At 32.5% G+C, this 121,896-nt stretch overlaps 5 protein-coding genes and 2 pseudogenes across 7 annotated transcripts; 2 read left to right on the plus strand and 5 right to left on the minus strand.

Annotated features, from left to right (window-relative positions):
* Nucleotides 1-42,719: 42,719 nt before the first annotated feature.
* On the minus strand, nt 42,720-45,211 carry LOC149491096 (doenitin-1-like). Its single transcript, XM_089700105.1, has 4 exons — nt 45,162-45,211; nt 44,338-44,447; nt 43,378-43,471; nt 42,720-42,846 (listed from the first exon to the last, which is right to left on the minus strand). Exons 1-4 carry the CDS (start codon nt 45,209-45,211, stop codon nt 42,720-42,722), a joined length of 381 nt encoding a protein of 126 aa, XP_089556231.1.
* Nucleotides 45,212-45,648: 437 nt separating this feature from the next.
* Nucleotides 45,649-46,451, minus strand: LOC149491097 (ATP synthase subunit b, mitochondrial pseudogene; annotated as a pseudogene).
* Nucleotides 46,452-46,659: 208 nt separating this feature from the next.
* On the minus strand, nt 46,660-57,764 carry LOC149491098 (chitinase-like protein EN03). The gene is made up of 9 exons (XM_089700605.1): nt 57,600-57,764; nt 53,214-53,464; nt 51,967-52,099; nt 50,741-50,911; nt 50,165-50,333; nt 49,526-49,656; nt 48,271-48,396; nt 47,447-47,546; nt 46,660-47,154 (listed from the first exon to the last, which is right to left on the minus strand). The coding sequence occupies exons 1-9, from the start codon at nt 57,709-57,711 to the stop codon at nt 47,043-47,045; spliced, it is 1,305 nt and encodes a 434-aa protein (XP_089556731.1). The 5' UTR covers nt 57,712-57,764; the 3' UTR covers nt 46,660-47,042.
* Nucleotides 57,765-67,170: 9,406 nt separating this feature from the next.
* Nucleotides 67,171-82,485, minus strand: LOC149491099 (nucleobindin-like). 3 transcript variants are annotated; one of them, XM_089703204.1, is made up of 11 exons: nt 82,327-82,485; nt 81,876-81,992; nt 79,125-79,232; nt 76,085-76,192; nt 75,156-75,323; nt 73,619-73,741; nt 71,604-71,703; nt 69,388-69,621; nt 68,825-68,928; nt 68,017-68,245; nt 67,171-67,974 (listed from the first exon to the last, which is right to left on the minus strand). In XM_089703204.1, exons 2-11 carry the CDS (start codon nt 81,984-81,986, stop codon nt 67,496-67,498), a joined length of 1,764 nt encoding a protein of 587 aa, XP_089559330.1. In that variant the 5' UTR covers nt 81,987-81,992; nt 82,327-82,485; the 3' UTR covers nt 67,171-67,495. The 3 variants fall into 3 exon arrangements, with proteins under 3 accessions (XP_089559330.1, XP_089559257.1, XP_089559202.1); XM_089703131.1 differs by lacking the exon at nt 71,604-71,703 and adding an exon at nt 71,471-71,567 and having other exon boundaries at nt 67,171-68,245; XM_089703076.1 differs by having other exon boundaries at nt 67,171-68,245; nt 82,327-82,484.
* Nucleotides 82,486-84,658: 2,173 nt separating this feature from the next.
* LOC149491100 (transcription initiation factor TFIID subunit 7 pseudogene) lies at nt 84,659-86,143 on the plus strand (annotated as a pseudogene).
* Nucleotides 86,144-87,642: 1,499 nt separating this feature from the next.
* LOC149491101 (uncharacterized) lies at nt 87,643-90,541 on the minus strand. Its single transcript, XM_089700821.1, has one exon. It carries the CDS (start codon nt 90,272-90,274, stop codon nt 89,117-89,119), a length of 1,158 nt encoding a protein of 385 aa, XP_089556947.1. The 5' UTR covers nt 90,275-90,541; the 3' UTR covers nt 87,643-89,116.
* Nucleotides 90,542-93,561: 3,020 nt separating this feature from the next.
* On the plus strand, nt 93,562-97,282 carry LOC149491102 (N(G),N(G)-dimethylarginine dimethylaminohydrolase 1). The gene is made up of 6 exons (XM_089705406.1): nt 93,562-94,127; nt 94,866-94,968; nt 95,580-95,677; nt 95,887-96,114; nt 96,874-97,062; nt 97,095-97,282. The coding sequence occupies exons 1-5, from the start codon at nt 93,867-93,869 to the stop codon at nt 96,979-96,981; spliced, it is 798 nt and encodes a 265-aa protein (XP_089561532.1). The 5' UTR covers nt 93,562-93,866; the 3' UTR covers nt 96,982-97,062; nt 97,095-97,282.
* The last annotated feature ends 24,614 nt before the right edge of the window (nt 97,283-121,896 follow it).

Genomic DNA, 121,896 nt, shown 5'->3' on the forward strand with positions numbered 1-121,896 from the left:
TTCTTACAATCAATGTACATTACATAAAATACTAAAATAAAAAGAAATTACTAGATTTTGATGTCTTGTTCAAAAGAATCATACGATTATTAATAAGCATCGAATTATAAAAGACTTTCTTGGAATCACGTAGTCCTATTATAATGTCAGAATAATATGACTGAAAATACGAAAATTCTATACAAACTTTATTTAATTCTTTATGAATAATACAATACAAGCATATGTCGAGAGTTAAGTACCTATACTTACTGATAAGTCACTATTTATTTACATCTCTACATAGTATAAAACAATGTCGCTTTCCCTATATCTGTATGTTTAAATCATTAAAACTACGCAACTGATTTGGACGCGGTTTTTTTTAATAGATAGAGCGATTCAACAGGAAGGTTTTAGCACATGAGTTCCGTCTTTCTACTCATGTGGTTTTAGTATATAATTAAGTATTAGGCTTTAGACTTTAGTAAAGCTAGTATTAAATATAGCATAGAGACAGTAAAGGTGATAGATTCATATCTACAATGTGTAATGCTTCCTTTAATTTATGTACATAATATGACCCTTTCTCATTGTTAACCATTTAAATTAAATTAATCTAAATTGATTTTATTCATAAAAATAAAAGCTTATACATGCAACAGATATTAACTAAAAATATAGGTACGAGTCTGATATAAAAAATTGCTACTTTATATTGATAGTAGTTTAATTTAAAAGATTAATCATAAAATTAAGTGATTAGCAAATAGTTCGTGAAAGTTTAGAATAAAAAAAAAAAAAAAAAATAAAAATAAAAATAGTTTATTTCCTTTCTAAATTTTACACAATTTGGAGTAGTAGGGCCCTCCTAGTAAGTTTAAGATAAAACCTGTGTCAGGAGGACCCGCTCTTCCTTAACTTAAAATAGGTTATCTACATGAAAAAAATAAACTGTTAATAACTAAATACATATTAATAGTTAAGTGTGGAGTGTATGATTGTGTGTGTGTGATGTGTTTGTGTATTGTGTGTTGTGTGTGTGTGTGTGTGTGTGTGTGTGTGTGTGTGTGTTTGGATTTGTCGGTTTATGTATGAGCACGAGTTTGTGAGTGAACGAATTTAAATAGCAATTAATATTTACCAGCTAATGATTACACGTGGTTATAGTTAAATAAATAATATAAAAGTAATAATTACACAGTGCATGACGTAGCAAGAAGGTTTTCTGTGTCATCATAATTTAGTGTTTTTAGCCAATTCATTATTTTATTTTTTAAATCACAACAAGTTAGTCTATTAATGTTAAATAATTTATTTAGATGATTATATATATAAGCTGAGTTAGCCGAGAACTGGCGTCTGGCAAAAACAGTTTTGGTACAACGAGTTTTAATTACCTCCTTCCTTCTTCTTCCCTCCACTGTGGTATAAATAAATGGTGTTTTTTTGTGTGTTTTTATTGTAATAAGTAAGATGTATAGTTGTCTGACTGATAGAATATCACATAGTTTATACAGATCTGTCGTTGGAAACCGGCGAGGTTTTTGATACATGACTTTCAGAAGACACCTATGCACACGCTCCATTTCTATGAATTTAGATTTGTTAGCTCCCCCCCAGATAGGAATACAATATGCTAAGATTGATTGAACTAAGGACTTGTATATTTGATTCCTAAGCTTATGTGAAGTTACATGTCTCAAAGATTTAAAAATCCAGATTAGTTTCCGTGCTCTTTCGTTCATATAATCAATGTGTGAATGCCAAGATAAGCGGTGATCAAGTATGATCCCGAGATATTTTGTAGTAAAAACTTTTTCAATAGTGTCGCAAGTACAATTTAAATTATTAGTTCCATCACATTCGTGGAGCTTAATGTTAAGATTAGGATTAGGTTGTGTTTTATTATTAATGGAGAAGCATATGTAATTAGTTTTTTTAATGTTTAAAGTGAGGAGATTACTTATTAACCAATCAGAAATTTTAGAAATACCTATCTGTGCCGCGTTAAATACAGAAAGCCATGAATTCCCACTAAACACTATCGCCGTATCATCTGCGTAAGAGAAGATTTTTCCATTTAATATACTTAAATTAGTGAGATCATTGATATAGACTAAAAAGAGCGTTGGTCCGAGAACGCTTCCCTGTGGCACACCACAGGTAACGCCTCTATCGCAGCTAATATAATTTTCTATTTTTACACATTGAGTCCGCTCTGTTAAATAACTTTCCATTAGATTAAGGGGTGTACCACGAATGCCTGCATGCTCCAGCTTACGGATAAGAATAGGGATGGAAACGGTGTCAAAGGCCTTTTTCAAGTCTAGAAAAACAGCCAAACATTTTTTGCCTTCATCCAGTCTGTCAGATATAAGAGATGTTAATTTCAACACAGCATCTTCGGTTGAAAGACCGCGCCTGAACCCAAACTGTGAGTCAGAGAAGATGTTATATTTTTCAAAGTAATTAAGGAGTCTACTATTAATGAGCTTTTCGATAACTTTAGAGATTGCTGGCAGAACTGAGATGGGGCGATAATTATTGACATCGGATCCATCCCCACCCTTATACACCGGAACAACTACTGACTTTTTCAGCTGAGCAGGGAATATACCTGTACTAAAACATAAGTTCGCTAAGTGACAAATAGCAGGAGCTACAATAGAAGAGCAAATTTTAAGAAATTTTGTAGGTATTTTGTCCCACCCTGGGGCACTATCAGATTTTAACGTCGTGATTATTGTTTTAACTTCACTGACATCGGTTTTTAGAAGAACGAAAGAAGAGCTGTTTAGGTTAGTCGTGTTTGGAGCAGGGTTCCTTACCAAATTAGAATTTTTAGTCAAAAGTTGATTTGCCAGCTCTTTACCGACATCAGCGAAAAAATCATTAACCAAATTTACCGAATTGCAAGGAGAAGAATCCGACTTGAGAAGATCTTTACTGTGTAATTTAGCTGGTTTAAAGTTGGTAATTTGTCTTATCGATTTCCATAATTCTTTTGAGTTTTTAGCTGCTTTACTTAACATTTCTCTGTCATAATTTCGTTTTAATTTTTTAATCAAGTTATTACAATGGTTTCTGTAACGTCTATATGTAAGTTTTAAAATATCGTTTAGAGGGTCCGCTTTAACTTTAAGTTGCATTTGATTTCTATTTCGGATACACCTGAGAATACCTGCTGTTATCCACGGTTTAATAGTTCGGTGTTTTTTGGTCGTTCTTCTTATTGTTTTACTCTCATCTAATGCCTCAGATAAATATAACTGTAGGTACTCAGTGACTAAATTAGGATCATCGCACAATAACAGAGACTCTAAATTCTTTTGAAGAAGCCTATCATAGGCTTCATCATAATTCACATATTCAATAATTTTTGTATTTACGGTATGAATTTTAAGTTTTGATATACTTAAGAAAATTGTTAGATGATCAGTGATACTGGTATTTAATACAGCAGAATTTGCCGAAAATTTTGAATTGTTTAGCTTCACCATAAAGTGGTCTAAGCAACTAGAGTCTCTCGTTGGCAGCGTGTGTGCAGCAAGAAAACCATGATCAGCCAGCATATTTAAATAAGTAACTCTATTATTACGTTCGTAAGATTGTTCGTTCATACTATTTAGAATGTCAATATTTATATCTCCTGTTATAATTATGTTACGATGTGATTTTATATTTACAAGGTGGTTATTAAGAGATTCTATATATTCGGACGCATTTTGTTTAGAGGGTGATCGGTAGATGCCCAAAATGGTAAGGTCAAGGATTTCCAGCTGCACACAAGATGCATGTACCAATTTAATTTCTTTTAGGTTAGGTCTGAGATAGGATTTAGCATAGATAATAACTCCATCGTTTTGATTTTGATTAAATACCGATTCAAGTGCAGTATAATCAGGTATTTGTGGGATAGGTTTAAATTTATTTAATCTACATTCTGTAAAAATTAGTACGTCCACATCAGATTTTAGTACCGATACAGTTGTAAGGAAGTCATTTAGGTTACGGTAGATACTTCTTATATTTTGGCACATTATAGTAAGATCTGCATTTGAAATATTTATGGATTTAGTAAGGTCCTGTATATCACAACTTATTTGTGGAAATGGCCTTGTTTGGTCTAAGTCTCTTATTGCATAAAGTTGATTAACTGCTGCCATTTTTTAAGTAAGTGTACACATGATGTATCAGTGAGGCTTTTATTAAAAAGCAGAAATATTTTATTAGTTCAGAGAGAAATTGACAATGGATAATAATGTCATAATCAAAACAGGCTATGTATGAGATGCTAAAGTATACGGTAGTTAGTATAGATTCCCCCAATAAAAGGTCATGTTTTATGAACTCGTAAGACTGTTTGAATGATAGCAATATGTGTGCGGATTTTGTGTATGTGTGTGTAGTGTAATTTATGATAATAGTTAAATTAAGTGTGGTGTGAGTTGAAATATGAGTAGTTAGGTGAGTAGAATAGTGTACTGAGATACATCGAGAATTCATACTAGTTGAGGCATCAAACATTTCAAACTCCTGTATATGCTTAGATACAATGCAAAAATTAAAAGTAAAGTAAAAAATAATATATAAAACTAACACTAGAGCAGTTAATGAGAGACAATAAAAAACAGATAGTAGTACCGCGAGTCATGCTTGTGTCGTAGTTTGCTGTTGCTGCATTAACTGATGGACTTGTGACTCGGTTTTTATAGTGATAATTGAAGACTTTTCATCCTTTCTTACGTATACACGACCAAAAGACGTCCAGCAGAACTTAAAGTTACCCGATCTTGTGAGATCTCTTGCGAGAAAGAATAGACGAGCAGCCTTTTGAGTTAATTGTTCTGAGATAAAAATAGGGGTGTCACCATTTGTCATGAGTCCCAAGTGTTTCGCTTGTAGTTTCGTTTTGTTTTTAATATTGAAGGATTTCGCCATACTCAGTATATCGCGTTTTAATAATGCAGAACCCATCTCGATTACAATAGTTGAGTTCTTTACAGTATCCCCATTGCGGGACTTGGGACGCACTCGAAAAATATCCCGAATTTGAGATTTATCCAATTTACAATCAATATTTCTGGACAGGTGTAAAAACATATTTATTAAATCTTCCCTAGATTCTCCACTTTGTATTGGAACATTTTTTATCTCAATGTTTGTTTTACGAATATCCCTTTGTGTATCTTCGACTTTCTCTTCTAGCATGACAATATATTCTCTATCCTTCTTTGCCTGAATTTCCATATCTTGTATTTTTCTTCTGTATTCTTCATTTTGACTTGTTAGCATGGCGATGGAATTGTCTATATTGAGATTGGATTCCTGTATTTCTTTAATTTTTGCTGCAATAGTCTGTAGTTCTGACTGTTGATTATTTGTAAAAGTAGAAAACATGGCTTTAAACTCCTCCTTAAACTTATTGAATTCAAAACTTAGATCATCTTCCCTTCCACGTTTAAGTCGTTGGGTAATATAAGTTGATGATTGGGAAGTGTCAGACAACTCATTTAAACGGGAGTCTGAAGAAGATTTATCTGAACTCATGCCTGGGGATAAACCAGTCTTCTTAGTCGGTGGACTACGTTTAAGTGGCATTTTTCAATTAATAAAATAATAATTCGCAGTTAATTTTATCAATAACAAATTATGTTTATTCCGGTTTGAGTACTTGGGAATTATGAACAAGTAGAGGTAATCAATCAATTATGTATATGCTAAAGAGTTGCGAATATATTTCCGTCTCAGCTGTTCAAAGTAGCAAGTCACAGTACCAGGGTCACAAAAGTTGATAGGAGGCTTCCAAATAATTATTTCTTATGTTCACAAATACGTTCTTCTTGTATCTTCAATTAAAATTAATAGAGCAGGCTCCAAGGAGATGTTCGTTTGCAAAAATAGCGGACCTATATCTGACTTCTGATATATATTGTACAGGTCCCAGACATCCTATAGACAGATGTTGCCAACCAGTTTTGTGGTCCCCCTGCCCGCACCCCGGTAATTAAATATGGCATACAAAGAAAAAAAGAAAAATTTCCAAAACATGCCGTGTGGGGTATCAAATGAAAGAGCTTATTGAGTAGATCACGAATATATAGCATACTATATACATTTCTTACACTTTCTCTAAGATTTTTTAGAAAATTTACGAAAATGGTCCATTTTTGAGTTAACTTTAAACCACTATAGATTGATAACTCATGAATATATTTTTTAAATTATTATTTTAAATAATTAACAATAGTCCATTGTTTATGATTCAATAGTTCGTAATATAATATAAGTGAGCTATGTGGTGGATTTGATGAAAATAACTATATACTATATGAACTTGAAAATATACTCGCCATCTTTGAAGGCTGCCCCCACTCCCCCATGCAACTATTTCACTGTACGAAATATTGAATCGTAAACAATGGACTATTGTTAATTATTTAAAATAATAATTTAAAAAATATATTCATGAGTTTTCAATCTATAGTGGTTTAAAGTTAACTCAAAAATGGACCATTTTCGTAAATTTTCTAAAAAATCTTAGAGAAAGTGTAAGAAATGTATATAGTATGCTATATATTCGTGATCTACTCAATAAGCTTTTTCATTTGATACCCCACACGGCATGTTTTGGAAATTTTTATTTTTTTCTTTGTATGCCATATTTAATTACCGGGGTGCGGGCAGGGGGACCACAAAACTGGTTGGCAACATCTGTCTATAGGATGTCTGGGATCTATACAATATATATCAGAAGTCAGATTTAGGTCCGCGATTTTTGCAAACGAAACTCCACTGAGAGTCCGGTCTATAATTGATTATTTAATCAATGAAATCTTTAAGGAATTTAATCTTTTATATTCGAGTGATATACTACGGTGACACAAACAATTAGGATGTTTTTTATTTAATACATCACAATGTCTCAGAAGAAATTTGAATAATTATTGCATTCATCTAATATTGGCACATCCACCAGGGTCTCATAAGTCTAAGGAGGTTTATGATTCCTCGTATAGTTCTTATTATGAATTAGTTTTCGTATAGTAAATTCTTTCGTACCTTTATAATAGTAGTTTATTCTGAATGAAAGACGGGGCGCAACGAGCAGCGTAAGTTGTCACTTGGTTGTCTCAGTTGGAGTGAGCAGGACAGCAAAAGGTGATGTAGTTATTGTTAAATAACGTAGCTGATTGTACTAGGATCACAATAACAGTAAGGAGGTTTATCGCACGTTCTTGTACAGTCAGAAGCATAAATATATTACTATTTGCAGATTAGCAATAATATCTGTCATAAGAACGGGTTCAATAATATCTGTCTGCCCGTATACAGCAAAAATATCTGACATTAGTAGACAGCATAATAAAGTGGCATCAAAATTATGTGACGAAAATGTTACAGCAAATAATTGTGACAACCTTGAGAAGCATAAATATGTGACGTCACCTAGGCGGCAATAATATCTGACACAATCTTATATTTCTGTATTGTAAAATATAATTGATTCCTCACAAAAAGCATAAATATGTGACACTAGCTTTCCGCCCGCGGCTTCGCCTGCGTTTTCACAGAAATACCGCATAGTTCCCTATCCCGTGGGAATTTTGGAATAAAACCTATCCTAAGTGTTAACCCAAGTTACCCTTTATATGTCTGCTAAATTTTATTGTAATCGGTTCAGTAGTATTTGCGTGAAAGAGTAACAAACACACACATTCACATCCTCACAAACTTTCGCATTAATAATAGATTAGTAGGATAGGAAGTAGGATTATAGTAGGACTAGTAGGATAAGATAGGATAGGATTTTAAAAAGGCAAAACGTTATTTATTGAATTAGTGTTATGTATTTTGCTGGGAAGAATATGAACAAAAGACACATTATATTTTGTAAATATTTTTTTTTTAATAAAATTACGATAATATGATAATTTGCCATAATATTCGATCTTCAATAAAATAATAGCAATATTATAGGCTAATAATAGGTAAATCAAAATGAATAACGGAGCAATCGTGTCAAAAGCCGCTAACGTCAAATATAACAAAACATGTGACAAAACAATCTATACATATAATAAAATCGTAGGAAAGTCAAAACTGTACATTGAATATTTTTTTAAAAGAATACATAATCCATGATCTATAATCGATATAGAAGCCAAAAATATAGTTTTTAGAATTTTTGTCTGTTTGTCTGTTTGTCTGTTTGTCTGTTTGTCTGTATGTTTGTCCGAGCTAATCTCGAAAAGTACTGCATAGATTGACTTCAAATTTTGCATGAATATTACTAACAGGTCGTGTGAGGTTTTTTTAAACATATTATCATGCTATCACCTCCGGGGGAGGAGCTGTGAACCTTTACTTTTCTTACGTATTCCGTGAACTACGACAGCGTACAATCTAAAGACTCATGTTTAAATGTTGTTTTTGAGTAAGCCATGCTATTATCTAGCTTTACACTATAAAAACTACGTCATTTACGTTATTTGGGCAGAGAAACTGTTTAATGAATCTTAGTACTATAAAGACAAATTTGATTCAGCGCCATCTATGAGATTTCGTAAAAATCAAATCAATTTACATGTTAACACTACTGAACACAATGTTAAAAATTAATAATTTAAATATAATTATGTTATTTATTTATTTAACTCTTTAACCCATAATAAATCTTCCCTTCCCTATAAGGTGCGCTTATATAATTCGTGTGAATATACTACATTTTTAAAAGTGAGGGTAGATGTATATTATTTTAAGTCAAACTAGACACCATTACAGTTAATCTGATATTGATTGTGTTCATTGGTTACATTTTTAAAAATCTTCGTGTTTTAATAATTCGATCACGAGGCGGGACTCTAATACAAAAAGGTTAGTTCGTTGATAATTATTATTCCTTCATCATTTACATGTTGTTAGTAAAAATATACTTTGACTGTTAATACTTTTGTTCAGTATTTATCTGTATGATTATTGCTTGGTAATTAATATATTTTCATGTCGTATACCTAATTATAAACATAAGTGTGATGTGAAACTAGCTGGATTTATTTTTACACACTCACAGTCTTATATTTTGTGTTAATGTTAAAATAGTATTACTTAATAGTGTAAATCATAATATTTTTTCAAAGTTAAAAATATTTCCTTTTTTCTGATGGTGTTGCCATCGAATTAAACCGCGCTGTCGTTTCGTTCACAAAAAGTCATGTTATTAGGACCGAATATGTAGCCGCCTCAACTTACGGAAACGAGAGTAACCTGCGTTGTCTGTTAGTTATTATATAGTCGAATTTAACGTTACATGGAAATTGGCATCTAAATATATGTATACCTACTTATATTAAATCTGTAGAGGTCAATTCTGCACATGAAATATTTTTCCTAAATAACTATCATGAGGTGATTAGAGATCGACATCGACGTCAAAAATGTTTGTCCGTCTGTCTGTCTGTATAACCGTTATAGAAACAAAAACTACTCGATGGATTTAAACGAAACTTGGTACAATTATTTTTCATATTCGTGAGCAGAGCAGCAACTCCATTTTTAAGCTTTCGTCGCGTGTGCGTTCTTAATGCGTGTATCTTAATGGTTAAAGCTACACAGAAATCAAGTATGAAAGAAATGTTCTCCATATTATATAAAAAATATCTCCCGACATCATAAATGTCTATCTTTTATGGTTGAGCTTAGGAGTTCAAAGCTTTCTGATTATATTTGTCTACTAGCTGTCCCCGCGACTTCGTTCGCGTGGAATAGTGACTATGGGACCTATGACCATGGGCTCAGGGTGGGGCAACAATAAAAAATCATTTTTATTTTCATGCTCCCACTCCCGCGCCCACTCGCACTCCCACGCCATATGCCACGTTCAGTCCCAATCCCACGCCCACGCCCACTCCCCTTCACAATTAGTACCTACCAGATCAAAGCCAGGGTAAGCGCCCCACCCAGCCCCACCGTGGCTACGCCCATGCTGAATTACTACTTAACATACAATTATTGAGTAAATACGTACAACCATACTGTACTGTTGTACTACCATAAATAATTAAAAGAATTGTTATTAAAATTTCTTACTAAACTGAGCTAAAAAACTTACGTACCAAATTATTAAAGAAAATCAAGAAATGAAATGCCTAACCTATACCAAATAGTTACTACATATTGTAATTAAAAATTATGATTAGTATATAATATCGAAAATCAAAAAAGAAATGCCTAACTAATTCTACGTAAAATTTCTTTTAAATTATGTCATATTATTTTTTAGGAACCAGGGCGGGGGGAGAGGAGCAAATTCTATTTCCTTCCTTTCTTAAACGGATGTTTTTAATAATCTATGGTGTAGCCAGTAGCCACTGATCAGCTTAATCGATACTCAGTTTTTATCAAATCCAGAAACAAATCCAAATTAGATCTTTCCTGTCTCACGCACGTAACTAAAGGCTGAAGAGAGAGAGAGCACGTAACTAAACCGTTTAGACGAAGAAAAGTGTATAGAAAAAGGAATAAATAATTTCATAAACTTCCCGACGATCTTTAAAAATAAATTATAACTTTCATTTTTTTCATTCCCACTTTTACCCCTATGTAGGTATAATAAGTGGATGAACCAATTTTGATACACTTTATCTAAGAACCAGCGTCGGAAAATATTCTGCCTAACAAAAAAAACCGCATCTAATTCGGTTTACCTGTTAGCCAGCTACGGTGCCATAGACAGACACACACACACACACACAGAAATACATAGCGGTCAAACACATAACACCAGTCTTTTTGCGTCGGGGGTTAAAAATATAATACGACATAATTTAAAGGACATTTTATGTGGAAAATTTACCTATACACCAGGGTAGATAATTTTTGAAACAAAAAAAAAATCGCAGTAGGATGAAACCCATTAGAAAAGGATATGATAAAAATGTAAGGAAAAATAAATTACGGTCAATCGGAGTTCGGGAAGTGGGAGGGGGGGAGCTTTTAAGAGAAAAAAATGGTTTCTCTCGATTTCTCGATAATAATAACACCTGCTAATTTTTTTCTACATATTTTAATTGTACAGACATCACTTTTCCACAATTTTATTATATGTATTGATGATGATGATTGTGATTATAACACTCTTAGTCCGTTTTAATTTTTATTCACCCGCATCAGTGCCACCTAAAAAATCTTTATATATCGAAATTCGAGCAAAGTTAAGAAAATGAGAAATAAGAGTTCTCAAGGATCGTTAGAGATAAGAGGCTTACTATTGACCGAAAACAACATGTGTTATGCCGAACCTGAAACCGCTTCACAACGAGAATTGCGGCTCACAGCTGACCGCGAACGGCATGTACTATCCTGTGAGACCGAAACCTTCACTGAGGGTATATATAACGTCTCACAGCTGATCGCAAATGGCATATTGTACTATCCCGTGAGACCGAAACCCTCACTGAGAGGGAATTACGTCTCACAGCTGATCACGATCGTCATATTTTATCTCGAGAATTCTGAAACTTTTACTCAATATGAAGACCGTTTGACAAATAATAGGGTGCACCATAATATTATTCGATCTCTCGAAGATGAACATGAGCATAAGCAATGACTAGAGTAGGGACGCGAATATTACCATTATTTGAGACAAGAACGATTAATAAGTTTGTTTAATGAAAGATTAAGAATTGAAACTATTGGTCTCTTTAAACGGACGAATAGCGAGAGGCCCGTCTTATTGCAAACAGATTTCGACATAGTCTTAATGACTTAGAGGTAAACATAGAAGATCAATCTACAAATTCGGTGGTGTGGTCCGACAAAATAATATAAAAGTGGGTTTGCTTATAACCTCACAATTGATTACAGATCATCTTCTGTATAGGCGATATTAACGTAGTAAGTTCTTTTTGTAATGCTTTAAAGTGGAGTAAGGAGTCGGCTTTCGTTTGAAGATACGCCGGAACCTTTGAAATCACTACTTTTAAGTTTTAGAGGAACATGTGCAATCTAAACAGTTCTTAGACAATATTAGCTCTTATAGTATTGCGTTTTAAATGATCCTTTGGTGCTCAACAATTATTAGATGCTCCTTTCATTCTTACTTTTAAGATACAAGGTCAAGTTTATCATTTGATAGGATCCCTTTTGCCTGAAGGCCAACCTAAGTTTCTTTAAATATATTTTGTATTCGACTACGACGAATAATCGAATACAAGAAATCAATATTTCTCGAATTTAAAACTGAACTCATTTCACAATTTTAGAACATGTTTATTCATCAGGTTAATCCGTATATATGCGTTTTAAATCGACATTAGAAGCTTTTCCTCAAGATGGTGATATTAATATAAAATTGGTATAAATGCCGATAGACGGAAGTCTATCAGCACTCAGGAATTCCCTGAGCGTGTTATAACGCCCAGGCCGCAGTATTACAATTTTTCCTACAGTAGGGCGACGAATGTATTTTCGCATAGCAACGGAGGGGAACTCGTGGGGGGTAAAGTGACGCGGGCCACGTACCACAAACATGTTTAGTTTGTGGTACCGAGCGCGAAAGAAAGTCATCGTGTTTTTAGTAAAGTTACAATGTAAACTAACGTAATTTATTACTTAGGTACATATTCTATAATGGTGCGCTCAAACTGTTAATCTACATTTAATTTAGATTATTATTTTAATTACTAAGAAATGTAGAATTTAAATCACATTCATTCATGTTTTCCTCAGATATTCGATGTCTATGATTTTCGATGATTTTAAGATTTTCTTATCAGAGTATTCAATTTTAATGTAGTTAAATTTTATAAGAGACAATTAAGAACATTCAAAAATAAAGTGTCACGTATTTTTTTTAAACGACGAATGACGAAAAACGACCGAATCGTGGACGAAGTCGCGGGCAACAGCTAGTTTCTAAATAATACACGAAGGTTACACTGAACCTTCAAATAAAATAGATCTACCCAAGTGGGCATTCATATAAGTATATGAATACTTTAATTTTGTCATGATATGATATCCTTCTAATATTATAAATGCGAAAGTTCGTGAGTATCATGTAAGGATGTTTGTTACTCTTTCACACAAATAAAAGAGAAAATGGTATTTAGCACACACATAGAAGGTAACTTGGATTAACGCTTATGATCCTGGAAATCCCACAGGAACGGAAACTATGCGGGTTTATCTTTGAAAACGCGGGCGAAGCCGCGGGTGTTAAGCTAGTAGGATATAATATCTAAACATATAATATGTAGTATACAACGACGGCACATATTAATTAATATGGTAATAATGTTTTAAAACAACGTAGTTAAAATAAAATTTATTTATTTTGTATTAATTCAATATTAAATTGAAAATAAAATTGTGTCAGATATTATTGCTTCCTAGTTGATGTCAATTATTTATGCTTTTAGTGTGGAATCAACGCAAAATACTGAAATATAAAATTGTGTCAGATATTATTGCCCCCTAGTCGGTGTCACATATTTATGCTTTGTGTGAGGTATCGATGCAAAATACAGAAATATGAAATTGTGTCAGATATTATTGCTTCCTAGTTGATGTCACATATTTATGCTTTTTGTGAGGAATCGATGCAAAATATAGAAATATGAAATTGTATCAGATATTATTGCTTCCTAGTTGATGTCACATATTTATGCTTTTTGTGAGGAAACTATGCAAAATATAGAAATATGAAATTGTGTCAGATATTATTGCCACCTAGTTGATGTCACATATTTTTGATTTGTATGAGGAATCTATGCAAAATACAGAAATATGAAATTGTGTCAGATATTATTGCTTCCTAGTTGATGTCACATATTTATGCCGTGAGAGGTTGTCACAATTATTTGCTGTAACATTTTCGTCACATAATTTTGATGCCACTTTATTATGCTGCCTACTAATGTCAGATATTTTTGCTGTATACGGGCAGATAGATATTATTGAATTAGTTCTAGTGACAGATATTTTTGCACATCGCCCCCTAGGCATATATTATTGCTCGTGACTGTACACTCAGCTTCTTGCGAGTATGCGCTCCTATTTTCCGTGATGGATTTTAATGTGAATAATTACTATTATTCAATAAACTAATAAGCACTACGGTTAAAGACACGACTGCACGCGAGCGTGGTCCGAGAGGAAGAGGAATAGTTTATATAAACAATAGTTTATTTTCCAAAACATAAGGTTTATCAAGTTGTTAATAGCCTGAATACTTGTTGAAAACGTTAGCATACAATAATACTACATGAAAAGTAGTTAAAGAGAGCAACAGATTTATTATGAAGTATCAAAACAACCTCACGCTACCAGCAATTGTAATAATATAACATCATTTTTCGTAAGTCGGCTTTTATAATATAATTTCGTTTTGCATTTGCGTTGTGTCAATTTAAATGAAAATGTGGAGAGTTTTTTGTTTTCTGTTTTTTTTTTCAGAAAGATAATCATTGTACATATAATAATTGCTTTGTTTTTTATTTATATAGAGCTTTTGTGAGCGTCATCGCGTGGGTGGCTTTTGTATCTTTTGAGAAAATCTTGAAGTAGTTGAAATATTTAAAGGAAAAAACTATTTTTCTATAGTAATTGATGACAAAAGCTGGTATATTTTACTACAATAGATAATAAACTCATTACACAAACGTTAATAATAAAATATACCCAGAAGGTATTGTAAAGTATCAAAGCTTAATTTACAGTCTAAGTGTTACATAAATCATAATTATTTCCATTGAATTAAACAAACTTATAGTAATCGTTTTATTGCCAATAACATACCTACCGAAAATGTTTCGCGATCTCCGGAATGTGACCTCAAGTTAGGGTTGCTACCGTTCTTAAAAATGTATTTTTCTTAGTTCTTTATATTTATTGTAATAATGTAATTATCAATTTATTATAACAAATGAAAGCATAATAGCAACAGCTTTTCCCGTCAAAGAAGGAAATTAAGTGGAGATTAAATATACAGTAGCACCTCTATAAGTCGAATATCAAGGGAGACGCCAAAAAATTCGAGTTATAGAGTTTTCAACTTATGGAGGATTTCGACTTAGGCGGATTTTGATTCGACATAAAGAGTTTGAGGTTTATTCTTATAAATTTTGAGTTAGAGAGGTAAAGTACATTAAAATTCAACTTGCAGAGGTGACAAACATGTTTTTATTTATTATAAATCAACATTATTTCAAATCATTTTAAAATAAAAAATATGGCATCAAAAAAGTCAGTATTTTTTTTGCTTTAGATAATTTGGTTGTTCTCTAGCATTATCTAATCTATAAAGAACAGAAAATTCTTCTTCTTCAGAGATACTGGTTTGCTCTATAAAATTTCGTAAGGTAGATATTCAATGCGGTTCTTGCCTCTTTGATGGAAACGCATGGAGCGCATGTACTATTCACGTCTTCTATGTCATCTTAATCATTAGTATCGGTTTTCTGAGCTACTGAATCGATAATTTAGTCATCAGATACCTACTTAATGCAAACACATGTTTACGTGAGTCATAAATTTATTATCCTATACTCCTAAAATGTTTTCTAAGAAACAATTATAGTGTACCTACTGCACTGTCGGCAAGTTGTTAAATTCCAAATGATCAAGTTATAAAGATTGTAAAATAAAATGTTGCCATGTTCGAGATACAGAGGTCAAATTTAATTTTTCGAGTTATAGAGTGAAAATATGTACCAAAATGGCTTGGAGGGACTCGGTGATTATTTTGACTAACAGAGGGCCAAGATTTCAAGTTACGGAGGTTTTCGGGTTTGAAGGGAAGGGAACAAGACATTTTTTCGAGATTTGGAGGTTTTTGACTTATCGAGGTTCGACTTAACGAGGTGCTACTGTAATATGTTGCAGTCATCTTGTTGAATCTGATATTTGATTGAATGCCTAGCGCCTTTATTGAAAGACGACATTTAAATGAATGACATATCTTTTGAATAAATGTCTGAAACATGTTCTGATATACCATACATGAAAAACGAAACGCATCTGCTCTATCCCCCATGAGGGGAATTCACTATCACTGTTTATTCTTTAATCTAATATATGCATACTATTTTATGCATAGAAAGTATAAGTAAATTAACTTTATAATATCTATATTTTCCATTCGCGGAAGATAATCGAATATTTTAACAAAGAGCCAGTAAAAAATAAATTATATTACGCAATATGAAAAGGTATTTTTATAAAGATAATTCTAAGTAGAATGAAAGAAAATATTCTATATGTGCTAGTAGCCCTATGTAAGGAAAGGCAAATGGATCAAAAAGTCAATTCAATGAAAAACGTACATTAAATTATACATCCAACATATGACATTAGACGTGTTATATTAGAGATATAGATAATATTAATTACCCTTAAATGAACCTACATAATATAATAATAAAAAAATAAAAAAATACTTTACCTAATATATTTTTAATACCTATTGTGTACCTATTATAGGTATACAATAATACCTTATACAAAATTTATACTTTTAACATGAAACCGAATAAAAAACGTAAAGGTAAAAAAGAAACATGGCAATGTCGCTTCAAAACAAAAGTAACATTCGATTGAGTTTAACAAAACTAATAAAACCTTTACGTGAGTTTCTTTTTCAACGGTTGTTCTTAGTTTCTTTGTAGAAAACCAATTTATTTTGAGCTTTTTGATGTACCAAAGGTATCATACATAATCATTACTAGATGAATCACTAAAATAAATAAAGTTCCGACTGAAATGTACCTATATCTATTTATTTTATTTTATTAATGTAGCTAGTAAATTGTGTTCCTTTTTCCTGTATTTTTTAATCCTGTCATAAAACTTTTTAATGAAAAATGTAATTCTACGATGCAAATTTGCATTCACGAAGCCGGCAGCGTAAATGCACATTGCATAAAAAAATATTTAATCTGTTGCAAACCAGTGTCAAATTTAAAAGCAATTTGACATACTTTTACACGGGACCTAATTTACTTTCCGTGAAGTACCTACTAAAGTATGCGTGGAATTTCCTGGGTCTTGTATTATCTTTAATCAGTTTTTGCATTGGTATTTCTGTTATAATGTAAGTATTAAAAAGATCTCTCTTTTTTCAATTTTATTTAATAAAAGATAGTCACCATTCTATTGTTTTGTTATTTACATAGAGCACTTACATAGAGCTTGTTAAATTCGTACAATCTTTTATAATAGTGATGTTAATGAACCTATAATATGAAATCTATATTAAAAAATCATATTTAAATATCATTTTGTTTAAGTTAATAATTATTTTAGGTATTGTTTGTCAGGAATCTAAATTCTACAGGTATTATTGTAAAGCGCGGTGACCGCATTGCGAATTTAAAGAATGGACTCATGGGTCATTTTAATATTCATCCCCTATTTCATTAACTTGTTTTTATATACGGTTTACAAGTAATACACTGCATTCCCAATTCGAATACAATACGTCATATCTTCCATCAAACGAATATATTTAAAAGTTAAAACCGTGGTGTTCTAACATCGGGCTATCAAATCGATACTAAATTTTTAAGTGTTTCTTGTATATTATTCAAAAATGTCAGCATTTGATTTATGAATTGGGGGTACCGTTGGTTACTTGGGGTCAATGACCACGGGCCGGTCGAGTGCATCAGTGATCAGTGACTAATCGAGCGCAAAGCTGTCTGTCACTAATTTCCTTTTTAGGTTGTGTGAGCTATGACTATCATCAATTAGAAAAGGATGGGGAATACGTAATGTTCTGGAGTGAGTGAGACAGAGATGTTGTTAATTTTACTTTTGTAAAGATAATGTGGTATGAATTGCATTTAAATGTAACGCCGCGACGTGGTAAAAAGAAGCCTTTATGACTTAAAATATTTTAAGAAATAAATTTTACTACTAGTTCAGATAACAAAAATAAATCAAAATTATGTTATATCATTATCTAGTATCAATACAAACTTATAAAATAATCAGTAGCAATTTTTAGTTAGTGTACAAACTTTTAAAATATTCACTAGTAGAATAAGATGTCAAAATGTAAAAAAATATTACTGCAGAACCATGAATCTCATGACCGTATTTTGGCCAAATGTGATTGGATTGCCCGAAAAATCTGATATGATATCACCCAACCAATCATCATTTCTCGGAATCGTTTCTTATTCAACAAAATCTTTGCTAATTTTATCAGCCCACTTCTAAAAAAGAGTTTGTTAATTTCATACGCATGTATGGATATAATATATATGTTTGTTTATCGAGTGTATTTACTATTTATAATGTAACTAGCGGTCCGCCCCGGCTTCGCCCGTGGTACCTACATGTTTAAACTATCCTATCTCTCAAGTTGGATCGAACTGCACATGGTGTGCGAATTTTATTTTAATCAGTTAAGTGGTTTAGGAGTCCATTGAGGACAAACATTGTGACACGAGATTTATATATATTAAGATTTTCTATAAATCAAGAATAAAAAATGATAAAAGAGTGTGTGCAAAAATGCAAAAAATAAAAATATTTCCTCTTTTTGATATAAGTGTAGTGTAATTTGAAAGAATTGAGACAAAAAGGCATTAAAAATGTGATAATATTACGTTTTTGGCACGTCACTTCATTTACTGATAATTGCCTAAATTATCGCGGACATTTTTTCTGTAATCGTCCCAATTAATTTTAAATTAAACAGAATTGATTTTCAATGGCTGAATTGTGAAAAATAGACATTTTAAAGCTTAATCCTATTTCTGACATAGTTTTAGGACGGGCGGAATTTTCATCGTATGAATAGCTGATTGATGTGGGTAGTATAACATCTGACTGATTTTAATAGATCCGTCCCTTACAAGGCCTACACAGACCGGGATGGCATGGCAAGGGACTTTGCGAGTGCAAACTAGCCCCCTATATTATACTAGCTTTAATAAAACTTAACAATTAATTACTTAAACCTTTTTCAAGAATCATAATATCTAATAAAAACCGTATTAAAATCCGTGGCGTAGTTTTAAAGTTCTATGCATACATAAGGATTAAGGACGCACAGACAGCGACTTTGTTTCATACAATGTAGTGATTAGACGGTGCTAGACGGAAGCCCGTGGCGCATCTTTCAATAGCGTGCAATGAAATTTCAGTTTCACAACATACTTTTAATGCACAGCAATATATGTCATATTTCTAAATAGATAGTTTGAAAGTCCATTAATTATAAGAAATTATACCCTTGCCACACCGCGACCATCTGGGTCTGCGTAGACCTTTATTTGCTCTGTAGCAGTAATAAATGTGATTAAACTAATCTTCAAGTCGTTAACGTACAGCTTAGTTAAGAAATTTTCATACGCTTCAAAAACATTCCTCATCCTGTTTCAAACGGGTAAAGATATGAATAATTATATTTTCGCAAAACTTGTTACGTCTTCGATTTTTTTCGGAGCATAATTTTTTCGCTATTTAATCATAAATAAACGAAACTTTTTTGATATGAAGGAAGTCCGGTCCAATTAAACATAATTTAAAATGCAGTTTGTTCCAAATAAGTCTCTGATATTAAATTTTCAAAATTATTAAAAAATTCAAGCAGAGATACTCTCTAGATCTAGAAGATAAGAAAGCCTTTCATATAAATAACTTTATACCTAGATCATAATTTTTGTTGCTTCCTCTTCACAAAATATTAAAATAATGATAATAGTAGATTCTAATCACATTCAAACCTGCCTTCCAACAAATTCCAACTATATACGTATGGAAGTTTGAAGTAACTCTATTCCTGATGTTCAGTAATATCAGGAACACAATTACTTTACAGTATCCTCTGAATAATATGCATAGTTAATTTATCGTACGTGTAATTCGATGCAAATTACATACCTACATGCATACTGCAAGTCACTTTTCAAGTGTCATTTGGGCCGTGATGTAATTTTTTAATTTCACGCTATCGAAGTAGGCTGCACCGTTATTTTGATAAAACGAGACCCCTAAATGCACGGAAGTTGGCATTTTAAAAATAGTCTTATACGGCATAAATTTGCTTAAAATGCAGTTAATAGCCGGAATTTGGCGCGCGTTCTATTCACCCTTAGGACTAGACAGCGCAGTTTAGGATACGACTAAATTTAGATGGAAAAACATTGTAAATTATAATAATTTATTAGCATAAAATTATATCACGGATCAAAATATAAACACGAATATTCCGCACGTATAAGTAACCGTTAATACGAAAGTGATAGATGAATGTAAAAACATAATATTACAGCCTCAATTTGCTCGAATGCAATTTTAACCAGCGACATACATGGAGCTAATCCGCGACCTAGCGACCTGCAAAATCTTAATTATCCACGCTATAGGCTAAGAGCTGCTTACGATAAATATGTTTGTTTGTTTATTTGTTTCCTAGATCTGAGAACCTTCCCCGATCCCTGAGTGCTATTTATGTACAACGGGCGAGACCGATGCGGACCGATATGAACAATAAGGTTAAGGGTAGGTGATTTATTTTCATAGTTCATTGATATTATATAAAAGAAGATTAAAACACATTTTTTTTATTAATTGAGCAATCATAATACAGTTGTTTACATGTGTATATTTTATAGTTAACTTTATTGAAACAGAAGTCAATTTGAACAATGTGTCTACTATTTTTATAAAATGTTATGACAAATACTTTTTATTTGATTCCTAAGACGAGCAGCTGAAGCGATGCTACATTTCAAATTAAACTAACATCACAGAAGATACACAAGATTAGTAAAGAGTAACTACAATTACTGAATGCAAATGTTAAGATCATCGCAATTTACGCTAACTTCTCTTTAATATACATCATACTTTTGCCTTCAAACAACTTACAAGATAGTCTATGAACAACAGTATAATTGAGTGTAATTCATATTATTTATATAAAATAGTGTATTTTAACATAGTGTATTTATAGCGTTATTCATACTAAAGGGAAATAGAAAACTCGGGAACGATTTATAAATGATTTCATTGTAATCATACTACATTTATACTAAGTATTATAGTGTATATTTTTATGATTCCAGGTCAAACCAAGCGAAGCCGGGGCAAGCAGCTAGTTATTTGTAAAAGATTATACAATAATTAATATAAATATTATATTTTTTTAAGACATATAAAATAACGCTTCGTTAAAATATTATTTATCTCTCCCTTGTAGACTGCATGACTACTGCTTGCGCCTTTCATCGGCTAGTCGCATTCATTTCTTTTGTATAAACCTCACTTTATCTAAAACTTTCTTCAATTAACTATCCTTTTCTAGTTGTTATTGAAACAATAGCTTTTTCAGCTTTGTTGAGTATTAAATTTGTTGCAGAAAAGTTTTGTTGAAAGTATTTCTCAAACTTTATTGCTATAAAAACTCACGATTATATTCAATTGGGAACCAGTCATTGTAGTCATAATTTCATGATTACTTTCAATAAGTCTTGTATCCATATTTTTTTAATAAAATGAAAATAATATTTTTTATAGAATTTTTAAGATACTTATACTTATCCCAATTAAACTAAGATATTTCGTATTCTGAATTAAGTCAATATACCAAAAGCCATGTGTTAATACCTAACTCACATTTAAAAACAATGACACAAAGAGGAAGACCAAGGGGAATAAATCTTCTTCAGCAATTGTTTCACCAACACTATATCAAGGCGTTGCGACTAAAAGGCTTTCCTTTTTATACTGTGCGTTATCAAGATTTTATCTCATTTTCAGTGACCCTTCGAAATAAAAAACCTTAATAAGCATTTCCTTTTGTTTCTCATCCATTCCATGAAAAATAGAATATTTATGAAAACACCAAGTTTTTAAGCGGATATATTCATTTTCCATGACCTTTCATTGTTATTTTGAAAATTTTCTTGCTTCTTGCCGGAACTGAGCACTACTTTGAAGAAAATGTTAGTAAGGTATACCCATGGGGATTTCATATAAAAAGCCTGTTGACTCCTATACTACTGAACTCCTGTTTTTCAGAGAACATTTTAATTCTTATCTTCTACTTAAAAAAATTTAAAAAGCTATAAAGCTATTCTAGAGCTGACTATGAATTATCAAAGCAGAGAAATTACTAAGAAAATAATTATAATAAAATTAAATTTATAACAATAATTAGTTGGGCAGTGGTGCATATTACAATGTTAGCATAATATGCGTTGAATATAAAATCTTCATTTTAATAACTTCCATAATAAATTCCGTAATATATTATGAAGGAGCGCAAATTTATTATGAACCCTTCGCAATAATCCTATTACTCAACTATTGCAACTATTTTCGACGTTATTATTTATTGTCTAAGTGCATCAATTAGAACTCTATTATAACGTAGTAAAGGCTACGTTCCCTTTTGTGAATTTTCTTGTTAACTATCAAAGTAGTCTTCATAAATTCCGATTGTTAACTGTTTTATTTAATACAATAAAAACTGACAATTCGCAATAAACTGATGGTTATTTTTGTATTTTCATTATTTCTGACTAACGTATTGTAATTTGTAATTGTAATTATCTCCATCTTAAAACCAAACCAAATATAATCACGACAGGAATTATTTTAAAATATTAAACAGTTATCTATGTATAATTAAAAATAACAAGTTATTTTACATAATAATTTTAACACTATTTGTTTCCGATTCGACACGTCCATTTTCGTCATACAATTTTTTCCGTTAAAACAAGCATTATCCTGGCGACATCTTCATAATTTCTTTTGTAAAATGTATATAAGAATTTTTGCGAGATTCAAAATAAGTTATATAAAATAGGTCATTATAAATTAATGTTTCAGTCCTGAAATAGGATAAGACTGATTACGCCTCCGCCCTTTTAACAAATGGTGTGACGGTCAATGTTAATTTATCAGTATCACAAACACGATTAAAAGGGATCTTCCCTTTATAGTATTTTATCTTTGCTTTAGTTTATTTTGATATTTCATATACTTATCTATTGAATAGGCAGAAGATATTTTTGGTATTAAGGTTTTTCTTTAGACCTTGGTTTAAACTAATTAGTGTCACTTCGATAGAAGAAATCGTATGCCAAATTATTACTATGACTAAATTTAATTTTATAAACTTTTTTGTTTAGATATTGTTTTAACCTTAAAAAGATGGAGTCCGTCAGCCGCTGCGTTTATCTTAACTATTCATATTCAATATGGTACTATCATATCCTATCCTACTTCCTACTATTCCTATTCCTACTTTATTAATATTATAAATGCGAAAGTTTGTGAGGATGTGTGTGTGTTTGTTACCCTTTCACGCAAATAGTACTGAACCGATTACAATGAAATTTAGAACACATATAGAGGGTAACTTGGATTAACACATAGGATAGTTTTTATCCCGAAAATCCCACGGGAACGGGAACTATGTGGGTTTTTCTTTAAAAACGCGGGTGAAGCCGCGGGCGGAAAGCTAAAATTCCAACTCTATTTTTTCTTATATTATTATCTACTAATAATATAAGAAAAAATAGAGTTGGAATTTTAATAAAGGTTTAGAAAAAGGTTACTTACACCCAAGTATCTACGTTAATAGATCATCATTTAAATATAATTTAAATTGATTTGGTTTCCTTTATTTAGTACCTATGATTTACATTAATTGCTAGAGTCCGTTAATAGTAATAGTATACGTAGTATATTATTATTAGTCTGTGGTAATAGTGTAGTCCGTTATATTCTTCATTTTTATTTATATCGATTGTATCTTTTATTGTAATTTATAATTTTCATTGTCGCTCTTATATTTTTTTTTCCGGAATACTGTGTTTTTGGGTTATAAACTTAAACAATTTTTTTCGCAATATTCTTTTAACTTTATAAATCGCGAAATAACATTAATGTTTTATTTTTTACAAGCGGTCCACCCCGGCTTCGCCCGTGGTACATATTTCGCAATAAAAGGTAGCCTATGTTCTTTCTCAGGGTATAAAGATTTTCTGTGCCAAATTTCATCAAAATCGGTCCAGTAGTTTATGCGTGAAAACCATACATACATACATACTTACATACATACAAACCTTTCCTCTTTATAATACATATATTAGTATAGATAAACTTATGTATGTTTTTTTAACGTTTTTTTCAATGTCTAATTTAATGACTTATAAATATAACCTGTGTTTATTTAACTTTTTAAAAGTTTCCTTTTTAAAAATAAAATGGCCAAAATATTTCAAAGTATCGTTCACGAAAGCTTCCCAAGCTTGACTTAAGACTTCTGGCAGAGTTCAAACATGAATAAAATATGAATTCCAGCTTTATAAATAAAGTGCAATTTCTTGCAGTCATTGATTTGTAAAATAATATATTAAGTCAACCGCAATCGAGAATATTATTTAATCAATATTCTTCGTATGCGAAGAAGCGTATGCGCTTAAGTTTTATTTTCTTCATAATATGAAAGCTCATTTAGAATATTTTAAATTGTTAGATACTTTAAAAGGGTCGATATATTTTTTTTTTTATATTATTAAGTGCACGTCTTCCTTTTTACATATGGGTGAAATAAGATAATTACAGTCAAATTTATTTCAAAATGGAATACTTCTGTTATTGTTACTCTTTTTCTAGCAAAATGACTTGGAGTGGAGATATTTTTTTGGATCTTCTTTCTATTTCTACAACTATTGTAAATAGTATAATATTATTATATTAAGTAGTAAGAATAGATATGTATAATTATACTATTATAGAAAAGACTCTCAATTTTTAGGTAATTCTTTCATCTTCTTTCTTATTTATGAAAGATTACCAAATTTTAATAGCATTTTTTTGTATCTTCTTTGTTATTTACGGAACATAATACCACAATTTCAGAGCATTTTTTTTTTCTTATTGGAAGATTCTCAATTTATAGAGCTTTTTTATATCTTTTTTCTTTTCTAATATTTCTTTGTAGATAATATCTTCTCTCTTATTTATGGAAGATTCTCGATTTTTAAGACATTTTTCGTTCTTTTTTATTCTTACTTGTCATAAGTACTGAATTTTGGAGCTTTTTTATGTCTTACTTGATATTTATGGAAGATTTTCAATTTTTTGTATCTTCTTTCTCATTTACCAAAAGTTCTCCATTTATTGAGCTGTTTTTATTTTCTTATTTATGGAAGATTCTCAATTTTTAACCAGGTTATTGTATCTTCGTTCGTACATATATATGAAAGATTGTCAAGTTAAAGAGTTTTTTTTTGTATCTTCTTTCTTATTTATCAAAGTTCTCAATTTATAGAACAGTTTTTTGGCTTCTTTTTTATTCATAAAAGATTGTCTTTCTTATTTTTGGAAGAAATATTTATTCTTAATACAAATATAAGTAAAGAAGATTATTAAGTTGTAGAGCTTTTTGTATATTCGTGCAATTAAAAGTTGGCCTTTTTGATCTTGAGCTGTTTCGTTAAACATATTAATTCATATATTCTTTCGATATTAGCATATATTTTTTTTACTTTCGATCCAATAAATACATAAAGCTTTCGACGATGTTACTGTGTTAATATTTGATTGATACTTGAGTTAAAGTAGCTAATAATCGGGAATGACTCTTAAGAAGAGGAGGTATTACGAAGGATGGCCAGAGGTTAAATTCTTAGTCGCTACAAGTACCTATTGACTCGTCGTTAATAAAATGATGTAACTTATCGTCTTGAATGCCTCCGCTACATTGTATAGTTGTGTCTAATGCACTTAGTCATTAAATATACTTTAGCACTACATTTCAACATAAGAACGTTCAGTAATAACGGAATCCAGTCGTCGATTAGTCATTTAGTCCTGTTGAAAAGCTCGCCTTTGTTAAAACTAAACCCTTACGAAACAAGAGCGAAAGTTGTTGCCAAATCATAAATTAATTAATCTTATATTTACAGGTTAATGCGCTGCGGCTTCCCTAACTCTATCTTCAAAGAATCCTTTATTTACGTTGCACCTTCTTCGAATTGGTGAAACAATCACGTCAAACACAGGCCTGATAAGAACAGACAATACCTATGTATTTTGAGATGTAATGCGCCTTCTCAGAAATTATACATTTATTAACAAAGCCTTTGTCGATTGGCTAATCGGAAGCTTTGTGGGTGCCGACAAGAATGCAACCGGACCACAAAGCGACATTAAACATTACCTTTAAAATCCCACTTTAAAATTATACACACAAAATTCGAATACAATGGATAGGTACATACAAAATTTTCAAAAAGTCCGTTTACTTACCGGTTTATCGGAAACTGCGGCCGACCATAGCGCGCTTCGTCAAAATAAAACTTTTTCAAAGTTCTCAACAAGTTGTCACTAGCACGATAAAGTTACATAGTCCAAGTTCATTAGATGAGTTAGAAGTGAATCCCGTGTCGTAATAGTTGTTTTTTTACTGGCGGAACAGGTTTCCGGCGTCGGAAAGTGAGTTTAAAGTTTTTGAGCGTCGGGCGAGAGCGGGCACACGCGGTCGTGCGGAGACGGTACCTCGCGGTATGAGCGACTCGAAGTGAGGCAGCTGCCGGGAGCGGGGCGGCAACATCGCACTGCTACCCCGCTGACGCCTTCGGGGTTCGAACTTCGAGCTTCCATACTTTCCACTGAGGTCTAGAGCGAGCTTTTTCCGCCCCCGCATAAAAATTATATTTTTTGTTTTTTTTTTTTTTTTGTTTAATTATATGGTATAATTTAGGGTTATTTTTATTGAAAAATATTTACATTGTAAGCAATACTCCTCGTATATTTGATTTGTATTTTGTCTAATTGAAAAGAAGCACCACACGCATCATCAATCGAATTGTATTATTCCGTTATTTTACAAGAAATGTAGAGCTTTATTTTGTGTGCATTTTTATTTGAGACGTGTGCTTTATTTAACTTCAATTAAAGGCATTATATATTCTATTTCATATAGTGTTCGAAAATAATATTATTGCCGACGTTTTGTGTTTGATTACTAGTAAATTCAACTCAACTCAAGACATTTTTATGTGACAACGAAATAACCTTTATTTATTGCCACAAAAAATTCGAAGTGTGAACCTCGAATGTTTCTAGACTGTCTGTTAAAATATCTTACAAATTATATTCTATAAACTCGGAAGTGTAACCAGACTAGTACATTTTAGGTTCAGCCAGCAACATGACCTAAATCTAACTCCAAACCGGCACTTTCAGGCCTAGGCCAAAACTAAGATACGACAAACGAGATATTTAACTATCTGTGCTTTTAAAGACATTGGTTTTGCATAACAAAGCATGGTACAGAGATCTTGAGAGAAAGATATCGACTCATTGTATAATACCTTTACGTTCCTTAAGATATCGAGTGATTTTATAATTTTTCCGTCTGTATCTTTATACAACATAATGTAAATAAATTTTATTTTTACTGAGTTTCTATAAACTACTAAATCGATGCCTGCAATTGGATAATATTTTTGGTAAATATGCAATGATCCTAAACTGTAATGTGTATGGATGTAAGTATTTTAGGAATTTGACGTAGCGCAATAATAAAACGTATCCATAAATTGTTTTAAATAGTTTAATAGACAACCTAGTTAATCAAGGAAATTAGAGGTGGAATTAAAAATACATGAAGAATTAAAGTTATTACTTTTTACGGAGATACGTTCGTTCTAGGTTCTCGTTTCCACGTGAGTTATTGCAAAAGATGTTTTATAAATATACCTTGGAGCTGATTCTCTCCTCCGTTGAGGCGATGGGATGGAATGAACTGCATCTAGAATGAAATGCAGAGGCATGTGTTTCATTCCAATGCTTAATAGGTTAGACTAACAGTATGAGTTTAGCACGTGTGAACGCTTGTTTTATGAAAATTTTATATAAATGTTGCATCTTATCATCTTTTACATCTTATACCTAGAGTAAGCTCTGAAAATGTTATTTTTTGTTGTAACGTTCAAAAATATATATGTATTGTTTGTCTAATTTTTTAGGGACATACAGAAACAGTGACATTAATTTTTTAGAAAAATTTATTAAATATTAAGAAAAATGTATCGTTATAGTTGTAAAATTAGTTTTTAAAGTCATTTTTTTCGTTAATTTTAACCCGTCTTACAGATTTAATAAAAGATTGTTCACTTAAGAACGTAGGTATATAGAATAGACTGTTCAAATTGTAATGATATTAGTACAACCAAACAATAAACTTGTAATATCAATTCGGTCATACCTGCATAACCGTAACAATGCACTCATATTTTAGTGTCAATTAAAACGCATAGAGTAATGCAAATGGCGTCGCTTCCTGTGACTCACGGCACCAGGTGATAAATGTTCCAAATAACTGACCATATCTCTTGTACTATCGGCATTATGTACGTATTATATTGTTATAAATGCAGTAATAGTATTCCTTATGCGTGCGCTAGTGCCTATGATTGTATTGTTCTGAAGATGTTAAATGCATTATTGAATATTACACCTATATGTGCTTTAATCTAAAGAGTTTCAAAAATGCACATCAATGACTATGGACTATGGTCGTATTATTAATCTGTGGTCAAGACCCTTCTAGTGATTTACTTTAACTGGCATATGTATAAAGTGACTCATGAGCCTGATGATGAGCCTGTGCTGTTTTATACCCACTGCAGTAAATTTTTACTTGCACGGTTTTTTTTTTATTGTTTGATAGGAAAGCGCTTGACCACCGATCCGAACCGCTTTGTCCGGGTACATATGGAACGTCCACCATATGGCGGTATGTCTAATAATTTGCTTGGTATGCGGTGTCGCGAAAAAATGTAATGTGAACTTTAAAAAAAAAGTTTTATTAAATTTTTTTATTTGAATAGATTCTAATTTCACTAGTTACTTTCACTATTGACTATTTACTCACTATACTATTTTTGATGGTAGGCTCATAGGTAGGCTAATTCGTTCTCATTATTTGTAAAGTTTTAGTAGTGAAGAGACAATATGTAAATAAGACAATGATTTGATATTGACATGTAAAACATAATATATTTCATATATAATAAATATATTATTTAAACTTGATTGAAACAGTAGTTCTTATTTGAGTTTGTCATTTTTATAACCACGTCATCAAAACCAAACAAAACTGCAAAACAGTATCAGTAGGTACACGAACACACTTCCAAATAATGTAATAAATAAGGTTTATAATAAAAACGTTATCTAATAATGGCAGACAATATAGGCGGGCCGCGATCGCAGGGGCCTTGTAAGGAATGTATTACGAGCCGCGGAATTTCCGTGAAAGACGATAATATACATTTTGGGACATCCTGTGTAATAAAGCGGCTAAGTGGGATTTGTAGTAGCTGAATAAATAATAATAAAGGCGCTAACATTTTTCTTTTTTTTTTGCTTTAAACTTTTATATTAGATTTTTTTTGAGATAGATTGGAAAGTTTTCAAAGTGTTTGCTTGCAAAGATGCAGATGGTATCATCAGTTCTCAATCACGCAAAAAATGCTGTAACATTATAGATAAAATTCAGTAAACGGATAGTTTAGAACCTGGGTCAAAACTAGTTTGGGTGGTTTTCATTCTGGAAAAACAGTAGGTTAGTAAATTAAAGACTGTTATTTAAGATATAAATACATCAGTATCTTCTATTATTAAAGGTACATTGAAAAGTTATACATTATATATTATTATTATACATTAGAAACGTTATAAAGGTTTGTTTGATGAATTTTATATACATTGGCTTTACTCTGACTATCTAACTTCACACCGAGTGTTTGTAGAAGCCAGGGCTTCAAACATAAGCCTAAAACACGACCGATAAATCCATACTTACATCGCAAATCCAAATGGGTGTAGGTATGTTCGTTTGTTTCTAGATATTGTATACTACTGGTCCGCCCCGGCTTCGCCCGTGGTACATATTTCGCAATAAAAGGTAGCCTATGTCCTTTCTCAGGTATCAAAATATCTACATACCAAATTTCATGCAAATTGGTTCAGTAGTTTAGGCGTGATTGAGTAACAGACAGACAGACAGAGTTACTTTCGCATTTATAATATTAGTATGGAAGTATGGATTGTAAAACAGCTTTGAGAAATTCAAGCATAGAGAATACATATTGATTTACATGTTCAGTAAGGAAGGTTACTAAACAAATAAACATTTTTAAGGATATTATGCGAGTTTATTGCACTTCTGTTTCCAAATGGCTAAACAAAATCTAATTAAACACTATTTAATATTATGTTAAACATATTATAAGGAGCTAATTTTCTATAAAATCCGAAGACCTGTACACATTTTACGTTTCACAATAAAAAGCGTGAAAGACAATGTTGAAATGAATACCCAAAAGTAAAATTAAACTGAAAAGAACTACGCAATAAGCCCAAAACCACACAAACGGAAGCCTTTATAAGTTCCATTGAAACAACCGAAGTATTTCTCATAAAACTTCCTTACACCTTATTCATTATTTCAGCAATTTACACTAGGTACGCAATGGGAAGGAACAAAATGGACATTTTTTTAACTCAATGGTGAAAGCAAAAACGTGTATACTCGATTCCACTTCAGCTGAAATTTAAGTTCGGGGTTTTATGAAGCTTCGGTGGATTCGCGTGATCTTGTACTCTAATACTAGCCGAAAGTTATTACTTTATGTCTAGATGTGTGTAAATGCCGCCTAACCGCCTCCTTGGTTCAGTGGTTGACGCGTGAGCGTAGAACCGAGGGCCTGGGTTCGATTCCCGGTGGAGACGAAGAAAAAAAATGTCTCGGTGTGGCAGGACACAGAAGGCTGCAGATCACCTACTTGTCCCTAAAGAAAATCGATCAGTGAAACAGATGTATGCATTATGCGTCTGCCCCTTACCCCACTAGGGACACGGGACTACTTTTTTTTGTGTAAATGCGTATAGTATAGTACAGTTATTTGCTTGTATGTGAGTTCATCTTGAATAAGAGTAAACGTGTCGGTGTATGCATGTTTGCATATTCCTATTTGATGCTATAAAGAGCTTTTTAATCTATACTAATATTATAAAGCTTAAGAGTTTGTTTGTTTGAACGAACTAATCTCAAGAACTACTGGTCCCATTTATCGAGGAAGGCTCCTATAGGCTATATTATATCATTACGCTAAGACAAACAGGAGCGGAGCCACGCGGGTGAAATCGCGAAGCACAGCTAGTTTAATATATTACGAGACAATCGAACAGAATCACAGATAAACCTTATGAATATCTATCATTTTATCTACTTATAAGTCCGGGAATAAAATTATCTAAACTATTGTTGGCTTTCGATAATGTTAAAACGATATTTTACGAATGTTGAAAGCCCAAAATGCAATTTGAGAAACTAACATGTGGGAACGGATACCTTGATTCTCTGTGTCTATAGATTATTCGTTTTATGTACCTATTTTCCTTCAATCCAAGATAAATTCTGGCTTTCTTCAATCATAAAATATATTAAACTACCTTACCGCCCACGCCCGCTTTGTTTAAAACTAATAAATTATATACTAAAACCTTCCTCTTGAATCACTCGATATCTATTTCAAAAACCGCATCAAAATCCGTTGCGTAGTTAAAAAGAATTAAGCATGCAAAGGGACATGGGGACAAAGAAAGCGACTTTGTTTTATACTATGTAACTGTAAGTATGTAGTGATAATAATTTTACTATTTAAATAAGGTAATTATTTATTTAAAAATCGAAATACATCAACACGTTTTTAGTCACAAATTAAGTAGGTTTAATTTATTTCATTTGTAAAATTTATTATGCATTGTTAAATTAAACAAGCAATAATAAAAACAAAATTATAATTAACAATGTACATGTATGTGTAATCTTATAGCAAATGATGATCTCCGCCAGACAATCTAGATGACGGAATACCGTTATAATTAGAGTATAAAAAAATATATCAATGTGATATCTTTTTACTCTGGAAAATAGACTTATAGAAAAAAAGGTATGATCAAAATATTTTTTTTAATCGTAATAATGTGGCGTTCAAACTATTTATAACAACGCGATATACTAAATGTCCAATCTCTTTAAACTTTAAAAATGTTAAAAATGCAATTAGACTGGGGTAGAAGCCTTTAAAAATAATGAAAAGATAAAAAAAATCGCAGTCGGATGAAACCCATTAGAAAAGGAGGGGAATATGATGAAAATAAAAGGAAAAATAAATTACGGTCAATCCGAGTTCGGGAAGTGGGAGGGGGGAGCTTTTAAGAAAAACAAATGGTTTCTCTCGAATTCCGACAAAACTACAAGTCCTACAGAAAAAAGTTCAATGGCAAAGTTGTAGGTAATTAAAAGTTCTACAACTTTTGTATTCACAATTTTTTCACATAACCTCAAAATTTAGGTGAAAAATTCAAGAAACCAAGTTTTTGGTCTTTTATTTTTATCTACTTCAAAATTTATTGTTTTTCTACGAAATTTGGTGGAAACTTACTTTATTATGTCCCAAATACACTGTAATTTATTTGATTGAAAATATTTATTTTTTCGCCTTATTTTGAATTAATACCAAAAAAACAACCTAATTTTCAATCGAAAAGTCACCCGTCAAAATATCAGCTTTTTTCAAAAACTTGGGGAGAAGTGTGCCTGATTTAGTAAAAGCTAATTTTCACACTGTTTGTATGCATTTCCTGAGGATATTTACTATAGTGGTGTTTATTTTTTTTTACACCATATGAAAGTACAGATTTCAATGAATAAAAGGCACCCCAAGTTTTTGAAAAAAGCTGATATTTTGACGGGTGACTTTTCGATTGAAAATTAGGTTGTTTTTTTGGTATTAATTCAAAATAAGGCGAAAAAATAAATATTTTCAATCAAAAAAATTACAGTGTATTTGGAACATAATAAAGTAAGTTTTCACCAAATTTCGTAGAAAAACAATAAATTTTGAAGTAGATAAAAATAAAAATCCAAAAACTTGGTTTTTTGAATTTTTCACCTAAATTTTGAGGTTATGTGAAAAAATTGTTAATACAAAAGTTGTAGATCCTTATAATACCTACAACTTTGCCATTGAACTTTTTTCCGTAGGACTTGTAATTTTGTCGGAAATAGAGAGAGACCATTTTTTTCTCTTAAAAGCGCCCCCCTCCCACTTCCCGAACTCATATTGACCGTAATTTATTTTTCCTTACATTTTTATCATATTCCTCTCCTTTTCTAATGGGTTTCATCGGACTGCGATTTTTTTTTGTTTCAAAAATTATCTACTCTAGTCTAAATAGAATTTAATCTATCATGAATCGCAAAATGTGTTGGTAAGCGCATAACTCGAGAACGGCTGAACCGATAATTAATTCTTTTATAATATTCCTTGAAGTACGAGAATGGTTCTTATATAGAGAGAAAACGTCAACATACAGTACCACGGGCGAAGCCGGGGCGGACCGCTAGTAAATGATAAAAGAGTGCTACGCTTCACAGTGTTAGATTATAGTTGCATGCATGAGAAATGAGGAAAAAATAGATAAAAATTGAGCTCAATATGCAAAACGTCATATTCTTGTACCAACAAACATAATCTTATATATATAAAATTCTCGTCTTATATATAAAATTCTCGTGTCACAATGTTAGTCTGCATACTCCTCCGAAACGGGTGGACCGATTCTCATGAAATTTTCTGTGCATATCGGGTAAGTCTGAGAATCGGCCAACATCTATTTTTCATATTATGTACCACGGGCGAAGCCGGGGCGGACCGCTAGTATTTACGTATATTTATAGCTTATTTATAGATACAAAATATTTTAAATGTTTTAAGAATAGAATTTCATAAATAAATTAAAATAGCGTGTGTGTAAGTGAAACTTCTTGGCAAGATGCAAAGATACCAAAATCATTGCCTTACTCCATTACGTGATTGTATTGCCATGACGCCCTGAAATTTCACTCTCAACGCGCCTAAAGAAGTTTCACTTTAAAATACAGTTGAAATCACACACAGTTCTTAAAACACTTTATTTATAACATAAAAAACACATACGCATGGTCAACATATACCTGTACCTAATGAAATAAAATTCACATACATATTATATATCGACCTTTCCGTAATAGAGTCTCGTCGTATAAAACCTTCACGAAAAAGGACTCCACGAAAGGACGAAGTGAAGATTAATGGCCATGACATTGCATTTAATAAATGGATAATCTTCGACCAATTGATGTATCCCATAGATAACGGTATATCTATACTTAATATTATACAGCTGAGGAGTTTGTTTTGTATGTTTAAATGTGCTAATCTCAGAAATTATGAGCCGAATTTGAAATATTATTGCAGTGTTAGATAGCCCATTTTCGAATTTGGTAATTTTTTCACTGTTAGATAGCCCATTTATCGAGGAAGGTTAAAAGATCTCGCTAAGACCAATAGGAGCGAAGCAAACCACGGGGCACAGCTAGTATTACAAAACTTGGCTTATATATTACGATAATAATATAGAAGTAAAAATATTTAAGACTTCCGTTTTATGATATCAAAGTTTATTCGGACAAATAATTTGATGAAGGTATTCTTCATTTATTAAATCAAAACTCGATAAAGACTAAAGTGCATAATTACTGTGTAATGAATTTATTCGAAGCGTGATTCACTTCGTTTCCGAGAAGTTACATAATGCCCGAAGCATCCAACACTATTAGTGAAATATGTTCGTTAAGGATATTATACAATTATTGCGAGTCCGGAATAAAAATAAAAATCCTGAGGTGGTTCTTGTAATGGCCTGTGCTCACACCGTTAAACATCAATACTATCCAACCCTCGACTTCCTGATCACTAAACACTATTCTAGATTTAGGTACACGTGGCTTCGCCAAAACAGTACAACATCACAATATGAAGCTTTTAACAAAATTGGAAATTCGTTTCGCTCACGTTATATTTCCCAACAATATACAAAAGTATTCCGAAACAAACTTGAATACGGCACGTGGCTCCTTTCTTTTAGTACCTACGTATTATTGGGTAATTCGTGTATTTCAAAGAAAAGTTAATAACATCTCACAATGAATTCGCCTACGGATGATAAAAACTCATTTTTACTTTCTGCGCCGGTTTCAGGCATTTTCAATTTAAGATGTAAAAACAAAAGGGTAAGTTTTCTAAATTAATCTGTTGTATATTATTAAATTCCAAGGCAAAATGTTATCGTAGTTCTTTGATCTCGTTCAATTAATTTTGTAGATTAATTAACTAATTAATGAGAGTAATTAAACGAATGTTTTCCTTACGAAAATTATAAAGTGTAAGACGCTTAATTTCCTTCAAAAACATTCTCCATGATTTTGTTATTAAATTATGGAAAATACGAATTGTTACAATACAAACGATTACGATAGAAAAATAAACGCTGCATCAAATAAATTGAATCGTCCAATCCATTATATTATTGCTTTAAAAAATAAAAATATACAAAACATTTTACAAGTTTAAAAGCATGCAAACATATTACTATATCGATAAAATGTAGGCAATCAATTACTACTTTTTGTAGTATCTCTTTGCTTCGGATTAACCCGCTCTCATAGAAATTGCATTTAATTCGATTTTTCATCTACATAATATCATAATATCATACTAATACTATAAAACGCGAAAGTTTGTAAGTATAGATGGATGAATTTACTTTTTCACGTAATAACTAATTTGGATGAAAATTAATAGGAATATAGCCTATACATCAGAATAACACATGAACTAAAGAAATACTCGAATTTGAGTAAAACCGCGCGGCACAGTTATACAAACACAAATATCGTTAATCATAATAGCTCGATCGCCCAATTATTATAACCAACCGTTTACTATTGACTGTCTAATCTAATTATTGAGGATCAATTGAGTGTACAGTATCTGAGATATTAATTACTTCATCCCAAGACGCGCGGTTAACTAGTGTTTATATTTGTTAATCCCTCTTAATGGATTGCGAATTATTACTTGTATATTGATATAGGAAACGGATTATATTATTTATATTATAGTATTATACTTATTTTTTTATTTATTACAAAATTTACAATTTACAATTTCAATATACATATTATATTCACAATTTATATTTATGTAAAAGTATAAAAATATAAAAGGCTAGGTAGGTACCTACTTAAATAATTTATTCAAGCCAATGTTTGATTAGATTGTTGTTTGATATTCTATAAAGTAATATTATTTCTATAGTTGTTATTCTGAAGAGAAATGTTGTGGTACAGAAATATTATAACTATTAGGGACTTATGATAACAGTTATTATACTTTAAAATCAGCTATAGATAATTTAAAAATAAACACTAGGCTTCAAACGTAACATAACTGTACCGCAAAAGCCAAAATGTTAAATTTCACAAAGATTGCTTATAACGTGGAAATTTCTCCACGCAATTCACCTCGGGATTTTAGATATATTATGAGCTATTACGTGGGCCACACTGAAAGTTTTGCGTAACTCATAAATAAAACAATTTATTTGTCTAATATTTTTTTAAGTATTCTCGGTTACATTTAAAACACTTTTTCATGCGTTCAAACCATTTCTGGAAACATGAGGACCATTGGTCCAAGGGTATGTTTTCGACGTGCTGTTTGAAAGCAATCACGGCCTCTTCTGGCCCCATAAATGTCGAACCACTCATTGAATTTTAGATTTTTGGGAAAACGAAGAAATCGCACGGTGCTAGGTCAGGACTGCGTGCGGCATGGGTCACGTGCTCTATGTTTTCAGAAGCCAAAAATGACTTTTGTTTTGTTCGCGGTGTGCACAGAAGCACTGTCATGGTGCAACAAGATGCGACTTCTAGGTCGCTTTTTCCTTATTTTTTTCTAAGACATTGGACAAACAAATAGTGGTGTACCACTCAGCATTAACAGTTTTTTGTTGCTCAAGTGAAAGTGCAGACAGGATTCGTCTAAGAGAAAAAAAATGCAATCTTTTGTTTGCCGACCCTTATCGCCTACCTCAATTTTGTTGGTTTGCTGTCACTTTCAAACACCCACAAAGAATATTGGTGCTTTATTTCTGGAATATATCAATATATTCATGTTTCATATCCTGTCACGATATTATTCACAGCATTAGAATGTCCGTGATTGTACTTTTATAGCATTTCTTTACACCAATCTACTCGATGTCGTTTTTGTTCTGGAGTGAGTTTGTGAGCAATCCACCGGCAACAAAGCTTCCTAACTTTTAAATGTTCATGTAAAATTTTCTGAATTTGGCTCATACCAATCCCCAAATGTCCTCGAATCTCCTCATAAGTGATATGGCAATTTTCTTAAATTAGTCGTCTGACGGTAGCCATATTTTGCTCAGTGATCGCAGTTGAGGGACGACCTTCACGAAATTCATCATTCGACGAATTCCATCATGGAGAGAAACACGGCCGCGATGAAATTCAGTATATCAATGCCTTACAGTCCTCAAATGAGGTGCTTCCCTCCTAAAAGTATTTTGAAGGCAAGCAGTGCAAGCTTTCGGAGAAAGCGAACTTTTAAAATCATAAAAAATTATCGCCCTAAAATTGTTTCGTGTTAGTTCCATTTTTGCTACGGAAAACGAACTTCAACTTGAGATTAAAAACAATTGACAAGCGATTCCCGCCAAAATTTTTTTTCTTCGACTAATGAGACTTCATGTGTTAAAAAATATAACATTCCAAATTCAAACATTTATGGGTGGCCAGCAACGCAAAACTTTTAGTGTGAACTAGGTACTATTAAGAAACGCTGTCTTGGCACTTTTGGAAGCTACCAGCGACGCACTGAAGATAATAATCATATAATTTATTTATTAATTATAATAACTATTAATTGATACTATGCTCAATATCCTTATTGTTTATTAAATGTTTTGTAAGAGCAGTGGTGGCTCAGTGGTGAGTCCTTTGACTTCGAATCGACAAGTCTGGAGTTCGAAACCAGGTGAGCGTGCAGGAAATAAATTGATTTTTCAATTTATCTGCGCATGTTAAAACATCAACAATGCACGAACGGTGAAGGAAAACATCGTGAGGAAACCGACATGTCGAAGAATCAAAGTAAAAGTTCGACGACATGTGTCAGATGCGCCCGCACTTGGCTAGCGTGGTGGATTATGGCCTGTACCCTCGAAGGAGGCCCGTTTCCCAGCAGTGGGGTGATGATGATGAAACAGAGAAATTAGTTTCCCTTTTTCTTTACATAAAATTTCATACCTATATTAGCGACTAGGTTTCGCACAACTTTTTTAAAAGCTTGCGTTGATACTTTTTGATCCCGACACTTTATATTATTGAAAATATGAATTTCATAAAAGTGGGAAGGTGCATATCATTACATATTTCTACGAAATACAACGATTAACTTTACAAAGGCTACATATTTCCTTGCTAAAATATCAATCTTACATGATAGTATGTTTCCATGAAAGAAAACCCACATGACTTTTTGAATTTATTTCCCAGAAATTGTTGCAATTTACAGAACGTTTGTGAGTTGCAAAATATGCGTTTATATTTTCTAAATATATAACAAGTTCCAGGAGAAACCTGTGGTGCAAATAAATTGGTAAAAGCGTTATATTTATTTATCTTTGTTGGTATAAGTCCTTCGTAGAAGAGAAAATGCAGTGGTTTTATACCAATTTACTATTACTGGTGTATAAATGAAAAATTTATTTTAATATAACATTATTTTGTTGGAATTTTCATAATTGATAAAGAATCCTTTTAACTTGCGTATAGCTCACAGCGACATCTAAAACAAAACGATATGATTTACAAAATGAAATCACACTTATAAGTAAACTCTAAAATCAGGACACTATATTATTCATGTTTTTGGAATCGAAGCTACACCTGTCACCTCAAACAGCAAAGTTAAAGAGTCATAAACCACTGAGCCAACGGGGTCAAAGTTGTAGATTCTTGTTTACCTATTGTAGAATTGGAGGGTTAAATAAATACACGTAGTAATTAGTTCATTACTAGCTTTCCGCCCGCGGCTTCGCCCGCGTTTACAAAGAAAAACTCGCATAGTTCCCGTTCGTGTGGGATTTCCGGGATAAAACCTATCCTATGTGTTAATCCAAGTTACCCTCTATATGTGTGCTAAATTTCATTTTAATCGGTTCAGTAGTATTTGCGTGAAAGAGTAACAAACACACACACATCCTCACAAACTTTCACATTTATAATATTAGTAGAATAATCAAATTACTTATATAAAAATTAATTTAAAGTCATCTTCAAAATATATATTTAAATTATTGTACATAATTATTGAAATGAAAGGTAATTTAAAACAAAACTGCAGACTCAAATGCAATCACTCAGTGTTCATTCGAAATCTGAGTTATAAAGCTACATTATTAGCTCGTAAGGAGCGTTGAGTACAAACCAATAAGCGAACCTCCAAAGGGATCAGGGAAGTTGTTAATAGACCATGAACGGGACTAAAACATTCTAAGGTCCATTATAAGAGAAGGTCCATTATCGATGGCATTGATAAGAAACCATTATAAAAATAACGATGTCACACGTGGACCTTACAGGTGCAACAATAATGCATCCATGTTTATAAATAACTACATTTCTAGAACTCAATTTTCCACTCTGTAAGCATTTCACGTTTCTAGGATATTTTATTCATAATTTAAGATTTCTTCCAATTACAGTTATCGGAAACGTAAAAATAGATATAACTAGAACGAATAACATTATAAATTTGAGTTCTTCTTAACACAATAGGACAGGAAATTAAATGGGAAACAATACAAGTGCGTCTTTATACTAATTTTGATTTCAGCGAATATTTCATTCGATTTAATTAAAGTCGTGGTCCGGCAATACGGCCAATAACGATTGGAATAAAAAGAAAATAACACGATTACATGAAATCGGATACCTTACACAAGTTTACATTCATTGCGCGCTTTCTAAGGAAAATTGATAAAGTTCTAACCCTGCGTTATATATAGCGAGCTATGGAACTCAATCAGATACCACATTATCATAAATGGCATCGAGGGATGAATATCGACGACTTTATTTTAAGAGCAAATATTGAAGTATTCCGGAGCTATTGCCTGAATGTTTCAATTTGTATTATAAATTTCAATAAGATCGAATTGTGAATAGAATATGAAATTTCACCGACGGCCATTTCTGGATTCTTTGGATTTCTTCATATGCTGAAACTTGGCTGAAATCGATCGATTAATTAATGTGAAGGATATAACAATTTTTTACTTTCCTTAATATTTACTTCATATTATATTGAGCCAGTAGATACATCTAATTTTTATATACTAACTTCTAATTATAACCATGAAGGTGGAATTTAAAGGAAGACGGAATGGCTATATTCATATAGGGCCAATAAAAATAAATAATTACCTATAATTATTATGATATTTTCTTTTCTAAACACGGTTTAACAAACTTAGGTATAATAATTATTCAAATTAAACCGCCCGTAAGCTAGATCATTACGTTATAACAAACCAGTAATGAACATCTTTATAGCTCAATTACAACTAGAAATCTAGTGAATTAAATAATATTTTGTGAATTATTAAAAATTTCATTTAATACTTTGTCCTAAAGAAGCCGAGTCCATAATGATGGAGAGACAACATTTAGTTTCGGCTAACTAGTTGACCTTGTCCCATACAATCTAGATAGGCTGCATCTTGGTAACCATAATAAACCATAGTATTGAATTATCTGTAGTATAACCTTGAACAAGACATGAGGTCCCACCTAAATGACGTAAGTTTGAGGAACCGCAAACCGACCGCTATACTAAACTTGATATTATATATCCAGTTATACTAGGTATCTAAAAGTATAAAATCTATGAAACCGGGCAAAATACAAATAAGTTGGATCGATTTCTAAAATCCAAGGAAAGCAAAATTTTCCTTTCATTGGAGAGAAAGGAAAATTTTACGAAAAATTTTAATACATTTTTTGGCACGAATGTCATCGTCTTTATAAAATATATATTCAAAAAACAGGATTCTTCAAAGCATTTAACTAATTTCGTAAGTCTGTAAGTCCTTTTCATAAAGCGTAGACTAAGCTCTTTACGTTTATTGGAACTTTGCGTATTTTCTTCATTTCAAAGAGCCTGGCCTTATGTCTCGAAAAAGTTAAGCTGTAATAATTTGTTGAAATTGATATTTTTGGTTTTATGGCATTCAAATGCTTTATAAATATAAATTTATAAAGAATAGAAAAAATTCGATCATTCGTCCCGCCTCGTGATGCCATAAAACCAAAAATATCAATTTCAACAAAAAAAAGGTCGTGTTCCATCGTTACAATATTGTATTCACTGAAAAGTGTTTCATATTGGTTGAGCTGGTTGTTAATCATCTCAATAGATGGCGCGCGGTGTGTCCCTTAGACACATAAAACTGAAAGAATGTAATAGTCCGGGATACATCGCCCATTTTTGCAAGTGATTACTATCAAGCTAATTTTTCGTGAGTAGCTTTATTTTGATGAGATGCCCAATAATTTCATGTACGAAACTCTCGATTGTGGTAGCTTACAGAGGTAACAAGGATAAAAATTTTTGATTTGACGGTTCTCAAATATTTATTACGCAATTTGTAGGACAATATGTCTGTTGAATTATATAAGTATTAAATAAGTGAAAATAAAAAAATCAGCTTGTTAGTAATCATTTATGATGACTTCGTTATCGATACACATTGGAAAGGGGGACTCTTTGATTAAACCATAGATTTTGTAGGACAAATATTTTTTCGAATAATTTAGATAATTATCTTGAGATTGAACAAAAAAAAAACATTCAGTTAGTAATTAATATTTGAGAACCATCAAATCAAAATATTTTATCCTTGTTTCCTCTGGTAGCTACCACAATCGAGAGTTTCATACATGAAATTATTGGGCATCTCATCAAAATAAAGCTACTCACGAAAAATTAGCTTGATAGTAATCACTTCAACACTCAAAAATGGGCGATGTATCCCGGACTATAATAATTTACTTCGAATTTTGTTGACATGATGAAATGAATAAAAAAATATTAGCGAGTAGACTTAATATAAATTACGCTAGGCAGCTGGGGTTTGAAAAAAGCTTAAAATAATTTAAAATCCAACACGGAGCGAGTGCTAAGAATTAAACTGCACTTTTCTGAGCTCCGCCAAAAGCAATTAGCGGTGCACCAAACCCGAAATTGTTTACTTTTTACAAATCCTTTGATGCTGAAATTTCATCGACATTTTGGGATTAACCCTTCAACGAGTTTTATACTTCTTCTATTTGGATTTTTCAGATTCAGGGGAATCGTTTTTCTGGGTTCTTTTCCTATCCTTTACGAAATTCAGGGAATGAAATTCAAACCGTATATTTTATGTAAAAACTACTGTAGAATATTACCAACCTGTGTGTATTTATATATATGTGTATATGTATATATTTTAACAAGTGTCCGTTGCGCTTATTGATATTAATTATTTATCCAATTTTATACAACTTAAAACATAATTAAGAGAACATACTAAGTACTAAAATGAAAAACAAAGCAAACATGCTATTGAATATATTTCGAGTTCAAAAATAAAATTAAAATAGCTGAAATCTTATTTTCTGGAGGATAGTTTTGCTTTCCCCAACTTTCCTAGAATAATCATTCTAATTTCAATCAGAAGGTAACATAAGAACCACATGACGTCACACAGTCTTGTTGGCTGGGAAATCTATTCATATTGCCACCGCAGCCGCTATAGGAAAAGCCTCGGCAGGTCCGGGATGTTAAATCGAAATACCACCTGGAAAACGTGAAAAACCATTTACTTACTGATAGAAAATGATAGTTAGATGTTTAATTGAAGTTTACAGTTTCAAAGCGGATGGTTAATTTAGGCATATATTAGGTACTAGCGGTCCGCCCAGGCTTCGCCCGTGGTACGAGTACGAGTATGATTATGATTATGACATTTCGCAATAAAAGGTAGCCTATGTTCTTTTTCAGGGTCTAAAGATTATCTGTGCCAAATTTCATCAAAATCGGTTCAGTAGTTTATGCGTGAAAACTATACATACATACAAACCTTTCCTCTTTATAATATTAGTATAGACTAGTATAGATAAAGGCGATTCAGCAGCCGTATTACCCAATAAATAAACATGTTGTTAAAATATATTTTGCCAAAAATAACTGATGTTTGTTTGTTGAATATATATTATGTATGAATATTGTGTTACTTGAATGTTACTTTAGATGTCTCCGATCTGAGTCTCCGATTATAAACAAGTATTAATTAAAAGATTATCATTAAACATTTCTTGATTGAACTTACATTGGATGGTAACTGTTGCATCGGCCGAAGTCTGGTTGAAGTCTACAAAAAATTTTTGCAGTAATGTTTCCTTTGATTTCTTTCCGTGTTGAGTCTAAAATTCGCCAGAATTAATACCATATTTTTCTTTAATTAAAATTGGTTAGGTGAAATACTAATTGCTTTCAATTTAATTGGTTTCTAATTTCTATTGGGAAAATATTTGGAATATTATCTTTCAGTCTGTAACCATGGCACCGATACAGTTCATTATGTAACTGTATAATTTCTCTAATAATAATTTTTTGAAAGCATTCATCCTAATTTATATTAATTAGTCTGTATCAAACTCCCAATTATATTCAAATCTGATCATCAGATGAGAAGATTCATTATAATGAGATCAACATTTAGAGTAAATTGAAGGATCTGGTAGGTATAATTTAGGTGATCCTATGAAACAAACAGCTTTGATATTTTTCTAAACTTTGGCTTTCTTTACATACAAAATATTACGTATCACAATACGTAATATTTTGTAATATGAGCATTTAAATCGACACTCAACTCATTTCGTAGGAGCAATAAATTATTGAGTTTTATTGTAAGGATATTGTAAGGAGTTGTGCCTTCTAGTTGGACGCCAATGACTTAAGATAGAAATCTTGGTGATATTTCCGTCATCAGGGAACGAAGAAGTCTTACGTGATGCGTGTACAAATAGAAAACAAGGTTTCTTTTTTTAAATGAATAGGTATATAATAGCTTAGCAAAAAGTTACCTACCATGTGCCTTCAAATGAGGGGGTTTTCAGTGCGACTGTATTTTTTTAGTTTGTTACCCCATAACTTTCGACTGCGAGATTCGATGTCGATGACTCTATTTTTATTTGATAGCTATTCCTTCCAGTTCTACCCATTTGAAGGCGGTTTAATTTTTTGTTTAAAAATAATTATTTTATATCACTTTTTTGGAACTCACCTCTACAAGCTTCATAACATTCCTTAAGGTTGGAAAATGTATTAAATTCGTAATCACACTGTCCTACATACTTGGCGATGCAGTTCTCCATTTTAATATCGTAGTAATATCTATGTAATTAAAAATCATATTTTAATAGCAAACATTCCAAACGCAGTAAACAACCGTAATGACAAATAAGGAGACACTAAATTCGTAATCGTTAATTATAAGCTTGTTGCATTGTCACAGAATACATAATAGTAGCTAAACTAGCATTGTAACACTTACTATACAAACAATAATATAAAAATAATTATTGGGTTATACATCATTCGCGTTCCGTCATAGAAATCTAAATAACAATCGTTCCGTCGAAATTATACGTACATAACTATTTATCATTCATCATCTTAAACACAACTATAACAATAGTACTCAACTACTATAACATTACATTTAATTAGCTTATTAATAAGAGGATTTTTAACTATCAAAATATGACTGTTTATTTAGATTTTACAAAGGGTATTTAACAAACTTTGAGTCCAATTAGCAGACTTCCTGCAGTGGCGGAATATCTTGACGGAAATTAGGTTGTAGAAGATATTTCTGTGAAAACTATTGGTAGGAAAATCACTCTCATAGTTCGTTGATTAAATATCTTAACACTTCTTCAAGACATGCGAGTTTTCTAACGCCCTTTTCTATTCTATTTTCAACTAACCATCGGAATTACGGAAAAATTTATGTTTGTCTTTCCTCTTTTATTCAATTTCGATTCCTATAAAATCTGACACGTTTTGATATCTAGTCAGCTAGTTCAAATATTATTATGTACTTACTTAGGGGTTAATACGCCCTTTCCAGCACAGTCGAAGCCATTTGCTTGCATCTTACATGCAATATTTGAATCAACATCTAGAAAATCTATAAGACAAGTTAACTATTAATACATATTACCATAATAACTATTATGATAAAACTTGACAAAGTTTCATTTCACATCAAAAACTAAATAATTATAACATGAACTTACCTCTATCGTAAACTTTTTCCGTTTCATTCACCTGAAGCCTCACAAGTGGCAACCGAAGAAATAAAAGAACATAAAGAATATTAAAAAGCATAATGTCTTGCATTTATTTAAAACTTCAAGGAATAAAAGGCGTCCTACAAGGAGCAAGTATTTCCAATTAAATAAACAGTTTATCGTAGTGATTAAAACTTTTAATGGGAATTTGATAATATTTTATGTAATAAACTTCTGATAGGAACATACTTATAATGAGATTTTACGAAACTATTCATAGAATGATTTGCAAACACGGTATTTAGCTTGATTAAGCCTTTCCAGCTAGAGCTGCTAAATCTTCTATAGCTCTGTTAAGGGCCTGTTTCTCAAATTCGGGGGTTATAGATTTTCTGACATTTGATAAAATCCAATCGATCATCCATTTCTGGTGTATTCTATTCTCAACTCTACTCCGGATCTCGTGGTATTCCATACGATCTTTAACTGTGTTATAGACTAGCATCAATCTCTCTCGGTAAGCTGCTTCCAGTTGCATCGATACGTTTTCCTTCTTCGCATCCATTAACATTTTCTGGCCATTCGCTCTCGTTTGCATGTCCTTTGCGTCTTTGATTGTTGTTTCGTACACAGCCATCATATCTTTCCTTCCTTGCTCAAGTCCATTAGCGACTTCGTCTATTTGAGCGTCGAAGTATTTTGCAGCGCTTGGACCTAGTTTTTTGGTTCCGACGTAAAGTATAACGAGTGTGGAGAGACCAACGTAATACTCGTGTTCCATAACGAATATCTCTTTGCTGAATAAGTAGTTGGCTAATAGTATCCAAAATAGATAAGGTCCAGTGACGCCGGTTTTACCGTGAAAGAAAGTGAACCATTCTTCAGGAAGGAATCCAAGGCGGACCTTACCTGGCTCTCCACGTTTCAAGGTTATGGTGCCTTGTGAAGAAGTACTTGATGCACCAGGAGTTTTGGCGCCTTGTGCAGGAAATACAGGCTTTTTTGGTTTAATATTGGCTGGACATGATTTTGTATGCGCGTATAATATTAACGGTACATACTGCGATTGGTTTATCAAGTTTGATATCCTGTAAATAAGCATTCTTTATACTGTATTTAAAATATTTTCATGAAATATGCCGACTAATATTATTGCAATCACATCTGAATTGTCAATTTTGGACGTGCAAGCTATAATACCATAATGCAAAAATTTTTATAAAACCTGTATGATAAATAAGGTTTTATATTCTGTTTTGTTGGAATATTTTCATCAATCAATTTGTTTGATAAAAATAAAACAAAGAGAATTAGGTACACAACATTTTATTCATTTTTAAAGCGTTTTCTCACTTACAAAATTCACGTGAATATGTCACAATGCACGTTGACTATTTTTTTTATTAGATATCATTAAGGAGATCTAACTTTTACATTGTTTAATAGTGACGATAATACAAGATTACAATATTTGGATTTATTTTCATCGGCATAAAGCCTTTATTAAAATAAGGTGCTTACATTAATAGATCTACCTAAACGTATTTCACAGCGATATGTCCAAGATTTCTTTTCAAATAATCCATTTTAACAACAACATGTCACGGAGGAATACGCTTATAAACTAAGGGTGTAACACAAGATTATATTTTCCAGCTCGCATTAGCTAAATTACAAATGCAATGAGTCACATTTATAGGCGGTATTTAGCAGCACGGAGGATGGGGTATTTGTCTCCTGTGCAGAGACCACGGAAGTCATCCATAGACAGGTCGACAATGGACACTCCTCCGAGGTTCTTGGATCTGTAATTAAAATATATGTGAGTACGACAAGCTCTCATACTTTCAAAATATTATAAAAAAGCTGCTTCAAAGATATTTGAAACAAGAAGAATTTCTATTATTTTCCAGCTTTAACTCGTAGTATCACCGACGTCGAAAATAATTTATACGTCATTAAAATGTGTACCAGATTTAAAGAAATCACAAAGGCCAGTTTATTTTTGGTAACGACATAAGCATTGCAGTTTAAGCAGTCGACTTCTTTATCAATACTTAAAACGATACCACTATACAAAAAGAAAGGTCTACTTACTTCACGTAGCTAGCTTTCTGGCCAGCTGTGTCAGGATCCTCGTAGCTGACCCACAAGCCGGGGTCACCGTTGTCATCGGGAAGGCGGAAAGCGTAGGTGCCTGTGGATATAATTACGTTAATTAAACATATTCTTATTTTGTTATAGGATAATGTTTTCACGAAAAGAATTAGTAAGATGTAATAATTGCATGTTGACTAAATACCAGACTACCAGACGAAGGAGTAACCAAAGAACACTGATAGAACCTATAGTGTTGACTAGATACAATTTTTTGTGTAAAATATATTATCATATAGAAAAATAGAAGTTTCATCATTAGCATTCATATGTGCGTAATAAGCGCGTGCAAATTATTGTTACTTGAACTACTAAAAACTGGAAAACACAAATTATAAAAAAGAAATACAAAAAGAGAAGATAAAATAAAAAATCAATAAAAATACAGAATCCTAAATACGCAATCACACAAATTTATTACAAAACCTAAAGATCATGCTTCTAGTTCCTTCCATCAAACCGACCACAATACCAACATCCTTCACCAACTAAAACACGCTTAAAGCCAAATCAGCTATAATGTTGTACCAACCAAAGAAATCGCCGTCCTTGGTTAAGCCCTTGTCTGAAAACGTAAAGAAGCAACTAATTCCCATTGAAAGCATAAAAATTTAAGCTAGCATTGATGAGGAAATTCGAATTGGACGTTCGGGCAAAAATGCCTATTTCTCCGTGAATGAATTGGTTACACGTGGAAAGCATTATATATATTAGTATTGTATTAATATGATTAAATCTAATTGCTCCAAATTAAGAAGCCTTACCGAAACGCTTGCTCGGGTCAGTGACCTTCCTTAAATGGGGGCGCATGCCCTTTTGGTGGTTGGGATTGATCAGCTTAGCGCAAACTTCTGGGTAGCTTAGAAGACCTTCCGTCTTGGTGTAAGGGCCTGTAATGGAAATCCAATTACATATAGCTGTTATGGTTGATTATCGAGTTAAATGTGATAGGGTAAGGTTGCTCAAGTCGTACCCCCTAAGGAAATTATGCTATAATATTCACGACAATTGAAATAATACAAAATAATCCACATTTACTGAATCTTTATTTAGTTGTCTATTATTAAAAAATCACAGAAACTTACAATGTTAATATTAAAATATATATTTTAACGTTTTTCAAAAACATACCTTCTGTACGATTAAGGCGCCTAGTTGCCTAATTCGTACCACATACAGCCTAAGTCGTACTTAGAAAATACACCTTAGTGAAGATATAATAAACTATATAGAAAAATTCTTAATAATAAGAGATCAATTTTAAGTAAGTTAAAATTACAAATAATTCAGTCTGAGATTAACTTAAGCATATTATTTGGTAATTATTTTAGTGAATAACAAAATCTTAGACCTAAATAGAAGTACGACTAAAGAATTTTTAACAGGTACGACTTAAGCATCCTTATCTTTGAGGTTGAAAAATAAAATTACTAACACAACCTAAAAATTTTCTCCTGTTTGAGTATGCCCAAACGATTGACAGATAAGCATTAAAAATCGTTGTAAACAAAGACAAAATATAAAGATAACATTCCTGCCGTAAAAAGCTTATGAATGAGTCGTTAATTTTACATGAAAAGTGATAAAAAACTTAATTTTTGAATTATTTTCGCTGCACGAAGCCGACCGCCTGACCACTTGTTTACGCTTGCTCGCGCGACTAAATAGTTCACGTTAACAACACTAGATGGCCCAATTCAATGGTATCAGACGAGATATTGGTGGGGTACGACTAACGCCGTGGTACGACTTGAGCAACCTTACCCTACCAAAATTTATGTTTTTTTATTTTTATTAAAACCTCTAGAATTTTTTTTGTCATGAAAAATTATTAAACCGCTAGGTAACGTTATGTATAAAAAATATTGTTAAGACTTAAGGCTATTGCAAAATCTTCTTCTTTATGTTGTTAACTTTAAAGGAAATATCCTTTAGCCTTATATTCCTTCTCTAACAAATTATCTCAATGTTTCTTCATGTAAACAGATTGTAATGCTCTATTTAGAAGTATTTCCTTACCAGGTTCACCAGGTCCATCAGTGTGAATTGGAGGCACTCCAGAGATTTCGCTGTCAGAGTCCAATTTCCATGTACGGGCGAAGGTTGCAATACCAACAACGATTTTGTAGCTTGGAGCTCCAGCAGAGAGCCTAATCATATAAATGATGATATTATTAAGACAATACGTTAAAATTGCATACTGCAAATATGAATTAAACTATACGGTGACACAAAATTTACATTTTGCAATAATTAAGACAAAACAAACACTATAAGTATTACAAGAACAAATAAATACATAAATAATAGCCATAAATAATTAATTGCATTGGTCACTTCAGTATGCAGTGGTTGCATTGTGACGATTTTTTTACGCCGAATTATGTCGTCAGTTGTTTTTACGTCAGTTTACCTACTTATAAAGCAGTAAAAGTTGAATAAATTTTACTTTACTCATACAGATAGATTTTGCAAAGCAGTAAAAGCAGTAAAAGTTGAATAAATTTTATTTTACTCATACAGATAGATTTTTTGTATATTCAACAATTATTTGATTATAAATTACTGAAAAAACCACCCAACTGCAATCCTGCTCAAAATCCTGTCAAAGAGTTAGTTTTAGGCCACTTTAAACAGATATAAAAGATATTATCTTACCAGTAAGAAATAGCAGCATCAACGTTGGACAGTTCATTGCGGTTCTGTGGCTTGTAGGTGGGAGCGGCATAGTCGGCCTCCTTGGGGTTCCTGGCAGGAGTGAAGTAGTCATAGGCGTGGAGGTTCACGATGTCTACCAAGTTGATGATCGCTGGCACGTCGTAGTATACTGTAATATGAATAGAGATAAATAAACTGTAAGAAAAAGAAATAGAAGATAATAATATGGTCTGAATTTAGTTCTAGAGAATACCAGAAATGACTCAACGTTAAAAAATTATCATCTCCACTTGAAGAAATAACTATGTGCAATGAAATGCATATCATTAAATGTACATTAAGTTATCGTGTAGCAAAAGGATTAAGACTGTTAACTATTACTTTATGATAACAGACTTGAACTTTGTTAAATATTGTGTGTTCTGCGTCTACTTTATGTTCTATGCAGTAAAAGAAAGTTTATTTTTTATTTTGTGATCTAATATTATTACAAATGAAAAACATTTGTATTGTAAGCGTGATAAAGTTCCTTTTTTGTTACAAAATTTTACGTATAAAGTGGTAAAAGTAACTCACCGGTAGCGTTGACATTTGGCATGACGGAAACGGACAGTTGCATGTTGGGCTTCAGGTTGAGGGCTGCCTTCATTTCGCGGACCAGAGCGGTGAAACCTTCGCGATGTTCAGCCTCCTTCTCGTCCACGGGCGTGGTGCCGAAGGTCTTCTTGATACCGTGCCAGATGGAACCTGGTACATTAGAAACATTGGTAACATTAGAAACATTAGCTTCTTTTATTGTCGATCAAATGGGTGCTACGTTATTGATGATGAGTTTTAGAGGGAATTGTGTATGTAATATTTTAAATTCACGTGCAATTTTATCGTTAAAGTTTAGACAATATGCAATTTAACTAAAAAACAACACTATAATAAAAGCTTGTTATTTAGTCTGATGACGTAATTGCTGTGGTTTTCAGTTGTTAACTTCCACGTCCAACTGATTGTGCATTGTGATTGATTGAACCGAAATTTTTACCTTAAAATATATTGGTAAATCGTTTGTAAAACTATCATAGATATGAATATACAGGGTGTAATCGTTAAGTGTGCACAAGCGATTATTCCGTAACTATTGCAGATATCAAAAAACTTTAAACTGATATCGAAAGTACTTAACCTAATGAGTAAAATGGCCGTAACAAATTTTTAAAAATAAAACGAGAAATATCCAAAATTGTTACATTAAACGCTCCCATATATTTTATTTCCCATACATTTTGTATCCATAGCAGATTTTCGAAGTGACGTCCTCGTTGTTCAATACAATGAGGAGCTCTATTTACAGTTTCTAAATGAACTTTCCTTCAAATTTGCGAAGTAATTAAAGCAAAAAACCAAACAAAGTAAGAAAAAGCTATAATCTTTCATATTAAAATGTACATGGGATATTCATATCTCATACTAAATGTATGGGAGGGTTTCATGTTAATTTTTTAGATATTTCTCGTTTTATTTTTAAAAATTTATTATGGCCATTTTACTCGTTAGGTTAAGTACTTTCGATATCAGTTTAAATTTTTTTGATATCTGTAATAGTTACGGAATAATCGCCTATGCACACTTAACGATTACACCCTGTATAAATACTATTCTGTTTAGAATGAAATTTTACTCCTTAGATCATAATAGGGAATTTAAATTTTATTGTATATAGGAACAAATTACTCTTATCCTTATAATTACTCAAATCCTTATATGGAAGTAATAGAAAGGAAAGACATCTTAAATAGTAGAATACTAACCGAAAGTGGAGCGGATCTTCTTAGGCTTGATCCTAGGGAACTGCCAAGCAAGATCGACTCCGTCGAAACCATGCTGCTCAGCCAGAAGCACTCCAGAGTTGACGAAAGCTGTACGTGCTTGCGGGGACTCCAACTAATGAAAGAAAACATTTTATTGATACCTCATAACATATAAAAATATTATAAAGCCGAATTTATTTAGTTGAATGCGCTAATCTTTTGACAACAAGGAGATCAAAGTAGGAAGTTTGAATTAAGTAAGTTTTTAGTGGATAGCCAATTTATATCATGCTACGAATAATAAGAGTGGAACATTCATGAAAATTGTTGTAAATTGCATGGAAAAACACAACACCCACGCAAACAAAGTCATGGGTGCAACTACTACAGAATAATATTGAAGAATAATATAGTATGTATTTATTATATTTGTAGCTAGGCTCTTAGTAACAATTAAACCTGATGGCCGTAATGAAATTAAAAAGAAACAAAGATTCAAGAAAACATTTGCATAATATATTCAGTAAAGTAAATATTACTCAAATATATATTACACACCACATTCTAAAGTATGCCACGTATCCCTCGATTCTCATGAGACTCTATTGGAAGTAGTTTAATACATCGATCTTCTGTAAAATACTGCTAAAGTTCCAAACATGGGTCATAGGAAAATTCTCGTACAAACTTACTTTCCATACTAATACCATTTAATCCCTCTTGGGAAACATATTTGTTTCGTTTTTGTGAACAATGTTTATGAAATTGGAAGTTGTTTCATTTGGTTATGAAACGAAAAAAATAGAGGCCGGGAGACACTGACAGAAAATATTGGGTTATTTGTACCAGTATGGGGGTTCTTCAGGAGTCTTAGTAAGCGCAGCAAGCAATGATAAAAATAAAAATGATCACAACAACAATTCGTTTGACACTCGTAATTTATGCGACGAGTTCGTATAACGCCCACGCGACTGGGCCGCCCGCGCCGGTACCAGCGCGCTGACCATCATTTTTCTTACCGCCATAATGGTACAAATAATATTTTCTGTCAGTATCTCCCGGCCTAATATTATTATACCATCGAGCATTTATCACACTCTCTTTGAATCCTTTTTGCATTTACAAATATCGATCAATTTACCCTCTGCTAATTAAGATTTAAAAATAAGTTACGTTGCATGTACCTAAATCACTAAATCCTAAGTACAATTAGACATCCAAATAAATAGATATAAGTATCTACATACCAAAAGATTGTACTTCTCAGGCGCCTCAGTATCAGCATCACCTCCAACAGACAGCAGGACCTTCAAGCCAGGGTACTTCGACTTGAAGTTGGTGATGGCTCTGTAGTTGGCGTGGGCGCGGTCAACATCCAGGTTCTCGTTGAGGGAGACCATCTTGTACGTGTCAGGCTGGATTCCAGCATAGCCGTAGACCAGGTGGGTGCAGAAGGATAGTGCTGGGTCCAGGTCGAGTGGCAGCATGCGGGCTTGAGCTGGATAAATGCATCCTTCAACTATACTTTGATGTAAGATCAGTATTTTGAATAGCTCAAAAAATGTTTGCGTTTTTGAGCTAAATAAAACGGGCATATATTATTGCTATACATAAGAAGAGGGACCTATTATTATTCTATAGATATTTAAGACTTTTAAGATAAGTAATTGAAATGAAACAATTATTTTGTGGTGACCCTACAACGTACCTACCTAAACTCGTTTTGCAATAAAATATCAATTCAATTAACGTTATATTAGAACTTATATTATCGGTGAATTGAGATATAAATGATTAGGTACTTGACCGTTCTAAATGCAAATAGCGCAAGATTTCGCGCGACCTTTCCTCATACATGCTCTAGTTAGTAACAAGACCTATACAGTAAATTAAGCACCGTCATGAATGCAAAGATTAGACGATGTAGGTATAATAAACAAAACATAAATCGATAATAACAAGAAAAATATAACAGCTTTAATTTATGAAAACAACAATGTTTCTTTTTTTAACTCAATTCAAGCATCAGAATATGACTTATGCAGAAGGCTCTTAAGTAAAAGATTTAGAATATTTTTCAATGCTATTTGCATTGTTTATTTATTGAATAGTATGGTCATTCATAAGCGTTGATGGATTCCCATAACATTGACATTGATGAATAATTTATTCATTCATTCACAAACGACCATTAAAGAATTATATAACTGCTTCCGTAAATCCGAGTTACTCATACATAATAACCATAGACATAATGCATGTCAGTATAATATGTATAATTAAAATGTAATAATTAAATTCAATACGCGTTATCATAAGATTTCTGTTACACGGTAGTGGTTAGGGAGCCAGGTGCAAATTTGGTTAACTATTTCCTCTCAAGAGATAATTCGTCAGACGCATGAGAGTATAGTATTATAAAGCCTCGTGAACGTCAGCTGGCGCTCGGTTGGGGGGGTGAGCGGTTGTAGCCTCCCACGCACATAGGAAAAAAAATACATTCATTCATTCATTTCCTCAGCTAAAAATTTGTCAAATTGTAGCTAACCCAATATCTCAAAGAAAAAAAATAGTCAGCTGGTTACAACATGGTGTATTATACGTCAGCTGGTGTCTCGAACATGAAAGTTAAATTTAAAGAAAAATTTATTTTCCGTTATTTCCTCTCAAACAAAAATTTACCTGATGATAGCTTATATGTAACTGTGGATAAATATATAGGTCAGCTGGCTGTATCTTGGTGGAAAAACCGTCAGCTGATACGGGAGGCTACAACCGCTCTTCCCCCCAACCGAGCTCCAGCTGACGTTCACGAGGCTTCATAATACTATACTTTGATGCATTTTACTAATTACCGCTTGAGAGGAACTTGGTCATAAAATCTGCTGCTGGCTCCCGGACCATAGGTAATTGGAGTCTTTGAAGTCGTATTATTTCTTTATTCGTACATACTTTCTATTTTTGAGCTCGGAGAAAATTAATGTTGAGGCAAAACGAACAAATGAGATGTCATTGGTGAATATTTTTTATTAAATGAAAGTCCGTTATTAGTTGCCACGTTTAGTATGAATAGAAGTAATCTCATCGAAGAAATAACGTTATGATTGGAAACATTTGTTAGGTTTCCTTCCAGGATTTCGGTTAATAGCGTAACGAGAAATTACATTAAATTGTTTAATTTATTATCTATATTTAGTTTCTACTAACATTCTTTAGTGTTAGAGCATGAATTATTCTATGCAAGCGAAAAATAGCAAAAAAGGGACATTTATAAAAAGCAAACGCTTTGCTAAAAGTTTCAAAACATATGTAAGCAGTGAGCTTTAAGAACTTTGGCAGGGCCTCTTTATTCAGCCGTATTACCATTTTATATCCACAGCCTGAGGTTACCACGTAACACTTAATGTGTAGGTGTGACACGTTCGTTTCAATATACGAAATGATGTAAGCCGAGACAATACGCCTTGGAGTTAAATGATGCTTTCCCGTTTAACTTGTAACGTTAATATGCAAGATGTTATCCTTCATGCTCTCAAGTCTCAACGGTTATAAATCCAAAGATTATATTATATGTAATTGATTGAACAACATTGAACCGTCGCTAAAAATTGCGTAAGGTTGTTTGATGTGTTGATATATAAATATTTGGTATACTTACCTAATAAAGAGAAAAATATATATATATACTAGTAAAATAATTAAAATGTTGTTTCATTTCATTCAATGGTCCTTATAATCAATATTATACTTCTTATTTCAATCCATTAAAATCAAAGTTACAAAACAAATTTAGTTTCGAATTAGAAATTAGTTACGAAAATAGCTCTTAATAATTAATAACAAAAGAGAATTGAGGCAGGCAATTTACATTATGAAAAGCGTCTGCCTACAGGAAAATATTTTTGGTTATTCACCAGCAGATAGATAGGTAATCGTAAATTTCTAATTTAATAGATATCATTCGCCTTTCTTATTCAATGTTCAACCAAAGCTTTTAAAAAGCTCCTAAATTGTTATATAAAAATTCAATTATTCGTGCATTGTTAACTACGATAAAAGAAATAATGTCAAAGATATGTCTCTAGAACAGCGCAATATTGTTACCACAATTCCAAAGTCCGTACAAACCTATCGAATCGAATCTGTTGCTAATGGTTGCTAAGAAAAATATACCTAATTGACATTAAAGTCGACATTATTTCTAGAAACATGATATTTGTTCTTGTTATCTTGTTATTGGTTGACACCGGCAAGCAGGTCAGCACTGGTATAATAATTGGTATACGTTATCATAGCCGGTTGAACTTGTAAACATAATTTAAAATCACAAAGGATTACGTAATATGCCTATTAAGGAACGTTTCTAGTTAGTGTTTGAAATTCAATACGCGTTGCCTGTATGTTTTGAATATAAGTCCAGACGTTTTGTGGTGATTTTCCTTTATCAAATTGCAAACAAGCGTAAAAGGCTTTATGGTTATTAAGGATTTGTGTAATAATTTTGTACTATATTTTACTTTAAAACTTACAATTCTACAATTAGATATATAAAAATGTTAGCTGTTAAGATACGCTGTCCGTCTGCGGTATCTTATACCATAAAATACACCATAATGCCTCCTAGATAGTTACTCCAATATATATATATTGAATCCAGTTAAAACATAAACTTAGTAAAACAAAGAATTAGTATAACAATTCAGAACAATAGGATTACTCATTTGCTTCATGATTAATTAATACGCATAGACCTTTATTTATATATAGGCTAGGACGCTAGGTAATAAGAAAAATGGATATAATGACTCATGTATGTCTATATTCGTAAGCTAAGCACATACATATCATGCGCTGTTTTGTTTATATTACAACCTTGAGTAAATATGCAGAACCTATACAATAAACATATAGAAACTATCAAATATCATGACAAAATAAGCTTCATTTTCTTCAAGATTGTCTTGCACTTATTTGTTTAAAAATCTGACAAAATATCTTAAAAATCTGGACTTAAATAAGTTATATTCAAAACAAGCAAAAGCATTCGCAATATAATAATTAGTATTTCCCTTTTGTTCTCATTTACGTTTTTTGCAGCATTATTTCCTCAATATAGGCATGAATGGAATATTCAGTTAATATTCATTGCACAATGACTTTTTCTGCGTATGCGCAAATAATCGTAGTAAATGTCCTTGCCATTGGCAATCAAGTTATTAGCTTGTCCTAAATAAAGTGTGACATGAGCAGATTGAACATTTATCTCAGATATAATAAATTAAGTCACAAAAGAACGGTCCAAATAAATAATAATAGACGTTGAAGGTTAAAATGGTTTGAGTACGTGACCCTGAACCAGGACTAGGTTAAACTAATCAGGGACTGAAAAAATATGAAACCAATTTGCATTTTAATATAGAAGGAGGGTAGGACCAAAACATCTAGAATATTCCATCAACGTTCATCGCATAGTAACCATAATCGTATTCAAACATTCTATTTTCTAAACCAGTTTTAAATTCGCGTCTTAACGACTAGTTGGGTTACTTGGCAATCTTCAGATTTACTAGTGTTATGTAAAAGTTTAAAAACTAAGAGTAAAAGCGCGCAGCGTGATAAAAAGATCCACTTACATTCCCGTACATAGCTCTTGCTGTCGTAGTAGCAGATGACTTTGCCCTGGTTTGGGGGTGGGTTGGCCACCGCCAGAGCCAAGGCTCCAACGAACGCGAGAAGGATCTTCATATTAACTGCTTGCACGTCTGATCACCACGCTGCGTTTGTGGCGAATGAGTTCTGATTTCGTTGCAAACTAAGATGGAGTGGTGTGCACGGGCGGGTCAAAGATTATGCGGTGACCAGAGCGATAATCTGGGCCGGGTTCTGTTCGAGGAATTGTTGTTTTTATATGTTAATGAACTTGATAATGGGGGTTTTATTTGAGGACTAAATACTTGACGTAATCATAGGTACGCTCTTGATTATTGTAATCAATTAATGGTTAAAGATGCATGTTATGCAGAATCAAACAAGGATACCAACGTAAATTCACATCTATTAGTGTTCAGATAAATTAGCAAACTCTTTTACCTAGATCTCAATGGCTAGCCAAATAAGGTAAACTGGATAAACTGTCAGGACATTTCTGCAGTGTGGAAATTTTCGATGGGCCTTGGAGGGAAAGTACTTGAAATACTGAAGATAGAAAATTTTGCTGAAAGGAAATAAACAATTTTATAGTTAGATAGATAAATACCATATTAATATTATATATTATATAGCATTGTTCTCTTTTGATAAAGTAGTTAGTTATTAACAAAGGAAGTTTTTATTTATTTACTTACTTCATTTATAGTTAATTATGACCCATTTGACACGATTATTAGTTGGTATTAGCTAATTATATGCACTTGATTAAGCTCGAACATTCTAGAATCTAGAGAATAATCGTAAACAATAGTTTCACAATTTCGAAGCGTATGTTTTGAAATTTTTACATAATACTTACTCGAATGCGAATATGGAAATTACCTTTTAAGAACATAAATTTTATAATTTATTAATATGCGTGAAGTCCGCATTTCTAGAAACAATCAAAGATTCGAGGATATCGAGATAAAAAAACTGAATAACATTATATTATTATGAAGATAGAATTAATTGGGCCATTTCTTTCTGTTAAAACTGTTTCTTGAAACCGTTGTTGGTATGCCATTGAGAAAAAAATGTCTCGGTCTGGCAAGACACAGAAGGCTGATCACCTACTTGTCCTTAGGGAATATCGTTCAGTGAATCAGATGTATGCATAATGCCTAGGGGACACGGGACTTCACTAGTACAGATAGGTACAATTAAGTAAGTATGTATTAACGTAACACCAGCTACTGCATCAAGAAAATCATCTGAGTACATCTACATCAATATCCATGAATATTTTACTAATACATATCATTAACAAAATCCTGTAAAAACAGTTTATTATACATTTATTGGTAAATAAATTTATCTATGACTAAACCGTTTAAAAGGCTATCAGTTACCATTAACTACTCTTTGACAGAGATGATATCATTGCAAGTTAGTTGGATTCGTACAACAACCTTAAACGTTTTTTGTCTACCTTGAAATGCGAAAGGTCAACAATATAAAATATATATTCGAACCTGGTAAATTAATATATTTACTATTCATAAAATAAATCAAACATTTGTTATTCTTCAACAATAGACAGTTAACTAGGTTTAGCCACAATCGAATCACTGTCAATCGAAACTCGAAAGCATTTTTTTCATAAAATATGTTCAGTTAGAACTTTCTAACTAAACTTAATTCTAAATCAAATATTATGAATTCGTTAAATTAAAGGTATTTAAATCATAATAAAACTACTGTTTCTATATTTAGATATAATTTTCTTAATTTAAATCGAAAATATAAACAATATTTATCTATATCTTTTTCTTTGAATCTAAAAAGCTAAATCATAATTCATGTTATATGACGCACAGTTTGGTAAAAGGCGCTTGTTATTTTCTTTTTATGGCCTTATTATCATAGTAAACACTAGTTGCTGCTTATTTTATCACTTCTCACAATTCTATAGAAATCTGATATTTATCGGCTTCCCGTAATCTGGTTAACATGGTTGTTAGTTGTTAACTGAACACATAGTTTTATAAACTTGTTATTGTTTTCTGCGTCTTTAAACTATAAACTATTAGTATTTGTACAAAATATAGTAGATAATAATACCATAATCAAGAAAATTATTAATAAAAAGAGAATGCTAAATATCAACTTGATCGAGCGTGTATTGATGCCAAATAATCTTTTACATTTTATTTAGTTACCTACACCTACAAGAATCATCGAATCATATTATCTAAAATTTTACAGATCATTTAAAAACGTATTACAGGTGGCAGATTAAAATATCATATATAATACTAGCGACCCGCCCCGGCTTCGCAAGGGTGCAATGCTGATACTAAATACACAACAGAAAAACTGTGAACGTTGTATATAAAAACATAGCGGCCCGCTCCGGCTTCGCACGGGTATAAAATTCACTTAAATCATACGATGTAAAGGGCCATATAGATCTATATTAAATGAACAATGTATTCAAGGTATTTAATTGGTTAAGGATTAATGCTGTATTGGTTAAAATCGCTTCGAAAATTAGCCATTATTTGTCGTAAAAAGTAAATGACAAAAAAAGTTATTGTGGGTTATCCATAAGAGATAGACATATACCATCACGGACTTTTCTGTAGACCTTTTCAATGTGTACAATAATTAGTACATTATTTTGATAAAACTCGTAAGTAGGGTTCAGCCTGCGTTTGCAATGTAAGCGGAAAAAATGTAATTTATTACGACATCACATTAGAAACCTCAAAAAAAAAAGTACTTTTCCACTATTTAATGGATGTTATTATACATATAAACCTTCCTCTTGAATCACTCTATCTATTAAAAAAACCGCATCAAAATCCGTTGCGTAGTTTCAAAGATTTAAGCGTACAAAGGGACATAGGGACATAGGGAAATAGGGACAGAGAAAGCGACTTTGTTTTATACTATGTAGTGATGATGATACGTAGTGATAGTGATAAGTCACTGACTTAAGTAAATGTTCATTATTATTAACATTGAATTCAAATTCGCAACTATGTTACCTCTTTCAAATAAATTAATATAACTACTTCGGGATTGGAAAGAAAATAATTTCGAGGAAATAAAGTTTATTTCCTTCATAATCGATGCAGAAATATTCAAATATTGATATCTTGGAGCGTCCATAGATAGACAATGCCTAATACCTTATTACACTCTAGTAATTAATTGCTCCAAATTGAGACCTGACTCTGTAATTTTAGTTGAAGACTAAGCCAAACAGAGATAAACCATACAGATAATATACGTACCTAGATATTATTATTATGGAAAAATCAAAATTAAATTTAGTTAGGAGAAGAGTCTTAATTAAGAATAATTTTATAAAATATGCACATTGCTTATAAGAATTCGGTGAAATATATGTATTAATTATTTTAATACATGTAAATGATTCAATATAACATAGTTTAATGTTTTCATACATAATCTTATCGACGCAAGTTACCTTTTGACCTAATTAATAATGTTCAGAGTTTATCACAATTTTCATCCTCAATTCAGTATTACAGTAACTATATATAATCTGTGGTATTACTATAAACAGTTCAAATAAGTCCTTATAAAGAGTCCTATCTATCTCTAACAAAATTAATTTAAACTGAAATAATTTTAACATGTACCTACTGTATACGCAACAGATTTTGATGCGTTTTTTATAGCAGTTCTTAGTACTTCTTAGAGGAAGGTCTGTGGTTTTAGTATAATATTATATCTAATACTAGCGACCCGCCCCGGCTTCGCACGGGTGCAATGCTGATACTAAATACCTACACTACAGAAAAACTGTGAACGTTTTATATAAAAACATAGCGGCCCGCTCCGGCTTCGCACGCGGCCGCCCGGTACCGCCGCAAACGCTACGTCCCGCAATTTTTAAATCTGTAATATCTTCGAAAATATTCACTTAAATCATACGGTGTAAAGGGCCGTATAGATCTATATTAAATGAACAATGTATTCAAGGTATTTAATTGGTTAAGGATTAATGCTGTATTGGTTAAAATCGCTTCGAAAATTAACCATTATTTGTCGTAAAAAGTAAATGACAAAAAAAAGTTATTGTGGGTTATCCATAAGAGATAGACATATACCATCGCGGACTTTTCTGTAGACCTTTTCAATGTGTATAATACTTAGTACATTATTTTGATAAAACTCGTAGGGTTCAGCCTGCGTTTGCAATGTAAGCGGAAAAAATGTAATTTTTTACGACATCACATTAGAAACCTCAAAAATAACAGTACTTCTTCACTATTTAATGGATGTTATTATACATATAAACCTTCCTCTTGAATCACTCTATCTATTAAAAAAAACCGCATCAAAATCCGTTGCGTAGTTTCAAAGATTTAAGCGTACAAAGGGACATAGGGACATAGGGACATAGACATTATACTATGTAGTGATTAACTTTTACTAAGATGCATGCCATATTTCTAAGCAACATTGTTCGCCTCTTCTTTTAGCTTATAAAACCACATCTAATGGTAATATAATATTAATTTAATACATAAATATGTATCGGTAGGTATAATGTGTAATATGAATTATATTATATTCTCTGTAAGATTTTATATTTGTTACCTACATGTTAATAAATATTTTTAACCGTAAATTGGGTGAGCATTAACCCCAAAGTTTAAATAAACTTTATCGGGCCATTTAACAATTGACCGAGGCAATTTTTCAATCTATTCCTTAATCTTACTGGACGTGTGTTTTAGTCACGAGAAGCGTAGTGGGGATATTAAATTAACATTTTTAAGTGTACTGTAAGAACTGGGTCACACTCGTGATGGGAAAGTCATAATCACTCGAAGAATGTGGGATAACTCGGAAAAATGTGACTTTTCGGGGACGGTTTTGATTGGGTTATATTTCTAAAATATTTCGTTGATATTATCAGAATTCACTGTGTATCTGTCTCTCATAAAAAATACTGTATCCATATGTAACTGTATAACTTAGAAGAAATCATATGTAATTATTAAATTATTTATTATAACGAGCACGGCCTTATCACGGCCTTATCCTGCCAGGCGACACCATATAAAATAAAAGGACTATTTATTTAAAAGGAGCAGAATGTACAATTTATTTATCTATTAAAAGGGTTAAGAATAACCAGAAATAAATAAATAATTACATTTATTAAACTAATAATTACGTAAATCCTGCTTTTACAAAATTTCTGACGGGCGTATTAACTATTAAGCTGATTTAAACACCAACAAAAACACTAACAATTTATTAAAAGGAACAAAATAAACAAGATTAAACGTTTTTTCCTTCAAAACGGGCATTCCCTTGAGTTGTGAAGATATTTATCCTACTTAGATTTTAATTAAATTCTGAATATCAGCTATTCTTACGTAGGCAGAAATAGGGATAGCAACACAGTATTAAAAAACTAGAGAAAATTTGAATGTTTACATTTAAAATTACCGTAATAATATGTAAATACAGTTTTGAGTTTGAGTCAAAGAACTTTCTTTGACTCAAACTTAATTTGTTCTTAATTTATTTCCTTTACGGAATCAATATTCGAGTGATGTAGGTATAGATAGACGGGCCTTGTTTGCCTCTGCAAAGCATGAACAAAATCTTTCGGGCGGTAGTGAGGACTTATTTTCTAAAAAACAATGTACTGTATGTAACTATGTAAATAAATTTAATCAAAGGCAATAAATTTTATAACTTATCTTTTACCCTCATGAGGGTGGTTATTTAAATGAGGAAAATGATAAAAATATACACAATAGGTACAAAATACCTAAACTAGTTAGTTACCTACCTGTTATATTATTATCTTATCAAAAAACAATAACCTAAAAACAACAACAGGATTCAAATTTTTTGTGAACTTTTGTTATAAATACCTACTAATAATAAATGAAGACTTAATAGTTAATACCTACTTTACCTTGTCCTACCATCTCACCTTTACAGGCAATGTTTTGTTTTACCTACCTATTTCCTTATAAGAGAATCTGAAGAACATTAAATATTACACATAAGGCAATTTGTTAATATTATAGAAAAATATAGCAGATGCTTAGTACCCACTGCATCTCAAACAGTATTCAAAAACATATAATTTCTTATCAACGTAAAAGGACAACATGCATTCAAAGTAAGCAACAAATATAAACACTTAGTCATATTTTCCGAGAAGCATAACATAAAATTATGTAAAACGCAAACATATCGCAAGGAAAGAAAGTTTGTTGACGACATGCAATATTTACAAATACTTAGCGAATAAATTTTGCACGTGGAATTATGGAAATCGCTACGAGCAAACTTTGCATTATGTTTGTTAAATTGACTCGTATATATATACAAATAAAAATATTTGTTACCCTCTATATGTGTGCTAAATTTCATTGTAATCGGTTCAGTAGTATTTGCGTTAAAGAGTTACAAACACACATACACATCCTCACAAACTTTCGCATTTATAATATTAAGTAGGATATAGAAGAATCAGTTACCTATTAAACTTTTAAGAGGCTACTTTGCATAACAGCATAATATGTGAATAGGTAGCTAGTAGGTATCTGCAAAACAATTACACATGAGAAACGCACGGGTCATAATTTTTCTTAGTTCCGTCACCTGTTTCCTATTGTGAAGTTAATGGGCTGACGTATTCCATATCAACAAGTAGGTAGATAAATCTACAATTTCTTGTCACGCAAAGGCCAGACGCCTTGGCCCAGAGAGTGATCTTTAATCGATCGATATTTGTATTTTCCAAATCCGACCAGAAAGTAGGTGATTACCATGATGTCTTCAAGCAGTATTAATACCAGTGTAGAAGAATGAAAAAGCTATTGAACTGTGCTATTAATAAGTCGTCTATCGCCATCACCTTCCCTCACTGGAATTAATACTGCTTGGTAACCCCCCAACTTAAATTATTCGACAGTGATTTTAGAGTTGTTTAATGTTTGATCAATCATTTGGAATACAAATATATATTATGCAAATTATTTTGTGAAAGGTGAACAACCCGAGACAATAAATCGAGACATGGCGTTCACCAAAAGTATTTTGGCTTGTTTTTGCTTATCTTATAGAAGTCCATACGTCTATATTAAATGGTTTTAAGTAAATGTCCTGCTGCAAAAAAGAACCTATAGAATGTAAATAAGTAAAATAAATAACTAAGAAGCCGTAAAAAAAACGAAACCTCAAACATTAAAAGTTTCTGAGAATCGACGGAATTTAAACGTACCTACTTTATTTACATAACTAGTAGTATGCTTAAAACTGCAAACAGGAACAAAAAGTGCAAATTCAGTATTTTGCTACTTCATTACAATACGTGTGTAAAGCTGATCGATTTTACCCGATTCAGCATTGTTAGAACAGCCTTGCTAACACGCTGAGAATAATAAGAATGGTGAGTCAGGTGGGTGATATCAGTTATTTCTGTGAGTTATTTCCTCAAATACATGGACTGTATGCTCATTGTTCAATCAATTTAACGCTTACTTATGCGAACGTGTAAGCTTGAGATCGAGAACAAAATATAAGTAGTGGGTATGAAGCAGTGGGTATTATCAAAGGACTGGTATGGGTGTATGATTGCCTTCTGTTGTACCCCGAAATAGTATCCTCAAAGGAAATGTTTAGGCGGAAGCTCTACCGAATATTGACACACCAATTTAAAAGGCGAAATGTTTGTTTTTTAAACATATTTGGAAAGATGCCGATAACAAGTAATAACTCGTGTAGGGACCACGTGACACGTCCCACCTTAGGTACATGTTTACAAAGGAGTAAGGTGGGACGTGTCACGTCACACGTGGTCCCTAACAAGATTGTACCGCTTATTTAACGAGCATAAGCAATTCCCGTGTTCCTGAAAGGTTTACAGGACACTGAATCATCAGATAATGATCGTCTATTTGCCTCTTAGTAAACATGAAGTGCATCCATATCATATTATAAAGTGGGTGCTTCCACCAGAAGGAAAACTGTATTCAATAACACTGACAAAATTTTCAATACTTAATTTAAATTTCTACCTAACTACTATTCGAATTCTAGACTAGATAATAAAATATAATATGCGAGTACAAGGATTATAAATATATGTCCCACAATAATTTCTCGAACGTAACATTTAAAGAATTTCAAGGCACAAGACCCCCCTTGTGTCTTTTCAGTTCAGTTGTACATTCATGATATTATATTTTTATATTAATAACCATGTACCTAACTAATAACTGTTATTAGTTTTTACACGACACAAAGACCAATATTCTTCATATCAATAACTACTCATTTCTGTGTATATGTTTATGTACTTTCCCGCCTTAGTTTCCCGCTATCTTCATTTTATCCAAATGACCTTTAAACTTTTATCTTGCATTCACGCAATTGTAATTTAACATTATTCAATTGTTTATAAGAAATCATAAACGAGTATGATTTGGAAAAATCGGTTTATCTACATCAATTAACGATTATTCGGAAATCGGTTTCTCAACTTCATGATTTTCTATTTAGCTTATAGATCAAGAGCCCACGACGGCCAGACATTCCTTTCTTTAGGAAAGTTGAAAGTTTCTCTGTATATGTCTCCGATACAGATAAGAACGACTAGCGATTATCAAGTCTGGGTTGTGGTTACTTTGGCAGGAAACTTATACTTTGACACAATCTTCTATAATATAAAAATGAATCGCAAAATGTGTTGGTAAGCGCATAACTCGAGAACGGGTGGACCGATTTCGATAATTCTTTTTTTATTATATTCCTTGAAGTACCAGGATGGTTCTTATGTAGAGAAAACATAAATACATATGTACCACGGGCGAAGCCGGGGCGGACCGCTAGTATATAATATATATCTTTTACGAGGACTTATGATGATGGAATTTCACGTATCCCGATGACTTTTTTATTGTGTCAAAGTATAAGTTTCCTGCCAAAGTAACCACAACCCAGACTTGATAATCGCTAGTCGTTCTTATCTGTATCGGAGACATATACTTTCAACTTTCCTAAAGAAAGGAATGTCTGGCCGTCGTGGGCTCTTGATCTATTATCTTTAGTTAAATAACAATGTCAATTACAATTAAAACATCTTCGCAAAATACGTCAAAATTGTATGAAATAGCCAGGATCACTACGTGATCAATATCAGCAATTTAATTCAGGTGATGATTGGCCCCTTGGATAGGTCTGTCTTTTTGTAAAAGGCTTTGAAAATTTTCTGAAGAACTTATAAAACTTGAGCATCAGAAGTTCAAGTATTCAATTATTTTGAGAGCTGTGACGTGAAGTAAAGTAATGTTTTTATGTATCTTGATCACCCGATACCTGGAAAATTGGCCATTTGACCAAACTAGCAGGTAGGTGTACGGTCGTAGCTATAAGGATTGTAGTACCAACTAACACTACTCAATCCTGTACATTTCATCTATCAGAAAATACGTGACGTCTCCGCCAGAGGCCTCCCAGGAATCTTGGACTATTATAGGATATATTGGGATAAATAAAACGCAATTTAAGTGTCACGTATATTTGAAACTAATTCTAACAATCTCTGTATAATAAGAATATAATAGATTTTGATCTATTAAAACATGAAATATTAGAATAATTTAATGGCCGATGCGATGATAGTGTGCGAATTTGGCACCAATGTGTGAATGAATACAATTTACATACATCAAAAACAGCTTATACACTAAATTTAAAGTTTCTCTATTCGATGCACCTGATATTGCTTATAACCCGACGTTTTTGTCGAATGGAATATTGCAATATGCAATAATATTGCTTTAAAGATATATCGTATAAAGAAACTATCGTCAATTTATATAAGATTCTATGGAGTAGGTTGAGCTGGATTCTGTGGCTGTTGTATTTGAGCTGGTTGAGCTGGAGGTTGGCCTTGGCTTGGAGGTTGGCCTTGGCTTGGAGGTTGGCCTTGGCTTGGAGGTTGGCTTGGAGGTTGGTTCATATTTGCGTTGGGCTGCGCTTGCTGGTTCGGTTGGTATTGCGCTTGGGATGGCTGTTGTTGGCCTTGCGGTTGGCCTTGTGGTTGTCCTGGTTGCTGGACTTGAGGTTGTCCTTGATATTGAGCTTGAGGTTGAGCTTGGACTTGCGGTTGAGCTTGGACTTGCGGTTGGCCTTGATATTGTGCTTGGGGTTGGCCTTGTGGTGGAGCTTGGAATTGGCCTTGTGGTTGACCCTGGTATTGACCTTGAGGTTGGCCTTGTGGTGGAGCTTGGAACTGGCCTTGAGGTTGGCCTTGTGGTGGAGCTTGGAACTGGCCTTGAGGTTGGCCTTGGAATTGAGCTTGAGGTTGGCCTTGGAATTGAGGTTGGCCCTGGAACTGGCCTTGAGGTTGGCCTTGGAACTGGCCTTGAGGTTGGCCCTGGAACTGGCCTTGCGGAGGTTGGTTAGGATACTGATTAGGTTGTTGATAGCCTTGCGGATACTGTTGTCCCTGGTGATACGCTTGTTGTTGCTGGTGATACGCCTGTTGTTGTTGTTGATGATACGCTTGTTTCTGTTGCTCGTATTGGTGGAGTTGATGTTCAGCGCCGGGTACGGGACGCCCGTGAGCGTCAACCTGGAACATAAATAAATTTACAATTTTAGTTAAGTAAGGGCCGATTTTTCAATGCTTGGATAAAACTTATTCGACGAATCTATACTAATATTATAAAGCTGAAGAGTTTGTTTGTTTGTTTGTTTGAACGCGCTAATCTCGGGAACTACTGGTCCGATTTGAAAAATTCTTTCGGTGTTAGATAGCTTATTTATCGAGGAAGGCTATAGGCTATATATCATCACGCTACGACCAACAGGAGTGGAGCCACGGGGGTGAAACCGCGCGGAGCAGCTAGTAATGTATAAAACTACCATTTTAAATTCGTATTCTAATTGCCCGTATGACAGTTTACGTGACATTTTAATATTATCGTGTAATACTTTATTAGACGGATAAGTTTTATCCAAGCATTGAAAAATCGGCCCTAAATATTATAGGCATGTATAACAATGTTAATAGCAAGAATAAACAATTAAAGTGCTCAAATGTGAGATAATATATGGTAACAGATATGCAGATCAATTTATCTATTGGTATAATCTAGAAAATAATACAAAAACAAAGAGAAATATCTTAATATTATCACTTAAAACGTACCAGTCCGCGTTGTTGCAAATATCTCAACTCCTCGAGACGTCTACGTTCATATTCCTCATATTCCTGCTGGGTGTAGATTTGATTCTCGTCAATTGACTTCCAACCTTAAATAAACAAATGATGTAAGACAACTGTAATTTTATTATACTTAAAATAATTTAATAGTATATAATATTTATTGCGAACAAGTAAGATTTAAGATTAGGATGGCGCTATTGTAGCAGAAAGTACTTTTCCTATAAATCCTTCTAACCACTATTAACTAGAGAACATTCTGTAAGAATGGGCTAAGTTATCTTGAATTATAAAAATTACTACATATTCTGAAATGTTCCTAAAGAAACAAAATATTTTGATCAGTCAGCATACTCGTCAACTTCCTCACCACTTTTATAGATTTATCTTTATTCACTAAATGAAGTCACACCTATTTTTGGTACTGAAATTTCACCAACCTATCTCATACTCCCTGACCTCTTTATATGCCTATATATTTTTAAACCCCCTCTACTTATTACCTAAAATCCTATTCAACATTTATTTTCTACCTTTCCCATACCCACCTTCGTCCTTATTAAAATCAGCGCGCTGCGTCTCAGTCATGAATTCGTGGAAGTCAATCAGACCATCCCCATTCCTATCGTTTTCCTTGAACACATGCTCCCTCATCCTTTCCATTTCCTCGGCACGTTCATGTAAATCCTTATTAGGTCCTCCTGGACCATATAATTTGTCCAACTCCTTTATAAATAGAGCTTTGACTTCGTCAGCGTCCCATACACCGTTGCCGTCGACATCTGGATTTTTGATGGTGTGTTTATTAGGGCTGATTTTTCAATTCTTGGTTAAAACTTATTCGTCGAATAATGTATAAAACTACCATTTTAAAAACGTATTCTAATTGCCCGTATTTCACAGTTTACGTGACATTTTAATATTATCGTGTAATACTTTATTGGACGGATAAGTTTTAACCAAGCATTGAAAAATCGGCCTTTGGTTGAGTTAATTATTATGATATGGTTAGTGTTATCTGTGTAGTATTTTAGCCGTTGATTTGAGTGGTACTTGATTTTGAAATGTGTTTATGGGAGAGACAAAAGAATAGGATAGAAAACACTTTGTATAATATACAGATACATAACACAAAAATGATCACTGCAGAAATTGGCGACCTTATCTTATCGTCTTTGGTGATCAAAAAGTGAAGTTACTTATTCGATTTAATAATACTTCAAAAGGATAGTTGAAATATCATTTTTTTAATCGAATAAAGGACATAAAATCAACAGTATCACAAACACATTTCCAAATTAAGTTTCGCTTATTAATATTGCAAAACACCGTGTGTAAGTTTAAATCTACTTCAAGTTTATGTAATCAAATTACTACCAATATTATAAAATATAAATATCGATCTCGACGAATTTTAGCACAGAGACTAAATTGTGACTAAACTAAATTGTAGAATGAAATAGAGAGTGAAATTTTTTATGGGGAATGTCAGGCATTATAAATGCGAGCCAAACCGTGAATAAAAACTAGTGTATTTGCATAACTATAGAATTTATAAAATTGGTTGAAGAGTGATATTTCCAAAAATTTATTAAAATATCAATTTGTGTACTGTTATTGATTAATATTGTAGTGTGAGTATCAAATCAATTTTACTTTGCATTAGTACCTAATGGTAAATAATGAAGGTGGTATCTAAGAACAAATTTCAAAAAGTGATTACATATTTTTAGGTTCCTATAGAAGTTATTTTGTAAACAATCTTACTATTGTACAAAAATATAATTTATTGTATATCAATTAATGACATTAAAAATTTGATTGTTTACTAAATAACTTCAAAAATATAAAGTAGTTAATATAATTATACTTACCGTTATTCATAATATACTAAAATAAACAAAAATACAACACTAAAATGCTCTTCACTACACAATGAAGATCTAAAGCGTGCAAACAAACAACAAAACAACACTGATATTAATAAATAAACTAACGATCATGCTAAAAGACGTCGGTTGTACTAATAGTTATATGAAAGAAAAATCACAATTATTAAAATTGTATTTCTTCTCTCCCCTCTACCACTGTCGTACATTATTTTATTGTAAATCACAAATGTGTAAATAAATTTATTTCATTTCATTTTATTTATTAAAATATCTTAGGGTTTTTTAAGATGACATATTCTCAGGAATAATTAGCTTTTAATTAATTTTTTTTTCAAATTTATTAACTTAAATAGCAGTTTATCACCGTACGTATCCAAATGTAACTTCAAAGAGTTTTGGAAATTTTATAAATATTTATGTACTAGAAAAATATTTAATGTATTAAACAATAAAAAACTCTTGAATAACATGGTACTTGATCGTTGTTATTAATCACTTTTTAAAATGCCGGCAAAGCACCTGTAATCATGCTAAAAATCAGCGTTACGAGTTTTTATAGGCGGTGGTGACCATTTTACCAAAAAAATTATCCTTAATAATATTTCAAATTCCAATAATTCAATACCTACACAATTTCAGACCTACGTAGAATTTCAGCAAACGAAAACTATTTTACCTAAATCAAACTATTACTTCAAACAATTTAGTACAACCGACGCGCCACACGCTCGGACCTTACCATGCATCATGAAAAACACCTTTGGGTCGAAATCCCTGTCATTTCGGTCGCTTTTCCACAATTCTAACAACTGATCCCTGGTCACTGGATGGTGCAACTGTCACAGACAACACATAATTACTTTAGCACTCACCATGCATCATGAAGAATGCTTTTGGGTCAAATTGTTGATCCATGTGATCCTGTTTCTCCCATACCTCCTCGAGTTGTTGTTTCGAGCCGGGGTGATGGATCTGTTCAGGTTTGGGGACGAAAGTTTTAGGATATGTATTGGAGTTTACAATTTTGCCAAACCAATAGCATGTACCCAGCAAGCATGTCCATATAACCAAAATAAAAAAAAACATTCCCAAATATTGTTATTTGTAGTAAAAGCCATTTTAGCGTTATTTTGTCCCAAGCCGAACTTCCACCTTTTGTACTTTATAACCATTATAAGAAATAAGTATTGTCAAACATTTTAAAACAATTTTATCGCACGTTAAATTTGTTGCATGTTGTTCTATACAATATTAATTTTGACATTTTGTAATAATTTGTAGAAGAACATGATTTTGTCCCAAGCTGAACTTCAACCATTTGTCTTTTATAGCCGTTATATTAAAAAAAAATAACGTAATGTTATCCCAAATTAAACACTTTGCATGTTGTTCTTTACATTAATTTTGCAATTTATTGCCAAACTTAAGTTAAATCATGTTTTATTTATAACCAACCATGTAGAAATATTAGATATCTAAAAAGAGTTATGTTTTATTTATGTACAGATTAACTATGTCCCACTTTTAAGGAATAAAATATTTTCAACCAGATTATGGTATACAGTTATTAAGTTATGCAAAGGAATCTATGATTTTTATCACACCAACAATTAAACACAACTACTAAAAACAATATTTAGTTGATATCTATACCTACTTGTTTATGTTTACTACCACTGACCTAATTTCTGTATTCTGATAATACTTTGCATGCATACAATGACATTCGAATAAATGTAATTTATCATACAATGCAAAATATTCATGGCTGCAAATATAAGAATCGTGACTTATGTTTAAACTATGAAAGGTTTGTCGCATGGTAACTATTATTAAATAATATACCTAAGATAAAGTTTGTTTTCGATATTTTATGGACAAGTAAAACTATACTATTATTATTAAACTAAAGAGTTAGTTTGTTCGTTTGAATGTGGTAATCTCAGGAAATACTGGTCCGTTTAAAAAAAATTGTGATTTGTTTGTTAGATAGCTCATTTATTGAAGAAGGCCTAACGCTAAGACCAGCCTGGTAAAATCTCGGGGCACAGTTAGTTAAATTGAAGAATAACATTTTTTTTGTTATTATTATTTAACGCTCTATATTTATTCGTACATTAATCTGTTTATTTGGTATATCAATTGTAATAAATAAAATTAATTTACAATACACTATAATGTCTCGGTAATATAATTAAGAAATTGTAATAATATAGTAATCTTATACAAATAAATTAACCACGGTGAAAATGTTCTACGCGTGTAAACCGTGTCAAATATTAAAAAATTGTTACAACTATATACAATGAGAAAATCTTAGAATTACGTCAATTCTCATAGTAAAAACATAAGTCTGATAATGAAAGAAATAATGAAAATCTATATGGTAATTTGCATTAATTTGTATAATATGTACAAACATAAATGTTAAATTTACTGTTATGTTATATTAACTGTGTAAGAGAAGAATGCAATATTAAATTACGACTTATTTCAATTATCTTCATTTTAATGAGTTTAATAAAATTACTACTAATTATTTTTGCCATTATTGTTCATTATAAAGTTTATTGCAATAAATAAAATAATATTATGACTAAATCGCGATTATATCCGTTACAAAGATTTTAAGAAAGCATGAAGATATTTTTAAAGGTTCTAATTGGGAATGAAAGTCTGCAGAAAATAAAATGCCGCAGAAATAAATTGCAGTTAGTAAGTGATAAAATCGAACCTTATTCGTATTTCCCATATTAATATTATGTAAACTCCATTTAGCAACAATAAAAACAAAGCATTTAGCTATCCGAGTACTTACTCCTCTTTGTATAAAACAAACATAAAAATAATTTATTTAACAAAATTAACATTGAAAAATAGTACTTACGGGTTTGTGATGTTTCTTAGCCTCTTCCTCGGTTTTCAGTTTCTCCATATATTCCTTCTTTTGCGTTTCATCCATACTTTCTAATTTTTGATGTTTTTCAAATTCCTTTTGCATCTCATATTCCTGTAATTTGCAATTATTCATCATTACATTACATCACTACATAGCATAAAACAAAATCGCTTTCTCTATCCCTGTATGCTTGAATCTGTAAAACTACGCAACATATTTTGATGCGGTATTTTTTAATAGATAGAGAAATGTTTTAGCATATAATTTATTACGCTTTACATAAAGCGGGTGAAGCCGCGGGCGAAGAGTACTATTATATTTTGTTCTCTTTTCTTTAGAAAAAATATTATTTGCAAATACTTTTATGAATATATCTTATTTGATATAAGCAGCTTAATTTAAGACCCAATTTGTGGTTGTCATGGAAATATTTTATTAAAGAATATTGTATGTTCTCAAATTCGATATCAAAGCAAAGGCTTTCGAATATCGAATTTGTATCTTTTCCGTTGGCACTTATATAAATATGAACATATTAAAATGCTCCCACTATAGATTATTTCAAACCCACACACCTAACACCCTATAAGGGTTTGCTACAAGGGCATTGATGATATTATAAAGAAAGTCTCCAATTATACCACAAATAACTCAAAATCGGTTTAACATATTATAATGATGTCTGCCGTCTGGTTTGTTTCATTTATCTGCACGTGAATATAACAAGTGTACACTCCATACTAATTTCATATACCTCTAGTTCAATAAAAACTAAAAAACAGCTACTCATGAAATTGTATTGTCAACGACCCTTGATAAGTGTACAAAGTTTCAAATAAATCTGTCCGTTTGAAGTCAAAATCAACTCTAAATAGTAGGGGAGCCCAGGATGCTAAATGTGGATTTACTCGAGCGTCACGGAAACCTATTAGAATTGGTAGATTAGACCATAGCGAGAAAAAAAGGTCCTATATTGTTTTCACTTTTAGCGGTGGGGAAGGGTTTTTTGATTTTTTTTAATTTAAAAAAGAAAAAAATTGGCTTGGAAATACTCAAGCGCGTTAGATATTGATATTTTGCATGCTCCAGGACGTCACTGTCAAAAAGTATACGTTAATCTGACGATTTAAGTGGCGATTTACTCGCTATGAAGAAAGGGTAAAAAATTAAAGTAATATTATTCGAGCGCGTCAGATTAATATATGGGGGGGTTAATTACAATATAAGAAGTCCCCATTTCGCTAATCTGACGATTCGAGCTCAACCTTAGGGAATTATGGATTATTCAAATTTTCCAGCGGGGCCCCTGAGCGCACCCACCAACCATAACTGCTCATATTGACTAGAGGTACTAATGAATAGCTAAGGTACCGTCCCTTATAGTAATCTGACGCGCTCGAGTAAATCCCAAAATCCCCTCTTGGCCTCCCCTACTAAAAGACGTCGTTTACATACAATCATACAGATAAAGCTCATAAAAGCGTGTTAAAAATGGTAATGACATTAAAAATAGTTATAATAATACCTTAAACTGCTCCTTCCTTTGTTTATCGGCTGCTTCTAAATCCTCAGTGGTTTTCTTGATAAGTCTCTTCAGATCTTCAATTTCGAAGGTATGTGGATTGTGGTGATCCAAGTGATCACTGGAAGGCACCTTGCCTTCATGTTCTAAGTTATTAGTCAGTTCATATTGCTGGAACATAGAATTGATGGAATGTTCTAGAATTTGTATAAGAATATGTCTTATTTGCATATATTGTGTAAGGTAGGTATGTACGAAATGTATTTGTATATATGTGCGTGTGTGTGTGTTTGTCATTTTGTCGCCTTGAACAGCTGCTGGACTGATTTAAATGTTTTGCCGTTTCAGATATATTATATATATATGAATATTTTAAGTATCTCATTGTCTTTTGAAATATGTACCTATACAGGTAGTAAGTACCTACCTAATTCAAAAAACGAAATATTGAAAGAAGCCAATAAACATGATACCTCAATAAACATGATACATAATATTATGATGACAACATAACTTTCAAGGCAATTCACTTCTTAGAACAATGAACACCCGTTCAAACAAAAATAAAAGTTGACTTGTATAGAAAAGTTTTAAGAATGAGTTTGAATGATTTCCTTAGTTACAATGTAATGGGAACAAAATATACAGGACTAGCTTTCCACCCCCGGCTCCACCCGCGTTTTCAAAGAAAAGCCGCATAGTTCCCGTTCCTGTGCGATTTCCGGGATAAAACCTATCCTATGTGTTAATCCCAGTTACCCTCTATATGTGTGCTTAATTTCATTGTAATCGGTTCAGTAGTATTTGCGTGAAAGAGTAACAAACACACACATACACATCCTCACAAACTTTCGCATTTATAATATTACTAGTAAGGTTCGCATTTATAATATTACTAATAGGAAGGATAGGATAGGATGATGATAAATTACCTTAGTGGCCAAATGTCGAAGGCGCTCCAGTTCCCGCCGCTTAATCTCATCCAATTTTGTCCTGACATTATGATTCACAAAGTCCAAGTGCTCTGCTATTTTACCGGTCTGCAAAACATGTTATTGTTATGACGCATGTTTTCAATTAGTAATGGAAAATAAATAAAATTCATCAAGAAGATCGAGCTAGACGACGTAACATACAATCTAACAAAAGCCTACCTATCTACATTGATGATTTTAATTATCGTGATTTATAAATGGTATAAAATAATATGTACATATGAAATCTACATTATCGATTACGATTTTCGTGCCTTTTCAGGGCCATAATGCGTGCGGGCAGAGATCATTACGTAATCCTTTGTCCACAAACATCACACGTACGTACTTGAGGACGAAATAAACAAGCCATATAGTATAGGGAAAAATATTCGAAAAACCTACGTGTACCTACTCTCCTAGATTGTTTTTTTAAGTACGTAAACATTTATACTAATGTTATAAAAAGGTAGTTAAGTTTGTATGTTTGTAAGGTGTAATATTCGAAAATCTTGAACCGATCATGAAAAATCTTTCACAAACAAAAAAGTACACTATTCAGGATTGACATGGGCTGTTTTTTATGCCAGATCAAACGGTACGAATTCCTAACAAACGGCTAGTGAGATATTGCTCTGGAAATCTTGCTCAAACCGATTTTATATGAACGACTTATAGGTAATATGGATGCGAATCGAACATATAAATAGAAACCGTTTGCACAACGCGGGTAATTAAACAATTTTAAACAATTTAAACAATTTAAACAATTTATTTATTGTTCAGCATGGTGGTGTGGTCACAATCATTTGGAACTTCCCTTTTAAGTCATATAGACCTGTAGTAGGGAAGTTCCCTCTTCCTTACTGAAATATAGCTACATGCTAACAATACAACACAAAAATTATTTAATTTATATGGTACTAAGTAATAATAAATGTATAAATATATTATATAAGTAATAAGTAAATAAATACAATAAATAAAATCAGAATATTTTATATTAAGATATATACAATATACATACATATATATAAATAAAATACATATATATATACATATATATAAATAAAATAGAATAATTTATATAAACAAAATCATGTCAATTTTATTTTTTATTTTTTTACAATAGCAAATCTTCCGCATCATCATAAGTGATAGTTTTGAGCCATTTATGCACTGTTTTTTTACAGTCTGCAAAGGACATTGTGTATATATTTAGAGTTCTATTCACTTTGTTATATAATTTAATTGATTGCGAATAAAATTGTCTGGAGGCAAATAGTGTTTTATTATTTATTTGTGGTAGAACGGAGAATGGTATTCTTTTTTTTAGAATGTTTGGGTCGACTTTTATGTTTTTATGAGTTTTAAGTATACATTGCTGAATATATAGTTTTCTTACCGTAAGGACATTTGCTTCTTTATATAGGGTATCGGTTCTATATCTCTTTTTCTTAAATAGCGCAATTTTAATAATAGATCTTTGTGCCCGTTCAATACTAATGAATTTTGATTTAAAAGTGCCACCCCAAATCGTAATGCAGTAAAGTAAAAGAGATTCGACTAACGTTCTATATATGTACATAATTAGTTCCTTATCTGCAATATCACGTAATTTTATAAAGACCCCAATTAGTTTTCTGGCGCGTACAGTGACAAGATTTATTTGCGGTTGCCAACTTAAATTTTTGTCCAAGATGATACCTAAGTATTTGATTGTATTTACTCGTTTAAGAGGGGGGCAATTTGATGAGCAAGATTTATAATCGGTGCAGTGGTGAAGAGTTAATGTTAAATTAGGATCTGGTTGCATATTGTCTCTTATTGAAAATGTAATGTAATGTGTTTTTGACGTGTTAAGTGTGAGCAGATTCATATTTAACCAGTTCGATATCTTAAATAACGCAGAATTTGCTAGATTAAATACTTCGATCCAGTTAGAGCCGTGGATGAAAATAGCGGTATCGTCGGCATATGAAAAAATTTTTCCGTTTTTAATTTTAATATTTGTTAAGTCGTTAATATATGCTAAAAATAATGTGGGTCCAAGGACGCTTCCTTGGGGTACGCCGAAGTTGGAACAATTTTCATCATCACTTATGATGTCATTGTTCAGCTTTACCCTTTGAGTTCTGTTATAGAGGTAATCCGTTATTAATGAATGAAAAGTACCCCTAACGCCCATTTTATTTAACTTTTCTAGAAGAGTGGAGACAGAGACGGTATCGAAAGCTTTTTTTAAATCCAAGAATATGCATAAAACTTTGCGCTTTGCATCTAATTGTTCTGTTATATTATTTGTAAGGCTGGAGATAGCGTCTTCAGTACTGATTCCTCTTCGAAAGCCAAATTGTGAATTAGAGAGAAGGTTGTATTTGTTTATAAAACTTGATAATCGTGAATTTATTAATTTTTCCATTAGGTAATGACCCGCGTCCGCTCATATCTCGAATATATTGAGTAATTACGTAGGTATGGCCGTGGATTTCAATTGCAATAATTGAAGATGAAGAGGAAATCGATAAACTAAATGGGATAAATTAATATGAATCAATTCATTTACGTAATTTGCAGAAAGTGTAAAATAACCCGACATTTATAGCTTCTAAAACCTACACAATACATGTTGTTCATTTTTGAAGTGAAAACTTCTTTAGCGGCGTTGGGTATAAAATCTTAAACTCGCGTCAGGACTCAGGACACGTGACCTGATCGAAAAAGCGTAAGACGGATGGATATCAAAAATGCTCAACGTTAATAATCAAGTTTTCACTTCTGCCGGCACTCCCGGCGTGCAACCCGTCCTTTTTTTGCTCAATCATTTGGATTTTTGTCTTTCACTTTTATTGGTGAAAACCCTATTTTTTGAAGGACACGTCAAAACTAAGACCATCTTTTAAAGTGTTCATTGTCTAAAATTAACTCATTTTAAACAATTTTTTTACATTTTCCACATAAAAGAAAAAAAATCTAAACTCCACTCCATATAACTCACCCTAACATCTTCTTCATCAGCTTTCTCCAGACGTTCACGGAAGTCTGGATCGCTTTCCAATGCTTGCACCACCTCCTTCAAGTATCTGTGATATTCCATATACTCTTCCTGTAATATAAATAATCATATTGAACAAAAAAAAATATACAAAAAATGAAGAGTGAACCGGTACCTACTAGGGAAGCGCGTACCATCTTAGACCGCATCTTAGCTTTCCATCAGGCGAGATTGTGGTCAAGCGCTTCCCTATCTTAAATAAATAAAAAAAAATAAATAAATAAAGTCAAAACTGTGGTTTTGAATAGATTAGAGCGAAATAATTTTTAGGAGTAATATTCGCTTTGTTAATATAATTTATGCTTTGCAGTTATAAATCATATTCATATAAGAAAAATAGTTACGAAAATATTGATAAAAAAATCAAGTCTCATAAATTGAATAAATTTAAGCTGGTTGACACATTTAAGAGTGGTAATTCGCCTTTTAGCTTATACGCTTTACAGTTAAAGTGTTATAAATTGCATACATAAAATAAGGAAAATTGTTATGAAAATATTGAAATGTACTCATAACGCATTTTTTACAACCATGAATAAAATCTAAGTCACAAATAATAAAATTTAAGTCTCTTCGTTACATGTATTAAGATCACTGGTTTTTATGTATATATGCTAGTCGGTGCTTATACCAAAGAAGCAATTATTACAATTTCTGTCCGTCTATTTGTGCCAGCTAATCTCTGGAACGGTTGGCCCTATTTTGAAGGGACTGTCACTGACAGATAGCTGATGTAATAAGGAGCAACTTAGGATACTTTTTATATATTACGATAAAAGGTAAATCTCATTTACGCAGGCGAAATCGCAGGACGCAGCAATAGTGTCTAATCACTACATAGTATTCAACAAAGTCGCTTTCCGCCTTTTAATATTAACGCTCTAAGCGTTAAAATTACGCCACAGATTTTTATGGGGTTTAATTTTAATATGTAAATACAGTGATTCATGAAGAAGGTATATTATAGGTAAGTTATTGATAAAGCGGGCGAAGTAGGTATTGTTAGGTATTCTGTGCTTTCGCTTAGCAATATACTTATATACCTAACACTTTTTATAATATAATATATTGATATTTAAACAAGGTAAAACATATTAAGGAATTAAGGAAGTTAATGAATACCGAAAATTGATTAAGTAAGCTAATGAAAAAGGCTTTGCCGATAAGAAAATCAATCAATTAAACAGATCTAGCATTAAGAGAACACTATGATTTAAAAGAACAGCAGATTACTTTATAAGTTTCTTATTTATCATTTAAAAGTTAAAAAGTTATGTACATAATATAGTAAAATATAGACTAATGCCCATATTGTAAAAGTTGATAGATTTCGCAATTATTGATTGAAAAGTACAATACAATACTCGCAAGGACTTGAACATTATGCCAGCAAACATTCAAAGTAGCAAATCAAAACATTGGCATTACATTGATAAGAAAATTTGTATCCATGAAATTGCCATAGCTTATTGCTTTCATATACAATTTTGGTTTTGCAAAATTAAATATGAATTAAAATTAAATTATAATTATAAAAGAAGCTAATTGTATATGAAACATAACATACTAGCTTCTTTTTTCTTCGTAGCACATGTTTTAGCATAGCAGGAAAAATTCGACTAACATTAGGTTTACCTAATAGTCGGATTTAAATACATAATTATTAATTATGAATTAACCAGTAAATCTAAATATACGTAAGAGTGGTTTCTTTAATAAAACTTGGGTTCTTTTAACAAAATCATATTTTGCCCATGCTGCGCTTTGCAATGAATTATTATCATTAAATTTAAAGGTCACATGTTCATTGCTTGTTACAATTGCAGAATATCACTTTCTTATATTCCCAAAAATATTTTCTAGTTCAAGTCGCAGAGCTTTGCATCACTACATAGTATAAAACAAAGTCGCTTTCTCTGTCCCTATTTCCCTATGTCCCTTTGTATGCTTAAATCTTTAAAACTACGCAACGGATTTTGATGCAGTTTTTTTTAATAGATAGAGTGATTCAAGAGGAAGGTTTGGGTATATAATTTATTAGGTTTTAGACAAAGCGGGCGAAGCCGCGGGCGATAAGCTAGTTCTCATAATATAACTAAAAAAATTTGCAACTGCTTTTGTAAACAAGTATTTTATTATACTAATCAACATAATTCGCCAAAATTATGTATGAAAAATATAAACAGAGGTGCTAATCCCATAATTAATCATATTATGGTATCATATCTATAGTCTGGTCAAAATCAGTTCAGCAATTTAGTAGTTGATAAAATGTTTACTTATTTTCATGTGTATTTAGGTACATGGTATAAACAATTGACAAATTTTAATATTCATTGAATTTAAATGCTCCTATTTTTATAAAAACATATACATATAATATTATTAAGGAATAATTACCAAGGAAAAACTGTGTGAGTTAAAAAGATACTTAATACAGAATAAATATGTATATGTAGTTAAAAAAACTACAACTGGGTATGAATAACATTTCCTGGCATAACAACATGCTACTCAAAATAAAAATAATATTTAAGGACAAGTGACTTTTAAACTAGTTTACTGCAATAAATAATGTACTTTTATTACTTGTTTTACTTCAGGTATGATGATGAAATTTAGGTTCTTATGTGGACATAAGTACAAAGTGTTTTAATTTGTATCCAAAGTAAATCTTTTATACATAAAACTTACCAGGTCATCTTTAATTTCACTGTCTTCTTTTTCCTTATCTGGGGTAACTGGAGGAGCATATGAACAATGAAGTATAGCTATCAGAAAAAATATACATAAAATTGGCTTCATTGTAATCTGAAACAAAAAATAAACAATTATTATACATATGAACTGATTTCTTTAGAGAGATTATAGAATCGATAATACATAAGTACTGTTTAATTACTTATATGAAATGGATTAGTCCGAACCGATAAGGAATTATTTTGTAAATTGTAATTGCAAGAATTATCATACATTCTAAAAAAATACTCAATGTTGGTATTTATTCAAAATAAAATAATTTTATATTATTTATTGAAATAAACACAGCTGTTGGATCATTCAATAGAAATACACGTACAGGAATTTAATAATAAAAAATATATAAAGTACTTATGCACAAATTTTATTTCATCATGAAACTTACCTCTTTCACGTCATGTAAACAAAATCCACGTCTAATATAAAAAACGTTAAAGTTACATTTGGCGTCAAAAGCAAAATCAAGATAATCGCGAATCACGATTTTATTTTATGACTATTGACTTGACGTCATGACGTGTCCCAATCAAGAGAGAAAGAGAAAACTACAAACCAAAGACTATGTAGCTCATAGTCGAGCTCATAGTAGCTGATCATGTTTATGTCGTGGCCATATCGTAAATTTGCTCATTTCATCAAATGATTGATCATTTCACGAAATGGTCGCATTTCGTGAAATGGCCAACATAGTTTGATCAGATCGTTAAATCGTCAATGTTTCACGATTTGGTCATCCACATTTGACGATCGTATAAATCCATAGAGTCCATAAAATATTATTAAAAAAAAAGACGTGTGGCACTCGGGGACTGCCGCGGTAAAGCTATTGCATAGCATGCCTTCAAGTCCGTCGGAGTGGGCAGCGTGAGGTTTTTTCGTTACGGAATTTCTCGATTCGGTCCCCGCGCTCAAGGCCCGCGATAGAAGCTATGCAATACCTTAAAAATTCAGAATATTTTAACCCATTGAGCCCCGAACGGCCCGATCGATCCACGACACAAAAGATTTTCTGTTGTGTCTGTGATTCCGGGGCCTGAGTTATTACGAACTTGTTTATTGTCATTTAAGTTGTGCCGCGGCAGCGGCCGGCGAATGCCAGAAGCAAATGGTTTTTGCAATAGAAAACAGTTAGATTAGGTTAGGTTAGGTTAGACTTTAATAAACAACGCACGAGCCGAGCGAGCAAAGCGAGCGTGCCGCAGCAGCGGCCGGCGAGTGCCAGAAGCGCTTTTTAAAAAAGAAACAATTATAATATAATAGTAGGATATAATATAAATATGATTATGTATAGGATTTTAGACGCATTTTTTCTTCAATATAAGATATCCACATTTTCCATAGTACTCGAACCTCTTCGTCGTAAATTATTTGCTATGACTTTCTTCATATTGTAATTAAACGAATTATGAAGCTTTTAACAGCGACTAATTAAATTTTCGCCAGCGGCCGCCATCTAATTACATATATCGAGAAACGATTTCTTATAGGTAATTGATCTCAAACCACATCATAATGTGGCCAATAGACGTTCAACCATTTCATAAAATGCGACCATTTCACGAAATGATCGATCATTTCATGAAATGAGCAAATCTACGATATGGCCACGACATTAATACTTTTTATTGTTTTAGTAATTTTGCATAAAAGACCACAATGAAAGACGTTGAAATATTCTCTGAAATAACAGTTTTAAAATAAAATGGTAGGGACCTAATTATATATTGATTATTGCACGATTATTGTGATAAAAGTTGTTAAAAATGCAATAAAATGGATAGGCCGACAAGAAACTTGCTCAAATCAATTGGACTATATTTAAAAAAAAAGTAATACAACTACTTTTTTTAGATGCGCTTAGATTAGTGTTAATACATTACTTTAATAATCATCCGTCAGAATAGTAAAATACCTAGTTATCTATACTAATATTATAAAGCTGAAGAGTTTGTTTGTTTGAACGTGCTAATCTCAGGAACTACGTCCGATTTGAAAAATTCTTTCGGTGAGATAGTCCATTTATCGAGGAAGGCTATATAGGCTATATAATATCATCACGCTATGACCAACAGGAGCGGAGCAATGTGGGTGAAACCGCGGACACAGCTAGTTAAACAATAAAACGGCAGTTAAATGTTCGAACAAACGTTATTTATTGAAGAACAAACGATAATAAATGTTTATAAACTAATAATGGAAAAAAATATTAATAATTTTGAATGGAGGGGCCAACCAAACAGTATATTTTTATTTTTATGTAATTAAGAACAAACCATGAAATAACGATATGGCTAAAAATTTAAAACTAAAAAAAAGACGTGTGGCACTCGGGGAGCCACACCTCCGTGCCCGTCGGAGTGGGGAGCGTGAGATTTTTTCGTTATGGAATTTCTGGATTCGGTTCCCTGCGCGCAAGGCCCGCGATAGAAGCTAAGCAATAGCTTAAAAAAATGCAGGCGCCAAGTTTGGTGAGCCCCCGTAATTTTAACATCAACATCTATACGCTTCTTGTCAACATCTAACCTACCATAATATTATTACCCTGTGTTATTACCACATTTCTAGTCTGTGAAATATTACTTGTTATTTAGGTGGTCTGTGAATACTGGTTATTAGGTCTGTGGGTCTGTGGCTCTGTAGTCTGTGCTATCTGTGCTGAAATTTTCAAATTGCCAAATGTCAATTGTCAAGCGCAGAGCGACTGCGCCGAGGACTGCGCAGCGCCCTGCGCCCCAAACAAGTTAATTATAGATATTGATTAAAATTAGCTATAATATAATGCTTCTTGGCTATAATTGACTACATTTAGACATCGAGGTTTTATAATAAGTCAACCACAAGTAAATTGTTGAATTCGATAATATACTGATCCAAAACGAAATTAGAAAATAGCTACTACAAACAAGAACTTCAACATCCACAATGAACAGGGATAAAAGAGAAATAGAATATCCAGCGGAGCTGGAATCACAATTCATTCTTAGATTACCTGAAGAACCAACAAAAGCATTAAAGGAACTTCTTAAATCCGGAGAACATTTTAAAAACCGTCTCACCATACAAATTGAAAACGATATGAGGCATGGAGAAGTTCGATTTGACCATTGGCTAATGCATGCAAAAATTGTTGATATGCCAACAATTATAGAATCACTTAAAACAATTGATAATAAGAGTTTCTATAAATCAGCGGATATTTGCCAAATGATGATATGTAAAGAGGAACCAGATCAGCCAGCAGATGAAGAAACCCCCACAAAAAACAAAAAGAAAGATCCTTACAAAGTAGATAAGAAATTTTTATGGCCTCATGGTGTAACACCACCCACAAAAAATGTACGTAAACGCCGTTTTCGAAAAACGTTAAAGAAAAAGTATGTAGAAGGTCCAGAAATCGAGAAGGAGGTGAAGAGATTACTACGCGCAGACAATGAAGCAGTTAATGTTACTTGGGAAGTTATTCAAGAAGAAGATGAACCAAAAAGTAAAGCAGAGAGCAAGGCTGCCTTAAAAGCTGAAAAGAAACCAAAAGCCGAACGAGCAAAGAAAGAACCTAAAAAAGATACTGCACATGCTGCAAAGCCTTCTTCAAATATTTCAACTACAGATATATTCGGAGGAGCTCTCAGTGACAGTGACATCGAAGATGAGAACATAAATGTAGAAATGGATGATAGCCGCATGTCAACATATGATAGAATGTCGGATAATAGCCTCATGCTAGGATTGGGTGATCAAAAACGGTCATTTCCAATTGAGTTTGAATCTGAGATGTTTCAACCCTCCCACAGCAGCATGATGATGCCGAAACATCACAATCGCAATGTGACATCAACTATCACAAGTAAGAAAGCTTTAGAACATTCTTCAGAAGAAGAAAGTGAATATAGCTATAGAGATGATTCTAAAGAGAACATGACAGTTAGAATTGAACAACTTCGAGCTGAACTTGAGGAATTAAAGCAACGTCGACAGAGAACCCAGACTGAAATTGCTGGTATGGAGAATCTAGCTCTGCGGCAACGTTTCCAAGATACTTTACATACACTGAACCAAGATATTATGTATAAGGAAATGGAATATCAAGGACTTATTACTCTGCAAACTTCTGAAGATATTTAATTAATTTATTTTCTTTTAATATTGTAATTGTCATTTCATTATAATCTTAATAATATAACCAATATATTATGTGAACTTTACTTTTATTTCTATCTTATAAGAAAGCTATTAATAACTATGAAGTTGTAAACATAACATAACTACTGTTGATGGTAGTAAGACCACCTTCTTGATACAGTGATTAATGTGTGAACACAGAACCGAGAGGTCCTGAATTACTTTCCCGATGAGAAGAAAAAAGAAGTCTTGGTCAAACAATAGACTAAAGAATATCGATCAATGTGAATGAATAAAGATGTGAATCTGGCACGCACAAATGGGACTTCACATGGGTGATATTGTTTTTCATTTTACTAGGTACAAACTGTTCCTTTTCAATCCATTCTTCTTATAGAATTTATGTCAAGGAGTAGTATATTAATACAGGATTACGTTTTATGGGAAGGTCAATATGCTTGAATACCCAATTTACATTTATAGAAACAAAAACACTATGCAACATTTTAGTAACTCGCTTTTTTGTGAATCAAGCTGTACATAGAATAAGAATTTAGGAAGATGAATAGGCATAACTACTATAAGTAATACTTTTATCATCATGACACTTTGCAATTACCGCTAGGTACTACATGATCAAGATTCGAGCTGGGAGTCTAATCATGGGAGCTATTGGTGGGAACTAAACATCGAGTTTTTAACTTTTTAGTAAGATTTGTCTTGATGCTCATCTATAGGGTAAAATATATTATGTATAAAGCTGAAGAGTTTGTTTTTTTGAACGCGCTAATCTCAGGAACAACTGGTCCGATTCAAAAAATTCTTTCGGTGTTATATAGCCCATTTACCGAGGAAGGCTATAGGCTATATATCATCACGCTAAGACCAAAAGGAGCGAAGCAATGCGAGTAAAACCGCACAGTACTAATTGTTTCGTTGCTATTGTTTTATAACTCATCTATGATCCATCATCCCTATTTAGTAGATACCTACTAAATAGGGATGATGGATGGACTAGGTACACACATTAAATTGAATAGTTTACCTTATAATTCAATACCTAATCATCATAAAATTTAATTGTTGTCCCATGCAGGAGTCAGGAGAACGATCGATAATCGTAACAATTGAAGTGTAATTCTTTGATATTTAGGTACGAGATTTGAATACCTACATAAAGGTATTTTGGACAGATTGAGATGAGGCCAATTTTTGATCCCTGCATACCTAAAGCATTTTGCAAAAAATTACGTCAATACGGTTGAGAGTAACGAGAATTATCCCTTGTTAATCAATTATAGTTTCTAAACCTATTATTAATTCTTGTTTTGTGGTTTCCACATAAATACCCACGCCAATAATATAATGTACCTACCTACCTAGTGTCGTATGTAGGTACATGGTCGCACTTCTGTGTATGCAGTATACACCATGGATTAGGTACTTACGAGCATTAGGTACCCACACAAAATAATTCTGACTGATGACTGGCCTATATTTCAAGGCACAAACCAAAGTAGAGGTGAGAAAAAATGTATTAAACAAATGGTTTAATATAAGATAATAACATTAGTAATAACATAACAGTTACCCTGTTGACATCAGTGTATGTTTGGAAGGTAAAAGAAAACAAGCTGTTATTCACATTTATTTATTATTCTAAAACATAGTCACATGGTATACATCATTTGCATGGTTTGCAATACTTCGAAACAGAGATCTAAAATACACATATCAATATGAAGCCATTTAAATACATTAATGGCATAATATATGACTTACATTGTAACACCGTATTTTTAACACATTGAGATACATTTGTAACACATAGAAATGCTTAAAAACTAGTCCTATTACTAATGAGTAAGAGTCATCAAAATGTTAAGTGTAATATTTGGCATTAAGATAAATCCGCTTAGAGGTTCGGGGCCCATCAATGTGTAAACTGCAGCACCATTGTATGATAATTTTAATTTTTTATATTCACAAAGGTAGGTATATCTTAATATACAATTTTAAAACAATAAAGCCGCTGTTGTGGACCATAACTTGAAATCTTACAATAATCAATATAAATAGTTTGAGACTTATAGCTAAAAGAGATCAATAAAATAGAATCAGGATTATCAAAAGATAAATTTATGTGATATAAAATTAATTATAGGTAAATTTACAGTTTTGATTAAATAATGTTAATATAAATGTAGTTTGTATAAATTATCATTTACCAAATCTTTATACATTATGAACCTAAATACTTATAAGTATAAAATTTACTACATTTGGATTTAAATTATGAGTTATAGAATATAGGAAGTAGAAAAAACAAATCTTAAAAAAATGACATCATTCTGATTCCCAATACCTTTTTTATCCGAACCTGTATTCATATCACAATTTTCCTCACTAGCAGGATCCGATTTAATTCAATGCCTAATTAGGCCCAAATAGGCCTCATTTTAAAATGACTACCTTTATGTTTGTAAATAAGTTCACGATAAAAATCGCCTCTTCCCTTTTCTTTTAATGCCCCCTTTTAATTATTATCATTTTTAAAACCCTTATTTGTTGAACATAACACAGAGATATTGACTTAACTATGATAAGATGACTAGAACATTAACATCAAGTCACATACAATACAATTAATTAATCTTTTTAAGATACATATGGAATGATCACATCAAAGCTTAAATTAATGATTTTATCATGGTAGGTACATATATATGACATAATTTAAGTTAATTAATGGAATAACAACAATCATCTACTACACTACTACATTTTTTTTCCTTATGCTACTAGACATATAAGTAAACATTAAATAATGAGATCGTTGTAAGATTTGTGCGTTGCCAAAGCAGATATTGTAATTTAATAGGATAAGAAGAACCATTTTGGATCAATAAATAAATTAATATAAGTCTATAATTAAAACATTTTGTAAAATATCTGAATAATAATAAATAAAGCTGTGAGTGTTTCATTTGAGTCTTAAATCTCTTAAATAAAATAAGCTCTTACAAGCTCCGTTGGAATGGTGTGGAACCAATGACTTATTCAAAGTCATGTGTAAATTTCAAAACGGCCAATTTTTTTGGCATAGCCACAACCACAATGTGACCATCATCAATCTCAACAGCATCAATCTGAATGATGGGGCTTGTACTAAGCACTGGGCATTCATATGGCTCCATAAAATTGTACTGCTTAACTGGGTCGCAGCTGAACAAATCGAGCTGATCATTGATGTATGGCTTATAATAGATGCGCAGGACACCCCAATTTGTTCCCACAAAAACGATATCCCCATATGTGCGGATGGTAATGATATCCCTCAGTGCACCTTGAGGTATTGGGTGGTGCAGCAGTGCCATCCACTCAAAACAGATGCGCCAATCAAGATGGTCTAACAGGTTGTATTTATGGAATTCATCCAGCATGTTGGGGTAGAATACAATGTTACTTTGCAAGACCAATTGTCTATTGACAACAGAATATATAAATTTGTCATTGCAAAGAACATTCAGATTGTTGTTCTGGAAACCGATTGAAATGATCTCATTCGGAAAGCGATGCACAAGAGAGTTTTCTAAATCCACATCATTCAGATCAAAATAAACAAGATCATCATTCATATTAACAAAATAAACATCGTTGTTCTGAAATGTGAACATTTTCACATCTTCATATGTGATGTGAGTTTGCTGTGGAACCTTACGCATGATAATCAAATGAAAATTGGAACACATAAACAAGGTTGCATACTCATTTTCCATGTACTTCAGATAGTTCCCAGGCACGTAGGGCTCGTTCAACATTCTGGTGGTAGTTGCGTCGTAGTACCTCACGCCGCTGCGGGTGTGGACGCCAATGGTTCCGTTCTTGAGAATCTGGAAATCTATTATCTCCTCTCGCGGTGATGAGGCAGGCGCGAACTCATCCCTTTGCTCTTGAGCAAATTCCAGACGACCCCATAAGGTCAAGGATCGGTATATGTTTCTCCACTGCAAAAATTCCTTCGACTTGTATCGAGCGGTCTTACTCATGGACGGGAAATCAGTAGTGCAAAATTTTTTCCAGATTTCTTCATTGCATAAGATGCCGTCAATCACATTTTTCAAGCGTACGCACGTAGCCCTGCACGCAAAAAGCTCCTTTGCTGTTAAGGGCTCAAAAATTTGCATTAAAATTTCAGTAGGAAGGAACTCCATCTTGTCCTTATGCCAATTAAATTTTCACTACACAAGCGTTGCAACCTGATGAATCCAAGTCGAGCACTGAATTTATAGCACAGATTTATAGATCTTTCCAGGTAGATGAGGAGTGAAGGGACGGGAAGGGGTGTATCGGTGCAACCCTTATTTGTCAACATCCCGGCGGATCGATCGAGGGGTCAAGTTAAATATGACAACCCTACATAGTACGTATAGAATAACCATCCAAGCAAGATCCCCCGGGCGAGACGGAGGATGTGTCTATAATTTGAACACAATTTCTGAACGAGTAGGTACAACAAATAACTGTTCATACATGTGTGCGCATATTTGAATATCTAGGTGAATACCGGTGACAGCTTAATCCTTCCATTTTCGGAAGCCTAAAGACTCGTTACAAAATTTACATAGCCCGTAACATTACAATTTATTTGCATAATATATTGCCATCTCGTTTTTACTAATGTCACAGTCCACAGACTACAGTCTTGCACTTTCTATTCTTAACTGTCAAAAATCAAAATAATGCATAATATACACGATTCGTTCGTACTGTGATATCTATGAAATAAAATTATTTATCATTGCCCTCATATTTCTAGTTATTCATTTTAAAGATCATAGGGAGTATTCAGAGAGAAAGCTTGAAACTTATAAGCGCTTATCGGCGCTTGTCATGTTCATATATTTTCCTGCGCGGGTTGACAGCACTGACAGGAAAATATATGAACATGACAAGCGCCGATAAGCGCTTATAAGTTTCAAGCTTTCTTTCTGAATACGCCCATAGGAAGGATAGAAGGATAAACATACTTAACAAGAGTATAATTTTTAGTGCGTTAAACACTCACTTTCAGTTCAAGGAGGATAGGATTTAAGATGCTTTTAAAGTGAAACTTTTATTACATCGTCTCAAACTTTTTGGTCTGTGTAGAGCATGTCGCGTGTATCGCGGCTGCCGAGTAGGTATACCTACTCGGCAGCCGACCGTCACGCGACATGCGCTACACAAAGCAGTGTTCGGAACCGTTCGAACAGTTTCACTTTTACCGTGATTTCATAAAACCACACAGCATTTTTTTACACATTTTTTAAGCTATTGCATAGCTTATATCGCGGGCGTTGAGCGCGGGGACCGAATCCAGAAATTGCGTAACGAAAAAACCTCACGCTCCCCACTCCGACGGGGGCAGGGAGGTGTGGCTTGAAGGCATAGCATGCATTTTATACTCTTTCTCTAGCGTTGGTAGAAAGCTATTTACTATACTAAAATGCAGATAAACTAACATTTCTAATTTTTAATGAATGGAACATAAAATAACTAACTAAGACTGCAAGTGGAGACCAATCCTTAAAGTAATAAATCATTTAATAATTCATCGACATAATAATAACATTTCCTATTCGGCCATGTTTATTTATTTATTTGGAGATCTTACAGAAACAATTAAAGGCGTATACATAAATTAATGACATAATCAATAATAACATTAACAATTGTTTCCTCTACGTCTCACAGTGAACATAATAGAAAAAGTAAAAGAAAAAAAAACACAATACAAATATTATCTGTTGCAAGGTAGCCAAATATTTAAAACTAATACAGACTTCTGAAATATTAAACCGGGAGAAAAAGCATTAATTTAAGCATGTAGATACTTATTCAAAGTTAAAAGGTTTATACATATAATTGGTTTATTGAACATTTGAAACTATATCGGGAGCATGAAAACAGATCTATTTCATTTAGTTTGTCATTGTGTAAGACACACATTCTGTGAAGTGGCGCGCGTTGTCCTGCGTTGGTTCTGGTATGTTGTATGTGGAAAAGACATTTGGAACGAGTTGGTCGCGAAGGCACACGAAAGGACAAGTCGGCTAGTAAGTTCGGAGAATCAATTTCACCCACACAAATGCTTCTTAAAGTGACAGCATCAGTTACTGAACGTCTGTTGGACAAGGACATCATGTTATATTTTTCTAAGAGTTGATTGTATGAGCATCTGGGAGAGCATAAGCGATAGTTAAGTGTGCGCAGAAACTTCTTCTGTATCATTTCCAATTTATTTATATAGCAATTATAAAATGGATTCCATATAGGAGATACATAATCGAGGTGTGATCTAACTAACGATTGGTAGAGGCAAATAAATGTATCCTTTCGTCTGAAATTCTTAGTAATTCGGGTGATGAAACCCAACATACGGTAAGCTTTATTCAATATGTAGTCAATATGTACGTCCATTGTGAGTTTAGCATCAAGGTAGACGCCTAAATCACAAATAGAAGAGTCGGTATCAAGAATGTGTTCTCCTAGTTTAAATTTTGATGGAATAATATTTATATTTTTAGTAAAACGGACATGTTTGCATTTATTGTAAGATAGGTATAGCTTGTTGTTTTTGCAGTATTCGCCTAACCTATCAAGGTCTTCTTGTATAAGACGAATGTCATATTTATTTGAAATGGAAGAATATATTTTTAAGTCGTCGGCATATAAAAGAAATTTTGAGTGAATAAAGCAACTGGATATATCATTAATAAATATAGTGAAGAGCAAAGGGCCGAGAATAGATCCTTGAGGAATACCAGATGTTACAACTACTGGAGAAGATGTAAAACCGTTCATTACTACTACCTGGACACGATTTTGTAAATATGAAGAAAACCAACGGAAAAGATTGCCTTTTATGCCATTGTAGGACAATTTTTTTAAAAGCAACAAGTGATCCACTTTGTCAAATGCTTTTTTAAAATCAGTGTAGATGGTTTCTATTTGACACTTCTTATCCAAACCTGTAAAAACATAGTTAGTGAATTCAAGCAGATTTGACAAAGTGGACCTGCCTCTTACAAAGCCATGTTGTTCTGCAATAATAAAATGTTTAAGACTAGAGGATATTCGACCGTGAACCAATCTTTCAAATACTTTTGGAATTGCTGACAGTATAGATATTGGACGATAATTTGCAATATCATTTTTGGACCCAGATTAAAAAATAGGGGTTATAAAAACTTTCTTCCACTTATTCGGAAAAATTCCTGTTTTTAAACAATTATTAAATATTATTTGTAATGGCAAAGATATACTTCCACTTACATTTCTTAAAAATATGGGACTAATATTATCAGGTCCTGAGCCTTTATTAGGATCGATATCCTTTAATGCTTTGTATATTTCAGTCTTATTTACTTTTCGTTGACTGTAGTCTGTGCAAATATTCGTACTTGTGTTGTGTTCGTACTCTATTTTCATCTCATGCAAACAGCAAAATGAGCAAATATCTATTATCTATGGTTATTAGCTTGAAACTTGAAAGCTATGATGTTGTGATTTTGGAGTTCTGATAAAATACAAACGTTTTACCGGCATATATTAATTGTGTTGAGGTTTTTTAGTGTACTTAAAAATTATACGTTACTTGAAAATTTATCAGCTTCTGTCATTATTGCATGCCGATTGAGGGCTACGAAATACAATAGTCATAAAAATCGTATAGATCTAAGATCGGTGTTTAGGTGTGCATTTATTTTTAAGAATCAAAGGGGTAAGATAATTATCAGTATCCGGCAGTAATTGCAGTCTATAATGGATTTCAAAATGCATGAGTATACTCATGCTATAGTTAGCACAGTAACAAACACAATACGCAAAGGAGACGGGGCGGACTATAGAGATTCACGTCGCCAACATGATTGTTATGTTAGGCTATTGAGTGAACTTAATTTAGAAATTATTGAAGTGGACACGGGTTCCGCATTCCCAGAAAATGTGGTACTTGAAGATCTGGCGTTAGTGTGCCACGGAATAGCGTTATTGTCGAAACAGAAACCCGAAGATGAACATGCAGTAAGTAACACCTTTTTTAACTAAACAAATTCTGTCTCTAAGTCTAATTTTTATAACTGATTGTTAATAACAGCTTGTCAAAGGCGCATATCAATAGGAATCCAGGATACAATATGTAAAACTAGAAAAAGTGTGTTAAATAATTTTACTAGGTTATTCCTTGTAACACACAAGCAATTGCCATATCTCTATTTTAAATTTATTGTGTTTTATAAACATGTAACGAATAATAATATAAGAAGAGGCTTGAGTAAAATTTTCGCTCATTTATGGTTGACTCATAATATAATATAGTACCTATGTCACCTATTACCTTTTTGCACCTTGACATTTTATTAACCTCATTTTAACTAGTTGATACAATTGGCTATTGGGGTCTATGAAATGCTTGCTTAGTACTTACAGTATTTAGAACATAGTTATGAGTGGAGATAATATGCTGTCGCATTATTTGATTATTTCAATATCTTAGTAGTTTTGATATCAATTAAATTATGTTTATTTTTTTGAAATAATTTAGTTACTGTATTATGTTCTTTAATATTCTCTGTTTAATTTGTTCTTGCCTGATTGGGAATTTCTTTTTTTATTTCTGTATTTGAAACAGGTTTACGTAATGTTAATTTAAATTTAAAAAATATATTATTTGTTATCCATCCTATTATTATTGCTAGTTTTTGCTTATTGCCCAGTGGCATATAATTTTTGAATATGCTACTTATCAATAAACGTTTTCAGGTGAAAGCACTAAAGCATGTACTAGAAAAAGATCTCGGCCAGACCATCATTGAAGTAACTGATCCTGACGCTAAGCTTATGGGATCTGATGTGTTATTTACAGGTTTGTGTGTGCTTTTGCCGGTGCAATATCACTTCTTTTGCAATTTTTATGGAGCATGTTCCTTTGCGTTCATTGAATTTAAGTGCTTATAAAATCTTCGTTCGTAGCGTTCTTCCACTGTGCGTTTTAGGAGGAACTTCCAACCGTGCACTACTCCTCTGTGGAACAACCTTCCAAATTCGGCATTTCCTAAGGACTATGACTTGGAATACTTTAAGAAGAGAGTGTACTCCTCCCTCAAAGGCCGGCAACGCACCCACAATACTCCAGAATCTGTGGTTGTTCATGGGCGGCGCTAATCATCGCTTTCTCGTTTCATTTCAAGCTTGTTTGCCAGCTTATACATAAAAAAATGGTTGCCTGTAAAGTCGGTTTTACGGGCGAAGATTTTACGTGACAACGTCTTTTTCTCGATCATAGTTGAGTGGGAGAGAGACGCAAGGCATTCGGCGGGCCTCTCTCTCGTTCGGTGACTCATCGTAACGTTACCGAGCGTTACACTTTTTCATAAGTGACTCCCAGTCGCAACCTAATTTAAGACGTTGTCACGTCAAAAAAAATATTACAAGAGTAGAAAATGCATAATGAATATCCAATTTTACATATTACAGGACAAGAATTCTTTGTTGGTATCTGTGAAACAACAAACGAGGCTGGAGCGATTGCTGTTGCTGAAGCTTTCCCTGAATTTCCATGTACACCCATCAAGGTGTGTTTTTGTTTTTAATACATTTGCATGTTTATATACACTACCTAATCAGGCAACTTGTATCTTATCTGTACCAAATTTCATACAAATTGGTCCAGATATTGAGGCGTGAAGAAGAAACAAACATACAGGCAGATAGATAAAAAGTTACTTTAGCATTTATAATATTATAGTTAAGATTTATGTTACATGGTTACTATATCCAACAGGTAGCAAAAGGCTCGCAACACCTCAAGAAATACATAACAGTGGCGGGGCCAGATGTGCTCTGTGTGGCCGCGAGTAAGGAGGCAAAGGAATTGCTCAAAAAGATGGAGAGAGAAGCGACATTCTCGTACCAAACTCTCACAGTACCGGAGGATGATGCTGCTAATTGCTTGTACGCAAATGGTACATTGATACATAGAGCGATTGAGGAGATACCACAGTCTTTTAAGGTTGGTGTTTTATTTATTTGTCACAGTACACACAGTATACAGTCAGTGTTTGGTATGATACTTCAAGATGTAATGTATTGTACCAAACACTGAATGAACCTAAGGATAATGTAGCCGACTGTTTGTACGCGAATGGTTCATTGATACATAGAGCGATTGAAGAGGTACCGCAGTCTTTTAAGGTTAGTTTCTTCACTACATAGTATAAAACAAAGTCGCTTTCTCTGTCCCTATGTCCCTTTGTATGCTTAAATCTTTAAAACTACGCAACGGATTTTGATTCGGTTTTTTTTAATAGATAGAGTGATTCAAGAGGAAGGTTTTAGTATATAATTTATTAGGTTTTAGACAAAGCGGGCAAAGCCGCGGGCGGTAAGCTAGTTTATTATATTTACCATACACTGAATTCGCTAATTAGAAGATGATGCAGCAAGTTGCTAGTACGCAAATGGTACCTTGATACATAGACGATTGAAGAGATACCGCAGTCTTTTAAGGTTGGTGTTTATTTTTGTCATTAGATATATTGTGTGTGCTAGTGTAGGTCTAAAAATGTGGTATGTATAATATGTATATTGCCTCGGTGAACCAATTTGGATAATTCTTTGCTTCTTTATATTGGTCATCTTTCCAAAGTTCTTGCTGCATTTACATTGTACATTTTATTTGAAGTGTACCAAGATAAGAATTTTTATCAAAGTAACATAACTTCCTCTTTAAAATATTAATGTAAACATGAAAAAAAAATGTGATTTTCAGGTGTTTTGTGAAAAAATCGACTTCGCAAGACGATCAATTTGCTTCTCGGAGTTATCGAAGATATCTTCTGGACTCAGCGCTTGCTGCCTTCTGGTGAGGAAGCCCTAAAACCACCCAGTTTGGTATTTTTGTGAAAATTACTGATTTTTCTTATTACAACAGCATATTAATGCAGTCTTCCAAATGACCGTGATTGATCTAGAATGATTAAGCTAGATGAGGATAATAAAAGGAAACTTAATAATAATAGGACAATTCGAGGCAAGTATAACGGTTATATTTACTATTAAATAACTTTATATTTGTATTAGTTAATATATTCGTTAAACTTTAAATTAACTTGCTATACAATAACGTTTTAACTTCCTTTTTTTAATACAATATGATACTAATTAGTATCAAATACTTAGACATGCTAGTGATTTTTTAAAAAATAATAATAAATAATTTGGAAAATCCAAAAGTGCACGCCTCATAATTTTTTTTTAATAAATATTTATTAATTATTATTTTTGTTTATTTAATAACAATTAAACCACATCGAATCAGACCCTGAAAAATGAAAGGGTTCTATTCCTGAGCATACTCAAGCGTAAGAGAAAAAAAAAGACTCGATTAGTAAAGTATTTCGGTCGCTATCGTGTTAACAAGAAAAAGGATCCGCACATACAGACACACGGACGTCCAAGACAGAACTTTTTTAAACTGTTTTTTAACTAGTTTAAATAACAAAAATGACATCAAAAATATCATGAACGTTAAAAATAGTGTTTTTTCTTAATATGTGTGTGTATGTATTATCTTACAAGTGCAATGTATCATGTATGATACATAAAGACATTTTAAGTTTGAAAAATCAGATGTTTTGCGCGAAGTGACAGTAGTACCCACCTCAACGCTTCGCTTATGAGGCGTGCAATAGTTAATAAGAGAAATCAGTAAACACAAAAATTATATGAAAAGCGTACAATACGATAAGGCTAATGTATTATTGTGTTCAAATGCTATCTTACAATTTTGGCATAAAACTATATTCCATGATATTAATAAATGTAACGGAGAAATTCAAAAGAAAATTAATATTTATTGTTATTGGCATAAAAAAAATATTCTTCGCTGAAAATTTAAAAGTAATTTAGGCTCATGTAAATTAGTCTGTGTGTTGAAAAGGTAGTTATTCTCTCTTTTCAAAAGATATGGCTTTTGCTATTAATCGGTCAATTTAGAAACTTCAATAAAATTGTCTTTTCAACTGATATTTGCACATTCAAATAATATGACTAATCGTTAAACTATGCAATCATGAATCACTTAATTTATTATATTTTTAATTATCATAGTTTACATTTTTAATATTCATCTATTTTTAATCTTAACTGACTGATTCTGGGTTGTTGTAGCGTAGATGTGAATTCCAAACAATTTATACTTCCCTGCACTTAAATAAGGGAAAAAGGAAATAAAAAGTTTTATAAAAATAAATATTAATATAGAGACAATGTTCCCGAAATATGCGAGGAATTTTTCCTTGTACATTTTTCTATAATCTACCTAAACGCCCATGTTTTTATTGTGTTCTTTATTTTATATTTTATTATTTTACATATAAAATATGTATCGACATGCACAAACAGACAAACCTCATACCTCATAGTCTAGTTGTATAAAATCCATTCCCTAAATATTAAGACTGATCACTATAAAGTCCTATAAGTAATTTATTTTTTTCCTTTAATTTTTTGTACGGTTTGTGAGAAATATAAGGTAAATATTATAATAATAACTATATCACATTAACATACATATTTTTCATTTTAAATTGCAAAAATGATTATTGTGGATGGAATAAGGAATACTATTCCTTTTTAAATCAATGTTACTACAATATAATTTTCTCCTTTAATTTTGAATAATTTAACACAATCGTGTGTATAACATCAAATATGAACAAAGGTGACTAAAAATTAAAGTTGTAATATTTTTTTTCTGTTTCGTCATCTCGATTACACTTCAAAAATTAATTATAATTTTTTTCCTGCACAGCATCAAAAATCTGCTTTTATCTAAACAAAAATAAGACTAGAGCTTTAGATTAAACTATAGCTAAGTCATTATAAGTGCAAATAAATAGGCCATACAATCAGCATAATAATTAGTTTATACTATAATAATATGTTCCGTAGGTACAAGGAAAGAGATAAATATTTTTCACGACCGTACGTTATTATAAGCATTCCTAATTAGCACAAACGTTTGTTATCTGTTATATTGTTTTCAATATTTTATGTTTTCCTTTTGTGTTTATTTTATTGAGTATATTATTATTTTAGGTTAGATCCAATAATCTTTTATTTATTTTATTATGCTTACCGAATATTTTAAATAGCTTTTAGTTTTAATATTGACTTGTATTTGATTAATTTATTATATTCTAAAAAACTTCACATAAAACACTTGACGATTTTAAAACAGCAATCCTTAATAAAATAAAATAAAAAAAAATTAAAATCTATTGTGAACTTTATAGTTTCATATGGCCGCTTAAATTTTATGCGCGCTCAGTAAAATGATTATAAACATAACAAACATGGCAGAAATAAAAAAAATAAATAAACAGGCGAACATAACTAGTACATAGACATTGATCAAGTAATAAATAGGGATAACTGAAGTACTATAATAGGCCTTGTTCACATTGGGCAGATTTGGCCCAACAATATATGATCGTCGATGTTAACCGCCATTATGCCGATTATTATGAATAAACATCTACAATGATGGCTGACCATAGACATTTAGGCCCTCTACACTATCGTGATTGCCCCTACTTGCTCAATGCTGCTCATTGTAAATAGGGCCCTTAAAGAATTACAATTTACTAGGTTAGGTTCTACATTTGAAACTACATAGACTGTCAACAAGTGCCCTTTCCATTCGAATCTACAAACTTGTACCTAATTCAATATATTAAAATAACCCTATTTATTACTAAGTCCATAAGATTCTCTCCCTATTTTGTAGAATTAGGGTCATAAGAAATGATGGCAATTGATGATATTCATTAATATAAGGTTCGTTAGGAGCAATCAAAAAACAAGAGAAGCAGTACTATAAGTGACTGTTTAAACTTGAAATAAGAATCTCTAAGCATGCGTTTTACTTATACTATTTATAAATGTGTAACGTTTTATTTTTAATGGTTGTATAGTGTATCGTGTGATGTGAATATAATGTCATTCGATATTGAGTTATGTGTCTGGTTGTTAGCATGCTATTGCTCTATTAAGGGAATTAATAAAAATAATTAATTTATAAAAAATACGTGTATACGCAATAATTTTGAAATTAAACATTTTATCTAATTGTGAATGAGTATGGATAATATTATATTCATATACTTAATTGTTATTCTATAATTAATTTTACTAAAATAGAAACCATGAATGTGAAAAAGATTGTGTTAAAACTTAATCGAGATGTTCGATTGTTGTTAAAATGAATATCAATATATTATGGGCTCTAAAAATTGTTCAAATGCAAGTGTCTAGATGCTTAAAGTTAATTCAGTGCTTCTTAAAATATACTCTTCCTGTATTAGCTATACGAATTAAGATATATAGGCATTTTTGAGACGTCTCTATTTAATTTGCTCTTAACCATAAACAATAGAGCGGGATACCTGTAATTGGAAACCTCGAAAGAAAAAAAAAATAAAATGGATGTAGGCTGTCTTTCTATTCTCAAGTAACTAAACATGGTACACTTTTTGTAAAAGCAATACGCGGGAGAGAAAGAGAGAGTACATGGATCTTATCTCTCTCTCTTACCTAGAGATAAATGTATCTTTAATACTATGCTTTTAACTTGCCCGCTAATATTGAGTACACTTCTCAATGTCATTTTTATATGTGATTGTATGAATATTATGCTTTTTTGTTATTTGCAAAGCACAAAACTATTTATTATTATTAGTATATTATAATACACCAATGATACTTAAATATCTGTAGTACAAAGTATTCCTATTTATTCGTATGTTTTATGAAACGCATAATCTTTTAGGTTGTATTAAGTATACAATTTTATGTATGTATATGCTACGTCCACACTGAGTGTGATTGTATACGATTGAAAGTGGTTCTGTGTGGACACACCATTATTTCCTTTCGAGGGTAGGTGCCAAAAGTGCTACACGTGTTTATTTTTGCTCTTCAGTAAATAATTATTCTAATCATTGTTTTAAAAGTAAAAAATGCTATAAAACACCTACGTACTCACCGGAAAACATTCCATTGCATATTCTATTAAAACTAATAATTCTTGAACTACAAACCTTTTGTCTTGCACTGATTGAATTGGCTGTCACTCAACAACTGATTATTACAATAAATAAACATGGATGTGATATCACTAAGGGAGTCTATGGCACAGATGTCAGACATGTTCAACAAGAAGATGTCGGAGTTCCAGCAGGAATTGCAGAAAACCACTACTACCTCTACCTTGGCAAGTCCCCCATCTCGGCTAGCATCTGATTTTAGCGCATTCCGCTCTTTTGTAATCACCTCTCTGCAATGCTTGCAAACTCAGATGGACTGTCTTTATAAGCTATACGACAATCTTGAGATGAGGAACCGGAGAAAGATTCTTCTGCTGCATGGTGTCCAAGAAGGCAAGGATGAAAACCCTACCACCACCGCACTAAACATACTCTCTGAGCGTCTAAAAATCTGCAATATGCCTGTGGATGGTATTAGTCAATGCCACAGATTGGGAATACCTAAAGACAATAAGCCTAGGCCTATTTTGATTAAACTCCGTGACATCTCCATGAAGGAACAAATCTGGTCAGCTAAAACTAATTTGAAAGGCACGGGAATCACCTTATCAGAATTTCTCACTAAGAGTAGGCACGACATTTTTATGGCTGCTCGGAGTCAGTTCGGTGTATCTAAATGTTGGACCAGGGATGGTAATATCTTTGTGATTGGTTCTGGAGGTGTTCGGCATCGCATCGAGGATTTGGCTGATTTAAAGGCCATTGCTGTTGCTCCATCGGATAAACCTAATCCAGGTACTGCTGCTACCACAAGTCATGTAGTCAATGATCCTTCTAAAGACCTTAAAGCAGCTCGCACCAGAAGACTGATGAAAGCCAAGTAGCCGACCAGTCTAACTCTAGCACTTGCACTATTTTTAAGCTGTTAATGTTATGTATGTAGTTATGTATTTAGTTTGCCTGTATAAATTCTCCTTTGATGTTTTATCTGTTTCCAATAGGTTTAGTTTTAGTATCTATATTCATAACACAGAATTTTTTATATCACCTTCAATAGTTTAACATTTAATTAATTTTTTATAATACCGTCTACAATCTACATTATTTGTTTACATTCAATCTATCTGTCAACTGTCAAGTGTCTAGTGTCTGCTGTCATCGAGCCTGTCATAGTCTATGCGTTCACAATTATTAACAAAATTATTGCCAGAGTAAAATTGCCCATTTATAAGTTACCTAATTTTATTTTATTCTTTTTTTTCGAATCCGTTTGTGTATTTAAATAAGTGCATAATATATATATATTTTTTTTTTTCTCATTATTTGTACACTTCTTTCTTCTTTTTTGTCTCTCTATTTGCTTTGTATTCTCGAATTATTTAATAATACTATTGTAATTTATTCCGGAGGGTACGGTCTCAAAGTATTATTATTTTTATTTTATATATTTTATTAGTTATTTATTTATTCTATTAATTAGTATACATATATATATCTATTTATCTATTTATCATAATTATAACTATATATTTTCATCCATACGTTTTTTATTATTATGTTAAATATAAATGCCGATTGTCAAGATAGTCCTTCATCCTCCTTTGATTCTGCAGATAGTGGTGAGGATAGTTTTCATAGTGCTTGTACCCCTCCTCTCGACCTAACCCTTTCTTCTATATTTAGTAATTCCCAGAAAAACTTTAATGCTGTCCATATTAATGCACAGAGCATTCCGGCACATTTCCCTGAAATGCTTGCATCATTTGATTCAAGAAACATCCACGCTATCCTAGTTTCCGAGTCATGGCTCAAACCTTCACTTCCTTCTCAGCATTATCTCCTCCCCGGCTTTCACCTTATCCGTAATGATCGTATTAGCAAAGGTGGGGGTGGTGTGGCTATTTATCTCCGCTCTCACATCCCCTATAGTATAATCCGCTGTTCCCCTCAACCTCCATCCGTCAACAGCACCGAACATCTCCTCATAGAAATCCAACTTTCCTTGTCTAAAATCCTTCTCGGTGTATTCTATAGTCCTTCCCTAACTATAAACTACTTTTCCTCCCTAGAAACTTTACTCGATGAATTGTCCCCGCAGTACAACCACCTAATCTTCATGGGAGATTTCAATACGTGCTTGCGGAAAGGTGATAGCCGAAGTAGGAAGTTACTGTCTCTCCTTCATTCTCATAATCTTCATACACTTCCTCTTAATCCAACCCACTTTTTTCCTGGATGTACCCCTTCCCTTCTCGATCTTATAATAGTTTCCGCACCCAATTCCGTATCAAAGCACGGCCAGTGCTCTGCTGATGCTTTTTCCTACCACGATCTTATCTATGTATCCTACAAACTCCGTCCTCCCAAATTTAAACCTTCCTCTACCCTGCTCCGTAACTTTTCCGGTATGGATATTGAGTTGCTTTTGGCTGATGCAAACGACACTGACTGGGAGACCGTCATAAATGCAGAGTCCATCGACTTGAAAGTAAGTGTGTTTAACCATCTGGTCATTGCGCTGTATGACAAACATGCACCTCTTAAACTTGTCAAGAAAAAACATACACCTGCGCCGTGGCTCTCACCTGAACTGAAGTCTCTTCTTACCAGGAAAAATCGTGCAAAGGCCAAAATGAAGACAGCTAAAACAGATCAAGTGCGTGAAAAATATAAAAACATTCGTAATCGTTGCAACATATTGTGTAGAGATGCACAGAGACGCCATATCCATAACTCGGTCGAGAACGGCGACCCTTCTTCAATATGGAAGTTTCTTAAATCCTTAGGAGTTGGTAAATCTTCTTATAATTGCCCCCCGTGTAACCTTAATATCGACGCTTTAAACGCTCATTTTTCATCATCTTCCAGTCTTAACGATACTACTAAACAACAAACGCTTAATTTTCTTTCTACCACTTCAGCTCCTGTTTTTCCCCCGTTCTTATTTAATCGTTGCACTGTGGGAGAAGTTAAGAAGACAATACTGTCCATATCTTCGAACGCAGTCGGTGCTGACCTTGTAAGTCGTAATATGGTCCTTCCTATCCTCGATATTATTGCTCCTGTGATTACCCACATCCTAAATTTTTCAATTACCTCGGGCAAATTTCCAAAGACTTGGAAAGATGCACAGGTTATTCCTCTGCCTAAAAAATCCAATCCTAGTTGTTTTTCCGACTTCCGTCCCATCTCTATTTTGCCTTTCCTCTCCAAGGTCCTAGAACGTATCATCCATACCCAATTAAGCTCATATCTTAACACTCATAACGTACTCTCTCCTTTTCAATCCGGTTTCCGTCCTGGCCATAGCACGACTACTGCTCTCGTTAAGGTCACTGATGACATCCGTTCAGCTATGGACAATAAACAACTTACCATACTATGTCTTCTTGATTTTAGCAACGCATTCAACACTGTTAATCACGACATTTTATTAGGTATGCTACGCCTGGTCAACTTCTCCCCCACAGTTCTCGATTGGTTTCAAAGTTACCTGGGTGATCGGCGGCAGCGTATCTTGTTGGATGGAAAACATTCTTCTTGGTGTGCTGTCTCCGCTGGTGTACCTCAGGGCGGCGTCTTGTCACCTCTCTTATTTGCCATATTCATAAATAACCTCTCCTCACGTATAACTTCTCTCTACCATATGTTTGCAGACGACTTACAAATCTACCATCACTCTACACTTGATAATTTATCTAATGCTATTATCACTATAAACGCGGAACTTGCTACGATAGTAACATGGTGCGAGCAATTCGGCCTTACAATTAACCCTTCCAAAAGCCAAGTGACCATTGTTGGAAGTCAGTACCTTATTTCGGAGATTGACTGGGGTGTTTTGCCTACTGTCAAAATTGGGTGTGTGGATATTCCTTTTAGTAAACAAGTTAAAAATTTAGGTGTGATTATTGATCAAACGCTTTCTTGGTCTCAACATCTCCAGCTACTCAGTCGTAAATTATATGCTGCATCTAGCTCTTTACGACGCCTTCGCAACTTTCTACCCATACCGACAAAGGTTATGTTAGCACAGTCCCTTCTCCTTCCTATTCTTGACTACGCTGATGCTTGCTTTCTCGACTTAACATCTGAGCAATTGGATAAGCTTGAGCGACTTCAAAATCATTGCATTCGGTTCGTGTACGGTCTCCGTAAATACGACCATGTCTCTCACTTTCGTAAGAAGCTCAAGTGGCTCCCAATCCGCCTTCGCCGGAATGTTCATTACCTACAACTTTTGTATCGAATCCTTTTCAATCCCAAATCTCCTTCTTACCTAAAAGACCAGTTCCAATTCCTGCACTGTGATAACTATTCTCTCCGATCTGTGGACAGGTTAGTGTTATCTATCCCTTCGCACCGCACACAATTCTATGGTGGCTCCTTTTCTGTTACTGCCGCCGGTTTATGGAACTCCCTGCCCGTTAGCATTCGAAAAGCTCAAACATTGTCTAGCTTTGCCAAACAAGTCCGAGGCCATTACCATAACGTAGCATTTAACTCCGATCAGTAAGTTCTATATTTGTATGTTTTTATAGTTTTATTTCATTATATGTTTTATTTTATATATGTATTATAAATATTGTATGTATTTTATGCATATGAGTATGTATTTATATGAATTAGTAATAATTATGTATGCATATATAAGTGTATATATTTATTATTTATGTAGTTGTGTACTTCAGACCTACCTCCTCCTTTATCACTTCACACAGTGGGTTGCCTGGAAGAGATCACTCTTTAGTGATAAGGCCGCCCTCTGTGCTAGTTTAGCTATAATTTTTAGTTTTAAGTAATTTGTATAACTAGCATAGTAAAGTGTTATAAATAAAAAATAAAATAAAATATATTGTGCTTTTTAATGTAATTTATATTTAGCAAATTAGCAATAACAGCCCTTATGTGACAAATTTTAAATGCTTATTCTAAGATGTCAATGCGTTTTAAATTGATTGATGGAGATTTCTCTTTCATCATGTTTATATGTATATGAAATATTTTTCATAAACAGTATCTACTAGATAATAAATAATTAAGAAAAAAATGCAGCAATCTTTTCAAACATACAATTTTTGATGTTGAATTTGTAGTAAATCTACGTTTTTTTGTACAAGAAACATAAATTATTAGCATTAGTGAAATGTGCAAACAATGTTTTTAAGTACATATTCTAAACATCAAGAAGAAACAAGTACCTATTTGAACAAAAGTATGTTATACTCAAATTTATCTATGTAACAATAAATATTGCTTCCATTTGCAAACATTTTTACAATATAACGTTTAATCTCATACAGAAAACAGGACGTATTATAAATTTATAAGAATTAAGAACTTTATTCATTTTCTATTTATTGGGTAGATTAATAATTTGTATACACAAACATTATTTAAATTTTGATCTTGTTTTTTTCATTTCAAGGACACATAATTAAAAAATATAATAAGATACGCAATAGCAAGAAATACTTTTAACAATATAGTATAAATAGTTACATAATAACGTTTTTCAAAACTTTCAAGTACGATCCGTTGTCATTATATCTTTTTGGGTCACATTTTAATACATTTTGTATGGATATACCTAATTTTAAAACTTCGCTCTTAATATTTATTAACTGTATCGCTTCCAATTTATATGTAGAAGCCTTCAATAAGCTTCCATTAAATCGTCAATTTAATAAACTATGAATACTCTAGGAACCTGAGAATTACCTGATTGTAAGTAGTTTCTGGTAGAAGTAGATATATGGATATTCGAATAAAAATGTTTATTGTCCTGTTATCCTCTGAATAAAGGTTTAATCTAAATTTTTTACCATTTTTAAAATATATAACCGAATAGTTACATGTACCTGTAAAAGTAGTTCTGCTAACAATTGGTATTTTAATAATATGTTAGTTATATGTATGTAATATTCAATAAAATTGTATAACTTTATTTAATCTTCGCACAATATAGCTGTGAGCTTATCCACATATTAATTATGCACAAATAAGTATTTATTAGCATTCCCCTGTATTATTAGTATGATAATTATCGATATATCGACGTTTTTAATATTAAATCGTATTTATTGTATTGTTAAATTTTGTATAGGTAGTGCTTCTAAGTGAATGTTAGAGGGATTTGTATCTATGTGATAGATTTTAGAATCCATTAATTTATTTGCGAATTATCAATGTAGGTACCTATGTATTGTGGTCTCCAAGTTAAGAGTTTCGGTGAGATTGTCTTCTGTTTAACTACGTCTTATCACATTTATGTATAGAGAAGTCATCAAATACTTATATTGATGTATAATTTATTTATTATTTATTATATAAGTGTTCAGAATTTCTTAATTATAGCTTATTTTGTCTGACTTACATAAAAATAATGCTTTGTATACTTTGTTAAATAATTCTAATTTTTGTCTGATTGAAAGCAAAACTGTGAAAAAGTTATTAAGAGGAAATGCGTTTGGTATTTTCGCCATAGAAACGCTCTTACCTGTTTTCTCCTTGAATATTGATCACTATAGTCGAGCCAATTTAATAGGTAACATTTGACGTCTATCAATTTTATCTTCGAAGAGTAACCTGCTTAAAAACATCGATTATAGTGAAATTACTCGATACGGATTTGAAACATTTGTCAATCGAATTTATTAATTTATGATGATTTTTATTCACAAGTAATCAATGCATTCGATTTTAGATGTCAGATTTCGATTTTTAGAGTAACGTCACTGGTATTTAAAAAGAAAAAAGGTTTATTAACACAATTTTGTAGCGACGTCAGTTCTTCAATTCAGAAATTGTTTATTATGTTTAGTATGGTTTATCAGTAAAATGAAATCTTAAAATTACTTGTATCGGTCATTATTATTATAAATATGTAATCGTAATTCAAAAAAGTTAAGCAAATGTGCAGTTCTAACAAAACGAAATATCATGATATTCTATGTCGTCGTTACTAGGTTACGTTGTTGAATTTTGTTGAAATGTCAAATGTTGCCTATTAAAATGGCTCTACTATAAGCAATGAATTTTTACACAAGAATAATTAATTACCAACTTCTATGCCGCCTATGTTTTATTTTTCATGACAATTTATAACACAAATTGACAAATAATGAAAAAAAAAACAGGGCACAATAGCCTTCTTAAGCCGGCTACTCACGTACCTGCCGCAGGGGCAGTATTGGAACAATATCGGTTGCACGGCGGTTGCAGCAATTTCAGCTGTTCATTCTCCTTGCTTGCCTACATCACAATTGAGGAGCCTTCAAATATTGCCCCTGCTGCAGGTACGTGAGTAGCCGGCTTTATTCAGTTCATAAAATATAACTTATATTGGTCAATTAGAGGAGGAGAACAATACAATCATTTAACGAGTTTAACGCTTTCTTGTTTTTTCTAACTATACTTATAAGGGCCGATTTTTCAATGCTCGGATAAAACTTATCCGTCCAATAAAGTATTACGCGATAATATTAAAATGTCACGTAAACTGTAAAATACGGGCAATTAGAATACGTTTTTAATATGGTAGTTTTATACATTATTCGACGAATAAGTTTTATCCAAGCATTGAAAAATCGGCCCTTAATTATCTAAATACTTTATAAGTTTGTTTGCCGCATTTCCTCTCAATATGCAAATGCAAAGACTAGGAACATGGTTGTTGGTATGGAAAGAACATTCACTTAGAATATCTCGATATATTTACATTAAGCTTAGCGATGTCATGAATCTCCTTAAACTATGACAATGGATGTATGGTAGTGCCCAATAAAAAGCCCGAGTGAAAAAGTTGTTTTATTTATAGTCTCTTACATTTTGTATTATGGAATTGTTAATTTCATCGAATCCTAGAGGAGGTTATAGATCCTATATAATATATGAAAATAAAATGCATATCATTATATTAATAACTAGCGGTCCGCCCCGGCTTCGCCCGTGGTACATATTTACGTTTTCTCTACATAAAAACCATCCTCGTACTTCATGGAATATAATAGAAAAGAATTATCGAAATCGGTTCAGCCGTTCACACGTGATGCCATGACAACGCGAAACGGGTGCAGACCCGCCGCCTTTATATAGCTCCCGCCGCGAAGCGCGTCGAACGCGGCAACTGACACATAAAAATAATCCTTATGGCATGATTCTGTATTCACGCGCGATGACTTATAGCGTATTTCATGTATAACTTTGGTGTTTCTACACCGATTTACATGATTATTTTACTATAACCTGCCCAGGAGTATGAAGAATAATTGTGCCAAATTTGGTTAAAATCCGTCGTGTAGTTTTTGTTTCTATAACGAATATACAGACAGACAGACAGACAGACAGACAGAGACAGACAGACAGACAAAAATTTTACTGATTGCATTTTTGGCATCAGTAGCGATCCCTTATTACCCCTTCATAGTTTTTTTTTAAATATATTTCATGTACAGAATTGGCCTCTACAGATTTATTATAAGTATAGATATAGATTAATAATTGTAATGTACTGATTTATTTGTATGTATTGTAAAATACTAATGTATTTTCATAATATTATTAACGTATCTTGTTTTGTAATAGTTGAACTAAATTAAAAGTTATAAAAAATTCGTTCACAATGGTCAATCGCCTGGATAAATAATTACAACATTAAAGCCAGTGTGTGTCCATGTTAACAAAGGGAATGGATGAATGAATACAAAAAAAATCATATTTTTTTAGTTACAAGAATTGGAAAGAGATTATTATATTTTATGCTACCAAAGAGATGACGTGTAAATCACAAATCGGTTCATCTAAATTTCGAACACCACCTACTCTAAAATTTTTTTGGAAATTAAATTATAATTATTTTGTGGAAATTATAATATCTTCGAATATCAGGAGACTAAAGTAGTATATGGACCTAGTTGTAGAATGAAAATAAACGATCCCTATATCATCACGTTTTATTTCAAAATAAGTAGGCTTTAGATTAACAAATGCAGCACATTTGTATACTTTTTAGGATTATTCAAATGTCCTATACGAATATCAGCGTTGGGCGTGTTTTTTTAATCATAAAAGGTTTAGCTAACCCTTTGCGCGTGTGGTCAAGAAGATTATGATAAAAAAATACATATATATATGAAAATACGTGAGTTTGATTATTGTTCTCTGAAATATCTCGTTCAGGGCGCAATTTTTTTTGTTAAAAACTTACCGGTACGGCCCTGTTAATATGGTGGAAACATAACTGATACTAAATACCTATATGTTTTTTTAATAATGTATCTATTAATGGCCCTAATGTTATTTAATGTTAAATAATAACGATTGCTACGCATACAATAACATAACTAGAACATAGGTAGATATAACTAGGAAGGTAATCTATACTTATAATAAATCTGTAGAGAGGCCAATTCTGTACATGAAATATATTTAAAAAAAAACTATGAAGGGGTGATAAGGGATCGCTACTGATGCCAAAAATGCAATCAGTAAAATTTTTGTCTGTCTGTCTGTCTGTCTGTCTGTCTGTCTGTATATTCGTTATAGAAATAAAAACTACTCGACGGATTTTAACCAAATTTGGCACAATTATTCTTCATACTCCTGGGCAGGTTATAGTAAAAGAATCATGTAAATCGGTGTAGAAACACCAAAGTTATACATGAAATAAGTCATCGCGCGTGAATACAGAATCATGCAGCCATAAGGATTATTTTTGTGTATCAGTTGCCGCGTTCGACGCGCTTCGCGGCGGGAGCTATAAAAAGGCGGCGGGTCTGCACCCGTTTCGCGTTGTCATGGCATCACGTGTGAACGGCTGAACCGATTTTGATAATTCTTTTCTATTATATTCCTTGAAGTACGAGGATGGTTTTTATGTAGAGAAAACGTAAATATGTACCACGGGCGAAGCCGGGGCGGACCGCTAGTATATAAAATATAAATATATGCAAGGTTTTATGCGTAAAATCTGAGTGGCGTTTGATTATTTTATACTATCTTAATTCTTACGTAAAAAAATGATTAATAGTTGTAGATGGATAATTATTTTTTAGCTTTACGCTATAATTATTAAAACCTACAACGAATTGAAGCCGTATACGTAGGTAAATTAGTAGATTTCCCTATTTCTATGCATTGTAAATTGTAATAATTTCTGGAAGTTTCTCAATGTGTAAAAATGTACACCAGGCATTTCGAAATTTAGAACGCGACACTAAATACATACATACTTCAAATACAAATACTTTTTAATGAAGCCACGGCGTAATATCCCCTCGGGAAATGCGGAAAATGTATATAATTCTGGAACTTATAGAGTCGAGTTTTACTTGAAAAGACGAAGAAACAGGTTGCTCATAAGGAGGTACAATGTAAGTCGCAAATGTATTGACAACTTCATAAGGCATTAGAAGTGTTAGAAAGGCTCTATAATCTTCTCTCTTTGAGCGAATGTAGAGAAGATGTGTGTAATACGATTCGCATTTGAGATAAAATGATTTCCCTATTTACGCGAGTGTCTACAAGAGACATATATTTCCTAGTATATAAAATAAACATCCTCTTTGCAAATCTTGCCTCTAATGTAAATTACGGCAGTAGTTACCTACCCTACATTCAGGGTAGTACTTCGCTGTTCTTTTGCTACCTACTTATACTTCGTTCGAAACAGTCATAAACCTACCTATATTATGCTACTGGTACAAAAGTAACGGAGTATTCATCTACCTAGGTATTTAACCTTTTGATATATTAATATTTATTAACTAAAATTGAATCCATGATCTTGAACATTACTTACGAAATTGCTACGGAATAATAATCAAACTAATCTTTGAAACGGCTATACCTGTATCAAAATCAAATAATGTAATATTATCTCGAAATTATCTCCGATCTACGAGCTCACTTAACTGAAGATACCGTACCAAAATTACGTTATATTCCATATAATATCGGCACCCTTCAGTCGCGTTAGATTGATGTACAGTATACCCGTATATAATATATTAATCTAGTGGCACTTTCGAGGCATCTCCGTAGACACCCAATGCTCTCAACTAATGTTATATCTCCTACATTATGATTATGCGTCTTCTATAAACCATTAGTTGGGGCAGAAAGCTATTTGCGTCGACAAATACAATAACCTATACTTACTGTAATACCAAAGTGCAATACTCTTACTTCCATTGATCCTATACGATTGCGTTGCTACACAAACCTTTTAAGCAAGCAGTAATACTATATTTTGGTACGTCGAGCCCACTACCATTATCTTAATTGGATTCCTTTCGGCTTTGCAATGGTTTCCACAAAATGAACCAATATTGTATTGGTAATTGTTTTTTAATTCTTAGTTTGATCAAATAGAACGGTCGGTGGCACTTGAATGCTGGTTATTAAGTTTATATATACAATAATCTAAATCTACATTAATTGTCTTCAGTTGTTACTATCAAATTAAGTAAGTAGTTATTGTTTATAAAATTTTAGTTTAAATTTGAGGTATGGTCTAAAATAATGAACACTCTTTTAATGATGATCTTAGATAACAAATGAGTATGTAGCCGACTCCTTTAGACTCAATTATATTATAATAGACAATTATATCTCTGGACCGTCTACTAAACCGGAAATTATTGAGAGAAACCCGGACAATATATAAAACAAAGTCGTCAGTCTGTCTGTCCCCTCTGCTTAGATCTTTAAATTTTTTGAAGGTTTTTTACGTAATTTGTTGAGTTTTATACAAATCGGGCAAGCTGCGGAAAGAAATCTAGTTTTCTTAATAAACTGTAGACTTACAAGTAGAAGACGGGCACTACCCATACCCTAATACCGACGCGATCGGGTTAAAACACCAATACTTAACGTTCTTCATCGTATTTTGAATATTATAGATATATTTTTGGTGATGGTCTTTCTAATTGTGATCATTGAGTGATGGATAACCTATTCTTAATTTAACTTGTAGTAAAATACAATTGCATACAATTTTAATATTAACATTTTTATAATATTAGAAAAAATTCCTTTCAAAAGTGTTTTTATAAAATAGGTTAGCGCAGAACACATTCGTTAGAACCAAAGACCGTGTAGAATGAATCGGGTCAGTTAACGATTTGAAAAAAATTGAAATGGTCAAATATATGTGAAAACTGAAAACTATTACCTATATAAACAACATGTGTTTTTATTTAATACATATAATAAAATGCTTGTGTTATTTTAAAAAGTTTGTTCTTACTATTTTAACCCTTTGTTTTTAGTCTAGGTACCTATACTCTATCATTGTACTAATTTCATCTCTTTGTTTGGAAAATATTTTGAATGAATTCCTTTTAATAATCACTTCTGTACTTCTGACAGGCTTCTATTTTCGTTTTTTGCTTTTATAAGAACTAAACATAGTTGTTGTTTACATGATACCGATTATTATGGTAAGGGCCAAGCGATCACCACCGCATATAAAAATTGTAGAGCCTCTGCAAATGTGATGCCCGCTTTTAAGGAATGGACAAGGAAGAGTAAGGAGAAGGAAACGGGCCTGTGCCACCCCCACTCACCGTACAAAACATAGTAGCATTTACGTGCTACTATTTCACACCGGTCTTCTGTGGGGCTGTGGTACCTTCCCCGGTGCGAGCTAGCCCAAATCGTGCCGAATCATGCTCAACTACCACAATAAGAAGTATGATGTATATAGTACCTATAAATTTCAGTTCTGTAATACACATTTTCCATTTCAATCGATATAATATTATGAGATAAGATGTCAAAGTATACTAGCGTAGGTATCTTACCTACTTTAAGGCCCTTTATACTCAAGAAGAGCTAGAACACACAGTTAACTTCACGGGTTCCTTGAAATCTTTGCTAATGGGGTACTAGTTTGCCTCAACACGAATCGGGGTCACGTATTCATAGTTTTACAGTATTCATGTTTCTATGACGAACTTTAGGTGAATCTTCAAAGTGTTTTCTCATTCTTACATTATACCCAATTTTGTTTGCAGCAATTGCCAGTAATAACACAGTTGACAGGTAATAATTATTCGTAGATATTTACTTTGTGGTGATGACGAATGATGGATGTTTAGTTATTGATTAGTATGTATGATCATGTTCAACTACATATTTTTGTACCTCTGTTTTCGGATTTCTAAAAGTTTATTATGCGTATTTCTTTTCAATAATGTCACTAAGTCTCGAGTAGTTGCAGGTATCATGTGCATTGAGACGAGAAGTACTGTAAGTTTTTTGATATAATTATATTAGATAGATGTGCACCTAAAAAGCTTCTTTATAAAATGTTCGTAAGTTCAACAGTATGACTTTACGGAACCTGCCCAAATCTTAGATATTCTTCGCACGGCCGGCGTCCCGATAATCTGTTATTTTATTTGACATTGCCGACGTGATATCTCCCTGCAACATTTTACTTTCATGTGCTGTATAAAGAAAACTATAAAAAATTCACTATGTAATTTATGGTATTTGGGATGGAAACGAAAGTGAGATACAACAGAAAGTGACGTTGAGGATGAAATACAATACCCTTTTTGGTTATATTTTGTTTAGATTAAAGCTGAGGAAAAACCGGACGTAGATGTTTTTGTCGATATTACGAATCTTTTTAAAAAGAAGTGTTTAAGATTGATAAACCGAAATGTTTGAAAGCAACAAAAATCACCCGAGTAAAAGAGTTTAGCCAAAAATATTCCCAGTTGAGTCAATCAACAATTTCTAAAGATTCACGAACCATAATGGGAACGGTTACAATTGTTTCTAATTTCTCTTATTGTTACTGAAAATTTAAGACCCGCTCAATTACTTCTCAATGTGAACAAAGTCCTCTAATATCACAATCCTTTTAAGAACCGAGAAAACAATAAGACTGGAAAGAAAATGGGACCTTTTCTTACGTCTATACCTACTTATACTGTCCCTAACTTGTAACTAAGATAAATTTGGCAGATGCCCGAATGTAGGTACCGTTCCCTCAATTAAGCAATTAGAAAAGGTTTACCCTTTCAAGATTCAATAATACTTCGCTCTAATAAATGTGAGTGCATTTAAACTCTTTTGTTTATCCTGACTAAAATAACTACATACTTAGTACGCGGCGCTATATTTTCAGCTGACAAATCCCTTTTTAAAATTGATGAAAATCCGATTAGCAGTGGAATGGTAACGATTTTTGCAAATCCACATTGTTTCGTTGGAAAGACTTGATGATGTGCCTAACTTCCAAAATTTTACATGAGTGTACGTGAGTCACGATTTCGAAGAGAAAGGATATGCGTTTTAAGCTAGCTTCATTCATATTTGTCTTGACGCAAAATAAATTTAATAACTATCTTCATGCACCATTCAATTACTCAATTCTCAAATAGTAGATATAGTGCAGTGGTCAGTGACAACTTCGTCTAATAGTTTATATTGAAATTGAAGGAGTTTATGTTAAAGTAACAAGCTTTGATGATTTGTTTCATTGAGAAGCCGGCCACTTGGAGTGTGCCTAATTTTATTTGCCTCTTATTAATATCTATAATTATTAAAGGTGCCATGAAAATTTATAATTTCTTTGTTAATTCGTTTATTGCATGAATAATCTTACAAAGCATTTTCTCATGAAAAGCCTAGACATGTATTACCGCTATTTAGACCATTCAGTATCTATTATAAAGGTTCTATCTACTATCTTGGTGAAATCACCATCAGATATCCTTCAAGACTAGTTCGATATATTGTGTAATTATTAATCCCAGGATACGGTTCGATCAACATTCCACTTAGTACTTGGATGCATTGCGAAATACAGATCATATGTTTATTTGCTTACAATATTGGTTATTTCTCTACACGATAGACTTTGTTTGTTTAAGCTTTATTGTACTTTTATAGCAATTTACTTGATTGAGAAACGATTCGTGTAAAATATTGTTTAATTGATGTGTGAGATTTTTTATTTGTTACCAATTTTTAAATTTCATCACCGATTACATTGTTTTACAAAATATAGATATTTGGAAATTCATATTAATTTTGATGTCACACTTGGAAATTTCAAAAGATACATAGGTATATGTAGGTATATTAAAACTAAATAAACGAACAATGTTGGTAAAGTAAAAATATGTGTTTACTTACAAAAATTTATAAACATCCAATGCTATTTAGATTCCATTTGTCTCCAATTCTCGATACATAAAAAAACTGAAGTCCCATGTCCCCTAGTGGGGTAAGGGGGGGATTTTCACCGAGAATCGAACCCAGGACCCTTCGGTTCTACGCTCACGCGTCAACCACTGTACCAAACAGGCGGTCAATTCTCGATACATGCTTTCCACGAAAAGCAGAACATCAACAATATCTATTTTAAATCCAATTACCTGTAAAAACCCAAATCAAAGGGGTAATGCATTTTTTTCACGTTCAAATATTTTCCTTCATTTTATAGCGTAAATACCTTCCGTTCCACTTAATCCATTCACCGTCCATTACACAGAAAGAAGAGCAGGCGATCTCCGAAATTAATATAATCCGCCTTTAATTTTTCGTGTGATCTAAAGATTAAAGTTAGGAGGGGGACCGCCCCACAATTCTACCCTGTTCCAGTCAATTACTTTTCAAGTGTCTAAGGTATACCTGTTATAAATTCACGCCGTGACCTGCATCAACAAACCCGAATAAACTCCCCGAATTTTATCCCTCCTTTTATCTTATTTACGTAAAGAAAATTTTAAAAGCGACACGTAGTAAAAATATCAAGGGACTGTTAAAAGGTGGATTTTAGATACGTGCTCGAAATTATGAACTGTCTTTTATTTTTGCTTCATATTTGTTAATGGCTAGTCAGTCGACTCGATCGCTGTTGTTTTAACGTATGGTGCTTGTAAAATTGGTGGATTTTACTCATAGAGATCGGGCCAAACCATATGAGGAAAAATGAAATAGGTTTGTGTAATGAATATGTAAATGCTTTTAATTCACACTTTTTTGCCTTGGGGTACCTACATGTCAATTAGGGCGTCAAAAAATAAATATTAAAAATTTATGAACATTATTCCATACCAATGCTCTATTCAGTGAAAATAAATATTATGATAGACAGCTTTTCCAATAACCGAAAAAGTTGGACATGAGCCGTCTGCCATCGCGCACTTGACCAAATGCAGTCGATGAATGTGATTCTATGCTCAAATATCTATATAGCTTGATGATTGTTGAGCAATTACTGATGAAGTTCTCCGAAACTATGGCTTAATAAAGCACGGTATATCGTGAGTGTAATACTGGAGAGTGTGAAAGTAACAACAGAAAGGAACTTATTGGATCACGGTGGTGACTAATAAAATCATAATTTAACAGAGTTTTCCTTCCTCACATAGAAAATCGAACAGTTATTCACCGATATCACGGGGCTCTACGTTTTATAAAATCCACTCTGAAAAAAATCACCTATGCCTCCTTTTATTTCATCAAATAGAACTAAAGGATTGTTTGTCGATGCTTTTTTTTCGTCCGATGTTTTTTTGCCTTTACAAACAAAGGTAAAAGTTTCAGATGGGTGTAGAGTTGGAAAATAAATTGACAAAAGCAATGTCGGTAACTGTGACCAACGGGTTTTAGGAATTTTTCGAAAATCCCAGACGAAATAGATCACTAAATCGCCCGGGATTTTTACACGTCCAGCGAGATTTTATTCAAGAAATGATAATATGTATTATACTTTATGTTATTCCCGTATATTCCTTAGACTACGCCTTCCTCACCTTATTATTTTTTACAAATATGTAAGATGTTTGTATAATTTTGACAAATGCGAAATAATTACTAGTTTAGGACACCTCTAACTAATGCTGATTCCTTATAATATTATGCCTCGATTATGTCTATGATGTCTATGACTAATTGGTAGATTGTTCGCCTTAATCATACTAGTGTAATCACATCACTGCACACCTATAATCAACCATAAATTGACTGCTTTTGATAATAACCTTGAAGGAAATTTCTGCAGGCTATTATCGATACTATATACTAAATAAATAGCGTAATAAACCATTTAATACTGATTTTCATTCATACATAATATTTCATACTCTACATAAAATACCTACATAATATAGAAATATAAAATCTGAACATGTAGACCCGGCACAGCGAGTGTTTTGGAACAGAGGCTAAGCCCGAAACCGAAATATATTTAAACAATCCCAAAGCACTTACGTGTTTTATTTCATTTTATACAGTCTCGTAAAATATTTAAGGAGAAGTTTAATTCACTGCCATATTTCTCGCCGATGAAAAAACATTCAATTCATTGTAAGTCGTAAATTCATTTACTTTCCGACAAGGAATAAAAGCTATTGCGAAGTTTTCTTGCATCCAAATTGAGCCTCGGAGGCTTTTCAATCCAACTTTCGTAAGAACAATTCTGGGGAAAACCAGAGAAAGGATAATATTAATGTTGGGGGCTGTGTCTTGTGCTAGTTCTGAATAAGCCTGTTGGTTGACGAGCGCCTGTGTCCATGCGAACCATTGTACAGTCCTGAACATCTATTCCTGGGGGTAATATAAAAAATCATCAATATCGTATATATTTGTCTAGAATTCGCCTGTAAAATAGTAGTAAATTAAAAAGGTTTGTTATTACAGGTAAATCAAATCTAGCCTTAATTATTTTAAATTCAAACCGTTCGACACATTAAGATGCTCTGGAGTCTGGACAAGTGGAATTTTTATATGAAAATATTGCGTAATTGTCGGATTTAACGATTAATACGGATTTAAAACTATATTAACCTAGAATGACAGATTAAGAACTTTGAATTTCGTTTAAACGAATAGAAATTGAACAAAATATTATTATCACAAATCGATGTAGGATACATAGCTAGAATTTATTTTATAAAAGGACAGTATCGAATTTTATTGACAAAGACATAAAACTGCTGTTAGACTTTCTCCATCCCTTAATCGTACGAACTAGTTTGCTCAAGTGAATGTTATTTGCTTCGCAATGAAAAAAGGCTATACAAATAAAACAAACATCCCTTTATACGTTTAAGAAATACTCAAAAGCATCTAAACGGATGCCAGTAGCATTGAATTAGGCTGTAAATTTACGGCATCACACGAACGCAATCAAGATGAAAGCTTTGCTAACACAGATGAGGGCTCTTCACCTCCTTACGTATTATTCGAAAATATTGACCATTCTTTGTACATTTTACATTGCTTGCTTTGCATACATGGCAACGAGTCCCACTGTCCGAGAGAAGCAATGTACACAAAGCAATTTGTTAACGTCGATATCTGTTTTATGATGGTGATAAGCGTTTAGCTCGCATCTGAAAACGGGATCTCGATTCTCGGGTCCAAGCCATGTGTAATAATCACTAGCTGAACCAAAGCGATATTAATTTTAAAACTTTCCTAAACCAGTGCGGAGGGATGACACCAAACTAGAGTAATTTATGTTATAACAAACTTGAAATTAGGATTTTTAGGGTCTAATGGCTTTTCGTGACGGGTTTACTAATAAATCAAAGTTAAATTGTATCGCAGAACATTTTATGAATCCTTCGTTTATTGATACGTTGAGACTTTATGTTATGTGGTTATGAGATGAGCACGAATTTAGATAAACACCGAGTAAGATTAAATTTGCTAAATTATTATCCAATATAGATGGAAATTATTGAATAACGTAATCCTAATACAATTTGCTTCATATTAATATCTATTTAGAAACGTATTAATTATTGTTATATTAGTATAATCCCTATGCAATTAGACGGAGAAGAAGATTAATAAAATCACTATGAATTATTTTCAAGAAAACCGCATTGGAAGTCATCGGTTTAAAAACACAAATTCCTACGTCTTTCCGCTTATACTAATCCGTCTTTCCCTCCGCCATTTCAATAATTATTTCCATTTATTTTATAAAATGAATATTTTCAATTACTTAGTATCTCTTCAGTATGAAGCTTAGAGATTATCGTGTGACGAAAGTTCCTTAAGTTATTATGGTTGAAAGAGTATATTACTCATAAAGACTGAATGAATATTCACACATACAAGTATGATTATATTTATTTTATTTTTATAGACATTTATTTTATTTTTATTTATTATTACACTTTAACGTGCTGGTATACAAATACATTCTTAAAACTAAAACTTATAACTAGGCGAGCCTTTTTCACTTAAGAGTGAATCTTCCATTCATATTAATTGATTTTAGTGTAAAAAAGAGAATAAATTAATAATCGCCATGTAAATCTAAACACAATAATATGTTACGCATACGCAAGCTCTTCTAGCTCTGCTCAAGAAATAAATGTTTGGGAAATTCTTATATAAAAATATATTAATGGCATAAAAGTGATAATTTAGTCTCGATTTCTATACTTTAATTCATTGAATTCTCATCTGTCGTTGTCTCTTACCGCTGTATGATTAATGGTAGTATTACGTCCATTCTAATTAAATGCCGACAAAGTAATAAAGATATATTTTATTCAGTTGAGTGACGTTGCTTCGGGTGGCTTTTACAGTATATTAAAGGAAAAGTACATTTGAGCTTGAATTTTTCCTTTTTTAGTATCGTATATTAATTTCAAAACTATCACTTATTGTACGCTCATATATAATAATTGTGACCCATAAATTGTCTTTTTTTCCATACTACAAATTGATGCATTTTTGTTCATAAGTCAGTTCAAAACCCAGGCGGAGCAAGGGTGATCAGCTAGTGAAATGTTTAATACATTTCACTAGCCGATCACCCTTGCTCAAAGTTGAACAAAACTGACGAAACAGGTAGGTAAGTTACAAATGTTTTATTAAATAGTTTCATCTTCTCTTCCATTACAATTTTGACATGTCGATATTTCTAACACGTAAACAACAAGACAACTAATGCATTATTGAGAACATATTTATTAGGCCATCAAAAGGTGTCTCCAAGGACAAACAATGCTCACCTAGTCAACTTAATCACGTTAATGGAGGTTTGAAACTAAGCAAATCCCTCTAACGCGCTTATGTATTTGAGAACCAGTTGCTTCAGAAACAAGCGATACTAAAAGGGTTCCACTCAACAGTGGTTCGAAAGAACCGCCTTTTCCGAATGTCGGTTATAAATAAAAGTTTACACCGCATTGAGAGTTTCAAACAACTTTTAAAATATGTTTTTATTTATACATTTTAAAGCGAGTTTTGGTACTATTTAAAGGAATGTTATTTAAATTAGGTTTATGTTCATATTTTGAAGATGATTGTTGGAATTAATTTGCTGTTTCAAATACTAATATTATTTGTCTATGGATAGGTTCATTATCATCATCAGCCTATAATTTTCTCACGGGCGTCCCGTGAGGGATCAGGCCGTAATCCACCACGCTGGCCAATTGCGGGTTGATACATTAAATAATAATTTTGATGTTTTGTTCAGGTGAATGAAGATACGTTATTTTAAATAGCGACAATATTTTACACACACATCTTATTTCTATTTTGAGACATGTTCCAAAGGTTCTGAGTACTTAACCAGCATAACAACCAAGGTTCTTGAACTCCAAAATGCTACATCAACCGTGAGGCTCTGTGCGCGTGTACATCTCGCTTCGCTCAGACGATACGAGCGATTCATACCTCAGCTATAACAACTATGTTCTCGTGAGCTTCACGCAGAATTGTTCGAAAACAAAATTAATCGTACATTC

Source organism: Colias philodice, chromosome 1 (assembly GCF_061535455.1).
Source record: "Colias philodice isolate Cphi_HAF_F1 chromosome 1, ilColPhil1 Martin Lab GWU primary, whole genome shotgun sequence".
NCBI lineage: Eukaryota > Metazoa > Arthropoda > Insecta > Lepidoptera > Pieridae > Colias > Colias philodice.

Bases quoted from the DNA above. Each gene is read 5' to 3' on its own strand.
- LOC149491099 (XM_089703076.1), bottom strand. From the start codon at position 81,986: ATGAAGCCAATTTTATGTATATTTTTTCTGATAGCTATACTTCATTGT. The intron at 76,193-79,124 runs GTGAGTTATATG...CATGTTTTGCAG, and splicing joins CTGATGAAGAAGATGTTAGG to ACCGGTAAAATAGCAGAGCA. The intron at 68,929-69,387 runs GTGGGTATGGGA...TGTTTATTTAAG, and splicing joins TGATTTTAATAAGGACGAAG to GTTGGAAGTCAATTGACGAG.
- LOC149491101 (XM_089700821.1), bottom strand. From the start codon at position 90,274: ATGGAGTTCCTTCCTACTGAAATTTTAATGCAAATTTTTGAGCCCTTA.
- LOC149491096 (XM_089700105.1), bottom strand. From the start codon at position 45,211: ATGCAAGCAAATGGCTTCGACTGTGCTGGAAAGGGCGTATTAACCCCT. The intron at 44,448-45,161 runs GTAAGTACATAA...TTAATTACATAG, and splicing joins AAGGGCGTATTAACCCCTAA to ATATTACTACGATATTAAAA. The intron at 43,472-44,337 runs GTGAGTTCCAAA...GGCGAATTTTAG, and splicing joins ATGTTATGAAGCTTGTAGAG to ACTCAACACGGAAAGAAATC.
- LOC149491098 (XM_089700605.1), bottom strand. From the start codon at position 57,711: ATGAAGATCCTTCTCGCGTTCGTTGGAGCCTTGGCTCTGGCGGTGGCC. The intron at 52,100-53,213 runs GTATGTAGATAC...TTCTTTCATTAG, and splicing joins CTGAGAAGTACAATCTTTTG to TTGGAGTCCCCGCAAGCACG. The intron at 48,397-49,525 runs GTAAGGAAATAC...TTTCCATTACAG, and splicing joins TGATGGACCTGGTGAACCTG to GCCCTTACACCAAGACGGAA.
- LOC149491102 (XM_089705406.1), top strand. From the start codon at position 93,867: ATGGATTTCAAAATGCATGAGTATACTCATGCTATAGTTAGCACAGTA. The intron at 95,678-95,886 runs GTGTGTTTTTGT...TATATCCAACAG, and splicing joins TTCCATGTACACCCATCAAG to GTAGCAAAAGGCTCGCAACA. The intron at 96,115-96,873 runs GTTGGTGTTTTA...TGTGATTTTCAG, and splicing joins AGATACCACAGTCTTTTAAG to GTGTTTTGTGAAAAAATCGA.